Raw genomic sequence first — 144,179 nt, 5'->3', positions numbered from 1 at the left:
AGTGTATCTAATGGTTACTTACAGCTGACCAGTAGTGATGGACGAACTTCCGACGGGACGTTTCGCAAACGCGCCCGATAGTTTGCGAACCGGAACGTTCGCGGCGGGCCCCATTGACTTCAATGGGAGGCGAACTTCGCAAACCTATAGGTCAAATTTGCAGCCACAAAATAATTATTAGCTGTGCAAACATAGTCCCACCACATGGCCGATGACATAACACATGTATGAGGTGAATCTGGGATCGACAACTACAAGCATTCTTTTTTTATATGGGAAATTGTTCTGACAATTCAGGACTGTGGAGCGCATGAAGGCAATGGAGGAGACGGAAGGTCAGGGACCAGGGTAGGCAAAGAAGAGGGTGCAGGAGATGATCACCAGCAGCGTGACATACAGCAATGACACCTGCACCGTGATAGAGTCATCTGACAGCAGCACCGTGATACAGAGCACTGACATCAGCAGCGTGACATACAGCAATGACACCTGCACCGTGATAGAATCATCTGACAACAGCACCGTGATAGAGAGCACTGACATCAGCAGCGTGACATAAAGCACTCACACCAGCACTGTGATATACAGCACTGACAGCAGCACTGTGATAGAGAGCACTGACATCAGCACCGTGACATAAAGCACTCACACCAGCACCGTGATATACAGCACTGACAGCAGCACCGTGACAGAGAGCACTGACATCAGCACCGTGATATACAGCACTGACACCCTCACCGTAATCAGCCCCAGGAGGAAGTCAGCATAGCACAGGGATGGTGGGAGCCCCTCATAATGAGCATAGCACAGGGATGGTGTGAGCCCCTCATAATAAGCAGCCCCAGGAGTAAGTCAGCACAGCACAGGGATGGTGTGAGCCCCTCATAATAAGCAGCCCCAGGAGGATGTCAGCATAGCACAGGGATGGTGTGAGCCCCTCATAATGAGCATAGAACAGGGATGGTGTGAGCCCCTCATAATGAGCATAGCACAGGGCTGGTGTGAGCCCCTCATAATAAGCAGCCCCAGGAGTAAGTCAGCACAGCACAGGGATGGTGTGAGCCCCTCATAATAAGCAGCCCCAGGAGGATGTCAGCATAGCACAGGGATGGTGTGAGCCCCTCATAATAAGCAGCCCCAGGAGTAAGTCAGAACAGCACAGGGATGGTGTGAGCCCCTCATAATAAGCAGCCCCAGGAGGATGTCAGCATAGCACAGGGATGGTGTGAGCCCCTCATAATGAGCATAGAACAGGGATGGTGTGAGCCCCTCATAATGAGCATAGCACAGGGATGGTGTGAGCTCCTCATAATAAGCAGCCCCAGGAGTAAGTCAGAACAGCACAGGGGTGGTGTGAGCCCCTCATAATGAGCAGCCCCAGGAGTAAGTCAGCACAGCACAGGGATGGTGTGAGCCCCTCATAATAAGCAGCCCCAGGAGTAAGTCAGAACAGCACAGGGATGGTGTGAGCCCCTCATAATAAGCAGCCCCAGGAGGATGTCAGCATAGCACAGGGATGGTGTGAGCCCCTCATAATGAGCATAGCACAGGGATGGTGTGAGCCCCTCATAATAAGCAGCCCCAGGAGTAAGTCAGAACAGCACAGGGATGGTGTGAGCCCCTCATAATAAGCAGCCCCAGGAGTAAGTCAGCACAGCACAGGGATGGTGTGAGCACCTCATAATAAGCACCCCCAGGAGTAAGTCAGCACAGGGATGGTGTGAGCCCCTCATAATGAGCATAGAACAGGGATGGTGTGAGCCCCTCATAATGAGCATAGCACAGGGATGGTGTGAGCCCCTCATAATAAGTAGCCCCAGGAGGATGTCAGCACAGCACAGGGATGGTGTGAGCCCCTCATAATAAGCAGGCCCAGGAGGAAGTCAGCACAGCACAGGGATCCTTTAAAGTAATTGAACGCACCTTCTGCAACTTCCCACTTTGGCTCAAGCCTGTTGCTCCTGCCCTACCCCTACCACCCCTGTGGAAGGGCCTGCCTCTTCCTCTGCCTGTCATTTTTTAAATGACCCTGTGACAAAACTCACAGTCCCTATACTGCTGAAGGACTGCTGCAGTATAGGGCAGCGGTCAGCAGTAGTGCACCTCAACCCTATGTATTGTGGACCGATACCAGTCCTTACAGAATAGCAGACTGTACCTCACTCAACCCTATGTACTGTAGCACCCTACACCAAGTTACCAGTCCTGATAAGGACCTTTGTGGACCAAGTAGGGTGTGTGTGACTGATTAGCAGACTGTACGTCAGTCCCTATACTGCTGAAGGACTGCTGCAGTATAGGGCAGCGGTCAGCAGTTGTGCACCTAAACCCTATGTATTGTGGACCGATACCAGTCCTTATAGAACAGCAGACTGTACCTCACTCAACCCTATGTACTGTAGCACCCTACACCAAGTTACCAGTCCTGATAAGGACCTTTGTGGACCAAGTAGGTTGTGTGTGACTGATTAGCAGACTGTACGTCAGTCCCTATACTGCTGAAGGACTGCTGCAGTATAGGGCAGAGGTCAGCAGTAGTGCACCTCAACCCTATGTATTGTGGACCGATACCAGTCCTTACAGAATAGCAGACTGTACCTCACTGAACCCTATGTACTGTAGCACCCTAGACAGACCAAGTTACCAGTCCTGATAAAGAGCTTTGTGGAACAAGTGAGTTGTGACTGATTAGCAGACTGCAGCAGAAGGACAGCAGTCAAGTATAATATTCTTTCTATATTTGGAAGAAAGAATATTATACGTGTACAAGCCTATTACCATACCAGTCCTGAAAAGAACCTTTGTGGAACTAATAGGAACAGCTACTGTTTAAACTGACCCTCACTGCCTGACACACTGCTTCCTGCCTGTCCCTATATAAACTGGCAAAACAGAGGCTGCTGGAACAATAACTGGTTACTGGGATAGCACTTTTGTGGACCTGATAGTAAGAGCTAATGATGATGATGACTAATCTGGCTGTCCCTACAACAGCAGCACACAGCGCTCTGTCCCTTTATCTAAACTGACAAAAGACACTCAGGCTGCTGCAACAATCAGTAGCACAGCAAACCTATAAACACCTAACACCTATACCAGTCCTGAAAAGAACTTTTGTGTACCAAATAGCTAGAGTTTTATCTCTCCCTACTCCACACAGCAACCTTTCCCTATAGTGACAGAAGAAAGAATGTAAAATGGCCGCCGGATCGGGTGTATTTATAAGTTAGGGGGAATGTCCAAGTGTCCATGTGCTGTAATGTCTCAATTGGCTGCCCTGTACCCCATGATGGATGTGTCATCAGGTCAAAGTTCCTTTACACAGTAAAAACACGGAAGTCCGCCGGGCGAACGGCGCCAATAGTCCGCCGAACTGGCGGACCGTGAACAGCCGAAATTCGGCGCAAAACGACCGCCAGGCGAACTGTTCGGCCATCACTACTGACCAGTCCTCAAAACAGAGATAGCGTCCAAGACTGATCATCTCCCCTTGCTGCAGGTAACCGCTGAATGGGTGGAGACATGCAGAAAGCCATGGACAGATACTACCCATCATTGCTTTGTAAGGCTTCCCGGCTGAAGCTGTCCGGGATTCCAGCCACACAGATCCCGCTGTCTGCACCTTATAGGATTATGAATAAGGCTTTAGGAAAGAAGAACAATGTATTTTGTCGTCTACTGTTAATAATAAAGAAAAAACGAAACCTCAATGCAAAACATTAATAAAATGCACATCAATGCAACGCAATGGGGGAGATTTACTAAAACTGGCGCACACAGAATCTGGTGCAGCTGTTCATAGTAACCAATCATCTTCTAGGTTTTATTGTCAAAGCTTAAAGTGATATTTAATAGCAAACGTGTTCTACTTACCGGCTCTGTGTAGTGGTTTTACACAGAGCAGCCCCGATCCTCTTCCCGGGTCCCCCGCTGGTGCTCCTGGCCCCTCCCTCCTGCCAAATGGCCCCACAGCAAACCGCTTGCTATGTGGGGAACGCGAGCAAGCTCGCCTCCAAGCCGCTGCTCTGCCTTTCCATTCAGACACTCAGATACAGCATACCCCTCTCCCGCCTCATTGGCTGTGATTGACATCAGCCAATGAGGAGGCAGAGGCCCCGGAGAGCCGAGGCTCTTGTGCGCATTGCTGCATCGAGATGGGTCTCGGGTGAGTATTAGGAGGGCAGGGAGGTTTTTACCTTCATGCATAGAATACATGAAGATAAAAAACCTTTGAGCCTTTAGATTCTAGCACCAATTTAATTTAAAGCGGAGGTCCACCCTAAAGTGGACCTTCCGCTCATTGGAACCCTCCCCCCTCCGGTGCCACAATTGGCACCAATTGGCACCTTACGGCGTAGATTCTGCAGAAGGTACGCCCCTTTCCGCAGAATCTACGCCCCTTTCCGAAAGTCCCCCGCTGCCTGCTGGGAAACACACGGATCCCAGAGACAGCGGGGACCATCCTTATTGCGCAGCGAGACTCGCGCATGCGCAGTAGGGAACCGGGAAATGAAGCCGAAAGGCTCCACTTCCTGATTCCCATACCCAAGATGGCGGCGGCAGCACCTGAGAGACGATCGAGAGATCGGCTTCGGGTGCCGACATCACGGCGCGCTGGGCGGGTAAGTGTCATTATTTTAAAAAAAGTCAGCAGCTGCAGTATTTGTAGCTGCTGGCTTTTAAAAAAAAAACGGCGGACTCCCGGCGGACTCCCGCTTTAAGAAGCTGATTGGCTAATATCTTGAACTTCAGGACCAGACTGCTCTCCCTCAGACATGTACTCCTCAGGCCACCAATTTTTGCATTTAAATAGTTGATGTGTGCCCTGGGGGCCAAAGGCTTCGCTAATCTCCCCAGTTTCTCAAGCGTCGCCTCCCTCTTTATTTGTTACTGACACATAAATAAAGTTTTTTTTTGGTTGAAGAAATACTTGCGTATGTGTTTTACTTCAAAAAGGACAGTTTATTTGTGAGTAGGCAGGTACATTTCAAAAAGACAAAGTCAAATTAATAATAAGGGGCACCAACACCAAACAACCTCCTGTAGATTAAAAAAGAAAACAATAAATTAAAAAGAGAATAATGGTGTTGTGGTAAGTTGACACACAAAACACACCAAAAAAAATGCAAAGATGAGCAAACTGTCAAAAAAGGAGATGCTGATTAAAAAAACCAACCACAAAATAAAAAATAAAAATAAAAAATTGGGTAGATGTGACGAATTAAAATATTGTATTGCTGAAATGAGTAAAAAGAATAAAGAAATACGTTTAGGAGAAGTGTGTGTGAATATGAGCATAAAAACAACTTCATTCTTGTAGCATTAGAAAGAAAAAGAGAATGCGCTACATGAAAGAATTTTTAACATTGCAGCGTGACAAATGCGCTATATCGATTATGAGCGGTAGTTTTACCTGAGCGAACGCTTCTGTCTCAGAATTTTACTGTGAGCATGCGTGGCACCTTGTCCGTCGGACTAGGCTATACACGATCGGAACTGACGTGATCGGATCTTGTTGTTGGAAAATTTTATAGCCCAGCTGTAAAACTTGGTCCGTCGGATATTCCGACGGAAACAGTCCGATGGAGCCCACACACTGTCGGATTATCCGACAACACGGTCCTATCGGACATTGTCCATCACAATGTCCAACCGTGTGTACAAGGGCTAAGAAGACCCTCTGCCAGGACCCTGAAACTGAGCTGCCGCACAGTGGCCAAGACCATACAGCGGTTTAACAGGAAGGGTTCCACTCAGAACAGACCTCACCATGGTCGGCAAATGTTGAGTGCACATGCTCAGCATCATATCCAGAGGTTGTCTTTGGGAAATAGACTTATGAGTGCTGCTAGCATTGCTTCAGAGGTTGAATGGGGGGGGGGGGGTGGTTGGGTCAGCCTGTCAGTGCTCAGACCATACGCCACACACTGCATCAAATTGATCTGCATTGCTGTCATCCCAGAAGGAAGCCTCTTCTAAAGATGATTCACAAGAAAGCCTGCAAACAGGTTGCTGAAGACAAGCAGACTAAGGACAGAACCATGTCCTGTGGTCTGATGAGACCATGATAAACTACCACTCAGCAATGTAAAAAAACAAACAAAAAAAACAAGGAGGCAGCAGTAGCACCTCATGAATGCCTGTCAGCTGCTGCTATACCACTCGTTGAAAAGCAATCCACCACAGATCACTTTTTAGAGGGCAGTAAGCATTACCACAAATGTGAATGAAACTTGAAACACATCATTCATTTCACACTCACCACCAACCAGGTCCCCCCCAGCCACTTCCCATGTTATCCACCTCCCTTCAACTTATATCACAGGTGACTATTTCCCAACCTGCAGATGACAGTCCCTACTCCAAAAGATATCACTCCCAGTTACTCCCCCCATCCGCTGATTGATATCCCTCCATGACAACCTCGCACCCCCGTACTGACAGACCTCTCTCCCCAGCCTGTCCCAACATACCCTCTCACTTGCTGACCGGTGGATGAGGGAAACACTCCTGCAGCGTTATTGTGTTCTGCCAGTGGGGAGCCATCCCTACCCACAGAATATAAAAGATCAGTGTTGCTAACTATAGCTGGCAGCACTGATTGTTTTGGGAAAAACCTGACAGGCTGGTTATACTTAAGTCAATTAATAGATTGCCTTGTCTACAACCGGCTAGCCCACACATAGATCGACTATGGGGCTGGTCTCTGCCTAATTGGCTTAATTTCAATCCATGTATGGCCCGCTTAACCACTACCTAGTCCCTAAACATCCTTCAACAAACCTTTTCTTTTTCTTCCCAGATTCCTTCATCCTCCTCACCTGTTGTCACGTACCTGGTGGAAGGAGCCCGAAGTGCAGGGAGCGGCCTCTCGTAAGCCTCTGGCTCGAGATTCCCTGGAAGTGGGGACAGGGACTCTAGAGTTCAGAGGGCACAAGTGCCAAGCAGATGAAGAGTAGGACTGGCCCTGGAGCTGGCGGCAGACAACGGCAGACACAGGTAGGTGGTTCTGGAGCAGCTGGTAAGCAGTCAGCGGCTGGCAGCGGGTACAGATGACCACACTGGAACAGCTGATAGGTAGGCGGCAGACAGCAGCGGACACAGGTGGCAGACTGGAACAGCTGACAGGCAGGCAGCAGACAGCAGCAGCACGGATGGCAGACTGGAACAGCTGACAGGCAAGCGGGGTCAAATACAAGCCGGGTCGTCAACAGGCAGGCAGCAGTGGTACATAGGAGAAGGCAGAAGCGAGGTCAAACAGTCCGAGGGTCAAAGGCTGGCAGCAGGCAGGGATCGTCAGGAGCAGGCCGGGTAGAACAGAACAGGAGCAATCAGGTAAGCAGAGGTAGGTAACCGGAACGCTGTAGACTGGACAGCACTGAGGCATTGGAACGGATTCCTTAAGAAGCCCTCTGGGCGCCAAGAACGGTCGCATGGCGTGCCTGCGCGCGCCCACGTGAAACCGTGCAGCCGTTCGTGACCCCGCGCACCCGCGTGCGCTCGTTAGCAACATCGCGCACCCGCGTGCGCTCGTTCGCAACATCACGCACCCGCGTGCGCCCGTTCGTACCCACTCGCACCCGCGTGCGTCCGTTCGCGCCAACGCGCGCCCATGGAAACCTATTAACGCTCAACGAAGGGATTCCGTGGATGGGTCTTCCATGAGCCACTGGATTCCGGAGACGACCATGACACCTGTACATAGTGCCCGCTGTCATACCCTCCACACTCCTCTCTTGTACATACTACTCACTATCATACCCTCCACTCTGCTTTCCTATACATAGTGCCGGCTGTCATACATTTCTCTCCTGTACATACTGCTCACTGTCATACTCTTCACTCTTCTCTCCTATACATAGTGCCCACTGTTATACCCTCATCACCTCTCTTCTATACATAGTGCCCACTGTCATACCCTCCACACTTCTCTCCTGTACATAGTGCCTGCTGTCATAACCTCCACTTTCCTCTCCTGTACATACTGCTCCCTATCATACCCTCCACACTTCTCTCCTATACATAGTGCCTGCTGCCATACAGTTCTCTCCTGTACATACTGCCCACTGTCATACCTTCCACACTCCTCTCCTGTACATGCTGCCAACTGTCTTTCTCTCCACACTCCTCTCCTGTACATACTGCCCCCGTATTACCTTCCACACTTCTCTCCTGTACATACAGCTCCTTTCATACCCTCTGCATTCCTCTCCTCTACATACTGCCCCCTGTCCTACACTCCTCTCCTGTACATAGTGCCCACTGTCATACCCTCCACTCTCCTCTCCTGTACATAGTGCCCACTGTCATACCATCCACTCTCCTCTCCTGTACATAGTGCCCACTGCCATACCCTCCACACTCCTCTCCTGTACATAGTGCCCACTGCCATACCCTCCACATTCCTCCATACATCATCCACACTCCACCCCTATGTCTCTTACCCACAAAAACAGTTCTTTAACCACTTGCTTACTGGGCACTTAAACCCCACTCTGGCCGGACCAATTTTCAGCTTTCAGTGCTGATGCACTTTGAATGACAATTGCACGGTCATACAACACTGTACCCCACCTCTGCGGTTTTTATTTTTTGTTAAAAAAAATAGAAAAAGACCAAATTTAACTTTTATTTTTTTATTTTTATAATTTGTTATACAATTTTGCAAACTGGTAAGTTTTCTCCTTCATTGATGTACGCTGATGAGGCTGCACTGATGGGCACCGATAGGTGACAGTGATGGACACTGATGACTGGCAGTGATGGGCACTGATTGGTGGCAATAATGGGCACTGGTTGGTTACACTGATAGGCAGCACTGCTAGGTGGCACTGATTGGCACCACTGGTGGGCATTGATAGGTGGCATTTGTGGGCATTGATAGGTGGCACTCATGGGCATTGATAGGTGGCACTGTGGGTACTGGCAGGGGGTACTGGTGGGCACAGATGAAGCAGAATTGCCTCTTCCTCTTCGGGACTGATGTCCCTTGCACATAAGCCGGTGATCGGCTTTTGCAGCGTGAGGAGAAAAAAAAAACAATTACCAAGCTTTTGTTTACATCATGTGATCAGCTGTCATTGGCTGACAGCTGGTCACGTTGTAGGGGCCGGGACTGGCCCCTTATTTGGATCTGTGATCACCCAAGTCTCAGTGACTCAGTGATCACCGCACGCTCCCTGCAGGGCTCGCACAGGGAGCATGCAATGGGGAGGCCATTATATGACGGCCTCCCGGAAATTCAGGTCCGCGCCGTGGCATGGGCGCCATCAATAAATTTGTTTCGTTCTGTTCCGTTTCGATTCATACTAAAATTAATTCGTACTTCGTATTTCGTGTCCGAAATACCGTTCTGTTTCGTACGAAATACGAATTGTCGTTCGTTCGTTCTTTACGATGAATTTAAAGGCAAAAACATTGCTCATTATGCTTATTATGACTTGCAGAAGACTTCTGTAATAGAAGTCAATGTAAGTTGCCTGAAGACATCAGTGAAGGACTTTCCTCCTCTCTGGGCAGGCTGCCAAGAAAAGATCAAAGTGATACAATGTTTCTTCTTCAATGGGCTGAACTCCCTGTGTAGAAGTTCTCAGTTTAACCATTTAAAGACTAAATCTTTTCTGACACTTGTTGCTTACAAGTAAAAATCCAGTATTTTCTGCTAGAAAATCACTCAGAAGCCCCAAAAATTACATATATTTTTTAGCAGAGACCCTAGGGAATAAAATAGCGGTTGTTGCAATATTTTATGTGGCGCGGTATTTGCGCAGAGGTCTTTCAAATGCAAGTTAGCCCTTTTTTTTTCGGTCGACCTCTAGAGAGCACTGACATTAGCAGCGTGACATACAGCAATGACACCTGCACCGTGATAGAGTGATCTGACACCAGCACCGTGATAGAAAGCACTGACATCAGCAGCGTGACATACAGCAATGACACCTGCACCGTGATAAAGTCATCTGACAACAGCACCGTGATAGAGAGTAGTGATGGACGAACCTCCGACGGGACGTTTCGCGAACGCGGACCGCGAACCGGCGGGCCCCATTGACTTCAATGGGAGGCGAACTTCGCAAACCTACAGGTCAAATTTGCAGCCACAAAATAATTAATAGCTGTGCAAACATAGTCCCACCACATGGCCAATGACATAACACATGTATGAGGTGAATCTGGGATCGACAACTACAAGCATTCTTTTTTTATATGGGAAATTGTTGTGACAATTCAGGACTGTGGAGCGCATGAAGGCAATGGAGGAGAGGGAAGGTCAGGGTAGGCAAAGAAGAGGGTGCAGGAGATGATCACCAGCAGCATGACATACAGCAATGACACCTGCACCACGATAGAGTCATCTGACAACAGCTGCGTGACATAAAGCACTAACACCAGCACCGTGATAGAGAGCACTGACATCAGCAGAGTGACATAAAGCACTAACACCAGCACCGTCATATACAGCACTGACAGCAGCACCATGATATACAGCACTGACACCTGCACCGTGATAGAGTCATCTGACAACAGGAGGAAGTCAGCATAGCACAGGGATGATGGGAGCCCCTCATAATGAGCATAGCACAGGGATGGTGGGAGCCCCTCATAATGAGCATAGCACAGGGATGGTGGGAGCCCCTCATAATGAGCATAGCACAGGAATGGTGGGAGCCCCTCATAATGGCATAGCACAGGGATGGTGGGAGCCCCTCATAATAAGCAGCCCCAGGAGGATGTCAGCATAGCAAAGGGATGGTGGGAGCCCCTCATAATAAGCAGCCCCAGTAGAAATATGACACCGCTCAACCTCTTCAAAGAGGAGGGTACGGGCATATAGTACGGTGTGCTTTTTTTGGACAAGGAAGTGAGCCAAATGAAGAAAGAAGGTCTCTGTGCTCGATTAAAAAAATTGTTTATAGACATATACATGGTCAACTGGTCACATGTGTTGAATTCCTCCGAGATCTATGCCTCATTCATTTTTAGAAATGTGAGGTAGTTAACACTGTCGTGAGCTAGGCGAGTACGCTTATCGGTCACGATCCCCCCTGATGCGCTGAACGTCCTTTCGGACAGGACACTGGACGAGGGGCAAGCCAACAGTTTGATTGCAAATTGGGCAAGCTCTGGCCAGAGGTCAAGCCTGCCCACCCAGTAGTCCAGGGGTTCATCACTCCTCAGAGCGTCCACATTGGCCGTTAACCCGATGTAGTCGGACACCTGACGGTCTAGGCATTCCCTGATGCTGGATCCGGATGACACCTGTCGATGGGTCGGCTGAAAGAATGACCTCATATCCGAAGTCACCAACACATCTTCAAACCGGCCTCTTCTTGCAGGTGCTGTTGGATTGGTACCCGCAACTCCTTCTCTGGGAGTGGGAATTGCTCCTTTGCCAGCGCACGCGAAGGCAGAATGCAGCATTTCTCGAAGCAAGGCCTGGAAGTGCTCCATTCTGCCAGCCCTCTGTGACGGCGGTAACATTTCCGCCATTTTGTGTTTGTACCGGGGGTCTAAGTACGTTGCCACCCAGTACTGGTCCTTGACCCTTATGCTTTTTATACGGGGGTCCCTATTAAAACACTGGAGAATGAAGGCCCCCATTTGCACTAACCTGGAAGCGGTGTGGTGGCCTGGCTCCTGCTCATCATCCAGGATAATGTTGTCCTCTTCATTCTCCTCTCCCCATCCATGCACAACAGGGATCCCAGAAAGGTTTAAAGCATGCTCTTCTTGCTCCTCCTCATCTGCCCCGGCACCATCCTCCTCTGACTCCTCTTCAGACTCCTGTTGTTCAATTGTCTCAGATAGAGTAGCCCCCCTGGGAATTCATCCAGCATTGCGACTTCCTCATCTTCCCGCTCCTGCTCCTCCACAGCTTGATCAATGACACGACGTAATGCACGCTCCATAAAGAAGGCATAAGGTACCATGTCACTAATGGCGCCATGGCTGCGACAGACCAGTTTGGTGATCTCCTCAAATGGGCGCAGAAGTCTGCATGCGTCGCGCATGAGCAGCCACTGGCGTGGTGAAAAAAAACCCAGCTCCCCAGAACCTGTTCTGTTGCAGAGTTCATACAGGTAGACGTTAACTGCACGTTTCTGCTGGAGCAGCCTATCAAGCATATAGAAGGTTGAGTTCCATCGCATCGGGCAATCGCAAATAAGACGTCTGACCGGCAGATTGTGTCGCCGCTGAATGTCAGCAAGGCGAGCCATGGCCCTGTAAGATCTTGTGAAATGGGCCGAGATTTTCCTTGCCTGCCGCAAGATGTCCTGAACCCCAGGGTATTTGACAACGAATCGCTGCACGACCAAGTTTAAGACGTGTGCCAAGCATGGCACGTGCGTGATTTTGCCCTGTTTCAATGCGCTAAGCAGATTGGCACCTTTGTCACACACCACTTTACCAACTGTCAAATTGAGCGGTGTTAGCCACTGATCTGCCTGTGAACGCAAAGCTGAAAGGAGTGCCGGGCCAGTGTGGCTCATGGCTTCCAGGCACAACAGACGCAGCACGGCATGGCAACGTCTCACCTGGCATGTCGAATAGGTTCTGGGGAGCTTGGGCGGCGCAGCGGAAGAGACGCTAGCAGCGGAAAAGGAGGAGTCAGGCGAGGAGGAGAGGGAGGAGGATGGAGTAGGAGGAGGAGGAGAAGAAGAGTCAGGCCTGCATGCAATCCGTGGTGGTAAAACCAAATCTACACGGGTTCCACGAGTTACATGCTTGACGGCCGTCAGAAGGTTCACCCAGTGGGCAGTAAAAGTGATATACTTTCCCTGCCCGTGTTTGCTAGACCACGTGTCTGTGGTCAGATGTATCTTGGCACCGACACTGTGTGCCAAAGATACATTCACTTGCCGCTGAACATGGCCATATAGCTCTGGGATGCCCTTCTGTGAGAAATACTTCCTTCCTGGGACCTTTCATTGTGGTGTTCCAATGGCCACAAATTTGCAAAAGGCCTCAGAGTCCACCAGTTTATATGGCAGTAGCTGGCGGGCTATGAGTTCTGACAAGCCAGCCGTCAACCATTGGGCAAGAGGGTTATCCGGCGTCATCATTTTTTTACGCTCGAACATTAGGCCCACGGAAGCCTGCCTTTTTGCAGAAAAACGTGAGCTTGGAGTGATGGAAGGTGGAATGGAGGACAATTGTGAGGAGAGAGGAGAAGGAGAAGTAGAAGTCGAGGCTGGATGGTGAGAGCCTGGAGTGTGGCTTTGTGTGTTCCGTTGCTCCCACTCGGCTGGGTGATGGCTGCTCATGTGCCTTCTTAAGGCGGTCGTCCCTAGGTGAGTGTTGGGCTTACCGCGACTAATGCGTTGACTGCAAAGATTGCAGATGGCAACGCTATTGTCAGCAGCCGACACGTTAAAAAAGCCCACACTGCGGAGCCATGTTCCGGTGTCCTGGGAGCACCAGATGTGACCGTACATGGTCGATGACTCGCTCCTGATACATTTGCAGTCTGCTTTGTCCCTGCTGTGCAATGTAAGTTATTCCAGCCTCTCCTCCCTATCTGCTGGTCTATATCTCCCTCTGAACTCCCCTCCTCTTCCTCTCTTGTGGGCACCCACGTGACATCACTAGACACGTCATCATCGACGTCATCTTCCCCACCGCTATAAGTAGAGATCTCGGAGTAGGCAGCAACACCGGGGACCAACCTCCTCCTTGGGCTGATCTGGGTACTGTCGTCAGACTGCTGAGTAGCGGTTGTTGCTACCTCCTCTTCCTGATCCAATACCAAGAGTGGCTGCGCATCAGAAATTTCTTGATATGGATCGGAAAATAATTCCTGTGACTCAAACGGAAAGTATGTGGTGGTGGTGTTGTTGGTGGTAGTGTCTTTGGGGGTGCACATAGCAGAGAGTGAAGAAGAGGGTGCAGATCGAGAGGATGAGGAGGGTGCAGAAGAGTAAGGCTGAGTGAGCCACTCAACCAAGTCTGGTGCATCCTTTAAATGAATTGAACGCACCTTCTGCAACTTCCCACTTTGGCTCAAGCCTGTTGCTCCTGCCCTACCCCTACCACCCCTGCGGAAGGGCCTGCCTCTTCCTCTGCCTGTCATTTTTTAAATGACCCTGTGACAAAACTCTCAGTCCCTATACCGACGAAGGACTGCTGCAGTATAGGGCAGCGGTTAGCAGTAGTGCACCTCAACCCTATGTATTGTGGACCTATACCAGTCCTTATAGAATAGCAGACTGTACCGCACTCAACCCTATGTACTATAGCACCCTACACCAGGTTATTACCAGTCCTTATAAGGACCTTTGTGGAACAATTAGGTTGTGTGTGAGTGATTAGCAGACTGTACGTCAGTCCCTATACCGATGAAGGACTGCTGCAGCATAGGGCAGTGGTCAGCAGTAGTGCACCTCAACCCTATGTATTGTGGACCTATACCAGTCCTTATAGAATAGCAGACTGTACCTCACTCAACCTTATGTACTATAGCACCCTACACCAGGTTATTACCAGTCCTTATAAGGACCTTTGTGGAACAATTAGGTTGTGTGTGACTGATTAGCAGACTGCAGCAGAAGAGCAGCAGCCAAGTATAATATTCTTTCTATATTTGGAAGATAGAATATTATACGTGTACAAGCCTATTACCATACCACTGATACCAGTCCTGAAAAGAACCTTTGTGGACCTAATATAGTAACAGCTACTGATTAAACTGACCCTCACTGCCTCACACACTGCTTCCTGCCTGTCCCTATATAAACTGACAAAACAGAGGCTACTGGAACAATAGCTGGAATAGCACGTTTGTGGACCTGATAGTAACAGCTAATGACTAAACTGACTGTCCCTGCAGCACACACCGTCCTGTCCCTTTCTCTAAACTGACAAAAGACACTCAGGCTGCTGCAACAATCACTTGCACAGCACTGCCTATCCTGAACTACACCTAACACCTATACCAGTCCTGAAAAGAACTTTTGTGTACCAAATAGCTAGCGATTTGGGTCACTGCAATCTCTCCCTGCTCCACACAGCAACCTCTCCCTATAGTGACAGAAGAAAGAATGTAAAATGGCCGCCGGATCAGGTGTATTTATAAGTTAGGGGGAATGTCCAAGTGTCCATGTGCTGTAATGTCTCAATTGGCTGTCCTGTACCCCATGATGGATGTGTCATCATAGGTCAAAGTTCTTTTACACAGTAAACACGGAAGTCCGCAGGGTGAACAGCGGCAATAGTCCACCGAACGGGCGGACCGCGAACAGCCGAAATTCGACGCAAAACGACCGCCGGGCGAACCGTTCGGCCATCTCTAATAGAGAGCACTGACATCAGCAGCGTGACATAAAGCACTAACACCAGCACCATGATATACAGCACTGACAGCAGCACCGTGATAGAGAGCACTGACATCAGCAGCGTGACATACAGCAATGACACCTGCACCGGTATAGAGTGATCTGACACCAGCACCGTGATAGAGAGCACTGACATCAGCAGCGTGACATAAAGCACTGACACCAGCACCGTGATATACAGCACTGACACCTGCACCGTAAGCAGCCCCAGGAGGAAGTCAGCACATCACAGGGATGGTGAGAGTCCCTCATAATAAGCAGCCCCAGGAGGAAATCAGCATAGCACAGGGATGGTGGGAGCCCCTCATAATAAGCAGCCCCAGGAGGAAGTCAGCACATCACAGGGATGCTGGGAGTCCCTCACAATAAGCAGCCCCAGGAGGAAGTCAGCATAGCACAGGGATGGTGGGAGCCCCTCATAATAAGCAGCCCCAGGAGGAAGTCAGCACATCACAGGGATGGTGAACTTTACAAACCTACAGGTCATATTTGCAGCCACAAAATAATTACTAGCTGTGCACACATAGTCCCACCACATGGCCAATGACATAACACATGTATGAGGTGAATCTGGGATCGACAACTACAAGCATTCTTTTTTTATATGTGAAATTCTGAAAATTCAGGAATCTTGAGACAATGGAGGCGAGGAAAGGTCAGGGTAGGCAAAGAAGAAGAAGAGGGTGCAGGAGATGATCACAAGCACCAGCACCGTGATATAGAGCACTGACACCTGCACCGTGATAGAGTGATCTGACACCAGCACCATGACATAACACATGTGTGAGGTTAATCTGGGATCGACAACTACAAGCATTCTTTTTTTATATGTGAAATTCTGAAAAATCAGGAATCTTGAGATAATGGAGGCGAGGGAAGGTCAGGGTAGGCAATGCAGAGGGTGCAAGAGATGATCACCAGCACCAGCACCGTGATATAGAGCACTGACACCTGCACCGTGATAGAGTGATCTGACACCAGCACCGTGACATAACACATGTATGAGGTGAATCTGGGATCGACAACTACAAGCATTCTTTTTTTATATGTGAAATTCTGACAATTCAGGAATCTTGAGATAAAGGAGGCGAGGGAAGGTCAGGGTAGGCAAAGAAGAGGGTGCAGGAGATGATCACCAGCACCAGCACCGTGATATAGAGCACTGACACCTGCAAGGTGATAGAGTGATCTGACACCAGCACCGTGACATAACACATGTATGAGGTGAATCTGGGATCGACAACTACAAGCATTCTTTTTTTATATGTGAAATTCTGAAAATTCAGGAATCTTGAGATAATGGAGGCGAGGGAAGGTCAGGGTAGGCAAAGAAGAGGGTGCAGGAGATGAGCACCAGCACCGTGATATAGAGCACTGACACCTGCACCGTGATAGAGTGATCTGACACCAGCACCGTGACATAACACATGTATGAGGTGAATCTGGGATCGACAACTACAAGCATTCTTTTTTTATATGTGAAATTCTGAAAATTCAGGAATCTTGAGATAATGGAGGCGAGGGAAGGTCAGGGTAGGCAAAGAAGAGGGTGCAGGAGATGAGCACCAGCACCGTGATATAGAGCACTGACACCTGCACCGTGATAGAGTGATCTGACACCAGAACCGTGACATAACACATGTATGAGGTGAATCTGGGATCGAAAACTACAAGCATTCTTTTTTTATATGTGAAATTCTGAAAATTCAGGAATCCTGAGATAATGGAGGCGAGGGAAGGTCAGGGTAGGCAAAGAAGAGGGTGCAGGAGATGATCACCAGCACCGTGATATAGAGCACATTCAGCCTATTGAAGAAGAAACATTGTATCACTTTGATCTTTTCTTGGCAGCCTGCCCAGAGAGGAGGAAAGTCCTTCACTGATGGCATCTTACATTGACTTCTATCACAGAAGTCTTTTACAAGTCACAATAAGCATAATGACTGAGTCATCGTCCAAAATCCGGAATTCGTAAACAAAAGTACAGAATTCGGATGCACTGTAATTCATATTTCGGATCCTCCTGAACGTACAAATTTTTGAAAATTCGTACGAATTTGAGATTCGTACGAAACGAATCGCACATGTCTAGTGGCCGTTATTTGGCTATAGCGCGGACGCCAAGTGGTTAAAATTATATTGAATATCCTCAATGTTACCAGCTCTAAAATGGGCACACTTTTGTTAGTTCAACTAAAGGAAATCTTTTTAGTCCTCATATTTGTTCTGCCCGTTATACTGTGATGTATAGAAGAACATTGGGGATGTCATCTACATTAAATATACCACTGGTAAAAAAAAAGTGTCCCTGAAAATATTTTTGAAATGTTGGCAACTATGCACTTGTGCACTGCCCATTAGCACATTAGGATACACTTACCTATCAGACTGAGCCCTCCAGCGCCGCGCTGTTATCAATCCGGCGGGTCCCAGGTGCTTCCATCTTCACCCGGTCTTCCTTCCGGGTTCTGTGCTTTGCCTTGGCCGGGCTGCGTTGCTGTCACTCCCATGCATGCTCATGCGCATCCTCTCTCCCTCTCTCATCCCCTTTCTTATCCTCCCTCCCTTATCCCTCACCGCTCTCTCACCCCCCCTCTCTTTCTCTCATCCTCCCTCTCGCTATTTCATTTAATTTGTTATAACAAAAAATTGTTTGCATTTTTTTATAAAAAACCCCACCAAAATCCTCAGCACCAGGCCAACGATGTTCTTAATCTGGCCCTGCCCACGCTCCTAATTCTTGGGCATACACGCTCCTTTGTTTTTTTTTTTAAACTGCAGATCAGAAATTTCCTCCTGCAGGCACTCACATAATGTATGTTTTCTGGGAGCAGCACCCTGCTGCTGTCAGAATACACAGATCAGTGCTGCAGCTGATTGGTATTTCTGCAAAACAAACAGCAGCACTGAAACTCCTCTTCTGGGGTTCACTGTCAGTGATCTTGGCTCCTCCTCCTTCTCCGAAATTCCAGGCCTGGGAGCATCAACATTGGAACAATGTGCTTTGGGGTGGGGGCCGCACAGCCCCCGTTTCCCCAAAGCACCCCCCCATTTTGAGGGCACACGGCCTGGTACTGCTCAGGAAGGGGGGCTTTCTCGTCCCCACCCCCTTTCCTGACTGGCTGGCCCGTGTGCTCGGATAAGGTTCTTTTATCGACCTGGGGGGGATCCCATGCAGTTTTTTCGTCCATACCGGGTGATGGGGCAAGCTTCGCTAGTCCCGGCTACCTGGAGCCGCGTTCAAAATGAACGGACTTTCCTCCGTGTGTGGGCAAGCCCGTTCATTTCAAAAGTACGGCAGGCTAGCACACACACGGCCGGACTCGCAGTCCGCCAGACAATTTTCGAGTCAAAACTACTTTCTAAGTCCGCTGGACTTTTGGGAAAAAAAAGTCCGCCGGAGCCCACACACAGGCGGATTGTCCAGCGGACCAAGTCCCCCGGATAATCTGATCGTGTGTACGCGGCATAAGGGTGAAAATTGCTCATTTCACTTCCTCACTACCTAGCACAGTTTTGGAGGCCCTGAAATGCCAAGATAGCACTAAAACACAATTTTGGAAAGTAGACACAATTTGATAAGGGGCATGTTGAGTATTTTGCAGATCTCACTTTTTGTCACAAGGTTTTGAAAAATTGAAAAAAGAAAAAAAAATCCTTTTCTTTCTTAATTTTTCAAAACAAATGATATCTGCAAAATACTCACCTTGCCTCTTAGCAAATACCTTGGGGTGTCTACTTTATGAAAAGGGGTAATGAGGGGAGTGGGGGGTTGTGTTATCTTGGCATTTCAGTGCCCCCGAATCTGTGATAGATATGGAAGAAGTGAAATTAGCAATTTACAACCTTTGAAATCCTGAAGGCGGTGATTGGTTTTTGGGGTCCTGTATGCAGCTACACTGCCAAAAGGTCACATGCATGTGTTATCCCCATACTCAGGAGAAGCAGCAGAATGTATTTTGGGGTGTAATTCCACATATACTGATGGCACGTGGGAGCAATATATAATTTAATTGTGAACTTTGTGTAAAAACAAAACAAAATTGCACTTTCCAAAAAAAGTGTCAAAAAATAAAATATTCCATGGACTCAACATGCCTCTCAGCAAATAGCTTGGGTTGTCTACTTTCCAAAAAGGGGTCATTTGGGGGGTGTTTGTACTCTTTTAATTCACAAAAACACAATATATTGCCAAATTGTTTGAAATATAAAAGATGATCTTACTTCGAGTACATAGATGCCAAACACAACATGCTTTAAAATGACTCATGCCCATGCAGTGGCGACAAACTACATACATTTTTAAAAGCATTAAAAGGAGGTCTAGTGCTAGAATTACTGTCTTCAATCTGAAATTCATGGTGATACCTCACATGCATGATGCAAGTGCTGTTAGATATGACACGGGAAGGATGCTTGCGTTCGCCTTTGCCTTCGAGCATGGGGGGGGGGGGGGGGGGGGCAGAGGTGCTTTCATTTTTTTTAATTATTTATTTTGCTTTTAAAATGTATTTTTAGACTCTTCCTTTCATTTTTCAATTTTTTGATTATTTTTATTGTTATCACAGGGAATGTAAATATCCCCTATGATATCAATAGGTAGTGACAGGTTCTCTTTTTAAAAAAATAGGGTCTATTAGACTCTAGATCTCTCATCTGCCCTTAAAGCATCTGCTTACACCAAGATCAGTGTAATAAGAACAAGCAAACAACAGTTAACAATAAAACATAGTAACAATAAAACATTAACTCAGTAAAACAACTTTTTTATTGCAATCTTTGCCAAAAAAAAAGAGTAAAAAATATATGCCTCAGCATAGGGGTGTTCCCCCCTCTTACCACCCCAGCCCCCATGCTTTGGCATATATGCTCTTTTATTTAAAAGGGTGGTGAAATCACCTTCTACAGCACTGTAGTCACTGATTTATATATTCTGAAAGCAAACCCTGTGTCAGGAACCATGAAACAGACAGAGACAGAAGTACAATCAAATCACACTTGTTTATTAATAAAAATAAAAAGGTAAATAGGAAAAAGCGTAGTCAAGCAAGCCAGAGTCCAGTAGCCAGATCGGGTAGTTAGCCAGTCCAAAGTTCATAAACCAGATCGGGTAATCAGCCAGTCCAGACGTCAGGGATCCAAGGTGAGCAACTGCAAGCAGGATGGAAGCCAGGTGGGATGTCAGCAAGCCAGTCTTGAAACAACAGCAGGAGATGGTTCCTAGTGATGTGACCAAACGTGAAGGCAATGGAGAAATGAGCTGGAGACTTTAAATAGGCTGGCCAGATGAGCATCATCGGAAACAGCTGGTAACAGTGGAGAAAGAAGAGAGCTGGCAATTAGCTGACAGCTGAGCGGCCAGCCCAGAGGAGGAAGGGCTAAGCCAGCCCCGACACCCTGTTTCTGTCAGAATAAATAGATCAGTGCTGCAGCTGAATGGCGTACCTGCAAAGTAAACAACAGTTATCAATAAAACACAGTAACAATAAAATATTAACTCAATAAAACAACAATTTTTATTGCAATCTGTGCCAAAAAAAGAGTAAAAAAGATATGCCGAAGCATAAGGGTGATCTGCCCTCTTACCACCCCAGCCCCCATGCTTCGGCATATATGCTCTTTTATTTAACTGCAGTGGTGAAATCACCTTCTACAGTGCTGTAGGTACTGATTTATGTATTCTGAAAGCAAACCCTGTTGCTGTCAGAATAAACAGATCAGTGCTGTGGCTGAATGGCATACCTGCAAAGCAAACAATGGTTAACAATAAAACATAGTAACAATAAAACATTAACTCAATAAAACAACTTTTTTATTGCAATCTGTGCCAAAAAAAGAGTAAAAATCATATGCCGAAGCATAGGGGTGATCCGCCCGCTTACCACTCGAGCCCCCATGCTTCACATATGCTTCATATATGCTCACCTCCTACAGCGCTGTAGTCACTGATTTATGTATTCTAAAAGCAAACACTGTTGCTGTCAGAATAAACAGATCAGTGCTGTAGCTGAATGGCGTACCTGAAAAGCAAACAATGGTTAACAAATAAAAACAGTAACAATATGCATCACATAGGAGACTGTCCGAATGTGATGAATAAAATGTTTTGAATTTTTTTTTCTAAAAGTAAAAGTAAAAGTTGCAGCTAATTGCTTCTGCTGAATCCCATCCCTACACACTGTAAAATGCCAGTGCCGCCTCACATTCTCAGTGTGCTTATGAGTAAACCCAGAACTTGCATTGTGGGTGCCACTATGTAGATGAGAAAAAGATCAGCGAATGTCCATTTGCTTATCTCCTTTCCTTTTCCTGTTAAGGTGGGTGTAATGTTTTTTTTTCTTAATTAACCAGTTTAAGACTGCCCATCGCAGACAGCCCGGACGTGCAAACTCACGTACAGGTACATCATTTTATGCATGCAATCCAGGGGGTGCGTTCGTGCCACCAGACAGCTGCTACCATTGTGACTGGACACAATGGGAGCCAATTAGTGAGTCCGGGTCCCGGTGGCCATTGGACCCACCGATAGTTAGGAGGAAAGGGAGAATAGCAATTTGCCAAAACAAGGCAACAAGGCAGACTGCTGTTCTGTCAGAGAGTAAAGAGAGATCTTGTGCTTCAACTAAGCATCCCCACACAGTTATAAAGCACCCCCTAGGAGCACATTTAACCCCTTAATCAACCTGGTGTTAACCCCTTCTCTGCCAGTGTCATTTATACAGTGACAGTGCGTTTTTTTAGCACTGATCACTGTATTGGTGTCATAGGTCCCCAAAAAGTGTACCTTAGTGTCAGATTTGTCTGCCGCAATGTTGCAGTCCCACTTTAAAGCGCTGATCGCTGCCATTGCTATTAAAAACAATAATAAAAACAAAATATTAATAAATATATCCCGTAGTTTGTAGACCCTATAACTTTTGCACAAACCAATCAATATACGCTTATTGGGATTTTTATTGATAATGTTTTATAGCAGAAAGTAAAAAATATTGTTTTGTTTTTTTCAAAATTGTCGGTCTTTTTTGTTTATAGCACAAAAAATTTAAACCACAGATGTGATCAAAAACCACCAAAAGAAAGCTCTATTTGTGAGAAAAAAAAAGGACATCAATTTTATTTGTGTGCATTCAGCCTCACAGGGCCTCAGACACCCCCAACATTGTAACCCCTCTACATCTTATATACATCCATCACTCCTAACTCCACCCAACTAACCCCCCTCACACATACACCAGGTTTCCCCCTACCATTGTTATCCTGTTACCACCTCCACACCCTGGATTCTCAGCTCCAAATAAATAACTCCCCAGCGCTCTGACCCCTCTACACCCTAGATATCACCCCAGCACTGTGACTCCTCTACACCCCAGATTTCCCCCCAGCACTCTGACCCCTCTACATCCTAGATATTCCTCCCAGCACTGTTACCCCTCTACACCCCAGATTCCCCCCCAGCACTGTGACCTCTCTACACCCCAGACATCCCCCAGCACTCTGACCCCTCTACACCCAAGATATCCCCCCAGCACTCTGATCTCTCTCTGCGCCCCAGATATTCCCCCAGCACTCTGATCCCTCTCTGTACTCCATATGTCCCCCCATCACTCTGACCCCTTTACACCCCAGATATCTCCCAGCACTCGGATCCCTCTCTGCACCCCACTGTGACTCCTCTACACCCCAGATTTTCCCCCAGCACTCTGACCCCTCTACACCCTAGATATTCCTCCCAGCACTGTTACCCCTCTACACCCCAGATTCCCCCCAGCACTGTGACTTCTCTATACCCCAGACATCCCCCAGCACTCTGACCCCTCTACACCCAAGATATCCCCCCAGCACTCTGATCCCTCTCTGCACCCCAGATATTCCCCCAGCACTCTGATCCCTCTCTGCACTCCATATGTCCCCCCGTCACTCTGACCCCTTTACACCACGGATATCTCCCAGCACTCGGATCTCTCTCTGTACCCCACATATCCCCCAGCACTCTGACCCATCTACACCCCAGATATCCCCCCAGCACTCTGATCCCTCTCTGCACCCTAGATATTCCCCCAGCATTGTTACCATATATAATAAGATACTCCTTTTATTGTGACCCCACTACATTCCTGATACCCCCTACACTGTGGCCTATCTATATCCCTGATACCTTTAGCAGTATAGCCACCCAAGATACCTCAAGAATTGTCACTAAATGATATATTGCTCACACATGCCATGGTTATATGTGGAATTGTACCCCAAAATACATTCTGCTGCTTCTCCTAAGTATGGGGATACCACATGTGGTTGACTTTTTGGAAGCCTAGCCGCGTACAGGGCCCCAAAAGCCAAGCACCGACTTCAGGATTTCTAAGGGCATACATTTGTAATTTCACTCCTCACTACCTATCACAGTTTTGAAGGCCATAGAATGCCATGATGGCACAAAACCCCCACAAATTACCCAATTTTAGAAAGTAGACACCCCAAGCTATTTGCTGAGAGGCATGTTGAGTCCATGGAATATTTTATATTTTGCCACAAGTTGCGGGAATATTACAAACTTTATTTATTTTTCACAAAGTTGTCACTAAATGATATATTGCTCACACATGCTATGGGCATATGTGAAATTACACCCCAAAATAAATTCTGCTGCTTCTCCTGAGTACGGGGATACCACATGTGTGGGACTTTTTGGGAGCTAGCCGCGTACGGTGCCCCGAAAACCAAGCACCGCTTTCAGGATTTCTAAGGGTGTAAATTTTTGATTTCACTCCTCACTACCTATCGCAGTTTTGAAGGCCATAAAATGCCAAGATGGCACAACCCCCCCCCCCCCCCAAATGACCCCATTTTGGAAAGTAGACACCCCAAGCTATTTGCAGAGAGGCATGGTGAGTATTTTGCAGCTCTCATTGTTTTTGAAAATTAAGAAAAAAAAGAAAAATGTATATTTTTTTTCTTTTTTTCAATTTTCAAAACTTTGTGACAAAAATGAAGGTCTGCAAAATACTCACCATACCTCTCGGCAAATAGCTTGGGGTGTCTCCTTTCCAAAATGGGGTCACTTGGGGGGATTTTGTGCTATCTGGGCATTCCATGGCCGCCGAAACTGTGATAGGCAGTGAGGAATGAAATCAAAAATTTACACCCTTAGAAAGCCTGAAGGTGGTGCTTGGATTTTGGGGTACTGTACGCGGTTAGGCTCCCAAAAGGTCTCACACTTGTGGTATCCCCGTACTCAGGAGAAGCAACAGAATGTATTTTGGGGTGTAATTTCACATATAACAATGGCATGTTTGAGCAATATATCATTTAATGACAACTTTGTGCAAAAAAAAAATAAAAAAATAATAATAATGTATTTTTTCCGCAACTTTTGTCAAAATATAAAATATTCCATGGACTCTACATGCCTCTCAGCAAATAGCTTGGGGTGTCTACTTTCTAAAATGGGGTAATTTGGGGAGGTTTTGAACTGTCCTGGCATTTTATGCACAACATTTAGAAGCTTATGTCACACATCACCCACTCTTCTAACCACTTGAAGAAAAAGCCCTGACACTTTTTGTTTACATGAAAAAATATTTTTTTTGCAAAAAAATTACTTTGAACCCCCAAACATTGAGTATTTTTTTTAAAGCAAAGGCCCTACAGATTAAAATGGCGGGTGTTTCATTTTTTTTTTTCACACGGTATTTGCACAGCGATTTTTCAAACGCATTTTTTGGGGAAAAAACACACTTTTTTTCATTTTAATGCACTAAAAATCACTATATTGCCCAAATGTTTGATGAAATAAAAAATATGATCTTAGGCCGAGTACATGGATACCAAACACAACATGCTTTAAAATTGCGCAGAAACGTGCAGCGGCAACAAACTACATACATTTTTAAAAGCCTTTAAATGCCTTTACAGGTGACCACTTTAGATTTACGGAGGAAGTCTACTGCTAAAATTAGTACCCTCGATCTGACCTTCACTGTGATACCTCACATGCATGGTGCAATTGCTGTTTACATATGACACCAGACCGACGCTTGCGTTCGACGTTGCGCCTTAGCAGGGGGGACAGGGGTGTTTTTTTTTGTTTTTTTATTATTTATTTTGCTTTTTTATTTTATTTTTAAACTGTTCCTTTCATTTATATATATATATATATTTTTTTTTAGCATTTTTATTGTTATCTCAGGGAATGTAAATATCCCCTATGATTGCAATAGGTAGTGACAGGTACTGAAAAAATGAGGGTCTATCAGACCCTAGATCTCTCCTTTGTCCTCAAAGCATTTGACCACACCAAGATCGGTGTGATAAAATGCTTTCCCAATTTCCCAATGGCGCTGTTTACATCCCGCAAAATCGAAGTCATGAAATGCTCGTAGCTTCCGGTTTCTTAGGCCATAGAGATGATTGGAGCCATTCTGGTCTCTGATCAACTCTATGGTCAGCTGGCGGAACCACCGGCTGCATTCTCAGGTTCCCTGTTGGGACAGGAGAGCCTGAGAAAACCATGGAAGATGGTGCGGGGGGGGGGGGGGGGGACATTCCCTCCCACTGCATGTAAAAGTATTCTAGAGGCTGATTAGCCGCTAGGATTGCTTTTACATAAAAGCTGACCGCTGGCTGAAAAGAATGATACCAAGATAATACCTAAACCTGCAGGCATCATTCTGGCATAAGCACTCAAAATCCAGCAACATACCAGTATGTTGCTGGAACTGGTTGGGCATATATTGTAATTTCTTTTTCATGCAGCCTGTGGGCTGAACGAAAAAAAAATATTGATCGGTGGGTATGCCCACCATTAGAATACCTCCCTTCATCCACCCACTTCTAATGGTGGGCATACATGCACCATTTATATATGCCGAAGCATGGGGGCATCCTCCCGCAAAAGTTAGGAGCAAATTGCTCCTCCACCCCTTATGCCCCCATGCTTCGGCATATATGCTCTTTTTTAACTGTGGTGATGAAATCACCTCCGACAGTGCTGGAGTCACGGCTTTATGTATCGTGGGAGCAAAACGCTGTTGCTGTCAAGATAAATAAATCCGCGCTGCAGCAGAATGGCGTACCTGCTAAGCAAATGATGGTTAACAATAAAACAAAGTAACATTACAGTATAACAGTAGGACTTACCATACCTGCAAAGCAAATACAAAAAAAAAAAAAATAGCAAAAAATAACACATTTAACACAATCTGTGCCTAAAATATATATATGCCGAAGCATGGGGGCATCCTCCCGCAAAAAGTAGGAGCAAATCGCTCCTCCACCCCTTATGCCCCCATGCTTCGGCATATATGCTCTTTTTTAACTGTGGTGGTGAAATCACCTCCGACAGTGCTGGAGTCACGGCTTTATGTATCGTGGGAGCAAAACGCTGTTGCTGTCAAGATAAATAAATCCGCGCTGTAGCAGAATGGCGTACCTGCTAAGCAAATGATGGTTAACAATAAAACAAAGTAACATTACAGTATAACAGTAGGACTTACCATACCTGCAAAGCAAATACAAAAAAAAATTAAAAAATAGCAAAAAATAACACATTTAACACAATCTGTGCCTAAAATATATATATGCCGAAGCATGGGGGCATCCTCCCGCAAAAGGTAGGAGCAAATCGCTCCTCCACCCCTTATGCACCCATGCTTCGGCATATATGCTCTTTTTTAACTGTGGTGGTGAAATCACCTCCGACAGTGCTGGAGTCACGGCTTTATGTATCGTGGGAGCAAAACGCTGTTGCTGTCAAGATAAATAAATCCGCGCTGCAGCAGAATGGCGTACCTGCTAAGCAAATGATGGTTAACAATAAAACAAAGTAACATTACAGTATAACAGTAGGACTTACCATACCTGCAAAGCAAATACAAAAAAAAATAGCAAAAAATAACACATTTAACACAATCTGTGCCTAAAATATATATGCCGAAGCATGGGGGCATCCTCCCGCAAAAGGTAGGAGCAAATTGCTCCTCCACCCCTTATGACCCCATGCTTCGGCATATATGCTCTTTTTTAACTGTGGTGATGAAATCACCTCCGACAGTGCTGGAGTCACGGCTTTATGTATCGTGGGAGCAAAACGCTGTTGCTGTCAAGATAAATAAATCCGCGCTGCAGCAGAATGGCGTACCTGAAAACAAAAAATGGTTAACAATAAAACATTGCAGAATAGAATACAGTACAAAGGAGCAGAACAATAGAGAGAGAATAGAGAGAGAGAGAACAATAAAGCGACAACTATTTTCTTTTTTTTATATATTTTTGTATTTTTTGGTTTTTTACTTTTTTTTTTAAACACTTTTTTTATGTAACTTTAACAGTTCTGTTGTAACGGCTCCAGCGGTTTGGGTCTCTCAAAATGCGATGGCATCTTGGGAGACCCTGTGAACGTGTGCCTAGCCTGTGCAATGCTGTACCCTACGCTAATACTCAACTAGTTCATGGTAGCGTTCAAAGCATTCACCAATGCAAAGACCAGGATTGTCAGGACAGAGGGGACAATAATGACGGGTGTCACGCCTATATCCGCGCTTTCTGCAGACACGACATTTTCTTTGGGGGGCTCGTTGGGTAGGGGTACGCGGGAGGACATAAGGATAATGCCTCTCATGCAGTCGGCTTACTGCATTTGGTTGGGGAAGGTGAATTGGAGCACCGCCTGGATACAGAAGGGCTCTGACAATATATATTCTCCTGGAATTTAAGGAAGGATCCAGTCCGTCTTGAAGCTCTGTGTAGTACATAAGCATTCAGCATAGCCAATTGGAATAAATAAACAGACACTTTTTTGTACCAGCGTCTGGCCTTACGGGCAACTAGATACGGCGCCAACAACTGGTCATTGAGGTCCACCCCTCCCATATTTTGGTTATATTTGTGGACACGGAGGGGTTTCTCCACAATACCAGTCGCCGTAGAAATTTGGACCGTCGTGTCTGCATGAAGGGAGGTAAGAACGAAAACATTCTTATTATCCCTCCACTTCATAGCGAGCAAATTATTACTCCGCAAGCAGGCTCTCTCCCCCAGCCTAAGACGAGAATCTACAAGCCACTGGGGAAAGCCCTGGCGATTAGGTCGCACGGTGCCACATGCTCCAATCTGCTGATCAAACAAGTGACTAAACAGTGGCACGCTCGTGTAATAATTGTCCACATATAAATGGTACCCCTTTCCGAATAAGGGTGACACCATGTCCCACACTATCTTGCCAGCGCTTCCTATGTAGTCAGGGCAGTTCTCCGGCTCTACGTAACTATCTTTACCCTCATAACCCAAAAAAATCCGTGTATAGCCTGTGGCCCTGTCACAGAGCTTATACATCTTGACCCCGTATCTGGAACGCTTGTTGGGAATGTATTGTTTGAATGACAAGCGACCAGAAAACTTAATCAGGGACTCATCAACGCAGACAACTTGATGGGGAGTAAACAAGTCTGCAAAACGTTGGTTGAAGTGGTTTACGAGGGGGCCGAATTTTGTAGAGCCGATCGTATGCAGGGTCTCCACGAGGACGACAGAGTTCATTGTCGCTGAAAGGCATGAACCGCAAAATCTGCTCGTATCGTGCCCTGGACATGGAAGCAGAGAACACGCGCATATGGTGAATTGGGTCAGTGGACCAATATGACTGCAACTCACTCTTTTTGGTTATGCCCATGTTGAGGGAGAGGCCCAGAAAGATCTTAAATTCGGAAACCGTAATTGGTTTCCAATGTCTGGCAAGGGCGGACTGGGGAATAGTGGCGATGTGTTGACCAGCGTACAAATTGGTTTGGTCCACAATAGATCTATAGAGATCTTCAGTGAAAAATAGTGAGTAAAAATCAAGTGTCGTATAATCAACTGTTTCCACGTTAATGCCAGTTTGGCAAGTGAATGGGGGAAGTACGGGTTCTGCAGAAGTGGTGGGCACCCAATCAGGATTGGCGAATTCTGCAGGAAGGGCACTATGGGTATGACGGGCCTGTCTTTGTCTTCGTCTTGGTAGCAGCGGGACACTAATTGTGCTTGCCACCTCGCCAGCTTGAACTGCACTTATGGGACTCGCCACGTCACCACGTGCTACTGCAGTGCTGGATGTACGTCCAGGGTGTACTAGGCCGCTGGTGCTTGCCAGTTCGGCCCCCCACCCGCAGGAAGGCATGGACGTACCTGTACGCCAATATGCCTGCCCGTGCCATTCTTCCGACGTACATCGGCGTGCGGCGGTTGGCAACTGGATATGTATATATATACATATATATTTATACATTTATAAAAAATAAATTGTTGGGGGGGTTGTTTTTTCAAAACTACTATAAAACTACTACAAGCATAAAAAAATTACATTTACTACTACAAGCATGCTGCATAAAAAGAATATATCTGTTATACTTATGCATTTATACATATATATTTACACATTCTTTTTTCCAAAACTACTATAAAACTACTGCAAGCATAACAATTACAACTACTACTACAAGCATGCTGTATAAAAAGAAAATATCTATTATACTTATACATTTATACATATATTTATACAATTTTTTTTGCGGGGGGTTGTTTTTTTAAATTACTATAAAACTACTACAAGCATAAACAATTACAATTACAAGCATGTTGTATAAAAAGAAAATATTTGTTATACTTATACATATACATTTATACAATTTTTTTTTTTCAAAACTACTATGAAACTACTACAAGCATAAACAATTACAATTAATTAGGGGTGCAACGGATCAAAAAACTCATGGATCGGATCGTTCCTCGGATCAGAGTCACGGATCGATCTGGTTTATGAACTTTGGACTAGCTGACTACCAGACTCTGGCTATGCTTGACTACGCTTTTTTCTATTTACCGTTTTATTTTTATTTATAAAAAAATTGTGATTTGATTGTACTTCTGTCTCAGTTTGTTTCATGGTTTCTGACAGTATGGCAGGGTATGGCAGAGTATGGCTGGGTATGGCAGAGAATTGGCTGAGTATGGCAGAGTATTGGCTGGGTATGGCAGAGTATTGCTGGGTATTGCAGAGTATTGGAAGGGTATTGCTGGGTATTGCAGTGTATTGGCAGGGTATTGCCAGGGTATGGAGGGATGGCTGCTTCCATCCGATCTCTCCCCTCCACTGTACAGATTAGTACAGAGAGGGAAGAGAGGAACCGGCGTCAAGCCGGTTTGTTTACAAGTGATCGCTCCGTCGGAGTGATCACATTGTAAATGGCCTGTGTGTAGAAAGATGGCCGCCGCTTAGGAGCTAGACCGAAGCCACGGCCTTTCCTAAGGCCGAGACCGCGGAGCGCCCTGCGGATCGCGGCATGTGCCCATCCGAGCGGGATGACCCGTTCGGATCATGGATCTGTGACTATCCGTTGCACCCCTACAATTACTACTACAAGCATGCTGTATAAAAAGAAAATATCTGTTATACTTATACATATATATTTATAATTTTTTTTTTTTAAACTACCGTAAAACTACTACAAGCATAAACAATTACCATTACTACTACAAGCATGCTGTATAAAAAAAGAAAATATCTGTTATACTTATGCATTTATACATATATATTTACACAATTTTTTTTGTTTTTTTTATTTTTTTTAAACTAATATAAAACTACTACAAGCATAAAAAATTACAATTACTACTACAAGAATGCTGTATAAAAAAAATATCTATTATACTTATACATTTATACATATATACATCTATTTATACAATTTTTTTTTGCGGGGGGTTGTTTTTTTAAACTACTATAAAACTACTACAAGCATAAACAATTACAATTACAGGCATGTTGTATGAAAAGAAAATATTTGTTATACTTATACATATACATTTATACAATTTTTTTTTTTTTTTGTTTTTTTTTTTTTGTTTTTTGCAAAACTACTATGAAACTACTACAAGCATAAACAATTACAATTACTTAGGGGTGCAATGGATCAAAAAACGAATGGATCAGATCGTTCCTCGGATCAGAGTCATGGATTGGATAATTTTTCGGATCAGCAAATAATAATTACATTTGCAAAAACCTGTGAAAATTCCACCACCATATAGTCCCCACTGTAATATCCACAATCTCCCCACTGTAATATTGGCTGAGTATGGCTGGATACGGCTGAGCATGGCTGAGTATTGCAGAGTATTGCAGAGTATGGCTGGGTATCGCAGAGTATTGCAGAGTAGGGCTGGGTATGGCAGAGTTTGTCAGAGTATTGGCTGGGTATGGCAGAGTATGGCTGGGTATGGCAGAGTATGGCAGAGTATTGGCTGGGTATGGCAGAGTATTGGCAGGGTATTGCCAGGGTATGGAGGGATGGCTGCTTCCATCCGATCTCTCCCCTCTACTGTACAGATTAGTACAGAGAGGGAGAGAGGAACCGGCGTCAAGCCGGTTTGTTTGCAAGTGATCGATCCGTCGGAGCGATCACATTGTAAACGGCCAGGGTGTAGAAAGATTGCCGCCGTTTAGGAGCTAGACCGAAGCCACGGCCTTTCCTAAGGCCGAGACCGCGGAGCGCCCTGCGGATCGCGGCATGTGCCCATCCGAGCGGGGTGACCCGTTCGGATCACGGATTGGTGACGATCCGTTGCACCCCTACAATTACTACTACAAGCATGCTGTATAAAAAGAAAATATCTGTTATATATTTATAAAAATAGATTTTTTTTTTAAACTACTATAAAACTACTAGAAGTATAAACAATTACTATTACTACTACAATCCTGTATATATAAAGAAAAAAGATGTTACTCTATAGGGATCATTGCCACATTACCACATACTCATCATCATCTTCATTAACCTGAAAGTCAACCCTGCGGATCAGCTGCTGCCCAATGTTAATGAACCACATATTACCATTTTCATCAACCCCAATGTCAAACCTGTTGTTGTACCCCTGATGGCCGTGGTCCTGTTGGGGGATGGGGATGGCAGCCCGGCACAGTGGACAGGTTGCGCTTTGCTCCATCCACCGCTGGATGCACGCCGTGTGGAATTGGTGAGCGCAGGTCACAGTGGTCGTGTCTTCTCCATCTTCAATACCTGCAAAACAGATGATACAGATTACCTGCTCCTCGCCACGCGGCTCCATGGCCGGCGGCGGTGCTGGGAGATGTTCAGCAGGCCTGTCGCGGTGTCTTGGCGAACGGCTCCTGTTCCTGGGTGGCTCCGCCTCCTGTCTCCACCGATGTGGGGCTCTGGATCGCGTCCGGTGGGCGATTGGTGACTCGTCGCCGTCTTGACGTGAGCGCCTTCGCCGGGATCCGGGACGTGAAGGCCGAGGCATCCTGTTGGTGTTGGATGCCTGTATACCTGAAAAAAGGCTAAAAAATTATAATATTAAGAATAATATTATAATAAGGGTTAGTAATAGCGATAAATATCAATAAAAATGATAAAAATCGCAGTTATTTGCTGTCAGTCGCTGAAAATCGCAGTGAAATGCAGGAGCTCTCCTCTCTGAATGTCACTCCGTCAACTCGCTAAGGAGAAGTGACCTGAGAGCGCCTCAGACTGGAGTAAAGAAGAACCTGTGACCAATCACAGCGCCTCTTACTGAAGCGCCTGACCTGATGCACCTCACAACAACTATGTCATATCACACAAACCCATATCAATTTTATATCATTTTATTCATTTTATTTCAAATTTCAACAGTATTGGGTGATTTTAATGGTTATTCTTGAATTTGGCCACAAGATGGCAATCTGTCTTCTCCGGCTGTAATACCGATCCCCGCCATAGGTGTCTCCTATCCCGATCAGCTGAATGCAGTGATTTTTTTTGGTTTCATCATCACCCGTCGGCCATCTTTAGTACTGGAAATCTCTATGGAGGATGAATGGAGACAGTTACTGAGGGGAGAGCTGAGAGGAACCGTCCCGGGGGGCAGAAATGGCGGCCGGGGGGCGCAGAGCTGTGCAGGTGAGGAGGAGAGCCGGGGGGAGGAGAGGAGACCGCGGGAGTAGTGAGGAGGAAAGTCCGGGGGGGGGGAGACAGAGCTGGAGACCCCCCAATCACCCCCCCACCCCCCTCCGTGTTCTCTAATTACCCCCCACCCTCCTCCGTGTTCTATAATTAGCCCCCTCCATGTTCACTAATTACCCCCCACCCTCCTCCGTGTTCACTAATTACCCCCCCACCCTCCTCCGTGTTCACTAATTACCCCCCCACCCTCCTCCGTGTTCACTAATTACCCCCCCACCCCCCTCCGTGTTCACTAATTACCCCCCCACCCCCCTCCGTGTTCACTAATCACCCCCACCCGTGTTCACTAATCACCCCCACCCCCATCCGTGTTCACTAATCACCCCCACCCCCATCCGTGTTCACTAATCACCCCCCACCCCCATCCGTGTTCACTAATCACCCCCCCCACCGCCCTCCGTGTTCACTAATCACCCCCCCCACCCCCCTCCGTGTTGTGTCACCTGCCCCCCCTCTGCAGCCGTGTTGTGTCACCTGCCCCCCCTCTGCAGCCGTGTTGTGTCACCTGCCCCCCCTCTGCAGCCGTGTTGTGTCACCTGCCCCCCCTCTGCAGCCGTGTTGTGTCACCTGCCCCCCCTCTGCAGCCGTGTTGTGTCACCTGCCCCCCCTCTGCAGCCGTGTTGTGTCACCTGCCCCCCCCCCCCGCAGCCGCGTGACCTGCCCCCCCCCCCACGCAGCCGCGTGACCTGCCCCCCCCCCGCAGCCGCGTGACCTGCCCCCCCCCCGCAGCCGCGTGACCTGCCCCCCCCCCCCCCCGCAGCCGCGTGACCTGCCCCCCCCCCCCCCGCAGCCGCGTGACCTGCCCCCCCCCCCCCCCGCAGCCGCGTGACCTGCCCCCCCCCCGCAGCCGCGTGACCTGCCCCCCCCCGCAGCCGCGTGACCTGCCCCCCCCCCGCAGCCGCGTGACCTGCCCCCCCCCCGCAGCCGCGTGACCTGCCCCCCCCCCGCAGCCGCGTGACCTGCCCCCCCCCGCAGCCGCGTGACCTGCCCCCCCCCGCAGCCGCGTGACCTGCCCCCCCCCGCAGCCGCGTGACCTGCCCCCCCCCGCAGCCGCGTGACCTGCCCCCCCCCCGCAGCCGCGTGACCTGCCCCCCCCCGCAGCCGCGTGACCTGCCCCCCCCCCGCAGCCGCGTGACCTGCCCCCCCCCCCGCAGCCGCGTGACCTGCCCCCCCCCCGCAGCCGCGTGACCTGCCCCCCCCCGCAGCCGCGTGACCTGCAGCCGCGTGACCTGCCCCGCCCCCCCGCAGCCGCGTGACCTGCCCCGCCCCCCCGCAGCCGCGTGACCTGCCCCGCCCCCCCCGCAGCCGCGTGACCTGCCCCGCCCCCCCCCCGCAGCCGCGTGACCTGCCCCGCCCCCCCCCCCGCAGCCGCGTGACCTGCCCCGCCCCCCCCCCCCGCAGCCGCGTGACCTGCCCCGCCCCCCCCCCCCCCCGCAGCCGCGTGACCTGCCCCGCCCCCCCCCCCCCCCCCCCCCGCAGCCGCGTGACCCGCCCCGCCCCCCCCCCCGCAGCCGCGTGACCTGCCCCGCCCCCCCCGCAGCCGCGTGACCTGCCCCGCCCCCCCCGCAGCCGCGTGCCCCGCCCCCCCCGCAGCCGCGTGCCCCGCCCCCCCCGCAGCCGCGTGACCCGCCCCGCAGCCGCGTGACCCGCCCCGCAGCCGCGTGACCCGCCCCGCAGCCGCGTGACCCGCAGCCGCGTGACCCGCCCCGCAGCCGCGTGACCCGCCCCGCAGCCGCGTGACCTGCCCCCCCCCCCCCCCGCAGCCGCGTGACCTGCCCCCCCCCCCCCCGCAGCCGCGTGACCTGCCCCCCCCCGCAGCCGCGTGACCTGCCCCCCCCCCCGCAGCCGCGTGACCTGCCCCCCCCCGCAGCCGCGTGACCTGCCCCCCCCCCGCAGCCGCGTGACCTGCCCCCCCCCCAGCCGCGTGACCTGCCCCCCCCCCAGCCGCGTGACCTGCCCCCCCCCCAGCCGCGTGACCTGCCCCCCCCCCAGCCGCGTGACCTGCCCCCCCCCCAGCCGCGTGACCTGCCCCCCACCCAGCCGCGTGACCTGCCCCCCACCCAGCCGCGTGACCTGCCCCCCCCCCAGCCGCGTGACCTGCCCCCCCCCCAGCCGCGTGACCTGCCCCCCCCCCAGCCGCGTGACCTGCCCCCCCCCCAGCCGCGTGACCTGCCCCCCCCCCAGCCGCGTGACCTGCCCCCCCCCCCCCCGCAGCCGCGTGACCTGCCCCCCCCCCCCGCAGCCGCGTGACCTGCCCCCCCCCCGCAGCCGCGTGACCTGCCCCCCCCCCGCAGCCGCGTGACCTGCCCCCCCCCCGCAGCCGCGTGACCTGCCCCCCCCCGCAGCCGCGTGACCTGCCCCCCCCCCGCAGCCGCGTGACCTGCCCCCCCCCGCAGCCGCGTGACCTGCCCCCCCCCCGCAGCCGCGTGACCTGCCCCCCCCCGCAGCCGCGTGACCTGCCCCCCCCCCGCAGCCGCGTGACCTGCCCCCCCCCCGCAGCCGCGTGACCTGCCCCCCCCCCCCCCGCAGCCGCGTGACCTGCCCCCCCCCCCCCCGCAGCCGCGTGACCTGCCCCCCCCCCCGCAGCCGCGTGACCTGCCCCCCCCCCCCCGCAGCCGCGTGACCTGCCCCCCCCCCCCCCCCGCAGCCGCGTGACCTGCCCCCCCCCCCCCCCCGCAGCCGCGTGACCTGCCCCCCCCCCCCCGCAGCCGCGTGACCTGCCCCCCCCGCAGCCGTGTCGTGTCACCTGCCCCCCCCCCGCAGCCGTGTCGTGTCACCTGCCCCCCCGCAGCCGTGTCGTGTCACCTGCCCCCCCCCCCCCCCCGCAGCCGTGTCGTGTCACCTGCCCCCCCCCCGCAGCCGTGTCGTGTCACCTGCCCCCCCCCCGCAGCCGTGTCGTGTCACCTGCCCCCCCCCCCACAGAGCCGTGTCGTGTCACCTGCCCCCCCCCCCCCCCCGCAGCCGTGTCGTGTCACCTGCCCCCCCCCCCCCCCAGGCGTGTCGTGTCACCTGCCCCCCACCCCCCCCAGGCGTGTCGTGTCACCTGCCCCCCCCCCCAGGCGTGTCGTGTCACCTGCCCCCCCCAGGCGTGTCGTGTCACCTGCCACCCCCCCCAGGCGTGTCGTGTCACCTGCCACCCCCCCCCAGGCGTGTCGTGTCACCTGCCCCCCCCCCCAGGCGTGTCGTGTCACCTGCCCCCCCCAGGCGTGTCGTGTCACCTGCCCCCCCCCCCCCAGGCGTGTCGTGTCACCTGCCCCCCCCCCAGGCGTGTCGTGTCACCTGCCCCCCCCCCAGGCGTGTCGTGTCACCTGCCCCCCCCCAGGCGTGTCGTGTCACCTGCCCCCCCCCAGGCGTGTCGTGTCACCTGCCCCCCCCCCCAGGCGTGTCGTGTCACCTGCCCCCCCCCCCAGGCGTGTCGTGTCACCTGCCCCCCCCCCCAGGCGTGTCGTGTCACCTGCCCCCCCCCCCAGGCGTGTCGTGTCACCTGCCCCCCCCCCCAGGCGTGTCGTGTCACCTGCCCCCCCCAGGCGTGTCGTGTCACCTGCCCCCCCCCCAGGCGTGTCGTGTCACCTGCCCCCCCCCCAGGCGTGTCGTGTCACCTGCCCCCCCCCCAGGCGTGTCGTGTCACCTGCCCCCCCCCCCCAGGCGTGTCGTGTCACCTGCCCCCCCCCCCAGGCGTGTCGTGTCACCTGCCCCCCCCCCCAGGCGTGTCGTGTCACCTGCCCCCCCCCCAGGCGTGTCGTGTCACCTGCCCCCCCCCCCAGGCGTGTCGTGTCACCTGCCCCCCCCCCCAGGCGTGTCGTGTCACCTGCCCCCCCCCCAGGCGTGTCGTGTCACCTGCCCCCCCCCCAGGCGTGTCGTGTCACCTGCCCCCCCCCCCCAGGCGTGTTGTGTCACCTGCCCCCCCCCAGGCGTGTCGTGTCACCTGCCCCCCCCCAGGCGTGTCGTGTCACCTGCCCCCCCCCAGGCGTGTCGTGTCACCTGCCCCCCCCCAGGCGTGTCGTGTCACCTGCCCCCCCCCCGCAGCCGCGTGGTGTCACCTGCCCCTCCCCCCCCCCCCGCAGCCGCGTGGTGTCACCTGCCCCTCCCCCCCCCCCCCCCCCGCAGCCGCGTGGTGTCACCTGCCCCTCCCCCCCCGCAGCCGCGTGGTATCACCTGCCCCTCCCCCCCCCCCCCCGCAGCCGCGTGGTGTCACCTGCCCCCCCCCTGCAGCCGCAGCTGTGTCACCTGCCCCCCCCTGCAGCCGCAGCCGTGTCACCTGCCCCCCCCCCCCTGCAGCCGCAGCCGTGTTACCTGCCCCCCCCTGCAGCCGCAGCCGTGTCACCTGCCCCCCCCCTGCAGCCGCAGCCGTGTCACCTGCCCCCCCCCTGCAGCCGCGTCGTGTCACCTGCCCCCCCCCTGCAGCCGCGTTGTGTCACCTGCCCCCCCCCCCGCAGCCGTGTCGTGTCACCTGCCCCCCCCCCGCAGCCGTGTCGTTTCACCTGCTCCCCCCCCCCGCAGCCGTGTCGTTTCACCTGCTCCCCCCCCCCCCCCCCGCAGCCGTGTCGTTTCACCTGCTCCCCCCCCCGCAGCCGTGTCGTTTCACCTGCCCCCCCCCGCAGCCGTGTCGTTTCACCTGCCCCCCCCCCCCGCAGCCGTGTCGTTTCACCTGCCCCCCCCCCCGCAGCCGTGTCGTTTCACCTGCTCCCCCCCCCCGCAGCCGTGTCGTTTCACCTGCCCCCCCCCGCAGCCGTGTCGTGTCACCTGCCCCCCCCCGCAGCCGCGTGGTGTCACCTGCCCCCCCCCTGCAGCCGCGTGGTGTCACCTGCCCCCCCCCTGCAGCCGCGTCGTGTCACCTGCCCCCCCCCTGCAGCCGCGTTGTGTCACCTGCCCCCCCCCCGCAGCCGTGTCGTGTCACCTGCCCCCCCCCCGCAGCCGTGTCGTTTCACCTGCTCCCCCCCCCCGCAGCCGTGTCGTTTCACCTGCTCCCCCCCCCCCCCCGCAGCCGTGTCGTTTCACCTGCTCCCCCCCCCGCAGCCGTGTCGTTTCACCTGCCCCCCCCCGCAGCCGTGTCGTTTCACCTGCCCCCCCCCCCCGCAGCCGTGTCGTTTCACCTGCCCCCCCCCCCGCAGCCGTGTCGTTTCACCTGCTCCCCCCCCCCGCAGCCGTGTCGTTTCACCTGCCCCCCCCCGCAGCCGTGTCGTGTCACCTGCCCCCCCCCGCAGCCGCGTGGTGTCACCTGCCCCCCCCCTGCAGCCGCGTGGTGTCACCTGCCCCCCCCCTGCAGCCGCGTGGTGTCACCTGCCCCCCCCCCTGCAGCCGCGTGGTGTCACCTGCCCCCCCCCTGCAGCCGCGTGGTGTCACCTGCCCCCCCCCTGCAGCCGCGTGGTGTCACCTGCCCCCCCCCCTGCAGCCGCGTGGTGTCACCTGCCCCCCCCTGCAGCCGCGTGGTGTCACCTGCCCCCCCCCTGCAGCCGCGTGGTGTCACCTGCCCCCCCCCTGCAGCCGCGTGGTGTCACCTGCCCCCCCCCTGCAGCCGCGTGGTGTCACCTGCCCCCCCCCTGCAGCCGCGTGGTGTCACCTGCCCCCCCCCTGCAGCCGCGTGGTGTCACCTGCCCCCCCCCTGCAGCCGCGTGGTGTCACCTGCCCCCCATTGCAGCCGCGTTGTGTGACCTGCTCCCCCTGCAGCCGCTTCGTGTCACCTGCCCCCCTTTCTGTGTCTTCCAGCCAGTCTAACCCCCCATCCCACCTTTACCTGCCCCTCCAGCTCTGTTTTTCATCTGCCCCCCTCCCCCAGCCGTGTTGTGTCATTTGCCTCCCCAGTCTTTGTGTACCAGCCAGTCTTACCCCCCCACCTCCTTTTCCTGCCACAGACATGTAATGTAGGGATGGATAAATGACATTTCCATGACTGGTAATTTCGGGGGGTTGAAGTGGTTGTAATGAAATGTGATCAGAGGATTTCCCTCTCTAGTGTGTACTTGTCTCAGTCCAGAGCAGTGAGACTCATTTCTGTCCACTGCCTCCTTCCTCTGATGTCTGCATGAATCATTGCTGACAGCTTTTCCTGACACCGAAAAGAAAGGTGACAGGGGAGGGACCTCCATCTGATTAAATAAAACATGAAAGGAGTTTGGTGAGTAAAAGTGGGGGTGGAGAGGAGAGCCTTGGAGATAAAATACAATTGTTCTCAGCCATATATGGAGACCTTGATATTATACAAGTAGACTGTAGAATAGTATATAGGTGATAATGATATGGGGTGTATATACGGTCTCTAGAGGTTTTATATACACACAGTCCTCAGGTATATCCATAAATGTGCACTAGATGCAGCCAGTAGTGATAGAGATAGAAGAGAAATCTGTGTATAAAGAGAGGAGGAGAGAGAAGTCATTGTGTATTACTCTGATATGGAGCTCTCCATGCAGATCCCTCCTACACAAAATCACATACCTGTACGTCATTTTGTGCACTGGGTCTGGGGCGTGCGCCACCAGTCAACTCGCTCCCAATCGGCGGTTCTAGCGGACGCGATGCCCACCGGGACACGCTGATCGTTCTCAGGAGAGGCAGACCGCCATTCCGTCATGTGATCTGTCTTCCTCCAGTCACCCCCACCCCTCCCCCCACACACAGAAATCACTTCCTAGGATAACATCTTATGCTTTGATCACTGTTACCCCTTCTCTGTCAGTGTCATTAATGCCGGGCATTTTTCATTTTTTTTGCCCTGTATTCGTGTCACTGGTCCCCAAAAAGTGAGATCCCTTTCACCCGACTTGGTATTTGTGCGATTTTCTTGCCATTTCAGGGAATGACTGAAGTGTAAACTTCATGTCTACGGATGTCAACTTGCATCAAAGTGGAAAAGAGTAGTACAGGGACGACTTTGAAGTGGCACAGATATGGGTGATGATGATTGGAAATCATGGGGTACGACTTGTCATGTGACTCTGATGTCCAAAGCCACACGTGTGTGATAAGGACCTTAGGCCCCTTTCACACTTGTGCCACTTGGGACTACAAAGTGGCATGACAAGTCGTACCCCATGATTTCCAATGGGTACCATTCATATCTGTGCCACTTTAAAGTAGTCCCTGCCCTGCTTTGGTGCGACTTGAGGTCCATAGACATAAAGATTACACGGGCATTGCTTTAAGTCGTGGCAAACATGGCACAACTTTCAGGTTGCACAAGTGTGAAAGGGGCCTTGGTGTCAGATTTGTCCATCGCAATCCCACTAAAATAATCGCTGATCGCCGTCATTACTAGAAAAAAATCCCGTGTCCCGTAGTTTGTAGACGCTATAACTTGTGCGCAAGCCAATCAATATACACTTATTGGGATGGAGCAGAATATATATTGGACTAAATTGATGAAAAAATTAGATTCTTTTTATTTCTATATATTTTATAGCAGAAAGTAAAAATTATTCCTTTTTTTTATTTTTTATTGTCGCTATTTCTTTCTAGCGCAAAAAATAAAAACCGCAGAGCTGATCAAATGCCACTGAAAGAAGCTCTATTTGTGGGAAAAAAGGAGGTAAATGTTGTTTAGGTGCAGCGTCGCACAACCGCGCAATTGGCAGTGTTGTATCACAAAAAATGCCCTGGTCATGAAGGGGGGTAAACTTTCCGCAGCTGAAGTGGTTAATACTGCACTTAGAAGTTCTGTCCTTCCCTCCCCTCCCCCCTCCCCCAGCTCGAGCTGATTGACAGCCTCATCTCTGTTCCTATGTGATGGGGGGTGGGGGTGTCTCTTCCTTCCAATCGGCTCTCCTCATTGAGCTCTGTAGTGTAACTTCAGCTCCCCATCCCCCCCCCCTTTTTTTTGTGAACTCTCAGACAAGCTGTATAATTTCAGTACTTTGAATGGTAGATAAGTGTAGAGAAGACTGCAGATAGAGATCCATCTTCCGTAGGGGGATTTGTTTCCTCTGTGGCCGGTCACATCACTGGGTATATGGAAGTGTTTATAACCAATGGAACTTTCACTGGCACTGAGCACCAATGGTGGGGGTTCCATGTCACTTCCTGTGACCACCAATGTGTGTGGGGGGTTAATCCATTCAGAGGGTGGGGGGATCCAATGACTGCATGTCTTTTTCCATAGAGGAGAGCGGGCTCTGTCCTTGTCTGCATAGCAGAGCCGACATGGACCTGTCATCCAAATGCTTTGGGGACTTCACACAACTCTATCAGTATTACAGGGATTGGAAAGTCTTCTTTCTTATTTTTAACTAGGAAAAAAGTAAACATGTTATACTTCATTGCTGTTCCAGTGGTTTTGCACAGAGCAGCCCAAATCCTCCTCTTCTCTGGTCCCTTTTCGGTGCCCCTGGCCCCTCCTTCTTGTTGAGGGTCCCCACAGCAAGCAGCTTGCTATGGGGGGCACCCGAGCCGAGCCCCTGCTCCATTCAGACATTTAGCCATGGCCTGGCCCCACCCCCTTTCTCTTCTCATTGGCTGACTGACTTTGACAGCAGCGGAAGCTAATGGCTCCTCACTGCTGTCTCAGCCAATGAGGAAGGGAGTCCTGGGCTGCCAAGACACTTCTGCAACATCGCTGGGTTTAGAGGGACCTCAGGCAAGTATTAGGGGGGCTGCTGAACAGAGAAGGCTTTTCATCTTGATGGGAGAAGTTTGGGGGATATAAAAAGAAAACAAACCTTTATACAGGATTTAAAGCAGAGCTCCACCCAAAAGGGAAAGCTCCTTTTTGTTTGCATCCTTCACTGCCACATTTGGGACTTTTGTAAGGGGGGGGGGGGGGTACCTGGTTTAGACAAGTACTCGCTCCCACTTCCGGCTCAGATCACCACGGAGAACTGACCCGTAATTTGGCCCCCTACCCCTCCCCCACACACAGGTCCCAGAAGATTGCGGGACCATTCACAAGGCGCAGCGCGACTCACGCATGCACAGTAGGTAACAGGCTGTAAAGCTGCAAGGCTTCACTTCCCCTTTCCCTTACCAGAGATGGCGGCGCCGGCACCCAAAGCCAATTGAAGGATTGGCTCAGGAGAGGACATCGCAGGATCCCTGGACAGGTAAGTGTCCTTATTTTAAAAGTTACAGTATTTGTAGCTGCTGACTTTTTCCAAAGTAGCCCGGAGCTCCTCTTTAAGACAGAAAACTTGGAATCACAAGACTGCTGATCGCTCAGTTCTCCTCCGGCTTCACCTGAGAGGAGGGGTGGGCGCAGCTGTATGCTGAGATTCAGAGCCAGCTGTCAATCAGGAAGCTGGGTGGATCCCAACAATATGATCGGGATCCTTCCAGAGCCTGTAACTTCCTTGCCATGTTCGCTGACAGCAGGCAATAGCCCAAAATAAGCTGACTCCGGGTCACAGGAGTGCAAAAGTAAGTGCACCCTTGTTACCCACAAGAGAAGTATGGCCGAAAAATCTTTTATTGAATTATGAAACCGACAATTTTAGTGAACTGTTCTAAAGTAATAATATTCTTTATCCTTTTAGAGGTCATAACAAGCAGCCCAGGCTTCCTAGTGGCATTGGCACTGAAAAACATTGGTAATGTGCTGCCACCTGGTGGAACTAGAAAATATCAGCTTTGATCTTTCCCTTTTTACAATGTTTGGTGTGGCTGTGATTTGGAATCCATGGCATTGGTACCGACTGTCATCCTTATAACCTTCTTCCTTAGTCACTGGCCTGGAACAAGCATGCAGCCAGCAAAGTCCAAAATCCAAACTGAATGCAGGTTCCATTCAGGTTTTACAGTAATTCACAAAATGTCTTTTATTTATCTGTGTAATATTCAATGTTACTAATACCCCATTAGCCTTATTCTGGTGCTATTTGAACTGTACAATAGTTTTTGGGTATATTTATTCCCCTTTAGACTTCTCACAACACCCTTGAGTTAGAATTGTTATACTGTGATTGGATGCTGGAGATAATTATGGTGGGTGTGCAGCTTACACCGACTTTACTATCTCATTATAAGGAGGATGTACCACACTGTCTAGAATTGGTTATTTTACATCTAAACATTCAGTCTCGGTGTCATAAATAGTTTTTTGGGGATATGGATTTATCGCTACATTCTCCCAGCTGAGGTTTTGGAACATTTTGTATCAGCGACATAATCTTAAAGCAGAGCTCCACCCAAAACGGGAACCTCCATTTGTTCGCACCCTCCACCACCACATTTGGCATTTTTTGGCAGGGAGGGGGGAGCGGGTACGTGGTTTTGACAGGTACACGCTCCCTCTTCCTGGTAAGATTGCCGCACAGCGGTCCCCCCCCCCCCTCCCCCCTCCCCACCTGCTGCCTTCAGCCTTACACACTGGAACTCTATAAATTAAAGGGGAGCTCCACCCAAAAATGGAACTTCCGCTTTAAGTGCTGGTGACCTCCTGATGTGCCACATTTGTCATGTCATTTTTTGGGGGGAGGAGCGGGGGTACCCGGTTTTTATAGGCACCCAGCTCCCACTTCCTCCTCTGGCTCTGCGGCACCAGAAGGGAAGATCACCTCCTCCCTGCAATCTTCTGGGACATGTCATAGGCCCCAGAAGATTGTCTGGCTAGTATGGCACGTGCATATTCAGTGCACGCCCGGCTGTGAAGCCACAACCAGGCGCCCACATTTAGAATGCTGGCGCCATGGAGAGGAGGGGGAGAGGAGCGAGGCTTCTCTCGGGTAACTTGTAAACATTTGTAAAGTGTTGGCGATGGAGATTTTTAAGTACCGAAGTTTGACATGTTGGGTATTAGGGCTGAATCAACTAATTGATGAATCGACAACTAATCGATTATGAAATTAATCAATTACTATTTTCATAATCGATTAATCGGCCAGTAACATAATGGGGTTAACAAAAAAAATGAGCCCTTTATAGTACAAAAAGAGCAAATCACTACTGTAAATATTACTGTCACCGTTCTACAGTAAAAAAAAAAAGTGAACCCCTTAAAGTAGTCATCATCTGCTTTTTTTTTTTTTTAACTATAAAGGGCTCATTTTAGTCTTTTTTAACCCCATTGTATTAGTAAATGTCTTAGACCTGGTTCACATCTATATTTTTATTGGTGCTTTTTGCAGAAACGCACTACGGTTCATTTACATGGTTTCCTATGGGACACGCTCATATCTTTCCTTTTTTTCAGCCGCTGTGTATTTGGAAACGGTCAGGGACTTTTAAACGCGAGACGATCTTTCTTTGGTTCAATATACTTCCATGGAGAAGCTGCAGAAATGCATGTAATGCTTTTTTTGAAGCAATTTGTGTTTTTTAATCTGCCCCAAAAAAATGCAAATTGCAGTAAAATCACGTGCGCAGAAATCAAAAACGCACAGCAAAAAGCCCTGCAGAAACAGATTAAAAGCAAACTGCGTAGGTGTGTACCGAGCCTTATGCTGCCACATGGATCAGACACCAGGCCAGTCACCCTGAACGGGGCGAGAGCAGCACTGACTGGTGTTTATTATAGGAAGCTCCTGAACAGGGAAAAGTGCAGACGTTGTTACATGCTGGATTACTGCACAGATCTGGAAGAAATGCACAAAGGACACAACATTCAAATAACTATACACACACCTTCTATTTACACACAATTGCAGCTTTTGATGTATTGTATTTGAACATGGTGTACATTGGCTTTGCTCTAATACTTTATCTTTGTTCCCTTATTTTCTTTTTTTAGATGAAAGCTGGACTGGGGACAACATTTTTTACCAGCATGCTGGCGTTTTATGTTCTGGACTTTATTCTTGGGGGATACCCGTGTTTGCTCTACACACCTTCCCAGACCGGACATCACACAATCTATCAACAGTAGCATCTCCATAAATAAAAATGTTTGTATCAACCTTTTCTGACTGGAATTATGTGATTTTTTTATTTATTTATTTTTTTGCCAAATGTGTCTATCAGTTTCCCCATGAGGTAATTGTTGGCTAAACATCGGGAGCTGGAGACTTGTGACATCATTGAGATATGAGGCTCATGATGTCACTTGTATCTGGAAATCCCCACTGAAGTCCTATTCAGACAGTTATGGGGCTCAGCTTACAAAGCTTTAATATCAGTATAAGGAACCTCATTTAAAAAAAAGTGGTTGGAAAATGGGCCAAAATAAAGTTTCTTATCCTTGTGTAAAGCTTCATGAATTTGGCCTGTTGTACTAAACTCACATTTTCATGGTCTTCCTTCCGCTATCCTTGTAATGGTTGAGCAGGTTGTCTGAATGTGGCTGTGGGTACCAGAGTTTGACCATCCTGCCCAGTGCTCTCTGTAATGTAACAGACCTGTGTGTGTTTTTTTTTTTTTTTTTCTATAAATTAAGTATCTTATTAACTTAGAGAGAACAATAGACTCAAATTATTTCATACTTGGATGCGAAGGGGACTCTAAAGCCTAATTCACACAGGCTGAATGTCGGGGGGGATTCTACCCATGTGTACTGCAGCCGGTCCGATGGAAGCCAGCTTCTGTCAAAGGGGCATGACCGAAAAAGGTGTGCTGACTGGAGTGTTCTGGCAGGCAGGGGGTAGGAGGGCGTCCCCCCTGTCTGAACACAGTAGCACAGCAGGGAAGATCACTGTACTAACATCAGATAGTACAGCGGCTCCTGCTGAGCTGTCAGGTTTCTTTTTTTTTTGTTTGCTTTTTTTTTTCATTAAACCCACTGGGCTTAAGCCTGGTACACACTGATTTGATTTTGGGTTAAACAAAAAAAAACGCAAATTTCATAGCTGCTGTACTAACTATGCAAAGTTAGTATAGCTATCTCCCCCACTGAGCTGTTGTGTTCTGACAGGGGGGTGCCCCTCCCCCCCCCGCCAGAACTCTCTAATCGGCGATCTGCGCCATTGGCGCAAAGCCGCTGATCGAGAGTCGGTTGGCTCCTTGTTTTCCAGCATTCCCATCTGACAGAGGCTGACCAAATGGCCGGCTTCTGTTGGACAGGGTGGCATACACACAGGCCGAGTGTTGGTGTGTGTTTTGTTTTTGTTTTTTGTAACTGGCTAATGTCTTCTGACCTTCGGCCTGTGTGTACGGGGCTTTAAAAGTGACACTAAACTCTGAATTTTTATTTACTTTTTTTTTTTTACTGGTTGCCGCCGGGCCATAGCTGAAAAATCATTGCAGCACGGTCGGATAACTCTGGGAGGGCGTGCTATAGCGTCCTCCCAGAATCTTGCTCCCGCCCACCCCTGGGAATATCCAGGTCCAGAGGACCCGACAGATCACAGTAAATGGCAGTTGACTGCGGCCCTTTACCACGTGATCGCTTCCTCAAATGATGGAGTGATCAGTTGTAAACAAGACGGTGCATGCTGGCTTAGCTTTTCCCCTCTCTATACCGATCGATACAGTGAGAGGGGAGAGATCGGGTGCAGCAGTGCTGTGGGCTGGATCTGTAGTGCCTATTTCTGCCTCATTCATCCTTCTATACTCAGGCATCCCCGTCTGCGGCTCAGCCACCCCCATTCATGGCTCATTTATGCCTCATTCGTGCAAGTTATCATCCGTGCCACATCCATGCCACTACTGTGCCCATCAGTGCCTCACAAAAGTGTAATAGGCAGTCAAATTAGATTTGAAATGTATGCCCCTAGAACACCTGATGGTACTCCCTGCACGTTGGGCCTCTGTATGTGGCCATGCTGTTTAAGTCTCACATGTGGTATCGCCATACTCAGGAGTAGCAGAATGTGTTTTGGGGTGTAATTTGTAGTATGCATATGCTGTGTGTGAAGAAATAACCTGTTCATTTTGACAATTTTGTGAAAAAGAAAAAAAAAAACATCATTTTGCAAAGAATTGTGAGGAAAAAATGACAACTTCAAAAAACTCACTATTCCTCTTACTAAATACTTTAGTATGTTTACTTTCCAAAAAGGGGTAATTTCGGGGTTATTTGTATTTGCCTGTTTTATTTTTTTTTTTATTTTTTTTTATTGTCTCAAGAAATGGGATGGGCTGTCAGTACATCAGGTGTGATCAATTATCTGTCATTGGCACCATAGCCTGTGGACTCTATAACTTTCACAAAGACCAAATAATATACACTGATTTGGGTTATTTTAACCAAATATATGTAGCAGTATACATTTTGGCCAACATTTATGAAGAGAAATTACTAATTTGCTAAATTTTATAACGGAATAACGGAAACTAAGAAAAATGACCAACAATTCTGTACATTAAAAAAAAAAAAAAAATTCCTTTCTAGTGCAAAAAATAAAAAACCCAGCGGTGGACACTTCTAATACGAAGCGCAGGCATTCCACAGCCATTTCTAGTGTGGCTTTACAGGAGGACCTCCACGATCCTTGGAGGTGCCTCCATGGTACCGAGAGGGATTATTCCTTTTATTCGCATGCCCAACGATCTTACTCTCGGATCGATCTCTTCTTAGTCTCGAAAATGACACTTCAGAAAATTAGCCGCGCTACGGTGGGCCTCATAACTTGGTCCGACCACGCCCCAGTATCGATCACTATCGCCACCTCCCCACCTGTGGCCAGACATACACTCTGGCGTTTGAATTCCGCGCTCATAAGTACGCCGGAGACTCGTGAACTGATCCGATCCGAGATATCGCTATTTTTTGACTCTAACCTTGACTCTGTCTCTAGCCCCACTACCCTTTGGAATGCTCACAAGGCGGTAATTCGCGGAGTATGCCTCAAGCTGGGTGCACAGGAGAAGAAGAGAAGGAGGGCAACGATTGAATCCTTTCTACAGAAAATACGCAGTCTTGAAGTTACAAATAAAAACGCTCCTTCCCCCCAAATTACCAAAGAACTTAGTACCCTGAGAAATGACCTTAGCTCATTTCTTCACAGAAATTTTGATTTTCACCTAAGTAGGTTGAGACTCACTTGGTATTCCCAAGGTGATAAAGCAGGGAAACACTTGGCACAACAATATAAAAAAAGAGCCGCACAGAAAAGGATCCCCTTTCTTCTAAACCAGAAGGGTCAGAAAATTAGCAACCCCAAAGACATAGCCGAGGAATTTAGTCTCTTCTATTCAAAGCTGTACAATATCTCCAGTTCCCCTTCAGAACCGTGCCCCGAGGCGGGGAATATATCTGGATTTCTGGATCCGCTGCAGCTCCCCTCACTCTCCCCAGAACAAGTAGAGCTTCTCTCCCGGCCTTTTACCCATCAAGAAATATCTGATGCAATAAAGGGTCTCCCCCTCCACAAAGCTCCTGGGCCTGATGGGTACACTAATAGCTACTATAAAACCTATGTAGACCAACTGCTACCTCACCTATGTGCCACACTTAATGACTTTTTAGCAACTGGGAAGATACCCTCAGAATCCCTTGAGGCGACTATCACCACTATTCATAAAGTAGGCAAACCTTCTCATGACCCCGTAAATTATCGTCCCATATCTTTGCTAAATACTGACACCAAACTCTACTGAAAACTTCTAGCTACTAGGCTGGCGAGTTATATCTCTACCCTGATCCACCCAGATCAGGTGGGTTTTATCCCCTTGAGACAAACCTCAGACGGAACCCGCAGAATAATTGACATGCTCCACTGGGCGGAGCATCATCAAATGCCTTCTCTGCTGATATCGTTAGACGCAGAGAAGGCATTTGATAGGGTCAACTGGCTCTATTTGAAAATGGTCCTTCAAAAATTCGGCATCACGGGCAAATTTCTTCAAGCCATACTAGGACTATACTCCACCCCTAGTGCCAGAGTCCTGAATTCAGGACTACTTTCGTCTCCCTTTATGATTACGAATGGGACACGCCAGCGGTGCCCTCTTTCACCGTTAATATTTGCATTAATGATAGAACCACTAGCGCAAGCTATTAGATCACACCCGGACATCAAAGGTCTGGAAATCAACCAATGTAGCCACAAAATTAGTTTATATGCGGATGACGTAATCATCTGGCTCACCGACCCAGTTCAATCTCTCCCCTCGCTTTGTGATCTTCTACAAAGTTTTAGCCAGGTCTCTCTGTATAAGCCGAACCACTCCAAATCGGCGATGCTAGGCATATCCCTTCCCACCTATCTAAAACGAATATATCGTCCATCTCTCCTTTCTCCTGGGCACCCAACTCCTCCGTGTCTTATCTGGGCATCCATCTGACCTCCCCAGCATCCTTGTTGTTACGTACCAATATGGCTACTCTAACCCAGAAACTTCAGGAGACTGCTACTTCACTCCTCTCAGTTAAAGCCTCCTGGGCAGGAAGAATTGCATTGGCTAAAATGTTTTTGTTACCGCACATTCTTTATATGTTTAGAACTCTGCCTTTACCTATTTTGAAACCTGATATAGCTGGACTACAAAGGATTGTTAACAAGATTATATGGGTGGCCCACAAATCACGTATTAGATCCCCGTTGTTGTGCATCCCGACTAGATATGCTGGGATGGGAGTCCCAGATCTCAAGGCATACTACAAAGCCACTGTTTTAGACCAAACCAGGAAACTATGGGATCCAACCTCTTCTCTGCCATGGACTTCAATTGAAACCGCTGATATGTTGTCTCCTCCATCACACTTACTCGCAGCCATCTGGATGGGTTTACACCCCACACACTCTCTACTACCAACGGTCAAAGCCCTCACAAACAACTGGAAAGCAATTGTACAATCCGCGGGCGGCCTACATATACAAGCTCTATATCGGCTACTGCTCGCCTCCATTTCACTCCTGTCCCAGGATTTACAGCTTCATAGCTGGGCCTCAAAAGGCATTAAAACCCTCGGAGACTTATTTCATAATGGTCATCTTAAGTCCTTCGCTCAACTCTCTAAAGCCTTTAACATTCCTAGTAAAGACTTCTACATCTACCTACGGATCCGTCATGCTCTTTCCTCTGTACATACGTCGAGCTGCTCTTTGACTAGAGACATAATACAAGCATTTACCTCAACGATCAACAAATTTAGGGGTATTTCATACTTCTATGGTCTTTTGACAAAGCCTAGCCCGGAACGAGCCACTCCGGCGATTGTCTCATGGGAGCGAACTCTACACATACAAGTCTCTCCAGCGACCTGGTACCGGGCAATCCGTTTTCCAGCTGTAGTATCCAGAAATGTGTCACACTGGGAGACTGTGATGAAAATCCTTTACAAGTGGTATTACACTCCGTCTAAATTAGTAAGGATTTTTCCGTCCCAATCTGTAAAGTGTTGGCGAGAGTGTAATCAAGACGGACATATTTACCATATTTGGTGGGAATGCCCGCTCATAACTACCTTCTGGGCCGGAATTTCCTCCTTCATCCAGAGCATAACAAATGTTACTGGCAAACTGGCACCGCAGACGGCTCTCTTTGGTCTTGATCTTTCATCTTGCCCTTCAAAATTTCACACCATAATCACTCACATACTAATAGCGGCTAGACTCGCTATTTCCCGTCGTTGGAAGCAATCTTGCTCACCCTCTGTCCCAGATGTAATTATAATATTAAACAACCATATGTTGATGGAATTCATGTTTGCGAAAGCACATATGAAATTGAGTAAATTCTATGCAACTTGGCAACACTGGATACAAGATTCCAGAGCTCAATTACACTCTTGATCTTAACAGTCTTTCTTGAGCCCCTATGCCACTGCTCTCATGCAGGAGGGGGGGAAATCCATCTGGCCCCCATAGGACATGGGTCCGAGCCCTCTGCGGTGTGCCTGCTTATAGCATTTAAGGATTTTTCTTCTTCTACCCTCTTTAATGCCATACTCACCCGTTTCTCCGCTCATCCTCCATCTTTCTCTACCCTTCTTTAGATGCTCTGAGGGGGAGAGATTTGAGGCAGTCTCTCCCCGCCAGTTATTCCCTTCTCGCTAAGGTATCATGATCTTACGCCTGTCACCTCTTTGCCCCTCTCTTCTCTCTCCACAATTTGCTGTGTAGAATTACCCTTTTGTCATGTTAAGTTTGTTGGCATTGACATTGCATTATTTACTTTGACTTTTATGCGATCTGTGCTGTACTTGCAGTTTTTTGTTCAATAAAATTTTTGAAACCTAAAAAAAAAAAAAATAAAAAAAAAAAAAAAAAAAACCCAGCGGTGATTAACCGCTTCCCACCCGCCCTATAGCCGAATGACGGCCTTAGAGCGGGGCGGCTTCCTTCGCCTGGCCGTCCCTGGACGGCCTGGTGTTTACTTCCACAATGCGCGCCGCCGCGGGCGCGCATCGCGGAAGTTCTGTGTTTGCCGTGTCCCCCGGGGACAGGCAAACACAGATCGCTGTAAACGGCCAATCACAGCGGCCGTTTACAGCGTGATCGGCGTGTCCAATGGGAGATGATCTCATATGTAAACATATGAGATCATCTCTCAGCGCCGCTCTCCCTCCTCACACAGACAGCGTGTGAGAGGGGAGAGAAGAACGGCTGCAGCAGCCGTCAGTGTACAGAAGCAAAAAAAAAAGTGCCACCCTCCCCCAGAGCCATCCTCCCCCAGTGCCATCCCCCCCCAGTGCCATGCCCCCCCCCAGTGCCATCCTGCCCCAGTGCCATCCGCCCCAGTGCCATCCTGCCCCAGTGCCATCCACCCCAGTGCAATCCACCCCACCCCAGTGCCACCTGCCTGCAGTGCTATCTGTCCCCAGTGCCATCTGTCATCAGTGCCACGTATAAGTGGCATCTGTCATCAGTGCCACGTGTTATTAGTGCCATCTGTCATCAGTGCCACGTATTAGTGCCATCTGTCATCAGTGCCACGTATCAGTGCCATTTGTCATCAGTGCCACCTGTCAGTGTCACGTGCCATCTGTTGTCAGTGTCACGTGTCATCAATGCCACTTATCAGTGCCATCTGTCATCAGTGTCACGCGTCATTGGTGCCACGTATTAGTGCCATCTGTCACCGGTGGCACGTATTAGTGCCACGTATTAGTGCCACGTGTCATCAGTGCCACGTATTAGTGCCACGTGTCATCAGTGCCACTTATTAGTGCCACGTGTCATCAGTGCCACGTATTAGTGCCACGTGTCATCAGTGCCACATATTAGTGTCATCTGTCATCAGTGCCACATATTAGTGCCATCTGTCATCGGTGCCACGTGTCATCAGTGCCACGTATAAGTGTCATCATTGCCACGTATCAGTGCCATCTGTCATCAGTGTCACGTGTCATTGTCCTGGTATTTCAAAAGTGTAATAAGTAGTCAACAAGTTAGATGTGTAATTTATGCTTCTAGAACACGTGATGGCGCTCCCTGCATGTTGGGCCTCTCTATGTGGCCAGGCTGTGAAAAAGTCCCACACATGTGGTATTGTAATACTCAGGAGGAGTAGCAGAATTTTTTGGGGGGTGTCATTTGTGGTATACACATGCCACGTGAGAGAAATAACCTATTACAATGACAATTTTGTGGAGAAAAATAAAAAAAATGAAAAATCTTCATTTTGCAAAGAATTGTGGGAAAAAAATGACAACATCAAAAAGCTCACTATGCCTCTTACTAAATACCTTGGAATGTCTACTTTCCAAAAAGGGTTCATTTGGGGGGTATTTGTACTTTCCTGATTTGTTCGGGTCACAAGAAGCGAGATAGTCCACCAGTACATCAGATGTGATCAATTTTGTGCGATTCGCACCACAGCTTGTAGACTCTCTAACTTTCACAAAGACCAAATAATATCCACTAATTTGGGTTATTTTTACCAAAGATATGTAGCAGTATAAATTGTGGCCAAAATTTATGAAGAAAAATTAATAATTTGCATAATTCTGTCACAGAAACAAAGAAATATGCGTTTTTTTTCAACATTTTCGGTCTTTTTTCATTTATAGCGCAAAAAATAAAAACCCCAGAGGTGATCAAATACCACCAAAAGAAAGCTCTATTTGTGGGAAAAAAAGGACACAAAATTCATTTGGGTACAGTGTTGCATGACTGAGTAATTGTCATTCAAAGTGTGAGAGCACCGAAAGCTGAAAATTGGTCTGGGCAGGAAGGTGTTTAAGTGCCCAGTAAGCAAGTGGTTAAATACCGCCAAAAGAAATCTCTATTTGTGTGAAATAAAGGACAAAAATGTCATATAGGTACAGTGCTGCACGACTGAGCAATTGTCATTCAAAATGTGAGAGCGCTGACAATTGGTCTGGTTAGGAAAGGGGTTTAAGTGCCCAGTGGGTAAGTGGTTAATACATATAACAGATAAAAAGAAATACTGATAATATTAGCAGAGCTGTAATTCCAGCAATAAAATGCTTTGAAAAAATGCTATATGGAACAATTGGACTGTACCAAATCACATGACCAATTTGTTCTATTGCCTTCTATATTCCAATCAGGTAGGGGAGAATATTAGAAGGGGGTAACGCTGTAATGTAATGACACCTATAGATGCCAAGAACAAATTTTCAGTGAACCTCAGCAGTTTCATTCGTTGCAAATTACGACTATTATAAAGGATTTATATAGCACCAACAGTTTATTCTTGCTGCTTTTTCCCAGAAGGATACCAAATGTGAGGCATCCCCTGCAGGAGTTTTATCCTGACTAGATACTCTCTAACTCTCTAGGGCTGGTTCAAATCTTCAAAATGCAAAAAGCACTAAAAATGCCATAGGTGTGAATCCAGCCTTAGTGATACAGGGTGCCATGAAGAGGCCTTGCAGCTTACACATGCATTTGGAAATCTGTGCTAACTAAACCCCTCTTTTTAGTGCTTACTGTTGGACAGGTTAATTCAGTTGGTAGTCAGACTTGCTGGTGAGTTGAACTGGGAATTTTCTCTGGTTTTGTTTTTCATGCAGTTCAGTGCCTGTTTTTTGTTTTTTCTCCATCAATCGCATGGATAGTAGGTTATATTATTTCCAATTGCATAGTGCACACCAGTGCAATCAGTTCCAGTGTGTTTTAGTTCCAGAAATAAAAGCAGAACATGTTGCCATTTTTCTGCACTGAACTGTACTTGAACGCAGTAAAATGCATCAAAAAACGCACTGGAGCGCACATGTCTCAATTTAAGGTGAAGAGAAAAAAAAAAGAGAGGAAAAATGCGCTGGAAAGCATCAAACCGCACTGGAAACACACATGCAGTAATGCATCCGGAACGCTTTTCTATGGTGTGAACTGGTCTTGAGCCCAGGTTCACACTAATGCCAGTTTTAAATCGTGGAAGTTTAGTTGAACTCGCACGATTTCACACTAGCAATGCAGTCCGACTTCGGGGGCGATTTGACACATCTGTGCGGGATCATGCACAGATATCTATTCAAATCTCCCCCAAAGTCACCAAACGTTGTATAGGAAGTACTTTTGGGAATTGGTGCAGCACCGCGAAGTTGTTGTCGCACTGATTCAGACGGCGCCATTCTTGGCAATAGCCACCGATTTAGTATGCGATTTTGACATGTCAAATGGGCCCGATGTGAACGTGGGCTAAGGCTGATTCTTTATGAAAGATGCAAATCCTGCAGCTTTTCTCATTACCGCACTGATCTTTTCCCAGGTGGTTATAATGTGTCCCATTAATGATTGTATTTAGAAATAACATTGTGAAACAGAAATTTCTTTCAATAAAGGAAAGGTAAGGATTTCAAACAACTCTGGAAATCTTTGTAAAATTTTTATTTTTTTCTTAAAACGTGTTACCAGGACAGGAAGAGAGTGGAAATCTTTCCAATGGGTACACCGTGAGGTCTTCCTAAAACAGAAGGTATTCATATGTCTCATTCCATCACATCTCAAAATAAGACGATTGTTTCTGATTTCAGGGCAGTGGGGGAGCCACACAAATGATTACTTTTTGTCCCTCTGGCCAGCTGCACATCCAGAACTGCTCTTGTATAGTCGTCTATAGTGCAATGTTTCAGGCTATTTGGCCATCATCAGTGCAGTGTATGGAAACCATAACTTCTGTGGAGTAGGGCTCAGGGCCCAACAAGACACCGTCAGTCACATAGCCCTCCAACCAAATCAATGTATTAGCACAGTAATGCCCCGTACACACGATTGGAAATTCCGCCAACAAAAGTCAGATGCGAGCTTTTGGTTGGAAATTCCGACCGTGTGTAGGCTCCATCTGACTTTTGCTGGCGGAATTTCCACCAGGCATTGCAAGGCGGACATTTACAAGCATGACTCCCTCAGGCAGAGGAATGATGGGACTTGTAGTTCCGCAACAGCTGGAGGGCCACCAGTTTGAGACCCCTGCTGTAAAGCATTGCACCAGCGATCACCAAATCTCGGATGCCATGCAGGTCTCCTGCCCACTATCAGTGTTATCTGCTTACCCATACATCCCGTACAGGTAAGACTCAATGATCTACCACAGCGCTCCACAGGGTTTGTAGTTAATTCAGATACATAGAGCTCTGTGTAGGAATTGCATTGTTTTCAAACAGACAGCTAGTAAGGGGAACTTCTCCCTTTACTGCTGTCACCATAGTAGGTAGTGGGCTGCAGCAGCACTGGGAAGAACATGTTCCACCCTAAAATCAGGTGTACCATGTTCCCAAAGGTGAACTAGGCTGGGTTCGCACTATCCCCGCATACGACTCGCAGCAGGGGTACCGTGTGTCCTGGTTCACAGTTTCAGGTCCAAATTCGGACCTGAAATGGACCAAAAGACACACAGGGCTCCTGTGCAAAATTGCATCGGAGCCGCATCTATTTCGCAATAGTGTGAGCCCAGCCTCAAAGTTGTAACAGAATTCTGAATGTTGTGTTATTTTGAAACGTGCCTGTTTTATAGTTAGTTGTTTTTCCACTAGGTGGCAACAGATGTCTTATGAATGTAAAATATAAGCTCTTCACCTCTATAGGAAGGGAACCCCATTATCTGATAAAGATGTGTTAGATTTGGAAAGCGAAGACCAGCAGTATTGCAGTGAGGCCTACTAAACGAGGGGATATATAAACGTTATGACATAATAGTAGTGAATGTGACGGTCACAGCATACTCGCCTGTGAATCATTCATCAAATGTATAGAACACATGAACAGCATAATGCAACATTGACCAACATCTCTTTTTTTTCATGCCAATTGTATTATTTTCCATATATAACCAGACAAATGAGACTTTCACTGTATATTAGCTGAAAACCTTTAAAACAAGACTTTAGACTTGTTATTGCGATATGTAAAGGATTACGTACAATACGTTTGGTACAATATGTCTTTTAAAGTGGAACTTTATAACAACTTGATAAAAATAATGTTCTTTAGCAAGCAACATGCGTTCTACATTTGTAATTATGCTACCAAACTAGTGGGGGTTATTTATGAAAGGCAAATCCACTTTGCACTACAAGTGAGCTTTGAAGTGCAGTCGCTGTAAATCTGAGGGGTAGATCTGAAATGAGGGGATTTTGCAGATTTGATTACCAATTATGTGCAAGCTAAAATGCTGTTTTTTTTACATTTTCCTTGCATGTCCCACAGCGACTCTACAGCGACTGCACTTTCAGTGCAATTTCAAGTGCACTTTACGCTTGTAGTGCAAAGTGGATTTGCCTTTCGTAAATAACCCCCAGTGTGTGCTGTAAATTGCCTCCAGCGTTGCCCATGTTTATTCTTGATGGAGGCTGCTGTTTTGCTGAAGCCCAGAGCCCCTAAGCAGCAGTAAATCTTTAGGCTGTCAGCAGATCGGCCTCATTTGACACAATTTGACACAGTGCTGAAAAATAGAGCGCAACTAAGTATGTGCAGAGCAGGGTGAGACAGTGGGGGTTATTTACTAAAGGAAAATCCACTTTGCACTGCAAGTGCACCTGGAAGTACAGTTGCTGTAGATCCGAGGGGGGCATGCAAGGAAAATAAAAAACAGCATTTTAGCTTGTACATGATTGGATGATAAAATCAGCAGAGCTTCCACTCATTTCAGATCTACCCCTTTGATTTACAGCGACTGCACTTCCAAGTGCACTTGCAGTGCAAAGTGGATTTGCCTTTCGTAAATCACCCCCAGTGTATTACGGGATTTTTAACATCATGGGAACTTACTGTATTTTTAATGTTTTGCTTGGCTATACCTGCAAAAGGGGTCAGCATGAATGAAACCCAGGAGGACTTAATTCCCTGACTAAAGTTCCATTTTAAAGTGAACCTGCGCTCTGTCATGCACACTAAAGTATTTACATAGAACAAGTCCTAAAAGCACTTTCAGGGCCCATGCATGCTTAAGGGTGTATTTATAAAAAAAACAATTACCTAGCTCAGTGATGGCGGACCTTGGCACCCCAGATGTTTTGGAACTACATTTCCCATGATGCTAATGCACTCTGCAGTGTAGATGAGTATCCTGGGAATTGTAGTTCCAAAACATCTGGAGTGCCAAGGTTCGCCATCACTGGCCTAGCTACTCATCCTGTGAAATGTTCTCATCTCGTGTACACAGCCAGGAGGAGGAGAAGCCATGGAGGAGGGACATGACTGCACTGCAAGAGTTGCACTACTGTTCTGAGGTCTGTGTATTGCTTACAGTGGAGGGGGACAAAGTAATCGGGGGGGGGGGGGTCAGATAACACTGATGCACACATGTATTGATGGGGGGCTAAGGGGATATGTGTTGGGGGGGTTCTTTGGGAGGGGGGGGTCTGAGCCTCCCCCACTAGCACATGTCCTCTTCCCTCCCAAAGAACCCCCTAGCATATATCCCCTTATCCCGCCCTCTCTCCAAAATCAATCTTTTTTCCTCATGGCGTCCCTCTCTGTCCCCCTCTCACGGCATCCCGCTTCCACTGCATCCCTCTCTGTCCCCCTCCCATGGCGTCCCTCTGTCCTCCTCCCATGACTTTCTTCTGCCCCTCCTCCGGCGTTGTCCCTCTCTGTCCTCCTCCGGCGTTGTCCCTCTCTGTCCTCCTCCGGCGGCGTCCCTCTCTGTCCTCCTCTCATGAAGATGACAGGGCAGGTCTTAAAGAGAAAGGGATGTGGCCTTGACAGGAAGAGGTGGTTCATATTTAAATTTGGGGATGCGCGAGTTTAGTCAGGCCTAGGGCAGCGCAAAAGGAAGGGCCCCATTACACTGGTGATGAGTGGAGAATGGCCCATTTGATTGGCAGAAAAGGACCTCCTTACAGTGGTTGGCAATTTAGGAAGGACACCATTACACTTGTGGTCATTAGTAAGAATGCTCTTAACTTTGATGGTGAGTGGAAAGAATGCCTCTTTTATAGATAGTGAAAAAAAATCATTAGTGTCAGTGGTCACTTATTTGAGAGGCAGAGGTTGCTCATTTTACAGGAAATCCCAAGGAACCTTTGAAGGAACTCTAGTCTTCCACTGAATCCTGGTTGGAGAAGGCCACTTTAAAGTATGCAGTGTCAAGCAATAGCTTTGTTGAATGCAGGCAGTGGTGTATTTTGGTTTTGCGCTGCCCTAGGCAAGACTAAAACTACACTTATCTCAACCTAGCGTTGGTATGCTGTTCTTGTCTCAGGGTCTGATGAGAAAGCTGCAGCCGTTTACATTGAGATATGATTTGTCCAAGTGTCATATATAGAATTACTGCTCGTGATCTGACGTTCGCGGTGATACCTCACATGTGTGGGACGATCGCTGTTTGCATGCGTGCGGGACCAACACAAGCGTTTGCCTTTGTGCGCAAGGACGGGAGGATGGGGGCACTTTAATTTTTTATTTTTTTCCATCTATTCATTTATTCGGGTCTTGAAGTGGGATGGAGGAGCCAGAGCTGCGGATGGGGGGCATCCCCTCCCGCAGCTTGTAATAGCAATCGAGCAGCTAGTAAGCTGATCTGATTGCTATTACAAGAAAGCAGACCGCCGGCTCTAAAAACTATACAGCTATGGAAAGGATTGGATGTGGTTAAAGAGCTGCCTCTGCCCTTCAGACACAGTTTCACAACCACCTTTGCCAAAACTACAATTTTACACATCAAAAATCAAATGATGGTGTCATCTATCTCTCAATGACCCCAAGTAGAACATAACTCCACCAACAAATCCAACTTATACAGCGTTTATTTTACAAACTTTAACAAAGATTCTACAAAGTAAAGTTAAGATGTCAAACTCTCATGATAAGGATATTACAAATAAGTGGGGAGTTGATGTCATTACAGTCTTGTGGAGGTGGTGGAGACACATATCGCCAGGAGGACTTGTTGCCAGCAGAATCTTCAAAAGGACATCAGAAGCTGTTAGGGGATTTAAACTCACTGAAAACTGAAATATTACGGTAGTTCACCTTTAAGCCCCCCGTTCACACCAGAGCGACTTGTGATGCGATTTAACAGGTAAAATTGCATGACAAGTCGCAACCTATTGTCGGCAATGGCAGCGTTCACATCGGTGTGATGCCGACTTTGCGGTGCCGCATTGATATGAAAACGTTGCCCATTTTAGGTCATTTCTGATGCGACTTTCATAGACATCTGTGCATGAACCCGCACACATGTCTTCCAAGCCACAGTAACATACGGCTTTCAAATTGTGCAATTTCAGGTGAAGTTGCAGGATTTCAATGTGAATGAGGGCTAACAGTTCTCTAATGAATGAGCAGTCTTAGCCAGAGATATTTTAAAAACGTGGGTGTTTATTCATTTTAATTGTAGCGGTACCCCCACAGGGGCTGCTGAAAATGTATGTTTGTCTGTCGCCCTGCCCAGCCCAACATTCGATCTCTGGCACATCAAGACACAAAACAGTCAGTAAACTTTGTTTTTTATTGAGGGGTATAACTTGGATGGGGATAGGAGATATGGGATGCCCAGCGTGAATCAAAAGCAATTCATCTTGGGACAAACTATGTACTCCCTCTACATACGCCTTCAGCTTCCTCCTGTATAGTCTTGCTAGAAGCTTATTACTCCCAACTCCTCCAGCACATCCCTTGCTGCAGACTGTTACTCTTATGCCGTGTACACACGTAGCGGACTATCCGGCAGACTTCCCGCCGGACTTTCCGAACGGGCTACTTGCCCACACATGGCACTTTTTCAGCGGACTAATACGGCGTACTAAGTCCGCCGGACTATCTGCCGTACTTTTGAAATGAACGGACTCGCCCACACACGCGGAGGAAAGTGCGTTCATTTTGAGCGCGTCTCCAGGTAGGCGGGGCCCGCAAAGGAGGCGTCGCTGGCCCCGCCACCTGGTATGGACATAAAGGGGAACCCCAGCGCCGAAAAAATCGGCGTGGGGGTCCCCCCCAGGTCAACATCAGACCCTTGTCGGAGTACGCTACCCGGCCGGCCAGGAAAGGGGGGGACGAGCGAGCCCTCCTGAGCTGTACCAGGCTGCGTGTCCTCAACATGGGGGGTGCCTTGGGGAAGGGGGGCCGCGCGCCCCCCACCCCAAAACACCTTGTCCCCATGTTGATGAGGACAATGGCCTCTTCCAGACAACCCTGGCCATTGGTTGTTGGGGTCTGCGGGCGGAGGGCTTATCGGAATCCGGAAGCCCCTTTTAATAAGGGGGCCCCTGGATACCGGCCCCCCACCCTATGTGAATGTGTATAGGGTACAATGTACCCCTACCTATTCACCTGTGGAAAAAAGTAAAAATAAAACACAACACCCAAGGGTTAAAATAGTTTATTGCACAGCTCCGGGTGTCTTCCGTCTTCGGGGGTCTTCTCGCCGGACTCTCCGCTATCTTCTGCTAGCTCTTTTGCTAGCGGAGGAGCCCGGCTTTCTTCTTCGCCGCCGCTGCCCTCTTCTTCCAACTTCGGGGGTCTTGTCCCCCTCTACGGGGGTCTTGTCCCCCTCTTCGGTTCTTCTTGCTGGGCCACCGTGCTTTCTTCTAGCTCTTTCACAGGCGGTGGCCCGGTCTTCTGTCGCCTTCTTCTGTTCTCTTCTTCTCTTCTTATGTTGCTTTGTCGATTGTCTCTGCTCACAATGACAGGGAAACGGCGCGCGGCGACTTATATAGGGACATCACCAGATGATGTCCCTGCCTATTATGATGTCAGAGTCCCAGCATCCTCTGGGACTGTGACATCATACTGGGCGGGGACATCATCTGGTGATGTCCCTATATAAGTCACTGCGCCTTGTCCCTGTCATTGTGAGCAGAGAGAGCGACGAGGCAACATCTGAAGAGAAGAACAGAAGGCGGCGACCGCAGACTGGGCCACTGCCTGTAAAAGAGCTAGAAGAAGGTGCGGTGGCCCGGCAAGAAGAACCGAAGAGGGGGACAAGACCCCCGAAGTCGGAAGAAGAGGCGGCGAAGAAGAAAGCCGGGCTCCTCCGCTAGCAAAAGAGCTAGCAGAAGATAGCGGAGGAGTCCGGCGAGAAGACCCCCGCAGCTGTGCAATAAACTATTTTATCCCTTGGGTGTTGTGTTTTATTTTTACTTTTTTCCACAGGTGAATGGGTAGGGGTACATTGTACCCCATACTCATTCACATAGGGTGGGGGGCTGGTATCCGGGGGCCCCCTTATTAAAGGGGGCTCCCGGATTCCGATAAGCCCCCCGCCCGCAGACCCTTACAACCAACGGCCAGGGTTGTCGGGAAGAGGCCCTTGTCCTCATCAACATGGGGACAAGGTGCTTTGGGGTGGGGGCGCTCGCTCGTTACCCCCCCCTTCCTGGCCGGCCAGGTAGCGTGCTCGGACAAGGGTCTGATGTGGACCTGGGGGGGACCCCCACGCCGATTTTTTTTTTGACGTTGGGGTTCCCCTTTAAGTCCATACCAGGTGGCGGGGCCAGTGACGCCTCCTTCGCGGGCCCTGCCTACCTGGAGACGCGCTCAAAATGAGCAGACTTTTCTCCAGGCGGGAACAGTCCGTTCATTTCAAAAGTACGGCGGAACTGGCATACGCACGGCCGGATTGTCCGCCGAAATGCGAGTACGGCGGTAAGATTGGAGTGCAAAACTACTTTCTATGTCCGCCGTACTTTTGGGTAAAAAAAGTCCGCCGGAGGCTACACACGGGGGGGATTGTCCGGCGGACTTGAGTTTGCTGGACTTTTCCACCGGATTGTTTGATCGTGTGTACGCGGCATTTAGACACCTCCAACACATCACTTGCTTCCCAGGATCAAGCAGCACATATTTGTTGGTTAGGCCTGACACTTGCTCAGCCAGGCCTTAGCAACCACCTCCTTGCGAGCAGGGACCCCGGGCTCCTATTATTGTAGCAGAGAAAAATGGTAGAATGTCCTCATGCTAGCTGTCCTAACTCTGGCTACTGATCCCAGTTTGCCCTCCTCAGGCCCTGCCAGCCCCCCTGGCTGAAGCTGCCTTTTTCCACTGCCCATACCACAGTCCACTCTTTTGGTTCTGCGCCCATCTTTGACTGCAAGGTCCCATTCCTCCCAGGTGTGCCTCCCCAGTCCTCCTGACTGTGCCTCACTCATCAGCCCTCCTAGCTGTGACCAGTTGTCCTCCCTGGAGTCTCTCAGCAGTGCATCTTCCGCTGTCCTCTCCTTGCTCTCTCTTTAGCCTCTGGTCCAGGACCTTTTCACGTGCTCTTGACAGTGGTCCCGACTGCACCTGAACCCCTGGCCCAAGGTCACCTCCACCCAGACTGGGTAGCTCCCTAAAAAGCCCCCCCAACAGCCTCAGCACTCTCTCACTCAAGCTCTTCCACCCGACAACTTCCCTCCCCCATGTTGGGTAGACCGTCGGTATTTGAGAAGGCCTGCTCCCCGCCGAACCAAGTTGGGGATTGGTCAGGGCTCCCCAGGTGACTCTAGCCTCTTTTTCCAGAAAGCACCAGTACTGTCCACTACACTGAGAACTACACTGTCCACTATACTATACTGTCCACTATACAATATACTGTCCACTACACAATATACTGTCCACTACACTGACCACTATACTGTTCACTACACTGACCACTATATAATATACTGTCCACTACACTGAGAACTAAACTACACTGACCACTATACTGTACGCTACACTGTTCACTACACTACACTGACCACTCTACTGCTCTAACACTAACCTAAGAGACAAAAAAAGTATACATATCATTTTTACAGCCGATCCAACCTGATCCCACTCTGAGCTGTCTGCACCCGCCTTTGCTGTGTGGGCGGGTGCAGAGGGGGCAGCCGACAACGGAAGCCCCATAGTAAGCCTATGGGTGATGTCACTTCCCTTTCATTTCACAGCCGTTGTCGGCTGTGTCCTCTGCAGAGCTTCCGCCGCTGAAGGTCGGACCAGGTTAAAAAAAAAAAAAGATATGTATACTGATTTCTTATTTACAGGGCTAGTGTTAGATCGGTGGTGTCTGTAGATCCAGGTATTTTAGTTTTTACATGGACTTTAAATACCTCCAAATGAAAGCTCTATTTGTTTGAAAAAAATAATTTCTTTTGTAGCATGACTGCGCAATTGTCATTCAAAGTGTGACAGCGCTGAAAGCTGAAAATTGGCCTGGGCAGGAGGGGGGAGAATGTACCCTGTAGTGAAGTAGTTAAAGAGGGATTCCACCTAAAAAAAAATATTAAAAGCCAGAAGCTATAAATACTACAGCTGCTGACTTTTAATAAATGGACACTCACCTGTCCCGGGTTCCAGCGCTGCCGGCAGCCGAGGCCGATCGATCGCTCGGCCCTCGGCTGCTGCCGCCCCCATTCTAGGTGAGGGAATCAGGAAGTGAAGCGAATCGGCTTCACTTCCCGGTTCCCTACTGCGCATGCGCGACTTGCGCCGCGCAATAGGAAATCTCCGCGCTGTCACTGGGACCCGTGTGTGTCCCAGCAGACAGCGCGGCAGGACAGGAAATGGCGTAGACTCCCACGGGAGTCTATGCCCGGAAGTGGGTGAAAATACCTGTCTTTGACAGGTATCTCCACCCCCCTCCCCCCTGAAAGGTGTCAATTGTGACACCGGAGGGGGGGGGGATCCGATCAGCGGAGGTTCCACTTTAGGGTGGAATCCCGCTTTAAAGTAGATTTTTCCCCCACAAAATTGCCTTTAAAAAACTGTTGCGAAAATACAGTGTGACAGAACAAAATTGCACCATCCACCATTTTGTTCTCTAGGGCCTCTGCTTAAAAAACAGTATGTAATGTTTGGGGGAATTCTAACTATTTTGCTAGCAAAATAAAAATATATAGATTATTACATATATGTGAGAAGGGTCTGAATTGGTCTGGGGGAGTCAAGTGGTTAAGAAAGAGAGTGAGTGGAAGAGGAGGAGAGGGAAGTGAAAGAAAAGAGGTTGGAGAGGGGGAATGAAGGAGAGAGAGGAGAGCCCATAAAAAAAAAAAAAAGATCCCTTGTAGTCCCATTAACTTCAAGGGTGAATGTGCCATTTATGTCTAGAGGAACAATAAGAGAAGAGTTACTTATCTGATCCTCCTCCCCGCAGCTGGACTGGTCCTTGCAGCATCTGCACCCCAACGCTCCAAAGGTTATTGATGGCATCAAGACCAGAGCAGGGTCCATAGTCCTGCATTGGATGTCAGGACACCAAAGAACAGTCCATTGGGGATAGTATGGGGGAGGAGAGTAAGTAAAATCAGGTAAGTAAAATGGTTTCTCCTCTTCTCCTACGCAAAACTAGTGATTAACCATTGAAGAAAGGCTACAGTTGGGCTTTAAGGGCAGAAGGAGAGATAAGTGAGATATGACATTAGAATGAAGCTGGGGGGGGGGAGGGGGTGCGCAGTGGAGAGGGGGAAAAATGGGGGGGGGCAGAGTGGAGAGAGGGAAAGATGTGGGGGGGGCAGAGTGGAGAGAGGGAAAGATGGGGGGCAGTGTGAAGAGAGGGAAAGATGGAGGGGGGCAGAGTGGAGATAGGCAAAGATGGGGGGCAGAGTGGAGAGGGGGAAAGATGGAGGGGCAGATTTGGAAGAGGGAAAGATGGGAGGCAGTGTGAAGAGAGGGTAATATGGGGGGTAGAGTGGAGAGCAGGGAAAAATAGGGGGCAGAGTGGAGAGAGGGAAAGATGGGGGGCAGAGTGGAGAGAGGGAAAGATGGAGGAGGCAGAGTAGAGAGAGGGAAAGATGGGGGGCAGATTTGGAAGAGGGAAAGATGGGGTAGCAGTGTGAAGAGGGAAAGATAGGGGGGGCAGAGTGTAGAGAGGGAAAGATTGGGGGGCACAGTAGAGAGAGGGAAAGATGGAGGAGGCAGAGTAGAGAGAGGGAAAGATGGGGGGCAGATTTGGAAGAGGGAAAGATGGGGGGCAGATTTGGAAGAGGGAAAGATGGGGGCAGATTTGGAAGAGGGAAAGATGGGGTAGCAGTGTGAAGAGGGAAAGATAGGGGGGGCAGAGTGTAGAGAGGGAAAGATTGGGGGGCATAGTAGAGAGAGGGAAAGATGGGGGGCAGTGTAGAGAGAGGAAAGATGGGGGGCAGTGGGAAGAGAGGGAAAGATTGGGAGGCACAGTAGAGAGCGGGAAAGATGGGGGGCAGTGTAGAGAGAGGAAAGAGGGAAAGATTGGGGGGGCAGAGTGTAGAGAGGGAAAGATTGGGGGGCACAGTAGAGAGAGGGAAATATGGGGGGCAGTGTAGAGAGAGAGGAGAGAGGGAAAGATTGGGGGGGGCAGTGTGAAGAGAGGGAAATATGGGGGGCAGTGTGAAGAGAGGGAACAATGGGGGGGGCAGAGTGGAGAGAGGGAAAGATGGGTGGGCAGATTTGAAAGAGGAAAAGATTGGGGGGGGGGGGCAGTGTGAAGAAAGGGAAAGATGGAGGGGCAGATTTGGAAGAGGGAAAGATTGGGGGTGGGGCAGAGTGGAGAGAGGGAAAGATTGGGGGTGGGGCAGAGTGGAGAGAGGGAAAGATTGGGGGTGGGGCAGAGTGGAGAGAGGGAAAGATGGATGGAAGGGGTAGATGGGTAGTTTATATTATAAAAAGAATGGGTGGGGTGAGGGGTGTTCTGAGTAAAAAAAACTGTTTCTCTTGTTACTTGTGGTGGGGGAGGGGGATGTCATGAACTTACAACAAGCGGATTACAGACACTATAATATTTATTATAATGAGATCTTCCCGGATTTCTCCCCTACAACTCTCACCTATCCTCCCTATCCATCCGCTTCCTCTGAGCCCGATCCGTGTTAAATATAACGCAATAAATACAGAAATCCATAAATCAGCGGCCTGCTTTTACTTCCCCCCAGGTGACCCCTTAGGGTTAGTGTAGGATTGGGGTATAGCGGACACTCTGATAGTCACTGATGTGCTATGGCAGAAATTCCCACACTGCCCCCTATAGTGCTGGGAACATACTGAATCACTTTCTCTGATCTCATCTACCCAGAGGCACTAGGAAAGGCCTGCTGAATGTGGATTATAAATAAAGTATTTGTGGTGGTGATCGGTGAGTGTCTTCTCCACATCTTTCACTCAGAAAGATGCGCAGTAGGGTCCCAAAAAACGCACCTCTTAGTATGCATGCGTCGGATTCCCGGGCGACGCATGCGCAGTAGCGGCCCGAAAACCCGCCTCCTAGTACGCATGCACCGGATTTCCAGGCAATGCATGCGCAGTACCCTCCCCGAAAACCACGCCTCTTAGTGCGCATGCGTCGGATTCCTGGGCGACGCGGGCGCAGTAGCGACCCGAAAAACCCGCCTCCTAGTGAGCATGCGTCAGATTCCCGAGCGACGCATTCGCAGTAGCGTCCCGAAAAACCCGTCTCCTAGTACGCATGCATTAGATTCCTGGGCGATGCATGCGCAGTAGTGTCCTGAAAAATCCGTCTCCTAGTACACATGCTTCGGATTCCCAGGTGACGCATGCGCAGTAGCGTCCCAAAAAACCCGCCGCTTAGTGCGCATGCGTCAGATTCCCGGGCGACGTATGCGCAGTAGGGTACCGAATAACCCGTATCCTAGTACGCATGCGTCAGATTCCCGGGCGACGTATCCTCACACCCCCCTGTGTACATTCACATCTATGTGTAGATAGTGTATGTCATTTGCGAAATTATTTTATTTATCTGTGTAATCAGATTCAATGTTACTAATACCCTATTAGGCTTGTTCTGGTGCTATTTGAACTGTACAATAGTTTTTGGGTATCTGTATTCCCCTTAAGGGCCGGTTCACACTGCAGGCGAGGCGAGGCGACTCCGACTTGCCTCGCCGCGACCTGCAGCGGCCTCGGCGGCGACTTGCAAATGACTTCTGTATAGAAGTCAATGCAAGTCGCCCCGAGGTCGCCCAAAAGTAGTACAGGAACCTTTTTTCTGAGTCGGAGCGACTCGAGTCGCTCCTCTCAGAACGGTTCCATTGTACAGAACGGGGGCGACTTGCGAGAGCGAGGCGAGGCGAGTCGTGTCGCCTCGCATCGCCCGCTGTGTGAACCGGCTCTTAGATCCCTCACAACACCCTTGCGTTAGAATTGTTATACTGTGATTGCATGCTGGAGATAATTATGGTGGGTGTGCATCTTACACTGACTTTACTATTTCATTATAAGGAGGTTGTAGGACATGGTCCTGAATGGTGATGGTTATTTTACTTATAATAAAAATTCAGTCTCGGTGTCATAAAATGTTTTTTGGGGAGATGGTTTTATCGCTACATTCTCCCAGCTGAGGTTTTGGTACATTTGTATTAACGACATAATCTTAAAGCAGAGCTCCACCCAAAAGTGGAAGTTTTGTTTGTTCGCACCCTCCACCCCGCCACATTTGCCATTTTTTGGCGGGGGGGGGGGGGGGGTGACCTGGTTTTGACAGGTACACACACCCACTTCTTGGTAAGATTGCTGCACAGTGATCTACGTCATTTAAAACCTCCACCCCACCCGCTGCTTTCTGAGACACACGGAGGTCCCAGAAGATGGCAGGACCATTCAAAAAGCACAGTGCAACTCGCACATGCACAGCAGCAAACAGACTGTGAAGCCGCAAGGCTTCACTTTGTGTTTCCCTTACTACAGATGCCGGCACCTGCACCCAAAGCCTATTGATGAATCGCTTGGAGTGCCGACACTGCAGGATTACTGGACAGGTAAGTGTCCTTATATTAAAAGTCAGCAGCTGTAGTATTTGTAGCTGCTGACTTTTTATATATCATTTTTTTTTTACACACTTGAACTCCACTTAAACTTCCGCTTTATGTGCTGGTGACCCCCTGATGTGCCACATTCCGCATGTCATTTTTTTGGGGGAGAAGCGGGGGTACCCTGTCTTTACACGCATCCAGCTCCCACTTTCTCGTCTGGCTCCACGGCAGCCTCCACTTTCTCCTCCCTCCCTGCAATCTTATGGGACACATCACAGGTCAAAGAAGATTTCCCGGCCATTCACAGCACCTGGCTTTAAAGCCACAGCCAGAGGCCCACAGAATGCCAGCTCCGCAGAGTGGGAGGTGGGTCTTTCTATTAAAGAGGCCACCGTGTAAACAGGAGATTCTCCTTTGGCGCTCGTCAGTGCATTCCTGACAATGGTCAGGGACCTTCCTGGGACCTTCCATTGTGGTGTTCCAATGGCCACAAATTTGCGAAAGACCTCCGAGTCCACCAGTTTATATGGCAGTAGCTGGCGGGGTATGAGTTCTGACAAGCCAGCCGTCAACCGTTGGGCAAGAGGGTTATCCGGCGTCATCATTTTTTTACGCTCGAACATTAGGCCCACGGAAGCCTGCCTTTTTGCAGAAAAGCGTGAGCTTGGCGTGATGGAAGGTGGAGTGGAGGACAATTGTGAGGAGAGAGGAGAAGGAGAAGTAGAAGTCGAGGCTGGATGGTGAGAGCCTGGAGTGTGGCTTTGTGTGTTCCGTTTCTCCCACTCGGCTCGGTGATGGCTGCTCATGTGCCTTCTTAAGGCGGTCATCCTTAGGTGAGTGTTGGGCTTACCGCGACTAATGCGTTGACTGCAAAGATTGCAGATGGCAACGCTATTGTCAGCAGCCGACACGTTAAAAAAAGCCCACACTGCGGAGCCATGTGCCGGTGTCCTGGGAGCGCCAGATGTGACCGTACATGGTCGATGACTCGCTCCTGATACATTTGCAGTCTGCTTTGTCCCTCCTGTGCAATGTAAGTTATTCCTGCTTCTCCTCCCTATCTGCTGGTCCATATCTCCCTCTGAACTCCCCTCCTCTTCCTCTCTTGTGGGCACCCAAGTGACATCACTAGACACGTCATCATCGACGTCACCTTCCCCACCGCTATAAGTAGAGATCTTGGAGTAGGCAGCAACACCGGGAACCAACCTCCTCCTTGGGCTGATCTGGGTACTGTCGTCAGACTGCTGAGTAGCGGTTGTTGCTACCTCCTCTTCCTGATCCAATACCAAGAGTGGCTGCGCATCAGAAATGTCTTGATATGGATCGGAAAATTATTCCTGTGACTCAAGCGGAAGGTATGTGTTGGTGGTGGTGGTGTTGTTGGTGGTAGTGTCTTTGGGGGTGCACATAGCAGAGAGTGAAGAAGAGGGTGCAGATCGAGAGGATAAGGAGGGTGCAGAAGAGTAAGGCTGAGTGAGCCACTCAACCAAGTCTGGTGCGTCCTTTAAATGAATTGAAAGCACCTTCTGCAACTTCCCACTTTGGCTCAAGCCTGTTGCTCCTGCCCTACACCTACCACCCCTGCGGAAGGGCCTGCCTCTTCCTCTGCCTGTCATTTTTTAAACGACCCTGTGACAAAACTCTCAGTCCCTATACCGATGAAGGACTGCTGCAGTATAGGGCAGCAGTCAGCAGTAGTGCACCTCAACCTTATGTATTGTGGACCTATACCAGTCCTTATAGAATAGCAGACTGTACCTCACTCAACCCTATGTACTATAGCATCCTACACCAGGTTATTACCAGTCCTTATAAGGACCTTTGTGGAACAATTATGTTGTGTGTGAGTGATTAGCAGACTGTAAGTCAGTCCCTATACCGATGAAGGACTGCTGCAGTATAGGGCAGTGGTCAGCAGTAGTGCACCTCAACCCTATGTATTGTGGACCTATACCAGTCCTTATAGAATAGCAGACTGTACCTCACTCAACCCTATGTACTATAGCACCCTACACCAGGTTATTATCAGTCCTTATAAGGACCTTTGTGGAACAAGTGAGTTGTGAATGATTAGCAGACTGCAGCAGAAGGGCAGCAGTAAAGTATAATATTCTTTCTATATTTGGAAGAAAGAATATTATACGTGTACAAGCCTATTACCATACCACTGATACCAGTCCTGAAAAGAACCTTTGTGGAACTAATAGTAACAGCTACTGTTTAAACTGACCCTCACTGCCTGACACACTGCTTCCTGCCTGTCCCTATATAAACTGGCAAAACAGAGGCTGCTGAAACAATAACTGGTTACTGGAATAGCACTTTTGTGGACCTGATAGTAACAGCTAATGATGATGGCTAATCTGGCTGTCCCTACAGCAGCACACAGCGTTCTGTCCCTTTCTCTAAACTGACAAAAGACACTCATGCTGCTGCAACAATCAGTAACACAGCAAACCTATATACACCTAACACCTATACCAGTCCTGAAAAGAACTTTTGTGTACCAAATAGCTAGCGATTTATCTCTCTCTGCTCCACACAGCAACCTTTCCCTATCGTGACAGAAGAAAGAATGTAAAATGGCCGCCGGTTCGGGTGTATTTATAGGTTAGGGGGAATGTCCAAGTGTCCATGTGCTGTAATGTCTCAATTGGCTGTCCTGTACCCCATGATGGATGTGTCATAATAGGTCAAAGTTCTTTTACACAGTAAACACGGAAGTCCGCCGGGTGAACGGCGCCAATAGTCCGCCAAACGGGCGGACCGCGAACAGCCGAAATTCGCTGCGAAACGACCGCCGGGCGAACCGTTCGGCCATCACTAATAGAGAGCACTGACATCAGCAGCGTGACATAAAGCACTAACACCAGCACCGTGATATACAGCACTGACAGCAGCACCGTGATAGAGAGCACTGACATCAGCAGCGTGACATACAGCAATGACACCTGCACCGTGATAGAGTGATCTGACACCAGCACCGTGATAGAGAGCACTGACATCAGCAGCGTGACATAAAGCACTGACACCAGCACCGTAAGCAGCCCCAGGAGGAAGTCAGCACATCACAGGGATGGTGGGAGTCCCTCATAATAAGCAGCCCCAGGAGGAAGTCAGCATAGCACAGGGATGGTGGGAGCCCCTCATAATAAGCAGCCCCAGGAGGAAGTCAGCACATCACAGGGATGGTGGGAGCCCCTCATAATAAGCAGCCCCAGGAGGAAGTCAGCACATCACAGGGATGGTGAACTTTACAAACCTACAGGTCATATTTGCAGCCACAAAATAATTACTAGCTGTGCACACATAGTCCCACCACATGGCCAATGACATAACACATGTATGAGGTTAATCTGGGATCAACAACTACAAGCATTCTTTTTTTATATGTGAAATTTTGACAATTCAGGAATCTTGGGACAATGGAGGCGAGGGAAAGTGAGGGTAGGCAAAGAATAGGGTGCAGGAGATGATCACCAGCACGGGCACCGTGATATAGAGCACTTACTCCTGCACCATGATAGAGTGATCTGACACCAGCACCGTGACATAACACATGTATGAGGTGAATTTGGGATCGACAACTACAAGCATTCTTTTTTTATATGTGAAATTTTGACAATTCAGGAATCTTGGGACAATGGAGGCGAGGGAAGGTGAGGGTAGGCAAAGAATAGGGTGCAGGAGATGATCACCAGCACGGGCACCGTGATATAGAGCACTTACTCCTGCACCGTGATAGAGTGATCTGACACCAGCACCGTGACATAACACATGTATGAGGTGAATTTGGGATCGACAACTACAAGCATTCTTTTTTTATATGTGAAATTCTGACAATTCAGGAATCTTGAGACAATGGAGGCGAGGGAAGGTGAGGGTAGGCAAAGAAGAGGGTGCAAGAGATGATCACCAGCACGAGCACCGTGATATAGAGCACTGACACCTGCACCGTGATAGAGTGATCTGACACCAGCACCGTAACATAACACATGTATGAGGTGAATCTGGGATCGACAACTGCAAGCATTCTTTTTTTATATGTGAAATTCTGACAATTCAGGAATCTTGGGACAATGGAGGCGAGGGAAGGTGAGGGTAGGCAAAGAAGAGGGTGCAGGAGATGATCACCAGCACCAGCACCGTGATATAGAGGACTGACACCTGCACCCATGGGTGTCCGCAGCAGGGGGCAAGGGGGGTCAAGTGCCCCCCCCCCCGGAATCCCCAAGGTGTCTGCCGTAGCCGCCGCCATGCTGCATTTTTTTTTCACTTTTTATTTTCATTTTTTTTTTGGCTGCATCCTCCGCCCTCTCCTATGGATCAGAGCGCTGGATGGCTCTGTGTTCGGAGGCCGCTCTGTAACACAATCCCGCCCCCCTCAGACCAGCTTATGTGATAGTAAAGAGAATCAACGTTCCCCCTATCACACGAGCCGGTCTGGGGGGGCCGTGTTTCAGAGCAGCCGCCGAACACAGAGCCATCCAGCGCGGTGATCAAGAGAAGGAGATGCTGCAGGTACAGCCCGCCCTGTGTGCCACAGTGGATCGAGGGGGGGGGGGGGCTGCAGTGGGCCCCCTGCAGATTTTCCTATCCAACTTATTTTACTGTCCCCAGTTCACCTTGTGCTCCCTGCACCCCCCCCCTCCTCCACCACCACACTCTCCTGCCCCCCTCACAGTTTTCTCCTCCCCTGTTCTTGCTGCCCCCCCTGCTCTCCAGCTCTCCCCATCCTTCTCTAGCCACCATCCCAGTGCTCCCCCCTGTCCCCCCCCAGTGCTCTCCACTCCCCCCAGTGCTCCCCCCGTTCTCCCCCCCCCACAGTGCTCTCCGCTCCCCCCAGTCCTCTCCCCTCTGTGCTCTCCACCCCTGTTTTATTGCTCCCCCAGTGCTCTTCACCGCACCACACTCTCTTGCCCCCCGTGCCCCCCTCCCAGTGCTCTCCCCCCTGTCCCCCCCCTCTCCAGCTCTCCCCATCCGTCTCCAGCCACCATCCCAGTGCTCCCCCCCCAGTGCTCTCCCCCCTGTCCCCCCCAGTGCTCTCCCCCCTGTCGTCGTCCCCAGTGCTCTCCCCCTGTTCCCCCCCAGTGCTCTCCCCCCTCTTCCCCCCAGTGCTCTTCCCCCCTGTTCCCTCCCAGTGTCTTCACTCCCCCAGTGCCCCCCCCACAGTGCTCTCCCCCCTGTTCCCCCCCAGTGCTCTTCCCCTTTGTTCCCCCCCCCCCAGTGCTCTCCCCCCGTTCCTCCCAGTGCTCTTCACTCCCCCCAGTCCTCTCCCCTCCGTGCTCTCCCCCGTTCTCCTCCCCAGTGCTCCCCCCCTGTTCTCCCCCCAGTGCTCTCCACTCCCTCCAGTGGCTCTCCCCCCTGTTCTTCCCCCCAGTGCTCTCCACTCCCTCCAGTGCTCCCCCTGTTCTTACCCCCAGTGCCCTCCACTCCACCCAGTGCTCCCCCCTGTTCTCCCCCCAGTGCCCTCCACTCCCCCCAGTGCTCCCCCCGTGCTCTTCCCCCCTGTTCTTCCCCCCCAAGTGCTCTTCAGCTCTCCCCATCACTCTCCAGCCCCCCTTTCTCCCCACCCTGTCCTTTCTGCCCCCTGGTGCTCTCCAGCCCCCCCCCCCCACTGCTCTCTACCCTCCGTACTCTCCACCCCTGTATTTTGCCCCCACCCATGTGCTCTCCAACCTACCAGTGCTCTCCACCCCCATAGTGCTCTCCAGTCCCCCATGCTTTCCACCCCTGTTCTTTCTGGCCCCCACTGGTGCTCTCCACTCACCCCTGCTCTTTGTACCCCCCCAGTACTCTCCAGCCCCATGCTCTCCACCCCTGTTTTTCTTCTGCCCCCCCAGTTCTCTTCACCACCCCACACTCTTAGCCCCTCCAGCGCTCTCAGCCTACCGTGCTCCCCTACCCCTGTTCTTATTGGCCCCCCAGTGCTCTCAAGTTCCCCCCCAGCACTCTCCTCCCCACCCCTGTGATCTCCACTCCCCCTCGCTCTTTGCCCCACCCATGTGTTCTCCAACCCTGCCAGTACTCTCTACTCTCTAGTACCATCTCCCTTCTCTCCAACTCCCACCCAGTTCTCTCCACTTCCCCAGGACCAGAGGACAGGGTGACTGGGGCCGGAAAATGAGGATGGCTGAAGGTGCAGGTGGCCAGGCATCACTCCATCTCACAGCAGACAGATCCTCTGGAAGGAGCACCGTCCCCATCCAAAACGAGAACAGAGCCTGCCTGCTGCTAACCCGTCATGGATATTCTGCTGGCATGCAAGGTACCGTACCAAGCATCAGCAACACACCTTCCCACAGACAGGGACTGCAGACTGGGACATGGGGCACAGGAGGGGCTGCAATGATGGGCACAGTAAAGCGGCATTTTATGGACACAGTGAGGCTGCGTTTGGTGGGCACAGTGAGACTGCATTTGGTGGGCACAGTGAGGCTGCATTTGGTGGGCACAGTGAGGCTGCATTGAGCTCTTGCATCAAGTCTGCAGTCTCTGACCATCTCCTGTAGCATGTCTGCAGTCTCTGAGGGAGTCTGGAGAGGAGTCAAGAGTGGAGCGCCGCCGGGATGGGGGTCATGGGAGAAGTCAGACTTGTCTGGACAGTAGACAGGAGACTATAGGATAAAACCAGAGCCACCAAGCTGGAGCTGACTGACTGAGCCCTGCACAGTGCACCTGAGAGGAGGTCAGTGAAAGCACCGCCAGGCCAGTCGGGGGGGGGGGGGGGGGGGGGGGGTCACTGATGTAAGGGGGGAGTGAATACGATAATGTAAGGGGCACTGATATAAAGGTTTCCTCCTTATGTTAGTAACCCACCCCCCCTTACCTTAGAGTATTTTTTCTGCAGAAGGTGCCCCCCCCACGTTCTGAGTTCCTGGGGTCCCCCTTGATGATTGATCACTTACCACTATTAACTGTAATTTGAATATTATATATATATATATTTTATATATATATATATATATATATATATCTGGTGTGCCAGCAATCGAGTCTGTTCCAAAGACTTAATATAAAAAAGCAGAAAAGGGATTGCTGCATAAACAAAAGTAAATTTATTGATAAAATTTACATCACATCAGGTATAATATATATATAATATAAGCCCTATGTGATTTCATATCTATATATAATACGCTCTTCATCAAATATGCTTTAAAATTTATGGTTTTCCCTTTCATGAACAAGAAAATAATGACGTTATGCTGTTGGACTGGTATAATAATGCTGTGAGGCTGGTATGAAATTTTTTCCAGGGCTGTTTTTTGAAAGCATGGGCGTCCGCAAGGTTACTCAGGTGGCTGGGTACCATGCCCATATAGCCTAGAGAATGTACATCTTTTTACATTGCAATACATCTGTTTTTGCCATATTTTTATCTTGATGAAAACAGTCTATACAGTGACAGTATGAGATCAAAATATGGCCACAACAGATGTATTGCAATGTAAAAAGATGTACATTCTCTAGGCTATATGGGCATGGAACACAGCTGCCAGAGTAACTTCCAATACAAAGTGAAGATGAATTATCTGTTATATAACACATAATTATTTCCAGTGGAAAGATTTTCATGAGATTGTCGAAAAGGGGCGGAGCATGAGTGGCTTTTAAAATGGGGCCCCCCCCCTTGGAAAAAGTTCTGCGGACGCCCATGGGTGAATCTGGGATCAACAACTACAAGCATTCTTTTTTTATATGTGAAATTCTGAAAATTCAGGAATTTTGAGACAATGGAGGCGAGGGAAGGTCAGGGTAGGCAAAGAAGAGGGTGCAGGAGATGATCACCAGCACCAGCACCAGCACCGTGATATAGAGTGATTGTATCACTTTGATCTTTCCTTGGCAGCCTGCCCAGAGAGGAGGAAAGTCCTTCACTGATGTCTTCAGGCATCTTACATTGACTTCTATCACAGAAGTCTTTTATTAGTTCAACTAAAGGAAATCTTTTTAGTCCTCATATTTGTTCTGCCCGTTATACTGTGATGTATAGAAGAACATTGGGGATGTCATCTACTTTAAATATACCACTGGTAAAAAAAAAGTGTCCCTGAAAGTATTTTTGAAATGTTGACAACTATGCACTTGTGCACTGCCCATTAGCACATTAGGATACACTTACCTATCAGACTGAGCCCTCCAGCGCCGCGCTGTTATCAATCCGGCGGGTCCCAGGTGCTTCCATCTTCACCTGGTCTTCCTTCCGGGTTCTGTGCTTTGCCTTGGCCGGGTTGCGTTGCTGTCACTCCCATGCATGCTCATGCGCATCCTCTCTCCCTCTCTCATCCCTTTTCTTATCCTCCCTCCCTTATCCCTCACCGCTCTCTCATCCTCCCTCTCGCTATTTCATTTAATTTGTTATAACAAAAAATAGTTTGCATTTTTTTTATAAAAAACCCCACCAAAATCCTCAGCACCAGACCAATGATGTTCTTAATCTGGCCCTGCCCACGCTCCTAATTCTTGGGCATACATGCTCCTTTGTTTTTTTTTAAACTGCAGAACAGAAATCTCCTCCTGCAGGCACTCACATAATGTATGTTTTCTGGGAGCAGCACCCTGCTGCTGTCAGAATACACAGATCAGTGCTGCAGCTGATTGGTATTTCTGCAAAACAAACAGCAGCACTGAAACTCCTCTTCTGGGGTTCACTGTCAGTGATCTTGGCTCCTCCTCCTTCTCCGAAATTCCAAGCCTGGGAGCATCAACATGGGAACAAGGTGCTTTGGGGTGGGGGCCGCACAGCCCCCGTTTCCCCAAAGCACCCCCCCATGTTGAGGGCACACGGCCTGGTACTGCTCAGGAAGGGGGGGGCTTGCTCGTCCCCACCCCCTTTCCTGACCGGCCGGCCCATGTTCTCGGATAAGGTTCTTATATGGACCTTGGGGGGGACTCCATGCCGTTTTTTTGTCCATACCAGGTGATGGGGCAAGCAACGTGTCAATCTTGCCGCCGAAGGCGGCGACATTGACTTCTTTCGCTAGTCCCGGCTACCTAAAAATGAACGGACTTTCCTCCGTGTGTGGGCAAGTCCGTTCATTTCAAAAGTACGGCGGGCTAGCACACACACGGCCGGACAAGCAGTCCGCCGGACAATTTTTGAGTCAAAACTACTTTCTAAGTCCGCTGGACTTTTGGGAAAAAATTCCGCCGGAGCCCACACACGGCGGACCAAGTCCCCTGGATAATCTGATCGTGTGTACGCGGCATAAGGGTGAAAATTGCTCATTTCACTTCCTCACTATCTAGCACAGTTTTGGAGGCCCTGAAATGCCAAGATAGCACTAAAACACCATTTTGGAAAGTAGACACAATTTGATAAGGGGCATGTTGAGTATTTTGCAGATCTCACTTTTTGTCACAAGGTTTTGAAAATTGAAAAAAGAAAAAAAAATTATTTTCTTTCTTAATTTTTCAAAACAAATGATATCTGCAAAATACTCACCTTGCCTCTTAGCAAATACCTTGGGGTGTCTACTTTATGAAAAGGGGTAATGAGGGGAGTGGGGGGTTGTGTTATCTTGGCATTTCAGTGCCCCTGAATCTGTGATTGATATGGAAGAAGTGAAATTAGCAATTTACAACCTTTGAAATCCTGAAGGCGGTGATTGATTTTTGGGGTCCTGTATGCAGCTACACTGCCAAAAGGTCACATGCATGTGTTATCCCCATACTCAGGAGAAGCAGCAGAATGTATTTTGGGGTGTAATTCCACATATACCCATGGCATGTGGGAGCAATATATAATTTAATTGTGAACTTTGTGTAAAAAAAAACAAAATTGCACTTTCCAAAAAAAGTGTCAAAAAATAAAATATTCCATGGACTCAACATGCCTCTCAGCAAATAGCTTGGGTTGTCTACTTTCCAAAAAGGGGTCATTTGGGGGGTGTTTGTACTCTTTTAATTCACAAAAACACAATATATTGCCAAATTGTTTGAAATATAAAAGATGATCTTACTTCGAGTACATAGATGCCAAATACAACATGCTTTAAAATGACTCATGCCCATGCAGTGGCGACAAACTACATACATTTTTAAAAGCATTAAAAGGAGGTCTAGTGCTAGAATTACTGTCTTCAATCTGACATTCATGGTGATACCTCACATGCATGATGCAAGTGCTGTTAGATATGACACGGGAAGGATGCTTGCGTTCGCCTTTGCCTTCGAGCATGGGGGGGGGGGGGGGGCAGAGATGCTTTCATTTTTTTTGCTTTTAAAATGTATTTTTAGACTCTTCCTTTCATTTTTACATTTTTTGATTATTTTTATTGTTATCACAGGGAATGTAAATATCCCCTATGATAGCAATAGGTAGTGACAGGTTCTCTTTTAAAAAAAATAGGGTGTATTAGACTCTAGATCTCTCATCTGCCCTTAAAGCATCTGCTTACACCAAGATCAGTGTAATAAGATGCAAAAATGCACAAGCAAACAACAGTTAACAATAAAACATTAACTCAATAAAACAACTTTTTTTATTGCAATCTTTGCCAAAAAAAAGAGTAAAAAATATATGCCTCAGCATAGGGGTGTTCCACCCTCTTACCACCACAGCCCCCATGCTTTGGCATATATGCTCTTTTATTTAAAAGGGTGGTGAAATCACCTTCTACAGCACTGTAGTCACTGATTTATATATTCTGAAAGCAAACCCTGTGTCAGGAACCATGAAATAGACAGAGACAGAAGTACAATCAAATCACACTTGTTTATTAATAAAAATAAAAAGGTAAATAGGAAAAAGCGTAGTCAAGCAAGCCAGAGTCCAGTAGCCAGATCGGGTAGTTAGCCAGTCCAAAGTTCATAAACCAGATCGGGTAATCAGCCAGTCCAGACGTCAGGGATCCAAGGTGAGCAACTGCAAGCAGGATGGAAGCCAGGTGGGATGTCAGCAAGCCAGTCTTGAAACAACAGCAGGAGATGGTTCCTAGTGATGTGACCAAACGTGAAGGCAATGGAGAAATGAGCTGGAGACTTTAAATAGGCTGGCCAGATGAGCATCATCGGAAACAGCTGGTAACAGTGGAGAAAGAAGAGAGCTGGCAATTAGCCGACAGCTGAGCGGCCAGCCCAGAGGAGGAAGGGCTAAGCCAGCCCCGACACCCTGTTTCTGTCAGAATAAATAGATCAGTGCTGCAGCTGAATGGCGTACCTGCAAAGTAAACAACAGTTATCAATAAAACACAGTAACAATAAAATATTAACTCAATAAAACAACCATTTTTATTGCAATCTGTGCCAAAAAAGAGTAAAAAAGATATGCCGAAGCATAGAGGTAATCTGCCCTCTTACCACCCCAGCCCCCATGCTTCGGCATATATGCTCTTTTATTTAACTGCAGTGGTGAAATCACCTTCTACAGTGCTGTAGGTACTGATTTATGTATTCTGAAAGCAAACCCTGTTGCTGTCAGAATAAACAGACCAGTGCTGCAGCTGAATGGCATACCTGCAAAGCAAACAATGGTTAACAATAAAACATAGTAACAATAAAACATTAACTCAATAAAACAACTTTTTTATTGCAATCTGTGCCAAAAAAGAGTAAAAATCATATGCCGAAGCATAGGGGTGATTCGCCCTCTTACCACTCGAGCCCCCATGCTTCACATATGCTTCATATATGCTCACCTCCTACAGCGCTGTAGTCACTGATTTATGTATTCTAAAAGCAAACACTGTTGCTGTCAGAATAAACAGATCAGTGCTGTAGCTGAATGGCGTACCTGAAAAGCAAATAATGGTTAACAAATAAAAACAGTAACAATATGCATCACATAGGAGACTGTCCGAATGTGATGAATAAAATGTTTTGAATTTTTTTTTCTAAAAGTATAAAAAAAATTAAGTTGCAGCTAATTGCTTCTGCTGAATCCCATCCATACACACTGTAAAATGCCAGTGCCCCCTCACATTCTCAGTGTGCTTATCAGTAAACCCAGAACCTGCATTGTGGGTGCCACTATGTAGATGAGAAAAAGATCAGCGAATGTCCATTTGCTTATCTCCTTTCCTTTTCCTGTTAAGGTGGGTGTAATGTGTGTTTTTTTTCTTAACCACTTTCAGACCGGACCATTTTGCTGGTAAATGACCAGAGGTCTTTTTACACTTTGGCACTGCGCTGCTTTAACTGGTAATTGCGCGGTCATGCAATGTTGTACCCAAACAAAATTTGCGTCCTTTTCTTCCCACAAATAGAGCTTTCTTTTGATGGTATTTGATTGCCTCTGCGATTTTTATTTTTTGCGATATAAACGTAAAAAGACCGCAAATTTTGAAAAAAAATGATATTTTCTACTTTTTGTTATTAGAAAAATCCAATAAACTCAATTTTAGTCATACATTTAGGACAAAATGTATTCAGCCACATGTCTTTGGTAAAAAAAAAGTCAATAATTGTATATTTATTGGTTTGCGCAAAAGTTGTCACATCTACAAACTAAGGTACGTTTTCTGGAATTTACGCAGCTTTTAGTTTACGACTGCCTATCTCATTTCTTGAGGTGCTAAAATGACAGGGCAGTACAAAACCCCCCCAAATGACCCCATTTTGGAAAGTAGACCCCCTAAGGAAATTGATAAGAGGCATGTTGAGCCCATTGAATATTTTATTTTTTTGCCTCAAGCGATTGAATAATGACAAAAAAAAAATTTTTTTTTTTTTTTTACACAAAGTTGTCACTAAATGATATATTGCTCACACATGCTATGGGCGTATGTGAAATGACACCCCAAAATAAATTCTGCTGCTTCTCCTGAGTACGGGGATACCACATATGTGGGACTTTTTGGGAGCCTAGCCGCGTACAGGGCCCCGAAAACCAAGCACCGCCTTCAGGCTTTCTAAGGGCGTAAATTTTTGATTTCACGCCTCACTACCTATTACAGTTTTGAAGGCCATAAAATGCCAAGATGGCACAAAACCCCCACAAATGACCCCATTTTAGAAAGTAGACACCCCAAGCTATTTGCTGAGAGGCATGTTGAGTCCATGGAATATTTTATATTTTGCCACAAGTTGCGGGAAAATTACAAACTTTTTTTTTTTTTTTTTTTTTTTCACAAAGTTGTCACTAAATGATATATTGCTCATGCATGCCATGGGCATATGTGAAATGACACCCCAAAATAAATTCTGCTGCTTCTCCTGAGTACGGGGATACCACATATGTGGGACTTTTTGGGAGCCTAGCCGCGTACGGGGCCCCGAAAACCAAGCACCGCCTTCAGGCTTTCTAAGGGCGTAATTTTTTGAGTTCACTTCTCACTACCTATTACAGTTTTGAAGGCCATAAAATGCCAAGATGGCACAAAACCCCCACAAATGACCCCATTTTAGAAAGTAGACACCCCAAGCTATTTGCTGAGAGGCATGTTGAGTCCATGGAATATTTTATATTTTGCCACAAGTTGCGGGAAAATTACAAACTTTTTTTTTTTTTCACAAAGTTGTCACTAAATGATATATTGCTCACGCATGCCATGGGCATATGTGAAATGACACCCCAAAATAAATTCTGCTGCTTCTCCTGAGTACGGGGATACCACATATGTGGGACTTTTTGGGAGCCTAGCCGCGTACGGGGCCCCAAAAACCAAGCACCGCCTTCAGGCTTTCTAAGGGCGTTACAGTTTTGAAGGCCATAAAATGCCAAGATGGCACAAACCCCCCCCCCCCAAATGACCCCATTTTAGAAAGTAGACACCCCTAAATTTAGGGGTACACTAGTGAGACTAGGTAATAAATGGCGGGTGCCCTGAAACTATAAAAAAATAACTAACCAACCAGCGTCACCTGTAACAGTTATATGGTGATCACTGGTGAAAGGGTTAACTAGGGGGCAATCAGGGGGCTTTATGCGGTAGTATATGGGGGTCCCTGGCGCTATAAAAAGCTGCGGCGAACCTAAATACCTACCTGCCTAACTAGCGTCACCTGTGACACTAATACAGCGATCAGAAAAACGATCGCTTATTAGGCTGGGTTCACACTGGAGCGATGCGGGAACGCCACGAATGCGCGGCGGGTTCCCGCATCGCATGCCTCCCGGCGGCAGTTCACACTGCCCTATGCGAACTGCTGGGAGTGTCAGTGAAATGTTAATGACACCCCCAGATCAGTTCGCATATCGCAGTGCGATCTGCAAACTTGGATCGCATGGTGTGAACACCCATGCGATCCGATTCTGCTGCGGACCAAAAAAAGGGTCCCGTGCGAGTTTGCGGCGGGTGCGGCGGGTGCGACACGAATTCAGCCATACTATCTGTATAGCTGAACTCGAATCGCACAGAGATCGGATGTGATTTGCACTGCAGTGCGGTGCGAATCACATCCGTTCTCATAAACCGCTGCAATGTGAACCCAGCCTTAGTGACACTGGCGACGGGGGGTGATCACGGGGTTAAACCTTTATTGGGGGGGTTAGGGGGGTACCTTAGAACTAAAGGGGGCTAACCCTAACTGCCCTAACAGTTATTAGTCACAAATGACACCTGCCGGGTGATCAGGGGGTTAAACCTTTATTAGGTAATAAATGGCGGGTGCCCTGAAACTATAAAAAAATAACTAACCAACCAGCGTCACCTGTAACAGTTATATGGTGATCACTGGTGAAAGGGTTAACTAGGGGGCAATCAGGGGGCTTTATGCGGTAGTATATGGGGGTCCCTAGCGCTATAAAAAGCTGCGGCGAACCTAAATACCTACCTGCCTAACTAGCGTCACCTGTGACACTAATACGGCGATCAGAAAAATGATCGCTTATTAGGCTGGGTTCACACTGGAGCGATGCGGAAACGCCGCGAATCCGCGGCGGGTTCCCGCATCGCATGCCTCCCGGCGGCAGTTCACACTGCCCTATGCGAACTGCTGGGAGTGTCAGTGAAATGTTACTGACACCCCCAGATCAGTTCGCATATCGCAGTGCGATCTGCAAACTCGGATCGCATGGTGTGAACACCCATGCGATCCGATTCTGCTGCGGGCCAAAAAAAGGGTCCCGTGCGAATTTGCGGCGGGTGCGGCGGGTGTGGCGGGTGCGGCGGGTGCGGCGAATGGCTGAACTCGAATCGCACAGAGATCGGATGTGATTTGCACTGCAGTGCGGTGCGAATCACATTCGTTCTCATAAACCGCTGCAATGTGAACCCAGCCTTAGTGACACTGGCGACGGGGGGTGATCACGGGGTTAAACCTTTATTGGGGGGGTTAGGGGGGTACATTAGAACTAAAGGGGGCTAACCCTAACTGCCCTAACAGTTATTACAGTCACAAATGACACCAATGCAAAAAAAAAAAAAAAAAAAAAAAAAATGACATTGGTGTCACTGTGACTGGGGGGCAGGGGTAATTGGGGGGGTGATCGGGGGGTAAAGGGGGGGTGTGAGTGTGCCTGGCATGTTCTACTGTGTGTGGGATGTGTTGGTGCAACTCACTGATCCGCTCTCCTCCGTGTCGGAACGAAAAATACCGACACGGAGGAGAGAATACATCACTTCCTCTCCTGTGTTTACATTACAGGAGAGGAAGTGATGTCACCGGGGATTTCCATTCGTCGGGAGCGATCGCGAGGGGGTGGCCATGAATGAATGGCCGTCCCCTCGTCCGGGATCGCTCCCGAACGAAAACCGACCGCCGCAGGCACCGGGCGGGGGCCCGATCGGGCCCCCGACCCGCGGGAGGCAAAACACGTACATCTACGTGCTTATGCCTGCCCGTGCCATTCTGATGACGTAGATCGGCGTTAGGCGGTCGGCAAGTGGTTAATTAACCAGTTTAAGACTGCCCATCACAGACAGCCCGGACGTGCAAACTCACGTACAGGTACATCATTTTATGCACGCAATCCAGGGGGTGCGTTCGTGCCACCAGACAGCTGCTACCATTGTGACTGGACACAATGGGAGCCAATTAGTGAGTCCGGGTCCCGGCGGCCATTGGACCCACCGATAGTTAGGAGGAAAGGGAGAATAGCAATTTGCCAAAACAAGGCAACAAGGCAGACTGCTGTTCTGTCAGAGAGTAAAGAGAGATCTTGTGCTTCAACTAAGCATCCCCACACAGTTATAAAGCACCCCCTAGGAGCACATTTAACCCCTTAATCAACCTGGAGTTAACCCCTTTCCTGCCAGTGTCATTTATACAGTGACAGTGCGTTTTTTTAGCACTGATCACTGTATTGGTGTCATAGGTCCCCAAAAAGTGTACCTTAGTGTCAGATTTGTCAGCCGCAATGTTGCGGTCCCACTTTAAAGCGCTGATCGCTGCCATTGCTATTAAAAACAATAATAAAAACAAAATATTAATAAATATATCCCGTAGTTTGTAGACCCTATAACTTTTGCACAAACCAATCAATATACGCTTATTGGGATTTTTATTGATAATGTTTTATAGCAGAAAGTAAAAAATATTGTTTTGTTTTTTTCAAAATTGTCGGTCTTTTTTGTTTATAGCACCAAAAATTTAAACCACAGATGTGATCAAAAACCACCAAAAGAAAGCTCTATTTGTGAGAACAAAAAGGACATCAATTTTATTTGTGTGCATTCAGCCTCACAGGGCCTCAGACACCCCCAACATTGTAACCCCTTTACATCTTATATACATCCATCACTCCTAACTCCACCCAACTAACCCCCCTCACACATACACCAGGTTTCCCCCTACCATTGTTATCCTGTTACCACCTCCACACCCTGGATTCTCAGCTCCAAATAAATAACTCCCCAGCGCTCTGACCCCTCTACACCCTAGATATCACCCCAGCACTCTGACCCCTCTACATCCTAGATATTCCTCCCAGCACTGTTACCCCTCTACACCCCAGATTCCCTCCCAGCACTGTGACCTCTCTACACCCCAGACATCCCCCAGCACTCTGACCCCTCTACACCCACGATATCCCCCCAGCACTCTGATCCCTCTCTGCGCCCCAGATATTCCCCCAGCACTCTGATCCCTCTCTGTACTCCATATGTCCCCCCGTCACTCTGACCCCTTTACACCACGGATATCTCCCAGCACTTGGATCCCTCTCTGTACCCCACATATCCCCCAGCACTCTGACCCCTCTACACCCCAGATATCCCCCCAGCACTCTGATCCCTCTCTGCACCCTAGATATTCCCCCAGCATTGTTACCATATATAATAAGATACTCCTTTTATTGTGACCCCACTACATTCCTGATACCCCCTACACTGTGGCCTATCTATATCCCTGATACCTTTAGCAGTATAGCCACCCAAGATACCTCAAGAATTGTCACTAAATGATATATTGCTCAGACATGCCATGGTTATATGTGGAATTGTACCCCAAAATACATTCTGCTGCTTCTCCTAAGTATGGGGATACCACATGTGGTTGACTTTTTGGAAGCCTAGCCGCGTACAGGGCCCCAAAAGCCAAGCACCGCCTTCAGGATTTCTAAGGGCATACATTTGTAATTTCAATCCTCACTACCTATCACAGTTTTGAAGGCCATAGAATGCCATGATGGCACAAAACCCCCACAAATGACCCAATTTTAGAAAGTAGACACCCCAAGCTATTTGCTGAGAGGCATGTTGAGTCCATGAAATATTTTATATTTTGCCACAAGTTGCGGGAATATTACAAACTTTATTTATTTTTCACAAAGTTGTCACTAAATGATATATTGCTCACACAAGCTATGGGCATATGTGAAATTACACCCCAAAATAAATTCTGCTGCTTCTCCTGAGTACGGGGATACCACATGTGTGGGACTTTTTGGGAGCCTAGCCGCGTACGGGGCCCCAAAAACCAAACACCGCCTTCAGGATTTCTAAGGGTGTAAATTTTTGATTTCACTCCTCACTACCTATCGCAGTTTTGAAGGCCATAAAATGCCAAGATGGCACAACCCTCCCCCCAAATGACCCCATTTTGGAAAGTAGACACCCCAAGCTATTTGCAGAGAGGCATGGTGAGTATTTTGCAGCTCTCATTTGTTTTTGAAAATTAAGAAAAAAAAGAAAAATGTATATATATTTTTTTTTTTTTAAATTTCAAAACTTTGTGACAAAAATGAAGGTCTGCAAAATACTCACCATACCTCTCGGCAAATAGCTTGGGGTGTCTCCTTTCCAAAATGGGGTCACTTGGGGGGATTTTGTGCTATCTGGGCATTCCATGGCCGCCGAAACTGTGATAGGCAGTGAGAAATGAAATCAAAAATTTACACCCTTAGAAAGCCTGAAGGTAGTGCTTGGATTTTGGGGTACTGTACGCGGTTAGGCTCCCAAAAGGTCTCACACTTGTGGTATCCCCGTACTCAGGAGAAGCAACAGAATGTATTTTGGGGTGTAATTTCACATATAACAATGGCATGTTTGAGCAATATATCGTTTAATGACAACTTTGTGCAAAGAAAAATAAAAAAATAATAATAATGTCTTTTTTCCGCAACTTTTGTCAAAATATAAAATATTCCATGGACTCTACATGCCTCTCAGCAAATAGCTTGGGGTGTCTACTTTCTAAAATGGGGTCATTTGGGGAGGTTTTGAACTGTCCTGGCATTTTATGCACAACATTTAGAAGCTTATGTCACACATCACCCACTCTTCTAACCACTTGAAGAAAAAGCCCTTTCTGACACTTTTTGTTTACATGAAAAAATATTTTTTTTGCAAAAAAAATTACTTTGAACCCCAAAACATTAAGTATTTTTTTTAAAGCAAAGGCCCTACAGATTAAAATGGCGGGTGTTTCATTTTTTTTTTCACACGGTATTTGCGCAGCGATTTTTCAAACACATTTTTTGGGAAAAAAAACACACTTTTTTTCATTTTAATGCACTAAAAATCACAATATTGCCCAAATGTTTGATGAAATAAAAAATATGATCTTAGGCCGAGTACATGGATACCAAACACAACATGCTTTAAAATTGCACAGAAACGTGCAGCGGCAACAAACTTCATACATTTTTAAAAGCCTTTAAATGCCTTTACAGGTGACCACTTTAGATTTACGGAGGAAGTCTACTGCTAAAATTAGTACCCTTGATCTGACCTTCACGGTGATACCTCACATGCATGGTGCAATTGCTGTTTACATATGACACCAGACCGACGCTTGCGTTCGACGTTGCGCCTTAGCAGGGGGGACAGGGGTGTTTTTTTTTGTTTTTTTATTATTTATTTTGCTTTTTTATTTTATTTTTAAAGAGGAGGGCCGGTTATACAAAAAAAAAAAAAAAAAGTCAGCAGCTGAAAACACTGCAGCTGCTGACTTAATCAACACACTCACCTGTCCAGGGTGCCCGCGATGTCGGCCGCCCGAGGCCGACCCGTCCCTCGGCTCTCGGGTCCCGGTGCTGCCATTCCTTGTAAGGGAAACAGGCAGTGGAGTCTTACGGCTTCACTGCCCGTTTCCTACTGCGCATGCGCGAGTCCCGCAGCTACTGCGCATGCGCGAGTCCTGCAGCGCTTTCTGAATGGGACGCGCTGTGTTCTGGAACACACAGTTCCCAGAACACAGCGCGACTCATTACCCAGAAGACGCCGCGACGAAGACAGAAGACAGAAGATCTCCGCGGAGGAGGAAGAGGAAGATTAGGAGAAAGTGCCTAGCAACAGGCATTTCTGGTAAGTAAAAAAAAAAAATTTTTTTTCATTTTTTTTTTTTTTTTATATTTTTTTGTAATTTTTTATATTTTTTGGTTTTCAGGGTGGCCCTCCACTTTAAACTGTTCCTTTCGTTTATATATATATATATATTTTTTTTTAGCATTTTTATTGTTATCTCAGGGAATGTAAATATCCCCTATGATTGCAATAGGTAGTGACAGGTATTGAAAAAATGAGGGTCTATCAGACCCTAGATCTCTCCTCTGTCCTCAAAGCATCTGACCACACCAAGATCGGTGTGATAAAATGCTTTCCCAATTTCCCAATGGCGCTGTTTACATCCCGCAAAATCGAAGTCATGAAATGCTCGTAGCTTCCGGTTTCTTAGGCCATAGAGATGATTGGAGCCATTCTGGTCTCTGATCAGCTCTATGGTCAGCTGGCGGAACCACCGGCTGCATTCTCAGGTTCCCTGTTGGGACAGGAGAGTCTGAGAAAACCATGGAAGATGGTGCGGGGGGGGGACATTCCCTCCCACTTCATGTAAAAGTATTCTAGAGGCTAAATAGCCGCTAGGATTGCTTTTACATAAAAGCCGACCGCTGGCTAAAAAGAATGATACCAAGATAATACCTAAACCTGCAGGCATCATTCTGGCATAAGCACTCAAAATCCAGCAACATACCAGTATGTTGCTGGAACTGGTTGGGCATATATTGTAATTTCTTTTTCATGCAGCCTGTGGGCTGAACGAAAAAAAAATATTGATCGGTGGGTATGCCCACCATTAGAATACCTCCCTTCATCCACCCACTTCTAATGGTGGGCATACATGCACCATTTATATATGCCGAAGCATGGGGGCATCCTCCCGCAAAAGTTAGGAGCAAATTGCTCCTCCACCCCTTCTGCCCCCATGCTTCGGCATATATGCTCTTTTTTAACTGTGGTGGTGAAATCGCCTCCGACAGTGCTGGAGTCACGGCTTTATGTATCGTGGGAGCAAAACACTGTTGCTGTCAAGATAAATAAATCCGCGCTGCAGCAGAATGGCGTACCTGCTAAGCAAATGATGGTTAACAATAAAACAAAGTAACATTACAGTATAACAGTAGGACTTACCATACCTGCAAAGCAAATACAAAAAAAATAGCAAAAAATAACACATTTAACACAATCTGTGCCTAAAATATATATGCCGAAGCATGGGGGCATCCTCCCGCAAAAGGTAGGAGCAAATTGCTCCTCCACCCCTTATGCCCCCATGCTTCGGCATATATTCTCTTTTTTAACTGTGGTGATGAAATAACCTCCGACAGTGCTGGAGTCACGGCTTTATGTATCGTGGGAGCAAAACGCTGTTGCTGTCAAGATAAATAAATCCGCGCTGCAGCAGAATGGCATACCTGCTAAGCAAATGATGGTTAACAATAAAACAAAGTAACATTACAGTATAACAGTAGGACTTGCCATACCTGCAAAGCAAATACAAAAAAAATAGCAAGAAATAACACATTTAACACAATCTGTGCCTAAAATATATATATGCCGAAGCATGGGGGCATCCTCCCGCAAAAGGTAGGAGCAAATCGCTCCTCCACCCCTTATGCCCCCATGCTTCGGCATATATGCTCTTTTTTAACTGTGGTGGTGAAATCACCTCCGACAGTGCTGGAGTCACGGCTTTATGTATCGTGGGAGCAAAACGCTGTTGCTGTCAAGATAAATAAATCCGTGCTGCAGCAGAATGGCGTACCTGCTAAGCAAATGATGGTTAACAATAAAACAAAGTAACATTACAGTATAACAGTAGGACTTACCATACCTGCAAAGCAAATACAAAAAAAATAGCAAAAAATAACACATTTAACACAATCTGTGCCTAAAATATATATGCCGAAGCATGGGGGCATCCTCCCGCAAAAGGTAGGAGCAAATTGCTCCTCCACCCCTTATGCCCCCATGCTTCGGCATATATGCTCTTTTTTAACTGTGGTGATGAAATCACCTTCGACAGTGCTGGAGTCACGGCTTTATGTATCGTGGGAGCAAAACGCTGTTGCTGTCAAGATAAATAAATCCGCGCTGCAGCAGAATGGCGTACCTGCTAAGCAAATGATGGTTAACAATAAAACAAAGTAACATTACAGTATAACAGTAGGACTTACCATACCTGCAAAGCAAATACAAAAAAAATAGCAAAAAATAACACATTTAACACAATCTGTGCCTAAAATATATATGCCGAAGCATGGGGGCATCCTCCCGCAAAAGGTAGGAGCAAATTGCTCCTCCACCCCTTATGCCCCCATGCTTCGGCATATATGCTCTTTTTTAACTGTGGTGATGAAATCACCTCCGACAGTGCTGGAGTCACGGCTTTATGTATCGTGGGAGCAAAACGCTGTTGCTGTCAAGATAAATAAATCCGCGCTGCAGCAGAATGGCGTAACTGCTAAGCAAATGATGGTTAACAATAAAACAAAGTAACATTACAGTATAACAGTAGGACTTACCATACCTGCAAAGCTAATACAAAAAGAATAGCAAAAAATAACACATTTAACACAATCTGTGCCTAAAATATATATATGCCGAAGCATGGGGGCATCCTCCCGCAAAAGGTAGGATCAAATAGCTCCTCCACCCCTTATGCCCCCATGCTTCGGCATATATGCTCTTTTTTAACTGTGGTGATGAAATCACCTCCGACAGTGCTGGAGTCACGGCTTTATGTATTGTGGGAGCAAAACGCTGTTGCTGTCAAGATAAATAAATCCGCGCTGCAGCAGAATGGCGTACCTGCTAAGCAAATGATGGTTAACAATAAAACAAAGTAACATTACAGTATAACAGTAGGACTTACCATACCTGCAAAGCAAATACAAAAAAAATAGCAAAAAATAACACATTTAACACAATCTGTGCCTAAAATATATATATGCCGAAGCATGGGGGCATCCTCCCGCAAAAGTTAGGAGCAAATTGCTCCTCCACCCCTTCTGCCCCCATGCTTCGGCATATATGCTCTTTTTTTAACTGTGGTGGTGAAATCGCCTCCGACAGTGCTGGAGTCACGGCTTTATGTATCGTGGGAGCAAAACGCTGTTGCTGTCAAGATAAATAAATCCGCGCTGCAGCAGAATGGCGTACCTGCTAAGCAAATGATGGTTAACAATAAAACAAAGTAACATTACAGTATAACAGTAGGACTTACCATTCCTGCAAAGCAAATACAAAAAAAATAGCAAAAAATAACACATTTAACACAATCTGTGCCTAAAATATATATGCCGAAGCATGGGGGCATCCTCCCGCAAAAGGTAGGAGCAAATTGCTCCTCCACCCCTTATGCCCCCATGCTTCGGCATATATTCTCTTTTTTAACTGTGGTGATGAAATCACCTCCGACAGTGCTGGAGTCACGGCTTTATGTATCGTGGGAGCAAAACGCTGTTGCTGTCAAGATAAATAAATCCGCGCTGCAGCAGAATGGCGTACCTGCTAAGCAAATGATGGTTAACAATAAAACAAAGTAACATTACAGTATAACAGTAGGACTTACCATACCTGCAAAGCAAATACAAAAAAAATAGCAAAAAATAACACATTTAACACAATCTGTGCCTAAAATATATATATGCCGAAGCATGGGGGCATCCTCCCGCAAAAGGTAGGAGCAAATCGCTCCTCCACCCCTTATGCCCCCATGCTTCGGCATATATGCTCTTTTTTAACTGTGGTGATGAAATCACCTTCGACAGTGCTGGAGTCACAGCTTTATGTATCGTGGGAGCAAAACGCTGTTGCTGTCAAGATAAATAAATCCGCGCTGCAGCAGAATGGCGTACCTGCTAAGCAAATGATGGTTAACAATAAAACAAAGTAACATTACAGTATAACAGTAGGACTTACCATACCTGCAAAGCAAATACAAAAAAAATAGCAAAAAATAACACATTTAACACAATCTGTGCCTAAAATATATATGCCGAAGCATGGGGGCATCCTCCCGCAAAAGGTAGGAGCAAATTGCTCCTCCACCCCTTATGCCCCCATGCTTCGGCATATATGCTCTTTTTTTAACTGTGGTGATGAAATCACCTCCGACAGTGCTGGAGTCACGGCTTTATGTATCGTGGGAGCAAAACGCTGTTGCTGTCAAGATAAATAAATCCGCGCTGCAGCAGAATGGCGTAACTGCTAAGCAAATGATGGTTAACAATAAAACAAAGTAACATTACAGTATAACAGTAGGACTTACCATACCTGCAAAGCTAATACAAAAAGAATAGCAAAAAATAACACATTTAACACAATCTGTGCCTAAAATATATATATGCCGAAGCATGGGGGCATCCTCCCGCAAAAGTTAGGAGCAAATTGCTCCTCCACCCCTTCTGCCCCCATGCTTCGGCATATATGCTCTTTTTTTAACTGTGGTGATGAAATCACCTCCGACAGTGCTGGAGTCACGGCTTTATGTATCGTGGGAGCAAAACGCTGTTGCTGTCAAGATAAATAAATCCGCGCTGCAGCAGAATGGCGTAACTGCTAAGCAAATGATGGTTAACAATAAAACAAAGTAACATTACAGTATAACAGTAGGACTTACCATACCTGCAAAGCTAATACAAAAAGAATAGCAAAAAATAACACATTTAACACAATCCTTGCCTAAAATATATATATGCCGAAGCATGGGGGCATCCTCCCGCAAAAGGTAGGAGCAAATCGCTCCTCCACCCCTTATGCCCCCATGCTTCGGCATATATGCTCTTTTTTAACTGTGGTGGTGAAATCACCTCCGACAGTGCTTGAGTCACGGCTTTATGTATCGTGGGAGCAAAACGCTGTTGCTGTCAAGATAAATAAATCCGTGCTGCAGCAGAATGGCGTACCTGCTAAGCAAATGATGGTTAACAATAAAACAAAGTAACATTACAGTATAACAGTAGGACTTACCATACCTGCAAAGCAAATACAAAAAAAATAGCAAAAAATAACACATTTAACACAATCTGTGCCTAAAATATATATATGCCGAAGCATGGGGGCATCCTCCCGCAAAAGGTAGGAGCAAATCGCTCCTCCACCCCTTATGCCCTCATGCTTCAGCATATATGCTCTTTTTTGACTGTGGTGGTGAAATCACCTCCGAAAGTGCTGGTGTCGCGGCTTTATGTATCGTGGGAGCAAACGCTGTTGCTGTCAAGATAAATAAATCCACGCTACAGCTGAATGGCGTACCTGAAAACAAAAAATGGTTAACAATAAAACATTGCAGAATAGAATACAGTACAAAGGAGCAGAACAATAGAGAGAGAATAGAGAGAGAGAGAACAACAAAACGACAACTATTTTTATTTTATTTTTGTTTTTTTTACTTTTTGTTTTTTAAACACTTTTTTATGTAACTTTAACAGTTCTGTTGTAACGGTTGCAGCGGATGGCATCTTGGGAGACCCTGTGAGTGTGTGCCTAGCCTGTGCAATGCTGTACCCTACGCTAATACTCAACTAGTGAATGGTAGCGTTCAAAACATTCACCAATGCAAAGACCAGGATTGTCAGGACAGAGGGGACAATAATGACGGGTGTCACGCCTATATCCGCGCTTTCTGCAGACACGACATTTTCTTTGGGGGGCTCGTTGGGTAGGGGTACTCGGGAGGACATAAGAATAATGCCTCTCATGCAGCCGGCTTACTGCATTTGGTTGGGGAAGGTGAGGTGGAGCACCGCCTGGATACAGAAGGGCTCTGACGATATCCTCCTGGAATTTAAGGAAGGATCCAGTTCATCCTGAAGCTTTGGGTAGAACATAAGCATTCAGCATAGCCAATTGGAATAAATAAACAGACACTTTTTTGTACCAGCGTCTGGCCTTACGGGCAACTAGATACGGCGCCAACAACTGGTCATTGAGGTCCACCCCTCCCATATTTTGGTTATATTTGTGGACACAGAGGGGTTTCTCCACAATACCAGTCGCCGTAGGAATTTGGACCGTCGTGTCTGCATGAAGGGAGGTAAGAACGAAAACATTCTTATTATCCCTCCACTTCATAGCGAGCAAATTATTACTGCGCAAGCAGGCTCTCTCCCCCAGCCTAAGACGAGAATCTACAAGCCACTGGGGAAAGCCCCGGCGATTAGGTCGCACGGTGCCACATGCTCCAATCTGCTGATCAAACAAGTGACTAAACAGTGGCACGCTCATGTAATAATTGTCCACATATAAATGGTACCCCTTTCCGAATAAGGGTGACACCATGTCCCACACTATCTTGCCAGCGCTTCCTATGTAGTCAGGGCAGTTCTCCGGCTCTACGTGACTATCTTTACCCTCATAAACCATAAAACTACGTGTATAGCCTGTGGCCCTGTCACAGAGCTTATACACCTTGACCCCGTATCTGGAACGCTTGTTGGGAATGTATTGTATGAATGACAAGCGACCAGAAAACTTAATCAGGGACTCATCAACGCAGACAACTTGATGGGGAGTAAACAAGTCTGCAAAACGTTGGTTGAAGTGGTTTACGTGGGGCCGAATTTTGTAGAGCCGATCGTATGCAGGGTCTCCACGAGGACGACAGAGTTCATTGTTGCTGAAGTGCATGAACCACAAAATCAGCTCGTATCGTGCCCTGGACATGGAAGCAGAGAACACGCGCATATGGTGAATTGGGTCAGTGGACCAATATGACCGCAACTCACTCTTTTTGGTTATGCCCATGTTGAGGGAGAGGCCCAGAAAGATCTTAAATTCAGAAACCGTAATTGGTTTCCAATGTCTGGCAAGGGCGGACTGGGGAACAGTGGCGATGTGTTGACCAGCGTACAAATTGCTTTGGTCCACAATAGATCTATAGAGATCTTCGGTGAAAAACAGTGAGTAAAAATCAAGTGTCGTAAAATCAACTGTTTCCACGTTAATGCCAGGTTGGCCAGTGAATGGGGGAAGTACGGGTTCTGCAGAAGTAGTGGGCACCCAATCAGGATTGGCGAATTCTGCAGGAAGGGCACTATGGGTACGACGGGCCTGTCTTTGTCTTCGTCTTGGTGGCAGCAGGACACTACTTGTGCTTGCCACCTCGCAAGCTTGAACTGCACTTATGGGACTCGCCACGTCCCCACGTGCTACTGCAGTGCTGGATGTACGTCCAGGGTGTACTAGGCCGCTGGTGCTTGCCAGTTCACCAGAAGGATGAGCGGCTCTAGTACGTCTCTGCTCCATACGAGGGACCTGCGGTTCTAGCACCTCAACAACAGAAAAAATTTGGGATCGGGTACGCCTGCCCTTAACAGGGACCTCATCTCCGTCTCCAGAGCTATCTGTCATGGAGCCGCTGTCCTCTACAGGATCGTATTCTGAGCCTGAATCTGACAGATGAGTGACTTCCTCTTCACTATCTGTCATGCTCAGAAACGTGTAGGCCTCTTCACTAGTGTACCTTCTCTTTGCCATTTTGGGCTCTAAATTTAGGGGTACACTAGTGAGACTCACAGGTAAAAAAGCACCTAGGCTGTCAGCGACTGTATCAAAACGCTACAAAAAAAAACTGTTAGCGAGCGCAGGGATCAGGCCTGACTCTGCGAATGCTGCAGTTATGTGTGTTGTGTTTTGTAAGTGACAGTGATCGATCGATACTGCACTTGGGTGGGCTGGGCGGAGGGGCTAAACACAGGTGCTAGCAGGTATCTGGGCTGATCCCGCTAACAATGCGTTTTGGGAAACCTAAACTGCTGGCGACACTAATATAGATCTGATCAGATACTATATTACTAAGGGAGGTGTATGCTTTGCGCGTGGGTGTTAGCGGTACTGGCACTAACCTGACGCTGCCTGGGGCGACGCAGACCTTATCTGACCCTCAAACTTATATCACCCCCCGGGTGATTAGGGGGTTAAACCTTTATTAGGTAATAAATGGCGGGTGCCCTGAAACTATAAAAAAAGAACTAACCAACCAGCGTCACCTGTAACAGTTATATGGTGATCACTGGTGAAAGGGTTAACTAGGGGGCAATCAGGGGGCTTTATGCGGTAGTATATGGGGGTCCCTGATGCTATAAAAAGCTGCGGCGAACCTAAATACCTACCTGCCTAACTAGCGTCACCTGTGACACTAATACAGCGATCAGAAAAACGATCGCTGTATTAGTGACACTGGCGACGGGGGGTTATCACGGGGTTAAACCTTTATTGGGGGGGTTAGGGGGGTACCCTAGAGCTAAAGGGGGCTAACCCTAACTGCCCTAACAGTTATTGCAGTCACAAATGACACCAATGCAATAATAAAAAATAAAAAATAAATGCAATTGGTGTCACTGTGACTGGGGGTGCAGGGGTGATTGGGGGGGTGATCGGGGGGTGAAGGGGGGGGGTGAAAGTGTGCCTGGCGTGTTCCTCTCTCCTCCGTGCCGGAACGAAAAAGACCGACACGAGGAGAGATTACATCACTTCCTCTGCCTGTGTTTACAATACAGGAGAGGAAGTGATGTAGTGCTAGAATTTCATTCGTCAGGAGCGATCGCGAGGGGGTGGCCATGACCGCCGCTGGCACCGGGGGGGGGGCCCGATTTTTTAACTACTATAAAACTACTACAAGCATAAACAATTACATTTACTACTAGAAGCATGCTGTATAAAAAAAGAAAATATCTGTTATACTTATGCATTTATACATATATATTTATACATTCTTTTTTCCAAAACTACTATAAAACTACTGCAAGCATAACAATTACAACTACTACTACAAGCATGCTGTATAAAAAGAAAATATCTATTATACTTATACATTTATACATATATTTATACAATTTTTTTGCGGGGGGTTGTTTTTTTAAACTACTATAAAACTACTACAAGCATAAACAATTACAATTACAGGCATATTGTATAAAAAGAAAATATTTGTTATACTTATACATATACATTTATACAATTTTTTTTAGTTTTTTTGTTTTTTTCAAAACTACTATAAAACTACTACAAGCATAAACAATTAGGCCGCGTACACACGGGCAGATTGTCTGTCCAACTTAGTCCGCTGAACCGTGTTTCAGCGGACAATCCGCTCGTGTGTGGGCTTCAGCGGACTTTTTCAGCGGACTGTCTGACGAACAAAGTCTTACGGAATTTCCGTAATACAGTCCGTTCAAACTTGGTTTTGTCCATCCAAACTTGGTTTCAGCGGACAGTCCGCTCGTGTGTAGGCAAGTTGGACGAACTAAGTATGGCGCATGCTCAGAAAGGATTTACACGGCCGAAGGTTGCATTGTAGTGTATAGGACGTAGTTTTTCTAGTCCCGTCGTACGTGCTGTAGACGTCATCGCGCACGCTTTTAGTGGACTGTCTGCTCATCGTGTGTGGTCAAGTCCGTTCATTCAAAATTTGGACGGACTGTCTGTCGGATTGTCTGACGAACTTAGTTGGCCAGACAATCCGCCCGTGTGTCACGGATCGGATAATTTTTCGGATCAGCAAATAATAATTTAATTTGCAAAAACCTGTGAAAATTCCACCACCATATAGTCCCCACTGTAATATCCACAATCTCCCCACCGCAATATTGGTTTATGAACTTTGGACTGGCTGACTACCAGATCTGGCTACAGGACTCTGGCTATGCTTGACTACGCTTTTTTCTATTTACCGTTTTATTTTTATTAATAAAAAAGTGTGATTTGATTGTACTTCTGTCTCAGTTTGTTTCATGGTTTCTGACAGTATGGCAGGGTATGGCAGAGTATGGCTGGGTATGGCTGGCTATGGCAGAGTATTGGCTAGGTATGGCAGAATGTTGGCTGGGTATGGCAGAGTGTTGGCAGGGTATTGCAGAGTATTGGCAGGGTATTGCATGGTATTGCTGGGTATTGCAGAGTATTGGCAGGGTATTGCAGAGTATTGGCAGGGTATTGCAGAGTATTGGCAGGGTATTGCCAGGGTATGGAGGGATGACTGCTTCCATCCGATCTCTCCCCTCCACTGTACAGATTAGTACAGAGAGGGGAGAGAGGAACCGGCATCAAGCCGGTTTGTTTACAAGTGATTGCTCCGTCGGAGCGATCACATTGTAAACAACCTGTGTGTAGAAAGATGGCCGCCGCTTAGGAGCTAGGCCGAAGCCACGGCCTTTCCTAAGACTGAGACCGCGGAGCGCCCTGCGGATCGTGGCATGTGCCAATTCGAGCGGGGTGACCCGTTCGGATCATGGATCTGTGACGATCCGTTGCACCCCTACAATTACTACTACAAGCATGCTGTATAAAAATCAAATATCTGTTATACTTATACATATATATTTATATTTTTTTTTTTAAACTACTGTAAAACTACTACAAGCATAAACAATTACCATTACTACTACAAGCATGCTGTATAAAAAAGAAAATATATGTTATACTTATGCATTTATACATAAATATATTTATACAATTTTTTAATTTATTTTTTATTTTTTTTAAACTAATATAAAACTACTACAAGCATAAAAAATTACAATTACCGTATATACTCGAGTATAAGCCGAGATTTTCAGCCTCTTTTTTGAGGCTGAAAGTGCCCCCCTCGGCTTATACTCGAGTCATCGCTGTCTGCCCGCTCGATCAGCGTGTCGAGCAGACAGACAGCGGCCATTCTGATTCAAAAGCCGCGTCTCCGGCTCCGCCTTCGCCTGTGATAGGCGGAACACTGAATTTCCCAGCAGCCTGTGTTCCGCCTATCACGGGCATCTTTTCATCCTCGTACTACGGACGAGGATGATACGACGTCCGTGATAGGCGGAACACAGGCTGCTGGGAAATTCAGTGTTCCGCCTATCACAGGCGAAGGAGGAGGCGCGGCTTTTGAATTTTACAATGGCCGCCGACGAAGAGGGCACGGGACGGAGGCAAGGCAAGGCACGGCACGGGACAGGACGGGACGGGACGGGACGGGACGAAGGCAAGGCACGACACGGGACGGAGGCTCGGGACAAAGGCTCGGGACACAGGTAGGCTGGACACACACACACACACACACACACACACACACACACACACGGATGGAGACACACACACACGGATGGATGGATGGATGGAGACACACACACACACAGGGATGGATGGATACACACACACACAGGGATGGATGGATGGATGGATGGAGACACACACACACAGGGATGGATGGATGGATGGAGACACACACACACAGGGATGGATGGATGGATGGATGGAGACACACACACACAGGGATGGATGGATGGATGGACACACACACACACAGGGATGGATGGACGGACACACAGGGATGGACGGACACACAGGGATGGACGGACACACAGGGATGGACGGACACACACACAGGGATGGACAGGCATGTCTCACCCTCGGCTTATACACGAGTCAATAAGTTTGCCAGTTTTTTTGGGGGTAAATTGGGGGCCTCGGCTTATATTCGGGTCGGCCTATACTCGAGTATATACGGTACTACTACAAGAATGCTGTATAAAAAGAAAATATCTATTATACTTTTATACTTTTATACATATAAACATATATTTATACAATTTTTTTTTTTGCGGGGGGTTGTTTTTTTAAACTACTATAAAACTACTACAAGCATAAACAATTACAATTACAGGCATATTGTATAAAAAGAAAATATTTGTTATACTTATACATATACATTTATACAATTTTTTTTTTTTTTTTTTTTTTTTTTTTGCAAAACTACTATGAAACTACTACAAGCATAAACAATTACAATTACTTAGGGGTGCAACGGATCAAAAAACAAATGGATCAGATCGTTCCTCGGATCAGAGTCACGAATCGGATCATTTTTCGGATCAGCAAATAATAATTTAATTTGCAAAAACCTGTGAAAATTCCACCACCATATAGTCCCCACTGTAATATCCACAATCTCCCCACTGCAATATTGGCTGAGCATGGCTGGATACGGCTGAGCATGGCTGAGTATTGCAGAGTATGGCTGGGTATCGCAGAGTATTGCAGAGTATGGCTGGGTATGGCAGAGTATTGGCTGGGTATGGCAGAGTATGGCTGGGTATGGCAGAGTATTGGCAGGGTATTGCTGGGTATAGCAGAGTATTGGCAGGGTATTGCCAGGGTATGGAGGGATGGCTGCTTCCATCCGATCTCTCCCCTCTACTGTACAGATTAGTACAGAGAGGGAGAGAGGAACCGGCGTCAAGCCGGTTTGTTTACAAGTGATCGCTCCGTCGGAGCGATCACATTGTAAACGGCCAGGGTGTAGAAAGATTGCTGCTGCTTAGGAGCTAGGCCGAAGCCACGGCCTTTCCTAAGGCCGAGACCGCGGAGCGCCCTGCGGATCGCGGCATGTGCCCATCCGAGCGGGGTGACCCGTTCGGATCACGGATTGGTGACGATCCGTTGCACCCCTACAATTACTACTACAAGCATGCTGTATAAAAAGAAAATATCTGTTATACTTATACATATATATTTATAATTTTATTTTTATTTTTTTTCAAAACTACCGTAAAACTACTACAAGCATGCTGTATAAAAAAGAAAATATATTTTATACTTATGCATTTATACACATATATATATATATATATATATATATATATATATATATATATATATATATATATATATATATATATATATATATATATATATATATATATACACACAATTTTTTTTGTTTATTTTTATTTATTTTTAAACTAATATAAATCTACTACAAGCATAAAAAATTACAATTACTACTACAAGCATGCTGTATAAAAAGAAAATATCTGTTATATATTTATAAAAATAGATTTTTTTTTTAAACTACTATAAAACTACTAGAAGTATAAACAATTACTATTACTACTACAATCCTGTATATATAAAGAAAAAAGATGTTACTCTATAGGGATCATTGCCACATTACCACATACTCATCATCATCTTCATTAACCTGAAAGTCAACCCTGCGGATCAGCTGCTGCCCAATGTTAATGAACCACATATTACCATTTTCATCAACCCCAATGTCAAACCTGTTGTTGTACCCCTGATGGCCGTGGTCCTGTTGGGGGATGGGAATGGCAGCCCGGCACAGTGGACAGGTTGCGCTTTGCTCCATCCACCGCTGGATGCACGCCGTGTGGAATTGGTGAGCGCAGGTCACAGTGGTCGTGTCTTCTCCATCTTCAATACCTGCAAAACAGATGATACAGATTACCTGCTCCTCGCCACGCGGCTCCATGGCCGGCGGCGGTGCTGGGAGATGTTCAGCAGGCCTGTCGCGGTGTCTTGGCGAACGGCTCCTGTTCCTGGGTGGCTCCGCCTCCTGTCTCCGCCGATGTGGGGCTCTGGATCGCGTCCGGTGGGCGATTGGTGACTCGTCGCCGTCCTGACGTGAGCGCCTTCGCCGGGATCCGGGATGTGAAGGCCGAGGCATCCTGTTGGTGTTGGATGCCTGTATACCTGAAAAAAGGCTAAAAAATTATAATATTAAGAATAATATTATAATAAGGGTTAGTAATAGCGATAAATATCAATAAAAATGATAAAAATCGCAGTTATTCGCTGTCAGTCGCTGAAAATCGCAGTGAAATGCAGGAGCTCTCCTCTCTGAATGTCACTCCGTCAACTCGCTAAGGAGAAGTGACCTGAGACCGCCTGAGACTGGAGTAAAGAAGAACCTGTGACCAATCACAGCGCCTCTTACTGAAGCGCCTGACCTGATGCACCTCACAACAACTATGTCATATCACACAAACCCATATCAATTTTATATCATTTTATTAATTTTATTTCAAATTTCAACAGTATTGGGTGATTTTAATGGTTATTCTTGAATTTGGCCACAAGATGGCAATCTGTCTTCTCCGGCTGTAATACCGATCCCCGCCATAGGTGTCTCCTATCCCGATCAGCTGAATGCAGTGATCTATTGGTTTCATCATCACCCGTCGGCCATCTTTAGTACCTGAAATCTCTATGGAGGATGAACGGAGACAGTTACTGAGGGGAGAGCTGAGAGGAACCGTCCCGAGGGGGCAGAAATGGCGGCCGGGGGGCGCAGAGCTGTGCAGGTGAGGAGGAGAGCCGGGGGGAGGAGAGGAGACCGCGGGAGTAGTGAGGAGGAAAGTCCGGGGGGAGACCGAGCTGGAGACCCCCCCCCAATCACCCCCTACCCCCCCTCCGTGTTCTCTAATTACCCCCCTACCCCCCCTCCGTGTTCACTAATTACCCCCCCCACCCCCCTCCGTGTTCACTAATCACCCCCCTCCGTGTTCACTAATAACCCCACCACCCTCCTCCGTGTTCACTAATCACCCCCCCACCCTCCTCCGTGTTCACTAATCACCCCCCGTGTTCACTAATCACCCCCCGTGTTCACTAATCACCACCCCCCCGTGTTCACTAATCACCCCCCCCCCGTGTTCACTAATCACCCCCCCCCCCGTGTTCACTAATCACCCCCCCCGTGTTCACTAATCACCCCCCCCCGTGTTCACTAATCACCCCCCCCCGTGTTCACTAATCACCCCCCCCGTGTTCACTAATCACCCCTCCCCCTGTGTTCACTAATCACCCCCCGTGTTCACTAATCACCCCCCGTGTTCACTAATCAGCCCCCGTGTTCACTAATCACCCCCCCCGTGTTCACTAATCACCCCCCCCGTGTTCACTAATCACCCCCCCCCTGTTCACTAATCACCCCCCCTGTTCACTAATCACCCCCCCCCCGTGTTCACTAATCACCCCCCCCCCCCGTGTTCACTAATCACCCCCCCCCCCCGTGTTCACTAATCACCCCCCCCGTGTTCACTAATCACCCCCCCCCCGTGTTCACTAATCACCCCCCCCCGTGCTCACTAATCACCCCCCACCCCCCGTGCTCACTAATCACCCCCCCTCCCCGTGCTCACTAATCACCCCCCACCCCCCGTGCTCACTAATCACCCCCCCTCCCCGTGCTCACTAATCACCCCCCCTCCCCGTGCTCACTAATCACCCCCCTCCCCGTGCTCACTAATCACCCCCCCCTCCCCGTGCTCACTAATCACCCCCCCTCCCCGTGTTCACTAATCACCCCCCCTCCCCGTGTTCACTAATCACCCCCCCTCCCCGTGTTCACTAATCACCCCCCCCCCCGTGTTCACTGTTCAGCCGTGTTGTGTCACCTGCCCCCCCCCCCCGCAGCCGTGTTGTGTCACCTGCCCCCCCCCCGCAGCCGTGTTGTGTCACCTGCCCCCCCCCAGGCGTGTCGTGTCACCTGCCCCCCCCCCAGGCGTGTCGTGTCACCTGCCCCCCCCCCAGGCGTGTCGTGTCACCTGCCCCCCCCCAGGCGTGTCGTGTCACCTGCCCCCCCCCCCCCCAGGCGTGTCGTGTCACTTGCCCCCCCCCCGGCGTGTCGTGTCACTTGCCCCCCCCCAGGCGTGTCGTGTCACTTGCCCCCCCCCCCAGGCGTGTCGTGTCACTTGCCCCCCCCCCCAGGCGTGTCGTGTCACTTGCCCCCCCCCCCAGGCGTGTCGTGTCACTTGCCCCCCCCCCAGGCGTGTCGTGTCACTTGCCCCCCCCCCAGGCGTGTCGTGTCACTTGCCCCCCCCCGGCGTGTCGTGTCACTTGCCCCCCCCCCCCCCCCGTGTCGTGTCACTTGCCCCCCCCCCCCCGGCGTGTCGTGTCACTTGCCCCCCCCCCCCCCGGCGTGTCGTGTCACTTGCCCCCCCCCCCCCCGGCGTGTCGTGTCACTTGCCCCCCCCCCCCCCCCCGGCGTGTCGTGTCACCTGCCCCCCCCCCAGGCGTGTCGTGTCACCTGCCCCCCCCCGCAGCCGTGTTGTTTCACCTGCCCCCCCCCCCCCCCCCGCAGCTGTGTTGTTTCACCTGCCCCCCCCGCAGCCGTGTTGTTTCACCTGCCCCCCCCGCAGCCGTGTTGTTTCACCTGCCCCCCCCCGCAGCCGTGTTGTTTCACCTGCCCCCCCCCGCAGCCGTGTTGTTTCACCTGCCCCCCCCCGCAGCCGTGTTGTTTCACCTGCCCCCCCCCGCAGCCGTGTTGTTTCACCTGCCCCCCCGCAGCCGTGTTGTTTCACCTGCCCCCCCCGCCGCAGCCGTGTTGTTTCACCTGCCCCCCCCCCGCCGCAGCCGTGTGGTGTCACCTGCCCCCCTTCCCCCTGCAGCCGCGTGGTGTCACCTGCCCCCCCCTTCCCCCTGCAGCCGCGTGGTGTCACCTGCCCCCCCTTCCCCCTGCAGCCGCGTGGTGTCACCTGCCCCCCCCTTCCCCCTGCAGCCGCGTGGTGTCACCTGCCCCCCCCTTCCCCCTGCAGCCGCGTGGTGTCACCTGCCCCCCCCTTCCCCCTGCAGCCGCGTGGTGTCACCTGCCCCCCCCTTCCCCCTGCAGCCGCGTGGTGTCACCTGCCCCCCCCTTCCCCCTGCAGCCGCGTGGTGTCACCTGCCCCCCCCTTCCCCCTGCAGCCGCGTGGTGTCACCTGCCCCCCCCTTCCCCCTGCAGCCGCGTGGTGTCACCTGCCCCCCCCTTCCCCCTGCAGCCGCGTGGTGTCACCTGCCCCCCCCTTCCCCCTGCAGCCGCGTGGTGTCACCTGCCCCCCCCTTCCCCCTGCAGCCGCGTGGTGTCACCTGCCCCCCCCCTGCAGCCGCGTGGTGTCACCTGCCCCCCCTTCCCCCTGCAGCCGCGTGGTGTCACCTGCCCCCCTTCCCCCTGCAGCCGCGTGGTGTCACCTGCCCCCCCCCCCTGCAGCCGCGTGGTGTCACCTGCCCCCCCCCCTGCAGCCGCGTGGTGTCACCTGCCCCCCCCCCGCAGCCGCGTGGTGTCACCTGCCCCCCCCCCCGCAGCCGCGTGGTGTCACCTGCCCCCCCCCCGCAGCCGCGTGGTGTCACCTGCCCCCCCCCCGCAGCCGCGTGGTGTCACCTGCCCCCCCCCCGCAGCCGCGTGGTGTCACCTGCCCCCCCCCCCCCGCAGCCGCGTGGTGTCACCTGCCCCCCCCCCCCGCAGCCACGTGGTGTCACCTGCCCCCCCGCAGCCGCGTGGTGTCACCTGCCCCCCCCCCCCCCTGCAGCCACGTGGTGTCACCTGCCCCCCCCCCCCTGCAGCCGCGTGGTGTCACCTGCCCCCCCCCCCACTGCAGCCGCATGGTGTCACCTGCATGAATCATTGCTGATGGCTTTTTCCTGACACCGAAAAGAAAGGTGACAGGGGAGGGACCTCCATCTGATTAAATAAAACATGAAAGGAGTTTGGTGAGTAAAAGTGGGGGGAGGGAGAGCCCTGGAGATAAAATACAATTGTTCTCAGCCATATATGGAGACCTTGATATTATACAAGTAGACTGTAGAATAGTATATAGGTGATAATGATATGGGGTGTATATACCGTCTCTAGAGGTTTTATATACACACAGTCCTCAGGTATATCCATAAATGTGCACTAGATGCAGCCAGTAGTGATAGAGATAGAAGAGAAATCTGTGTATAAAGAGAGGAGGAGAGAGAAGTCATTGTGTATTACTCTGATATGGAGCTCTCCATGCAGATCCCTCCTACACAAAATCACATACCTGTACCTCATTTTGTGCGCTGGGTCTGGGGCGTGCGCCACCAGTCAACTCGCTCCCAATCGGCGGGTCTAGCGGACGCGATGCCCACCGGGACACGCTGATCATTCTCAGGAGAGGCAGACCGCCATTCCGTCATGTGATCTGTCTTCCTCCAGTCACCCCCACCCCTCCCCCCACACACAGAAATCACTTCCTAGGAGCACATCTTATGCTTTGATCGCCCCCACTGTTAACCCTTCTCTGTCAGTGTCATTAATGCCGTGCATTTTATACATTTTTTTGCCCTGTATTCGTGTCACTGGTCCCCAAAAAGTGAGATCCCTTTCACCCGACTTGGTATTTGTGCGATTTTCATGCCATTTCAGGGAATGACGGTGTAAACTTCATGTCTACGGATGTCAACTTGCATCAAAGTGGAAAAGAGTAGTACAGGGACAACTTTGAAGTGGCACAGATATGGGTGATGATGATTGGAAATCATGGGGTACGACTTGTCATGTGACTCTGATGTCCAAAGCCACACGTGTGTGATAAGGACCTTAGGCCCCTTTCACACTTGTGCCACTTGGGACTACAAAGTGGCATGACAAGTCGTACCCCATGATTTCCAATGGGTACCATTCATATCTGTGCCACTTTAAAGTAGTCCCTGCCCTGCTTTGGTGCGACTTGAGGTCCATAGACATAAAGATTACACGGGCATTGCTTTAAGTCGTGGCAAACATGGCACAACTTTCAGGTTGCACAAGTGTGAAAGGGGCCTTGGTGTCAGATTTGTCCATCGCAATCCCACTAAAATAATCGCTGATCGCCGTCATTACTAGAAAAAAATCCCGTGTCCCGTAGTTTGTAGACGCTATAACTTGTGCGCAAGCCAATCAATATACACTTATTGGGATGGAGCAGAATATATATTGGACTAAATTGATGAAAAAAATTAGATTCTTTTTATTTGTATATATTTTATAGCAGAAAGTAAAAATTATTCCCTTTTTACTTTTTTATTGTCGCTATTTCTTTCTAGCGCAAAAAATAAAAACCGCAGAGCTGATCAAATGCCACTGAAAGAAGCTCTATTTGTGGGAAAAAAGGAGGTAAATGTTGTTTAGGTGCAGCGTCGCACAACCGCGCAATTGGCAGTGTCGTATCGCAAAAAATGCCCTGGTCATGAAGGGGGGGTAAACTTTCCGCAGCTGAAGTGGTTAATACTACACTTAGAAGTTCTGTCCTCCCCTCCTCCCCCTCCCCCAGCTCAAGCTGATTGACAGCCTCATCTCTGTTCCTATGTGATGGGGGGTGGGGGTGTCTCTTCCTTCCAATCGGCTCTCCTCATTGAGCTCTGTAGTGTAACTTCAGTTCCCCATCCCCCCCCCCCCCCCTTTTTTGTGAACTCTCAGACAAGCTGTATAATTTCAGTACTTTGAATGGTAGATAAGTGTAGAGAAGACTGCAGATAGAGATCCATCTTCCGTAGGGGGATTTGTTTCCTCTGTGGCCGGTCACATCACTGGGTATATGGAAGTGTTTATAACCAATGGAACTTTCACTGGCACTGAGCACCAATGGTGGGGGTTCCATTTCACTTCCTGTGACCACCAATGTGTGTGGGGGGTTAATCCATTCAGAGGGTGGGGGGATCCAATGACTGCATGTCTTTTTCCATAGAGGAGAGCGGGCTCTGTCCTTGTCTGCATAGCAGAGCCGACATGGACCTCTCATCCAAATGCTTTGGGGACTTCACACAACTCTATCAGTATTACAGGGATTGTAAAGTCTTCTTTCTTATTTTTAACTAGGAAAAAAAGTAAACATGTTATACTTCATTGCTGTTCCAGTGGTTTTGCACAGAGCAGCCCAAATCCTCCTCTTCTCTGGTCCCTTTTCGGTGCCCCTGGCCCCTCATTCTTGTTGAGGGCCCCCACAGCAAGCAGCTTGCTATGGGGGGCACCCGAGCCGAGCCCCTGCTCCATTCAGACATTTAGCCATGGCCTGGCCCCACCCCCTTTCTCTCCTCATTGGCCGACTGACTTTGACAGCAGCGGAAGCTAATGGCGCCTCACTGCTGTCTCAGCCAATGAGGAAGGGAGTCCTGGGCTGCCAAGACACTTCTACAACATCGCTGGGTTTAGAGGGACCTCAGGCAAGTATTAGGGGGTCTGAGGGGGGCTGCTGAACAGAGAAGACTTTTTATCTTGATGGGAGAAGTTTGGGGGATATAAAAAGAAAACAAACCTTTATACAGGATTTAAAGTAGAGCTCCACCCAAAAGGGAAAGCTCCTTTTTGTTTGCATCCTCAACTGCCACATTTGGCACTTTTGTAGGGGGGGGGGGGGTACCTGGTTTAGACAAGTACTCGCTCCCACTTCCGGCTCAGATCACCACGGAGAACTGACCCGTAATTTCACCCCCTACCCCTCCCCCACACACAGGTCCCAGAAGATTGCGGGACCATTCACAAGGCGCAGCGCGACTCGCGCATGCACAGTAGGTAACACGCTGTAAAGCTGCAAGGCTTCACTTCCCCTTTCCCTTACCAGAGATGGCGGCGCCTGCACCCAAAGCCAATTGAAGAATTGGCTCAGGAGAGGACATCGCAGGATCCCTGGACAGGTAAGTGTCCTTATTTTAAAAGTTACAGTATTTGTAGCTGCTGACTTTTTCCAAAGTAGACCGGAGCTCCTCTTTAAGACAGAAAACTTGCAATCACAAGACTGCTGATCGCTCAGTTCTCCTCCGGCTTCACCTGAGAGGAGGGGTGGGCGCAGCTGTATGCTGAGATTCAGAGCCAGCTGTCAATCAGGAAGCTGGGTGGATCCCAACAATATGATCGGGATCCTTCCAGAGCCTGTAACTTCCTTGCCATGTTCGCTGACAGCAGGCAATAGCCCAAAATAAGCTGACTCCGGGTCACAGGAGTGCAAAAGTAAGTGCACCCTTGTTACCCACAAGAGACTTATGGCCGAAAAATCTTTTATTGAATTATGAAACCGACAATTTTAGTGAACTGTTCTAAAGTAATAATATTCTTTATCCTTTTAGAGGTCATAACAAGCAGCCCAGGCTTCCTAGTAGCATTGGCACTAAAAAACATTGGTAATGTGCTGCCACCTGGTGGAACTAGAAAATATCAGCTTTGATCTTTCCCTTTTTTAAATGTTTGGTGTGGCTGTGATTTGGAATCCATGGCATTGGTACCGACTGTCATCCTTATAACCTTCTTCCTTAGTCACTGGCCTGGAACAATAATTATCGTGGGTGTGCAGCTTACACCGACTTTACTATCTCATTATAAGGAGGATGTACCACACTGTCTAGAATTGGTTATTTTACGTCTAAAAATTTAGTCTCGGTGTCATAAATAGTTTTTTGGGGATATGGATTTATCGCTACATTCTCCCAGCTGAGGTTTTGGTACATTTTGTATTAGCGACATAATCTTAAAGCAGAGCTCCACCCAAAACGGGAACCTCCATTTGTTCGCACCCTCCACCACCACATTTGGCATTTTTTGGCAGGGAGGGGGGAGCGGGTACGTGGTTTTGACAGGTACACATTCCCTCTTCCTGGTAAGATTGCCACACTGCGGTCCCCCCCCCCCTCCCCACCTGCTGCCTTCAGCCTTACACACTGGAACTCTATAAATTAAAGGGGAGCTCCACCCAAAAATGGAACTTCCGCTTTAAGTGCTGGTGACCTCCTGATGTGCCACATTTGTCATGTCATTTTTTGGGGGGAGGAGCGAGGGTACCCTGTTTTTATAGGCACCCAGCTCCCACTTCCTCCTCTGGCTCTGCGACACCAGAAGGGAAGATCACCTCCTCCCTGCAATCTTCTGGGACATGTCATAGGTCCCAGAAGATTGTCTGCCCATTCACAGTATGGCATGTGCATATTCAGTGCGCGCCCGGCTGTGAAGCCACAGCCAGGCACCCACATTTAGAATGCTGGTGCCGTGGAGAGGAGGGGGAGAGGAGCGAGGCTTCCTGCACCCACAACACTGGACCGTGGGACAGGTGAGTGTTTGATATTAAATGTCAGCCGCAACATTTTTTGTAGCTTCTGACTTTTTTATATGGGTGGAACTCGACTTTAAGCAAAACTTCAGCCAAAAATGAAGCCGCTTTTGTAGCAATATTCACTTTCAATCCAGAGAATTTCCCCTGTAGTACGTCTTTTCTGCCACAAGATGACCCGAGTTTGATGTCCAGCATCATTCAACCCACTTCTTCTGAGCCCAGATCACCCTGGACCCCCCTGTGATTGGACAGAGAAAAGAGAAGCAGCACAGCGATGAGCTAATCTTTCACTCTGTTTTCTCCTCCTAACAACATTCTTGTTGGCACATGAACTGATTGGCTGCTTGTGCTGCTTATTCTTATCACTCTCCATGCTTACTGTACAGTAACTGCAATAGGCCGACACCAGGTCAGATTTTAGGTCCTTCCACTACTTGAAATTTTAAAAATACATTTACTAATATATTACAGAACTGCATTCATGCTTGTCTTTAATATCTGCCTAGATTTCAGATTTCAAATGAAACCAACCTTCATCCACATATATTTTTTTTCTGCCAGAGCAATTCCCTGCACAGTAAAAACAATCATAGTGGCTGTTTTTACAGGCAGCAGGAGGGGCCATTTACCATAGAGCTGACCAAGGACTAGATGGTCCTCGGCCATCTCTATGACCTTCAGAGGCCGGGCACGACGTTAAGATGTCGATTCCGTCCTCGGCAAATGTAATCACTTCTGTGTTTTTAGAGAAAAAGGCTGAGATTGTGTGGTTTTGTTTTTTTTTCTTCATTTTTTTTATTTTTTATCTCAGGCTTTCCAGCTTAGCGGAGAGCTGTGAGGTCTTATAGACCCCCCATCTCTCTCTCTAACGAGGACCTGTCATGCACTAGTTTTTTAATAAAAGTGATAAAAAAAAAAAAATTGAAAGGAAAAGTGTAAAGATTTAAAAAAAATAACATTTTTTTTTAGAGCACCTCGTCCCCGCGTGCTCACACACAGAAGTGAACACATATATAAAACTGCGTTCTAACCACACATCTGAGGTATTGCCATGAATGTTGTAGTGAGAGCAATAATTCTACCCAAGACTTCTTTTGTAACTCTAAACGGGCAACTTGTAAACATTTGTAAAGTGTTGGCGATGGAGATTTTTAAGTACCGAAGTTTGACATGTTTGGTATTAGGGCTGAATCAACTAATTGATGAATCGACAACTAATCGATTATGAAATTAATCAATTACTATTTTCATAATTGATTAATCGGCCAGTAACATAATGGGGTTAACAAAAAAAGACCCCTTTATAGTACAAAAAGAGCAAATAATCGCTACTGTAAATATTACTTTCACCGTTCTACAGTAAAAAAAAAAGTGAACCCCTTAAAGTAGTCATCTGCTTTTTTTTTTATGTTTTTACTATAAAGGGCTGATTTTAGTCTTTTTAACCCCATTGTGTTACTAAATGTCTTAGACCTGGTTCACATCTATATTCTTATTGGAGCTTTTTGCAGAAACGCACTACGGTTCATTTGCATGGTTTCCTATGGGACACGCTCATATCTTTTTTTCAGCCGCTGTGTATTTGGAAACGGTCAGGGACTTTTAAACGCAAAACGATCTTTCTTTGGTTCAATATACTTCAATGGAGAAGCTGCAGAAAAGCGTGTAATGCTTTTTTGAAGCAATTTGTGTTTTTTAATCTGCCCCAAAAAAATGGAAAAATGCAAATTGCAGTAAAATCACGTGCGCAGAAATCAAAAATGCACAGCAAAAAGCCCTTCAGAAACAGATTAAAAGCAAACTGTGTAGGTGTGTACCGAGCCTTATGCTGCCACATGGAGCAATTTTCAGATGAGAATATTCAGATGAAAAATCTTTGTACAGTCGCTGATTGAAAGAATTTAGTTTGAAATTTTCACTTGTTTTTAACATTCTTTTTTTTTAAATTAATGTAATTTCTGAATGAAAACCACATACAGTGTCTGAAAATTCCTTTGACCGAGCAGTTTTCTATTATTTCCAAATGTTCCCATCACTGTGGTTGAAAATAAACGTCAATTTGACCCACTTTTTTTTTAAGGTTATTTTTTTTTTTTTTTTTATTCTTTATTTAAATTTTTCATTTAAGTTGCGTACAAAACATAATCAAGTATTATAAAAGAAAACCATAGGACCAAAATACATTCATGCCCTTAAATTTTTCACATTATCCTGGTTTTCTTTCTTTACTTCTCGAGTTCTTCTAAAATATCTCCCTCCCACCCCTCTCCCCACCCCTACCGACCCATTACCTCGTTAAAAATCATAGATTGTCTAAAGATTTTCCAGTATTTCCATTTCACATGGAATCTCTTTCTTTCTCTTTCTTCCTCCATTCCCAGCCCTTCAATACTATACATTTCCTCAACTTTTCCTAGCCATTCCTTTACTTTGGGTGCTTCTATTTCTTTCCATTTTTTCGGAATCAGGCTTTTTGCCACGTTTATTAATGAGCTTGTGAGGGAATTCCTATACTCCTTAATTGGGGTATCTACTGCATGGAATAGGCATAACCATGGGTTCTCAGGTAACTGTATTTTAGCTATTACTTCTATATATCTTATTATTTCTCTCCAATATTCTTTAATCTTGGGACAATCCCACCATATATGGGCCAAACTTCCCGTTTGTCCACAATTCCTCCAACATTTCCCAGATTGTCCCTCCTGGTACTTTGCCATTATATCTGGGGTCCTATACCATCTTACTAAAATTTTATAATTTGTTTCTATCATCTTACTATTTTCCGTGGATCTGTGCACCATCTTCAATATTTTTTCTATATTTTGGTTTTCACCCCGTGCTCCTATCTCTTCTTCCCATTTTTGAATGAAAGTTGGTACCTCCGCTTCACATTCCCGTCTCAAGACCTTATAAAGCTGGGCAATACCTGCCCTTGGGGATTTCCCCTCACATATCCGCTCCAAGGCAGTCAAATTTTCTCCATCTCTAAGCGGTTGTGGTAGTCTTGAGACGAAATGTCTAAGCTGCAGGTATCGCCACTCATTCAAATCCATCCAATCATTTTCTTTCTGTAATATTGCTAGTGTTTTCAATTTCCCCTCTTTAATTATGTGTCGTAATTGCATATTATCTTGTTTTATCCATTTCCCTCCTATTGTACTTTTACCAGGTGCAAAAAAATCATTATCTTTTAAATAAATTAAAGGGGAATTATATTTCCACTTATTATGTTTGTGTATTCCCTCCCATACTCTAAACACATTTTTTGTGACCAAAGGTGTTGTCTTCCCTAGTGATCTATATTTTAAAGGAGTCCAGATTTCTCTACCTAAATTTGTGCCTGATAAACTGTGTTCTATTTTTCCCCATCTTTTTTTACTTTCTAATTTTGCCCATTCCACCACCCGTGTTAACACTGCTGCTTCGTAATATTTTCTAAAGTCTGGGACATTCAGACCCCCCTCGTCTTTTCCCTTTTGCAAAGTCTTCAGTGGGATTCTAGGTTTCTTGTTGTTCCAGATAAATTTAGAAATTAAAGAATTTATCATTTTAAAATATAGGGGGGGGATATATATTGGTAATAGCTGAAATTTATAAAGGATTTTAGGTTGAATAATCATTTTTAAGGCATTAATTCTTCCTAACCATGACAGGGGCTTTGTTCTCATTCTCCTTATTTCTTCTCTCAATTCTTCTAGAAGGGGGATATAGTTTATTAGGTACATTTTTTCTATTGATGCAGTCAGTTTAATCCCTAAATATTTAATTTCCTTTTGCCATAGAAATGGGAATTCTCTCTTAATGTCAAGTTCTTCTCTCGGATTTATATTTACGTTTAAGATTTCTGACTTGCTTGGGTTGATTTTAAAGTTAGATAATTCTCCGTATTCCTGTAAAGCCTTTAACAAGTTTGGCATGGAGATTCGTGGGCTGGATACATAAAACAGAATATCATCCGCGAATGCGGCTGTCTTATGTATTTCCCCCTCTATCTCAACCCCCTTTATATCTGGGTTTCTCCTTATCGTCTCCAGGAGTGGCTCCAATGCCAGAACGAACAATAGGGGGGACAGCGGACACCCCTGTCTAGTCCCATTGTTCATTCTGAAGGCTGTTGATAGTACCCCATTAACTCTTACCACTGCCTTGGGGCTGTTATATAGTGCCTTTATCCACTTCAAAATTTTGGGACCAAACCCCATTCCCCTTAGGGTACCCATCATGAATCCCCAGTCTACTCGGTCAAAAGCTTTCTCAGCATCTATTGATAGGAGTAGACTGGGGATTCTACTCTCCTTCATCCTCTGAAGCAGTAATAATGACCTTACTCCATTATCTTTTCCTTCTCGCCCCTCAATGAATCCCACCTGATCTGCATGGACTAAGCTAGGCATTAACTTCTTTATTCTAGCGGCCAATATTTTTGCGAACAATTTAATGTCCGTATTGAGTAGTGAGATCGGTCTATAGTTTGAGCATATTGTATTCTCTTTTCCCTCTTTCAATATCGTGGAGATTGTCGCAGTGGAGGCCTCCTCGCTCAGTCCATATTTTGTACCTAGTCCATTATAATATGCACATAAAATTGGGGCTAGTATGTCTCCAAACTTTTTTAGATATTCTATTGTATAGCCATCAGGCCCTGGACTCTTTCCTCCTTTGGTCTCTTTTATTGCCTGTATTACTTCTTGGACTGAGATTGGATTCTCCAATTCCTGCGCCAATTCCCCCGGTATTTTAGGGATATTTGCTTGAAATATATAGTCTTTGATTTTTCCCCTTCTCTTCATCTCTTGCTTTTCTGTCTCTTTTTTTCTCACGGAATATAACTGCCCATAATATTCTCTAAAAACTTCTGCTATTTCCTTAGTTTTATAGACCGACTCTCCCTCTTTATTTAATATTTTCTCTATATAATTCTTCGATCTTTTTTTCCTCAATATCTTTGCTAAGATCTTACTATTTTTAATGCCGCTATAATATCTCTCTTTATTAATCCTATTATATATCGTCCTCATTTCCTGTTCCATTAATTCCCCGAGTTCCTCTCTTTTCATAGCCAGTTTATGTAATAGGTCCACTACCTGTCCACTTTCCCTGCCATTTGCCTTTTTATGTTCTTGCTCTAATCCATGGATTTCCTCCCTCAACTCTCTACTCTTTTTAATACCTTCTCTCTTCCTATTTGTACCTAGTGAAATATATATCCCTCTTATATAAGCTTTATGTGTCTCCCAAATAATATTTTCCATATTCTCTTCATTTAAATTAGTGGTAAAAAAAAACTCCAATTCCTTTCTAATTATTTCCTCTCCCTTCTCGTCCAACAGTTCCCTATTCAATTTCCAGGAAAAAGGAGATTTCTGAAATCCTGGGATTTTGATCTTCAGGCATATTGGAGAATGATCAGACAATGTTCTAATTCCTATATCTGTGGATATCACCTCGTCCAGAACCCTATGTTCCACTAACCAGTAGTCGATCCTTGTGTACGTCCCGTGTACCGGGGAATAGAACGAGTAGTCTCGTATCCTTGGGTGCATAGTTCTCCACACATCCATAAGCTGGTACTGATATAGCCTGTGTTTTATTATTCTCCTCTGCTCCTTCCCAATCCCCTGCACACGGGACGAACTATCCATTTGCGGATTCATACAAAAGTTCATATCTCCAGCTATAATTACTCTTCCTCTTTTAAAATCCCATAATTTCTCCAATATTCCTTTCAGAAAAACCGTTGGACTTCTATTTGGGCAGTATATGTTAGCGAGGGTATAGTCTACTCCCCATAGTTTCCCCTTCAGAAAGAGGAATCTACCCTCCGGGTCGACTAATCTTTCTTCTATTTTATAGTATACCTCCCGTCCTATACCGATAGCTACCCCTTTTGAGTTCCTTGAGTAAGAATCTCCATAAAACCACACCGGGAACCTAGGGGAGTATATTCTAATCTTGCTTTCGTATGATAGATGGGTTTCCTGTAAGAACACTATGCCCGCTTCATATTGTTCTATTTCTTTCAGAATTTTAAACCGCTTTGCTGATTCATTTAGCCCCCTAACGTTATATGACAAACAATTAACTATAGACATAGCTTTTAGTCAGGCTGGTTTCTCCTCTTTTCTCACTTAACGAGGTTCTCTGCTGTCGGGTCTTCTTTCTCCCCCCACCCCTCCCACCCCCCCTCCCAACCTCCTCCCAACCCTCCCAGACCCCTCTTTGGTCCTTGTACCTATATCCAGAATATATCCCCATCCTGGAATATGTACCTCACCCCTTGGGGTGAAGCTCCAAGCCCGGCATTCCGTGTCCCTCCACTCCCCCCCGGCCTTGAAGGCCCGGTAGACATAGAGGGGGAGAGGAGGGAGCAGATAGTCCAGGGAGGCTCTTCCCGTTTTCACCCATACCCACATTAACTTTTATTTACTTTACCTCTCCCATCTCGTTTCTTTTGTAATAAATTACACCAGCCCCCCCTCCCCCCCTCTCCCCCTACCCCCCCCCCCCCCCTTACATTAAGCTCTCTGCCCTATTCCCTCTTCAATTAGTCTTTCTTCTCTTTCCGATCGCTTAGGTATACTAATGGTTGGAATCTGTAACTCTGTACAAAAGTCCTGTACTTCTTCCGGAAATTTCAATCTAACCGTCTTTCCGTCCCTATGTACTATCAATGCTGCAGGAAACCCCCAACTATATTTAATATTAGCTTGTCTTAAATGTTCTAGTAATGGTTTTAATTGTCTTCTTCTGGATAATGTTTCACTTGACAAGTCCGCAAATACTTGCAAAGTTGTTTGCTCGTATTGCAACGGGTGTCTCTCTCTGAGGTTCCTCCATATTTTCTCCTTATCTGTATACCGATGGAATTTAACAATGACATCTCGTGGGGTCTCCTCCTTCATTCCTAGAGGCTTTCTAATTCTATGTACTCTATCGATCTTTAACTCCTCGTCCTCTTCTCGTCCTAGTAGGGGGTTAAATATTTTCCTTATTTTTTCTTCCAGTTTCTCTCCATTTTGCTCTGGGAGGGCTCTTATCCTTAGATTTTGGCGTCTATTTTGATTTTCCTGTGCTTCCATTTTATAGAAGGTATTTCTTTGGTTTATTTGCAGTGCTTTCACTTGCGATTTTAATTCTGCGATTTCTTGTGTTTGTTTCTCAGTTCTCTCCTCAGCCTCTTCTACTCTCCGCAGCAAATGGCCCAGATCCATCCGGACATTTGTAATCTCACTCTTAATTAAACTTTCCATCCTTTCAAACATTGCCATCATCTCGATCTTCGTGGGCATTTGAGCTATACTTCGCTGTTCTTCCCCGTCCCCCTCGTAAGTTTCCATCTCTCTCTCTGTTTGTGTTTCTTCTCTTGTTTTATCTCCTTGGGCTCCTTTTAACTTAGCCATTTCCTTTTTTGCGTTTTTGGTTGGCAAGGATGTTTTTTTTTCTACATCTGGGCTTTTTTGGTTACCCTCTTTAGTTGTCAAGTATTTTTGTATTGAACTAGCGGTTACACTAGTATTTAAACTCTCCCTCGGGGTTTTAGATTCTGTTGTTTTATGTGATCTTCCCCTCATCATGTATCTTGTTCACTTGTCTTGTTTGACAAAATAGTTGTCCTGTATAGAGGGGAGTACCTCTCGGTTCCAATCTTTGCTTTTATTGGATTTGAATGGAGGGGCAAGGGGAGAGAAGAATATCCTGCCGTTTCACCTCTCAGGCACCCTAGTTTAGATGGAATACTTCTCTTCACTTTTGCTTTAAGAATAGAAAATTCTGCGACTTGATGGATTTTTTTTTTTACTTTTTTTTTTTTTTTTATTAGGGCACCTGTAAAGATCCTGTAAAGGAACAATAAAAAAAAAAAAACGTACCCTTCGTCCCTTTTTTCCGATCTCTATATAGCGTAAGAGGGGCGGGAGCACACGTAGAGAGAGAGGAAAAAAAAAAGAAAACGCATAAGGAACAAAAAAAAAAAGAAAAGGGGAATGTCCTTATACTTTTGCAGCTCTATTTCTACTTTTAAGGTTATTAACCGTTCGATTAATCAAAACAATAATCAGCCAACGAATCGATTATGAAAATTGTTAGTTGCAGCCCTATTGGGTTTCTATTTACTCGGCGTAACATCATCTCTCACATTATACAAAAAAAATTGGTCTAACATTAGTGCTTGTTAGTGTGTTTTTTTTGTTTTGTTTTTTTTTTCAAGAAAAAATTGCTGCACAAATACCATGTGACATAAAAAGTTGCACTGACCGCCATTTTATTCCCCAGGGTGTCAATAAAAAATATGTTTGGGGGTTCTGAGTAGTTTTATAGCAAAAAAAATAAAAAATTTTTACATGTAGGCGAGGAATGCCATAATAATAGACCTGGGCTGGAAATGGTTAAAATAAGTTCACTTTAAAAAAATAAATAAAAATTTTGCAGGTTAAAGTGCATTTAAAAAAAATAATAATAATAATTTTGAGCCTGTAAAACATTGCACTAGTGATCAGCAGATTGCTGGTTCTATGCAGGTCTCCTGCAGACCTGTCGGTACATTTGTGTCCCGTACATCCCATATGGGCAAACAGATACACTGAGAGGAAGAATCAATGAACTACCTAGAGAGCTCCACAGCGCTGTGGTTGTTCATTGAGAATTACAAGCCGACATCTGCAAAGAATGTTGGTAATTGTAGTTCATTCACAGAACTCTAAGAATAAATGATGGAGCTGTGTGGGCGGAGCTCCGCACGGCCGCGGTAATTGGAAAAACTGACATTTAGTATGTGGAACTGTTGTCAAGGGGAGGGGGAAATCTGGCAGCGGCTGCAGCATTGGGAACATGTTACATGTTCCGCCCTAAAAATGTGTGGCTCGTGTTCCCAAAGGTGGATTATCCTTAAACGGGATAATGGGCTAAGGGCTCATTTTTTTAATTTTTATTGTGTTATACTTACCTGCTCTGTGAAGTTGTTTTGCAAAGAGCAGTCCTGTTCCTCCTCTTCTCGGATCCCCTGCCAGCACTCCTGGCTCCTCCCTCCTGCCCAGGGCAAGCAGCTTGCTGTGGGGGCACCCGAGTAGGCTGGCTTCCTTGCCCCCCCCTGCTCTGTGTGACCATTTAGCTTGGCCTTGTCTTGGCTGACTTACTTTTGACAGCAGCGAAAGCCAATTGTGCCCACTGTTGTCTCAGCCAATGAGGAAGCAGAGTCCCTGGACAGTCTTTAAAGAAGCCTTGAAAAACCTTCTGCCTTTTAGAATCGCTTTAAACTACAGGGGGGCAGATACCAGGCCAGTCACCCTGAACGGAGCGAGAGCAGCACTGACTGGTGTTTATTATAGGAAGCTCCTGAACAGGGAAAAGTGCAGACGTTGTTACATGCTGGATTACTGCACAGATCTGGAAGAAATGCACAAAGGACACAACATTCAAATAACTATACACACACCTCTTCTATTTACACACAATTGCAGCTTTTGATGTATTGTATTTGAACATGGTGTACATTGGCTTTGCTCTAATACTTTATCTTTGTTCCCTTATTTTCTTTTTTTAGATGAAAGCTGGACTGGGGACAACATTTTTTACCAGCATGCTGGCGTTTTATGTTCTGGACTTTATTGTTGGCGGATACCCGTGTTTGCTCTACACACCTTCCCAGACCGGACATCACACAATGTATCAACAGTAGCATCTCCATAAATAAAAATGTTTGTATCAACCTTTTCTGACTGGAATTATGTGTTTTTTTTTTTTTTCATTGTCCGAGTTTTAAAATGTTCTTCAGACAAATGTGTCTATCAGTTTCCCCATGAGGTCATTGTTGGCTAAACATCAGGAGCTGGAGACTTGTGACATCATTGAGATATGAGGCTCATGATGTCACTTGTATCTGGAAATCCTCACTGAAGTCCTATTCAGACAGTTATGAGGCTCAGCTTACAAAGCTTTAATATCAGTATAAGGAACCTAATTAAAAAAAAAGTGGTTGGAAAATGGGCCAAAATAAAGTTTCTTATCCTTGTGTAAAGCTTCATGAATTTGGCCTGTTGCACTAAACTCACATTTTCATGGTCTTCCTTCCGCTATCCTTGTAATGGTTGAGCAGGTTGTCTGAATGTGGCTGTGGGTACCAGAGTTTGACCATCCTGCCCAGTGCTCTCTGTAATGTAACAGACCTGTGTGTGTTTTTGTTTTTTCTATAAATTAAGTATCTTATTAACTTAGAGAGAACAATAGACTCAAATTATTTCATACTTGGATGCGAAGGGGACTCTAAAGCCTAGTTCACACAGGCTGAATGTCGGGGGGGATTCTATCCATGTGTACTGCAGCCGGTCCGATGGAAGCCGGCTTCTGTCAAAGGGGCATGACCGAAAAAGGTGTGCTGACCGGAGTGTTCTGGCAGGCAGGGGGTAGGGGGGCGTCCCCCCTGTCTGAACACAGTAGCACAGCACGGAAGATCACTGTACTAACATCAGATAGTACAGTGGCTCCTCCTGAGCTGTCAGGTTTTTTTTTTTTTTTTTTTTCATTAAACCACTGGGCTTAAGCCTGGTACACACTATAATAAATGACTATACATGTAAACATGTCATAAAGACAAAGAGCCAGTGAAAAATAAATCCTTGAACAAAAATATAAATAAATAATGCAAAAAAAAGTCCAATAAAAGAGAATATGGATAGTAAAACTTCTTATAAATTGTGCACTACAGAAAGGCTCTGTTTCATAAAGTGCTTTATTGAGATGACACCACAGTGTTTCAACAATTTCCAACTTGTGCTCCTTTCACCAGGGGAAGTGCAAGCTCACCTTCATTATAGACCCAAAAGGGGTCAGTAAAGCATAAAAGTGTTGTTGGAACAAACTCCGATGGTCCGGGTTCCCGTAAGACCCATGGGATTCCGTCTCCAAAATGGCTCCACACAGCTCACAAGTAGGTCATAGGCAATAAACAGAAAAGACAGCCTCCAATAGTGCAGTATCCGGGTTAATAAGCACAACAAACTACACAGATCACACTTCATAAAATGCACTAACATTTATTTGGTCAAGAAGAAGCATGTAATAAAATCAAGCATCTCACACTATCTGGTGAAAAATCCAGCTGCCAGGCTCAAACTCATAACCTTGAAGGTACTTGCACACCTGGAGCTCTAGGTGAAAGGTTCTACTCACAATGTCCAAAGACAGTTTCCCAGTTAGCTCCCCTTCAACACTCTTCAGTCAAAGGGTTCCCTAGAAAGTGTCCTCCGACAAATTTCTTTAACCACTTCCCGCCCAAGGACGTCATATGACGTAATGGACTTTGAATGGAAATATCTGAATGATGGATGCAGCTGCAGGCATTCGGATATCATTGTCACGTCAAAAACATATCGGCTTGAGGGCGTCCCCTCCCACCACCCTCCATTGATTCTGAATATTCTTCCAGAAGCTGGCAGACACAAGCAACCACCAGGCTTAGGAATAGACCTAAAAAACATGAAATGCTACTCAGGTAGGTACAGCAAAGGCAAAAACTAAATTCAGCCAGCCTAGGGCAGGAGATTCTACACCTATGCATCTGTTTGGACATCCCCTGAGCACAAATTGCAGCGGCGACAAACTACATACATTTGTAAAAGCTTTTACAGGTTACCACTTTAGATTTACAGAGGAGGTCTACTAAAATTATTACCCTTGGTCTGACGTTCACGGTGATACCTCACATGCATGGTACAATTGCTGTTTACATATGACACCAGACCGACGCTTGCGTTCGCCTTTGCGCATAAGCACGGGGGTACAGGGGCGCTTTATTTTTTTTTGACTATTATTTATTTAGCTTTTTTATTAAATTTTTAAACTGTTTCTTTCAGGTTTTTTTTTTATTTTTTTTATCATTTTTATTGTTCTCAGGGAATGTAAATATCCCCTATGATAGCAATAGTTAGTGACAGGTACTCTCTTTTTTTTTTTTTTTTTTTTTTTTTTTTTTTAATTGGGTCTTTTAGACCCCTAGATCTCTCTGCCCTCAAAAAATCTGACCACACCCAGATCGGTGTGATAAAATGCTTTTCCAATTTCCCAATGGCGCTGTTTATATCTGGCGAAACCTAAGTAATGAAATGCTCGTAGCTTGATTGGAGCCATTCTGGTCTCTGATCAGCTCTATGGTCAGCTGGCAGAACCACCGGCTGCATTCTCGGGTTCCCTGTTAGGACAGAAGAGCCCGAGAAAACCATGGAAGACAGTGAGGAGGGGGGGGGGATGTTCCCTCCCACTGCTTGTAAAAGCAGTCTAGAGGCTAATTAGCCACTAGGATTACTTTTACATGAAAGCCGGCCGCTGGCTGAAAAGAATGACCCCAAGATGATACCTAAACCTGCAGGCATCATTCTGGTATAACCAAAGTCCAGCAACATACCAGTACGTCGCTGGTCCTTGTTGGGCATACATTGTAATGTTCTTTCTTTTGTTATATCAGGGGACACAGAGCCATAGAAATTACTATGTGGGTTATATCGGACTGTCAGGTGCTGGACACTGGCATGCCCTGTAAGGCGTGTACTTCCCCATATAACCCCTCCCATTACTGGGAGTCCTCAGTTTTTTCGCCAGTGTCTAATGCGGCGTGTGTATGCTCCATTGGAATTTAGCTGTCCGTATTTCCGCCAGCCAAATATTGATGGCATGTTCTCATTTTTCCAGACTGAAAAACTTTCTATCGGTAATTCCGATCGTGTGTATGCAATTCCGACACGCCAAAAATCACGCATGCTCAGATTCAACTACGAGACAGAAGCTATTGGCTACTGGCTATTGAACTTCCCTTTTCTAGTCATGTCATACGTGTTGTACGTCACCACGTTATAAATGATCGGAATTTGATGTGACCATGTGTAGGCAAGACAGCTTGAGCCGAATTCCGTCGGGAAAACCATCAGAGCTTTATCCGACGAGAATTCCGATCGTGTGTATGCGCCATAAGGTGTTGGGCACGAGTAAAGATGTGCTGCGCTGAGCTCCACAGGCAGTAATCCTTTGATGAGAGCCAGCCATGCTGACCGGATCCGTTCTGATGTCTTGTAATGGGCTAAATGAATGCTACCCGGGCCTCGTAATCCTAAGAAACTAGGTTTTGCTTGCGAATGCTTCTCTTTGAGAGCTGGGCCCTGGGACCCAGTACTTTTTGGTAGTGAGGCCATTAAGTTTTACTGGCAGGGTGCTGCCGCAGGTCCAGGATTGTGGGTTACCTGAGAGTTCCCCGGTTCCTGAAGGTTTCCTTTAAGGTCTAGGAGCCTACCGTGGAGGGTGAAGATTGGGTTTTTTATCTCTGATAAAACCCTGCTGCGAGGATAAGGTAGGGGAGATTTTCTCTGGAATTTCTCCTTCTATGTATTATTTTGTCATGTCTGTGTCACCACTGGGGGCTGTATTGAGCACTCACCATTCTGACGCTGGAAACAGCAGACTCCTTCACTCTCCTCTCCTTCAGCCGGCTCAGACCCTCTGGTAAGACAAAGGGGGGTTCTGATCTCTTCCTGTGCCCCCAGATTGGCTTTTTTTTTCTTATTTGCATGCCAGACCAGCTGTCTTGTTCTTTGAAAAAAAATAAAAAATTCTAAGGGCAGGCCGCAGCCGCTCAAAAGAGCAGAGGATTTACCCCCCCGCCATGCTGCAGGACACCGTCATGGGGGAAAATCAGCTCCTTTTTGAAAAAGGAAGGGGCATATTCCATGCGGGGGGCATGGCTAACAGCGTCAGACGCCGACCACACGTGCAGGAAGTGTTCTAAGCACTGTGAGAGAAGCTGCTGCCTGGCGGTGGAGGGACAGAGCATAGAGGTTGGCTGGTCAGGTTTGGTTGGTGACACAGGCATTTCCCTTTGACAACATTGTACTTTAAAAGGCTAGGATTAATATCAGTTATTGCACTGTACTATAGCTTAGCAAATTTGCATTCTTTTGCTGTTAGTGCCTCTACTTTGTGCTGTAAGCTATGAGTGGCAAAGGGACCAGGAACTCCTCTAAGGGTTCTAAGGGGTCAATGGTATACAACAAGCTGAAAACCCTTTCCAAAAGAATGTCATCCTCCCCTGAGAGATATACGGCTAGTCAGATGAGCCGAAAAGGGTAGAACACTTTAGTGTCAGAAACCATGAAACAGACTGAGACAAAAGTACAATCAAATAACACTTGTTTGTTAATAAAAATGAAAAGGTAAATAGAAAAAAGCGTAGTCAAGCATGGCCAGAGTCCAGTAGCCAGATGGGGTAGTCAGCCAGTCCAAAATTCATTAACCAGATCGGGTAATCAGCCAGGCCAGAAGTCAGGGATCCAAGGGGAGCAACTGCAAGCAGAATAAGAAGCCAGGAGGGATGTCAGTAAGCCAGTCTCGAAACAAACAGCAGGAGATGGTTCCTTGTGATGTGACCAACGCGAAGGCAAAGGGAAGGCTTTAAATAGGCAGGTCAGACGAGCATCATCGGGAACAGCTGGTAACTGTGGAAAGAGAAGAGAGCTGGCAATTAGCCGACAGCTGAGCGGCCAGCCCAGAGGAAGAAGGGCTAAGCTAGCCCTGACATTCAGTCCCTGTATATATCATACAAACGTTTTGTTTTCTTCTACCATTTAAAAAAAAAAAAGAAAAACATTGTTTTGAAAGATTATTGCTATGATGTCTCGCCATAGTAGGACTAAACATAGCAGATTCCCATCTAGTCCTCAGGGCCCTTTTGTTGAGGTGCAGGAGGCTGGGGATCAGGTAGATCTTTCCAAATATTGGAAGATACTTATTTTTCCTCTTCGGAGGATCCTAACGGGGAGGGAGTAGGCTCACAAGTCAGGTTTTTGTCTACTCCCTTACTTAACCCTTTTGTTGCCTGTAGCGCAGGCTCTTGAGGTATCTGCCTCTAATAAGGTTCATTTGAACCTCCCCCACCTGGGGATGTTTTTTCCTATTTATGCATAGCTTATGTATTCTGAATGGGAACATTTCTATGAAGAAATGGGGGGTTACAGCAATTGATGCTGGAATCACCTCAGTGAGCAGAGTCTCACATGTCCAGTAGATAATGCACTGATAATAACCACTTAAGCCCCAGACCAATTGTCAGCCTAAGGACCAGAGGTCTTTTTACAATTTCGCACTGCACTGCTTTAACTGGTAATTGCGCGGTCATGCAATGTTGTACCCAAACAAAATTTGCTTTTTGGGAGCCTAGCTGAGTACGGGGCCCCGAAAACCAATCACCACCTTCTGGATTTCTAAGGGTGCAAATTTTTGATTTCACTCCTCACTACCTATTACAGTTTTGAAGGCCATAAAATGCCAAAATAGCACAAAACCCCCCCAAATGACCCCATTTTGGAAGATAGACACCCCAAGCTATTTTCTGAGAGTCATGTTGGCTGAACGAAAAAAAGAGATTGATCGGTGGGTATGCCCACCATTAGAATACCTCCCTTCATCCACCCACTTCTAATGATGGGCATACATGCACCATTTATATATGCCGAAGCATGGGGGCATCCTCCCACAAAAAAGTTATGCCACGTACACCGGTCAAACTTTTCCACGGGCTAGCCCTCCATCGGAATTTCGACCGTATGTACGCGGCATTAGGAGCAAAATCGCTCCTCCGCCCCTGCTGCCCCCATGCTTCGGCATATATGCTCTTTTTTTTTTTTTTCAACTGTAGTGGTGAAATCACCTCCTACAGCGTTGGAGTCACGGCTTTATGTATCATGGGAGCAAACGCTGTTGCTGTCAAAATAAATAAATCCGCGCTGCAACTGAATGGCGTACCTGCTAAGCAAATGATGGTTAACGTTAAAACAAAGTAACATTACAGTATAAAAGTAAAACCTTACCATACCATACCTGCAAAGCAAATGCCAAAAAAACTGTAAAAAACAAAACATTTTTTAACACAACCTGTGCCTAAAATATATATATGCCGAAGCATGGGGGTATCCTCTCGCAAAAAAGTTATGCCTCGTACACATGATCGAACTTTTCCACGGGAAAGCCCTCCTTCGGAATTTCGATCGTATGTACGTGGCATTAGGAGAAAAATCGCTCCTCCGCCCCTGCTGCCCCCATGCTTTGGCATATATGTTCTTTTTTTTTAACTCCTAGTGGTGAAATCACCTCCTACAGCGTTGGAGGCACGGCTTTATGTATCGTGGGAGCAAACGCTGTTGCTGTCAAGATAAATAAATCCGCGCTGCAGCTGAATGGCGCACCTGAAAACAAAAAAAATGGTTAACAATAAAACACAGTAAACAGTAAAGTATAAAAAAAATTACATACCTGGAAAGCAAGCATGATAAAACATAATAAAATATTGCAGAATAGAATACAGTATTTTTTGTATTTTGTATTTTTTTTTTTTTTGCAAAACTACTATGAAACTACTATAAGCATAAACAATTACAATTACATAGGGTTGCAACGGATCAAAAAACGAATGGATGGGATCGTTCCTCGGATCAGAGTCATGGATTGGATCATTTTTCAGATCAGCAAATAATAATTGAATTTGCAAAAACCTATGAAAATTCCACCACCATATAGTCCCCACTGTAATATCCACAATCTCCCCACTGCAATATTGGCTGAGGATTTTTTCAAAACTACCGTAAAACTACTACAAGCATAAACAATTACCATTACCCTGCTGTACAGGGATTGCAAGAGGCTGATGCCAGGTCAAATTCAGGTACTTACAAAGCATGCCTCAAAAAAAAAAAAAAAAAACATAATTTCAGAGCTCCATTAATGTATATTTCTTTATCTGCCTAGGGTTCAATTTTACTTACTAAAAACTTTCCAGGGTCGGTGACTCTAGGGATCACTCAAATTACTCCCTCAGTCATGTGACAGTGCCCATGTCTAGTGATTTGCTTTTGGACCTGACCACTGTCTCATAGGAGGGGAATGCCCGACCACCTTCGCAGCTGACTGTGATTTAGAAAAAAGTAAGTAAACACTGATAAGTTGAATATAAGTGAGTCAGAGGGGACCTTTTGCAGAGACACTGTCAATTTGCAGTGAAAACTGGGCATGGCCTCCTTAATGCTATTCTATCTTCTGTATACTGGTAATTGTTTTATCAACCTTTCCCAACCAGGGTTCCATGGAGCCCTATGGGTCATCCAGAGGTTGCCAGGGGTTCCTTGAGGAGCGGGAATTCTCTGTATCTAAAATAATTCACCACTAACCGCTCTTTTTATTTACTGTATTTATTGGTGTATAACACACACTTTTTCACCCAGAAAATCAGGTGCAAATAGCATGTGCGTGTTATATGCCAATACTTAAATTTTAGCTGCCTTGGAGGGGACAGGGAGGGGGCGGGACGAGCGCCATCAGATTACATACAGTCTCCTGTTTACTTGGCGCCATCTGTAATAGGAAGTCCTGTCTCCTGGGCCGCCATTAGACCGCTGTTCTGTCTACCATAGGAGATTCTTACTGTATGTAATCTGTCTGCGCTCGCCCCCCCCTCCATGTCCTCAATAGGCTGCAGATGGGCATTGATCAGGCTGTACAGATGGCAATGTTGAGGTTGCTGCATTGATGGCAATGGTAAGGCTGCTGCATTGATGGCAATGATGAGGCTGCTGCATTGATGGCAATGGTGAGGCTGCATTGATATGGATTGATGAGGCTGCATTGATGGCACCTGTGAGGCAGCAGATGGCCATTGATCAAGCTGCATTGATGGCAATGATGAGGCTGCAGATGGGCACTGACCCTTATTTTGCTTCAAAATTCCTTATTTAAAATAAAATAAAAAATCCTGAAATTTTCCTCTTAAAATGAATGTGCGTGTTATACACCTGTGCCTGTTATACACCGATAAATATGGGTATATCTAATAGGAAAATGTTCCCAATGACAACAAACAAAGTGCATTCTCCGCAGTGACGCAAATCCTATAGATATAATTATTAGCAAAGGTTTCTTAAGATGGGAAAGTTATGTTAAGGGGTTCCTCCACCTTCTAAAGGTTGATCTATATGTTTCTCAAATTTATACAACCTCCATGCCCCACCCCAGACATCCACCCCGACTGACCGCGCAACGGCTATTCGAAAGTTTTTACAAAAATATTCCCCCGAGCCTATCGATAGTGAACAATGCACTGGTTTAAATTCTCCGCTATCCGTTGAAGAAACACTTTACGCCTTGAAGAAAATGAAATCCGGAAAAAGTCCAGGCCCTGACGGCCTATCGGTCAGCTATTATAAATCCTTCCCGGACACACTAATCCCACATTTGGTTAACGCCTTCAATGAAATTTCGCCCTCCAATGTAGCTCACAAAGATATTCTGGAAGCACACATTACCCTAATACCAAAGCCTGATAAAGACCCCACGCTAGTCACCAATTATCGCCCTATATCACTTCTAAACGTCGACATGAAACTGAATGCCAAGGCACTAGCAAACCGTATTCTACCCCTCCTCCCGAGCTTAATTGACTTGGACCAAGTTGGGTTCGTCCCTCGCAGGGAAGCCGGGGATAACACCACCAAAGCGCTTCACATTCACCATTGGCTTTCTAACACTTCTACCCCTGGTTACTTCTTATCCCTTGACGCGGAGAAGGCGTTCGACCGGGTGGCCTGGGACTACATGGAGGCAATATTGCAAGCAGTGGGCTTCCCTCCGCACTAAATACGGATGATAATGGTTCTCTACTCATCTCCCATGGCTAAAATCCGGATTAACGGCTGCCTGTCGAACGCCTTCTCCATTTCCAACGGTACCCGTCAGGGATGCCCTCTCTCGCCCTTGATCTTCTTGCTCACCATGGAACCCCTTCTTCGTAAGCTGAGGGACAACCCAGACATCAAAGGTATCCATATAAACAATAAAACGTATAAAGTTGCAGCTTATGCTGACGATGTATTGCTCTTTCTATCGGATCCTATAACCTCTATTCCCAATCTCCTTAAAGATTTTTCATTATTTCATACGCTATCTAACCTGAAAATAAATTTCTCCAAATCAAAAGCCCTAAACGTTTCGCTCCCACACTCATTAGTATTGCAATGCAAACACAACTTTCCATTTTGCTGGGAACCCAATTCCATCAAGTATCTTGGTATTCAAATCCCTGCCAATTTGAAAGATTTATATGCGAAAAATTTCCAACCCCCCCTTCACGCGATTCAAACTGATCTACACAAATGGCTCAAGGGACCTTTCTCATGGTTTGGCAGATTGGCTATTTTAAAAATGAATGTGCTGCCCAGGCTCCTTTATTTGCTTCAAGCTATTCCTATCAATCTCCCACCGACATTTTTCCTTTCATACAAGCGTCTGTGCAGACACTTTATCTGGTTGTCCAAAACACCAAGACTAAGCTGGGATCGATTGACACTCCCTAAAGCGCTAGGAGGCCTGGGTGTGCCAGACATTCAGAAATACCACATGGCGTGTCACCTTACCAGAATAGTGGATTGGCATTCTCATGAATCACATAAGGACTGGATCAAACTGAAAAAGGCGTTCACACAGTTCCCGCTGGCACACTTACTGTGGATTCATAGGTCACACATCCCACGAAACATACGTACGAATCCATTCATATGCACCACGCTGCAACGATTTAAAGAAACTTGAAAATACCTACAACTGAACCCTACCTCTGGTCCCATGACACCTTTAGATGTTAACCCAGAATTTCCAACGGGTCTACACCCACGCAACACACAGATGCCCCAATGCGGGTCCGTACCTAGGGCACACAACTTTTTTCAAAATGGCAAACTTTTATCGCATCCAACCGTAGTCTCTTTATTTCCAGATTATCATGTCCCCTTTTTCAAATATTTACAACTAAGGCACTTTCTCCAAGACTCTAAAGGCAATACCAACTGGTTTAGGGATCTTACGCCTTACGAATCTATTTGTAACAATAGGGAACCTCAAAGACATGTCATCTCAATGACTTATGCACTGCTTTTTTCTACATATGACATTCAACGAGACAAACTAGTCCAGCGATGGGAATCTGACCTACAGATAACTCCATCCTCTGAGGATTGGAAACATATACACCATCTTATTCACAAAGGTTCCATAAATGTAACCACTCAGGAAAGTAGATATAAGATATTCTCTACTTGGTATAGAACTCCCGACAAAATTCATAAATGTTTCCCTAGTGTCCCTCCTACGTGCTTGCGATGCAACACTGCATTAGGAACTCTACTCCACATCTGGTGGGAATGCCCACTTCTGCAACCATTTTGGCTAGAAATTTACCGCCATATCTCCAAAATTACAACATACACCTCTGAATTTACTCCTGTCCAATTCCTACTACATTACTCCTCCGCTTCCAAGAGAGCATATGCTAAACAATGCATCTAACAATGCATCTCATTAATGTGGCCAATCAGTGTATTCCTGTACATTGGAAGAGCTCCTCACCTCCCACACTGACTGAAGGGGTGACACGTGTAGATAAGTTAGCGGACATGGAAAGCCTCATACACCAGGCAAGAGAGGACCCCACTAAATATAGGAAAATATGGGCATGTTGGAAAGACTTCAGAGAATCCTTCAATTCTGCTGAACACAGAAACATCCCAACGATGTAACCTCAAAACTCTTCCTAACGACCACAGACTTCGCTTATCTTTAGATCCGTCTATCCCTTATTACTTCACAAGTTCTCACGCTTCTTCAGCCTTGACTTGCGACTCATTTTGTCACGCACTTTAGACTGACTACCCCTGATTCTGTTATACCCCCAGATACACCTACACCCTCTGCCTCTACTAGGCTCTTTTTACATACCTTTGACCTATGCAAACTAAATGGTCAAGGCCCCTCAAAAGATATCTTAGAAAAAGTAAGCACGCATGTACCAGAATTTACTGATCCTTCCTACTTTTTTGCTCACCTTTCATACCCACCCCCCGGTCACAGCTAGCTCCCTATTGGGGTGACCGGTGGTGTGAGAGTAATGATCGGATTATGATGTATATCGCACAGGTACGATGTTCGCACACGTACATTAGGATGCTATACAGACGCGGTACATTCCCATCTTTCATTGATGGGAATGTACTCGCTTATGAAGGCCCTCGGCCTCTACAGTCAGACGTGTTACTTTACGATTTGTTTGTGTTGAACAGTTCTTGTTTATATCTCAGATGAGTACTGTCATATAGCTGATTTTAGCCTGTATAACATGACATGTATCTTTTGCTTATTCTGTATAATCGCAAAAATTTGAATAAAATCTATGTGAAAAAAAATAATAATAAACTCTTCAATTGTTTTTTCAAAGAAAATTAATTTTATTTAGTTTTTTTTAAAAAACATGCCCCTAGTTTTTCTCCTGGTTCTTCCCCAACATAGGACCATACAAGCGATTCTTCTTCGTCTATGTCATGCTATTTGGTCAGTTAATCCCCCTTGCAGTGTTTACATTACTAGCTTTGTAAGCAGGATTTTAAAAGGTAGTTTCATCTTTACAATTTTGCGGAAGTTGATATTCTGATTTTGAACTAGTACAGCAGAACAACCTTTAAAAATAATATCTATTTCCTATATTGTTCTACCAGGCTTATTGGGATCTGGACATTTCCACTGTAGCTAGCTGAGAATATTTACATTTTGATTCCAGATACATAGAGTCTACTGCCATGTCATTCCACACTCCACAGTGAACTGTTAGGGACTTACCCCATGGCATCAAGCTAAAGATTCTTGACTAGACTAGAAATTTCAAAACCTTGCATGAGATAATATAGGTAATAAAATATTTAATGTGTATGTATTAAAAGTTAAATAGGAAAAAGGGGGTTTATTTACTATAGCACCTAGTCATAAACTAGTCGGCAAATTATCTCACATCCATGGATTAGGACTACTTTTAGTTGGAAAAAGGATACTAAAGCACTTAGTCAACAAATAGTCACGATTACAAATTTACTAATGGTCACAAAACATAGCGACTTTCTAAATGAGTTCCCCTCCTAGAACCAGTTGCAAAGCAGAGAAAAATCTTGTTAAAAACATGATTTCAGGTAATTTGTACTTCCTATACTATTGTTGAACATTTTAAAGAATAACTGTTTTAACCACTTGCCGACCAGCGCACGACGATGTCCGTCGACAGAATGGCACGGGCAGGCAAATGGGCGTACATGTACGTCCCTTTAAATTTGCCGCCCTGCCATCGGGAGCGCGCCGCCGGTGGCGCGCACCCGCGCTGGTCGGGACCCCCGTGAGTCCGGTAGCGGGACCCGCGAACTCGATCGCAGCGGGCATCCCCGCGATCGTCTCACGGAGCGGCCGAATGGAGAAGTGCCGTTGTAAACAACATTTCTCCATTCTGCCTAGCAACTAGTGATGCTGATCTCTGCTCCATGTGATTGGAGCAGAGATCAGTGTTCACTAAATGAAAGCCCAACCCCCCCACAGTTAGTAACACACCCCTAGGAACACTTAACCCCTACACTGCCACCCACTGGTTAACCCCTTCACTGCCAGTGTCATTTACACAGGAATCACTGCATTTATATAGCAGTGATTACTGTATAAATGACAATGGTCCCAAAAATGTGTCAAAAATGTCCGATGGGTCCCCCACAATGTCGCAGTCACAATAAAAATCGCTGATCGCCGCCATTACTAGTAAAAAAAAAATAATAAAAAATTATTAATAAAAATGCTATAATACTAACCCTATTTTGTAAACGCTATAACTTTTGCGCAAACCAATCAATAATCGCTTATTGCGATTTTTTTTACCAAAAATATGTAGAAGAATACGTATCGGCCTAAACTGAGGGAAAAAAATGTTTTTTTATATATTTTTGGGGGATATTTATTATAACAAAAAGTAAAAAATAATGCGTTTTTTTCAAAACTGCCGCTCTATTTTTGTTTATAGCGCAAAAAATAAAAACCGCAGGGGTGATCAAATACCACCAAAAGAAAGCTCTATTTGTGGGAAAAAAAGGACGTCAATTTTGTTTGGAAGCCACGTCGCACGACCGCGCAATTGTCAGTTAAAGCGACGCAGTGCCGAATCGCAAAAAGTGGTCTGGTCTTTAAACAGCAAATTGATCCGGTCTGAAAGTGGTTAAAAGAATTCAAATTTTTTTCTGTAATAAAGTGATATATTTAAAAAAATATAAACAAGCATTGACTTCACCTAGTTCACACATCTCAGTAGTGACACATCAGAGCATGCCCAGACTAGAAAAACTACAACTTGCCTTCCCTTGGTTTTTTTTTCATTTTTTTTTTATTTTTTAGTTTGAAGTTCTATAGTAAATACCAGTGTTCTTAAGTCTGGAAATGTTTTTTGAAATGTGGGAACCTGTTTTTGCTAAAGCTCAATTAATAAATAGGCAAACATCTATATATACAGTATATATATATAATATCCCCCCCTGTGCTGGGTGGTCCCGATCTATGGAGAGGACCCCCGAGATTCCCCTATGACGTCAGTTGGCCAGCACAGGGGAATCTCAGCTCCTCCTGCTTCCTCCATAGATTGGGGCCTGGCCAGCACAGGGGGATCACGTGACCGCACAGCTGCGGAGTGACAACTTGTATTTAACCTTGTCGTAACCATAAAAAAATAAAAAATCCACTGAAGTGAATGGCAGAATGCTCCGGAGGGGATTCTTGCATATAAGCTGCATTATGCAGCTGAATAGTGGCGGGAGGGGTGGGCAGGAGAGCCGCTCTCATGATGACAGAGAGGCAGGGGAGAGACTGTCAGAGCACAGCAGCGGATGACGGAGGCACGTAAACTGACCATGTTAATCAGGGCTCAGCAGCCATGATTGCCATGGTCAGCAGAGGCAAGGAGACACAGGAACTGACAGGATCAAGCAGTTTTTTTTTTTAAAGATAGGAAGGGAAAAATTACATAGCACAAGCACTGTGCTATACAGCATGCCTTAAAGCAGGGGTCTTCAAACTATGGCCCTCCAGTTGTTTAGGAACTACAATTCCCATCATGCTTAGTCATGTCTGTGAATGCCTCATGGGATGTGTAGTTCCACAGCTGGAGGGCCATAGATTGAGGATCCCTGCCAGGATCTTAGTTTTTTTTTTTTTTTTTTTTTTAGGGTTACAACCACTTTAACCGTTTCTGTATTAATTTGCTGTTAACGTAAAACTAAAGGCAAAGCTTTTTTTTTTTTTGGGATAGGGTGGAGAGGGATTAGAATACTTGTCGCTTTCTTCTTTTTTGCTGACTGTGTCCCTGTTCGGGAGATTCACCATCTCTGTTTGTCCTGTTTACCATTATCATTGAAAGTTAAAGTAAGAGAAAATCCCAAATGTTGGGTTGTCCCCAGAAAGGTAATAGGAGGGCCACGGGCAGACTGACAACTGATGGGGCCCCCGGGCAATAGAAGATCATGGGGCCCCCTGCGACCCAAGCCACACCTGCACAGGGGGACATTGGGGGGGAGCACAGCACACAGGGGGACACGGGGGAAAACAGGGGGTCACTGGAGGGGGGCACTGGGGGGAGAGCACACAGGGGAACACTGGGGGAGCACAGTGGGACACTGTGGGGGGAAAGCGCACAGGGAGACCCTGGGGAGGGGGAGAGGGCACAGGGGGACACTTGGGAGGGGGGGAAGCACACAGGGAGACCCTGGGAGGGGAAAGCACACAGGGGGACACTGTGGGGATGGAGAGCACACAGGGGAACACTGTGGGGGTGGGGGGCACACAGAAAGACACGGTGGGGGAACACACAGGAAGACACTGTGAGGGTGGGGAACACACAAGAAGACACTGTGGGGGGTGAGGAGTACACAGGAAGACACTGTGGGGGTGGGGAGCACACAGGAAGGACACTGTGGGGGGTGGGGAGCACACAGGGGGACCCTGGGAGGGGGAGAGCACACAGGGGGACACTGTTGGTGTTTGTGGAGCACACAGGGGGACAATGTGGGGGTGGGGAGCACACAGGGGGACACTGTGGGGGGGAGGGGAGCACACAGGGGGGACACTCTGGGGGGTGGGGAGCACACAGGAGGACCCTGGCAGGGGGAGAGGTCACAGGGGGACACTGGGGAGGGGAAAAGCACACAGGGGGACACTGGGGAGGGGGAATAATCCAGAGGGACACTGGGGGGAGCACACAGGGGGACACTGTGGGGGGTGGAGAGCACACAGGGTGGACACTGTGGGGGGTGGAAGCACACAGGGAGACTTTGGGAGGAGGAGAGGGCACAGGGAACACTGGGGAAGGGAGAAACACATGGGGGACACTGTGGGGGTGGAGAGCACACAGGGGGACATTGTGGGGGCACACAGGGGAACCCTGGGGGGGAGCACACAGGGGAACACTGTGGGAGGGGGGAGAGCACACAGGGGCACACTGGGGGGGACACTGGGGGGCACACAGGGGAACACTGTAGGATGGCAGGAGCCCACAGGAAGGACACTGTGGGGGGTGGGGAGCACACAGGGGGACCCTGGGAGGGGAAGAGCACACAGGGGGACACTGTGGGGGGTGTGGAGCACACAGGGGGACAATGTGGGGGTGGGGAGCACACAGGGTGGACACTGTGGGGGGGTGGGGAGCACACAGGGTGGACACTCTGGGGGGTGGGGACCACACAGGAGGACCCTGGCAGGGGGAGAGGTCACAGGGGGACACTGGGGAGGGGAGAAGCACACAGGGGGACACTGGGGAGGGGGGAAGAATACAGGGGGACACTGGGGGGAGCACACAGGGGGACACTGTGGGGGTGGAGAGCACACAGGGTGGACACTGTGGGGGGTGGGGAGCACACAGGGAGACTTTGGGAGGAGGAGAAGGCACAGGGGACACTGGGGAAGGGAGAAACACATGGGGGGCACTGTGGGGGTGGAGAGCACACAGGGGGACACTGGGGGAGCACACAGGGGAACACTGTGGGAGGGGGGAGAGCACACAGGGGAACACTGGGGGGGGACACTGGGGGGCACACAGGGGAACACTGTAGGAGGGGGAGAGCACACAGGGAAACACTGGGGGGAACACACAGGGGGGCACCGTGGGGGGAGAGAACACAGTGGGACACCGTGGGGGGCAAGCACACAGAGGGACACTGGGGGGGAGAGCACACAGGGGGACACTGTGGAGGGCAGAGCACACAGGGGGACACACACAGGGGGACACTGGGGGACACACACACAGGGGGACACACACGGGGGGACACACAGGGGAACACTGGGGGGGAGCACACAGGGAGTCTGGCCCAGGCCCCATACATCTGTACTGCAGTCACCCCCTCCTTCCGATGGTGGCCCTCCAGCACAAAAAAGTTTCACTCACCCCAGTCACCTGATGCCTGTAATAATACCGCTAACAGCGCGCTGCTACCCACCGGCCCCTTCTCCCTTCTCGTCCATCTTAGGTGATGTATTGTACAGTGCAAGCACCTGCGACGGATGGGAGGAAAGGAGGGGCCAGTCGAGAGCAACGCGCTGTTAGCAGTATTATTATGGCATTATATTCAAGGGGCCTCTCGTTGGGCCGGCCACGGGCCCCTAATGGCTCCGGGCCCTCGGATGGCGACCAAATGACCGATGGGTCAGTCCGCCCCTGAGGAGGGGAAATCTTCCCATGGGGACATTGGTTCTGGTGAACTGGGGGTTCCCAAATAATTCCCTTAATTTGCAGGGATTGCCTCCCATTTCCTGTTTGGCTATGGGACAGGAAGTGATGGGAAATCTCTGCAATGAGACATAAGTACAGTAGCACGTGACCGAGCACCAGAGCCCTCCTCCAGGGATGAGGGCAGGCCTCTTCCTAATGTATGACCAAAAGCCTGCTTACAATGTGAACCTAGATGAGGTGACAGGTTGTAGCTCAAAGCAAAATCATTCTCTATTGCATTAGAAGGGGCTGGTATGTGATAAGCTACGTTTCAACATTGACATCCTCTTATGTTAATACATTGTATAACAAATTTTTTGTATGAAATGCAACGTATACTGTAATGTTGTACACTGTGAACATCAATAAAATACTATGGTTAACCAAAAAAAAAAAAAAGAGCCACACAATTTTCATCCAATATTCATGCAGAATGCAGTATCTCCAATTGGATTTCCTTTGAAAACTACATTTCTGGGTGAACATTGTGTGAATCTTGTGTGGAAATTTACAAAGTGACCCTTTATTTTAATGCCGCGTACACACAACCGGACTTTCTGGCAGAAAAGGTCCAACAGAATCTTTCAGTCGGATATTCCGATCGTGTGTGGGCTTGGTCTGACTTTTTTCTTCAAAAATTCAGACGGACCTAGAAATAGAACATGTTTTAAATCTTTCCGTCGGAATCTATTTCTATCGGGAAAACCGTTCATCTGTATACTGGTCCAATGGACCAAATACGACGCAAGGGCAGATATTGGCTACTGGCTATTGAACTTCCTTTTCTAGTTCCGTCGTACATCATCGCGTTTGAAATAAATGGACTTTGGTGTGATCGTGTGTAGGCAAGTCCGTTCGGTCGAAACTCTGTCGGAAAGACCGTCTGCGTTTATTCTGACGGAAAATCCAGTCGTGTGTATGAGGCATTAGAGTTCCTTGAAGACTTCACTGGTGAATCCTCCTGATGCGTGTGTTTTAAATGATAATGAATGATTTACCACTAATGTTTTTGTAAAGTGCTTTATAATTTCAAAAATGGTACTCTCCTTTGTTGGGTGCACATGTTAATCTACCTGTTAAATCTTATCATGATGCCTTTGGCATTTGTTTCTAATTTATTGTCCGTTTCTGTAATCTTATTTGATTATTTTGATTAAGCAAAGAGGGATTAGGCTCAGCTGCCATCCTTAATAAATTTTATTGCCACCAATTTTTTTTTTTTTCCATAATAAATTTTTATTGATAATTGAAGTGAACATGGTATACAGCCGCATAATATAACACATGGAGATGTCTGTAAGACTCCAGAACTTTGCTATGTATCACAGATATTGAACAATGTCGAAATTCACTGGAGATCATACTGCATAATACAAAATCAGTAAAATGCGGCAATACAATCGGAAGGCTCTCTAGCTCTGAAGGTATCTGCCAAAGGATTTCTCCTATTAGAGGGGGGGTAAGGTAGTAAGTTAGGTATAGCGAAAGTAAAGAGAAAGAGATGTAAAAGAGAAAGTCTGAGTAAGAAACAGGGAAGGTCGGGGGGGGGAAGAAAAAAGAAAAAAAAGAAGAAAAAAAAGGGGGGGGAGGGGGGCTAGGGATGGGTGGGGGGGAGGGTGGGGGAGGAACGGTGTGGGAGAATTATAATATAAGTGATACTCGAATCTATGTCCATTGTCACAGTCTCGTGCGAGTACCTCAGCACAGATTTATTCCACAGTTACAGCCATCTTGATGGCGCTTGTCACTCAGGTGGAATAGGCACGGAAGCGCTGTGTTGATTTAAAGTGAGTCCAACATGCCCACGTTGCAGTGAACTTTTGGATCCTCTCCTGGGAAATGTGCACTAGTTCCTCCATTTCCTCAATTTTTGAGATCCTCAGGAACCATTCGCCGATCGTTGGAGTGTGTGTGGATCGCCAATGGACCGGGATGCACAGTCTCGCCGCATTCACCAAATGCATGGCCTGGGATTTATAGTACTCAGACTTGGTTAGTCGAGTATGGTGCAAGAGGTACTATGCTGGAGAGTAGTCTAAATTGTATGTAGTAATGTGGGCAATAAGCTCATGTACCTCTTGCCAGAATGGTTGAAAGGCGCTACGTTCCCACCAAATGTGGAGCATAGTGCCCCTTGCACTCTTACATCTCCAGCATGTATCCGGGATAGAGGGGGAAAATTTGTGTAGACGTGATGGTGTTCTATACCAGCGTATCTTTACTTTGTAGCAATTTTCTTGGATGGCGACATTCAGGGATCCTCTGTGTATATATTCATTGATGAGAACCCAGTCCTCCTCAGTAAGGGAGATTTGGAGGTCCGACTCCCAGACTGAGTGAACGGAATCTGGGGTGGCGGGGATTTCGTCCATAAGTAAGCCATATATGTATGAAATTAAGTGCCTTTGTGGGGGATCCTGCGTACACAGTGTTTCGAAAGGAGTCATTCGTCTAGACCAGGCCTCCGTTTTCGCCTGGGTAGAAAAGAAGTGCCGGAGTTGCCTATATGACCAAAATGGGAAAGAATTGGAGGGGGACGAGGCAACTAAGTCCTCATAAGTGCGGGGGGATCCACGGGTGAAAAATTGGTGCGCTAAAACATTATCGTGCGGCCATTCCCGGTTTAGAAAGGCATCAGAGAGTCCTGGTGTAAAACTGGGGTTTCCCCTAAGTGGGGTTAGGGGTCCGAGAGCTGAGGAGAACGTCGCCGTTTTAATCGCTTTTTTAAAGGCTTTGAGAGACGAATTGATAAGAGGATGACCCGTGGTCCCCGACGGCCAATGCTGTGGTAAAACCCAGGGTAGGAACCTAAGGGGGAGTCGTGTAAAGGATTTTTCTAGGGTCACCCAGACCTTGCCAGCCGCGTGGACGTTCCAATCGGCTACGCTGGTGAGATGGCTTGCCAGGGAGTATTTATAGAGATCCGGTAGCCCGATACCCCCCCTAAGTTTCGGGTATGTAAGACGTGCATATTTGATCCGTGGTGGGGAATTCTTCCATATAAACAACGAGGCAGCCCTCTTGTACGTCACAAAGAAGGAAGTAGGCAGGTCAATGGGGATACACTGCATGAGGTACAGAAGGCGCGGCATGATTATCATTTTCAGGAGAGCTGCTCTGCCAAACCATGAGACGTTTAAATTACCCCAGTCTTTCAGGTCCTGTTGGGCTTTTTTCAGGGCAGCCAGAAAATTCTCATTGTAGAGATCGGCCAGTTTCGCCGTGATTTTTATACCTAGATAGGTGATAGCTCTCTGGTTCCACCGAAAAGGGAAAGAATCTTGGCAACTCTCTACTTCCTTCTTTGTGAGGGAAACGTTCAGAGCATGTGATTTTGTGTAATTGATCTTTAAGTGTGATAGGGCCCCAAAGTGTTCCAAATCCTTCAATAGATTGGGAATGGACGTATGAGGAGAAGTGATCGAGAGGAGGATATCATCCGCAAAGGCGGCAACTTTGTATTCAGTTTCCTGGATCAGCAATCCCTTGATGTCAGGGTTGGCTCTAAGTCTATTGAGGAAGGGTTCCAGCAATAGGACAAAGATCAGGGGGGATAGCGGACACCCCTGTCGTGTACCATTACTGATTATGAAGGCGTCCGACAGGTGGCCATTAGCTCGAACCCTCGCGCTAGGGGACGAGTATAAGGCTAAGATATGAGCTCGCATGCGAGGGTGAAAGCCAACTGTCCGCAAAGTTTGGCGCATGTAGTCCCAGGCCACCCTGTCGAACGCCTTTTCGGCATCTAAAGACAGGAAAAGGCCTCGACTATTAGAAGTAGTGAGCCAGTGATGCAGGTTCAATGCCCTTATGGTGTTGTCCCTAGCTTCCCTTCCCGGGACAAAGCCCACCTGGTCTAAGGAGATAAGGCTGGGTAAGAGTGGGGATAACCTATTCGCTAAAATTTTTGCGTAGAGTTTAATATCCACGTTGAGGAGGGATATAGGCCTATAGTTTTGCACTTGTGTGGTGTCCTTTCCTTCTTTAGGTATAACTGCAATATGGGCTTCTAACATACGCCGACTGAAACCCCAGTGTTCGTCATGGTGTTAAAGGTGGTTATCAAGTTCGGGGACAATACTGTGGAGAAACATTTGTAGTACTGTAAAGTGAACCCATCCGGGCCTGGGCTCTTCCCTGTTTTCATCTGTTTTAGTGCTAGTTGAAGTTCTTCTATGGATTCCATATCGTTCCATATCCTCAGCCTGTGATTGTGAGATTGGAGTTGGGCAATATTGGGCCAGGAAGTCCTTAATATCCGCTAGTCTCTGTTCTGTTTGGGTTAGATTTTGGGGGGAGGGATCCAGGTTATATAGTTCTTTGTAATAGCGTGCAAAACATCGCGCAATATCCTAATTTTTAGAGATGGGCACGCCTTGTGGGTTTCGAATCTGGTGAATCGTGGTAGAGGGTTTGGAGGACTTCACTACTCGTGCTAGCATTCTTCCACACTTATTGCCTTGTTCATAAAAAACCCTCTGGTGGAGGACATATTGGCGTCTCGTGCGTTTCCCAAACTCGTCTAGTAACATGGCTTGTGTAAGAGACAGTTCCTGCAGGGAAATCTGTGAGAGTGAAAGTTTGTGAGAGGTCTCTAATCGTTTAACCTTATCAATGAGGCGCTCTATTGTTTCCTGATGTTGCCTTTTGACCTTTGCTTGTTGTGTCAGCAGTTCCCCCCGTATGACGCATTTGTGTGCCTCCCATACGGTGGTAGGGGACATACCGGGGGTATTGTTTTCTATGAAAAACTCCTGAATACGTGACTCTAAACGCGCGGTAAACTCTGCGTCCTTAAGTAAGGCTGAATTCAAGCGCCAGGTTTTGTTTCTGGATACCGAATCTGGAAAGGTCAGGGTGGCCGAAATAGGGTGGTGGTCGGACAGGTACATTGGGTCTATCGTGGCATGTGTGAGATAGGACAGATCGGGTTGGGAGAGAAAAAAGTAGTCTATACGTGAGTATCTATCAAAAGGAGTGGAGTAGAATGTGTAGTCTTTGACCGAGGGGTACAGTGTACGCCAAGTGTCATGTAGTCCTAGTCCCTGAAGCTGTAATTTTATTTGTCTGAGTGCTCTATAGGAGAGTGTGGAGGTACCCGAAGAGGTATCCATGGCTGGGTTCATCGAGACATTAAAGTCCCCTCCGAGCAGAACCAAGCCCTCCTTAAAGGACAGTAAAAGGTTGTTTACTTTCCTAAAGAAGGAGACCTGACGTTCATTCGGGGCGTAGATGTTTGCTACCGTGAGCGGGCCTGGACGCGTACTGGCCCTTGATAAAAATAAATCTCCCCTCTGGGTCTACTAGGGAGTCAGACAGTTGAAAAGGAGCATGTTTAGATATCAGGATGGAAGCTCCTTTAGTTTTGGTGATGGGGTTTGTGGAGTGAAAAGCTGTAGTGTACAGGTGGTTAGTAAGCTTGGGGATAGAATCAGAGTTTCATGGGTTTCCTGGAGGAGAACAAATTGGGCCTTCTGTTTGGTGAGGGCAGAGAGGACCTGGGAGCGTTTTTCGGGTATATTTAGTCCCTTTATGTTGAGTGACACACACTTCAGCGACAGGGAACCAGTCGGTCTCGATTGCGACCTCATGGTGTCAGGAGAGGAAGCAGCTAAGTTATAAAAAAGAGTACGTGTATTTGCCTAAGATTGATTCGATTCTAACTGTGCGGAGGCAGCTGTGATAGAAATTGGGGTGCGTAACCAGGGAGTGAAAGAGGAGGAGGTAGGGATCCTGGAATATCCCACCAATTTTATCTATGTCTTGCAGAGGTTTCCTGTGAGCTCTGAAGAGAGTGGAGATTCATCATACACTGGAAGTTAAAACATACATCAATTTAGATTTTTTTTTTATTATTTTTTTCTACGTTTTATTACCAGTTGCAAAATATACAGCGTATCACATTTTAATTGACATACAAATAACAATAACATACTTATTCTTACTCACAAAGAACAAAAAGTAAAAAAAAGCATACAATAATGAAAGGATAATAAAAGTGATACTGTTTTCCATTAAGACACAGATTAAAACAAACCAACAATATTAAAATGTAATACTCTAGTTGCTTAAAAAAAAAAAAAGCCTAAACAGAATCAACTTCTGTACTTTCATCTTCCAATGAAATAGCAGTTAATATGCTTCCCTGTAGCTGACCTGATGTTCTCGATTTTTATTTATTTGCTTCCTCGCAACTCCACTAAAGCTTACACAAATCAAAGCACTAAAAACATTTCTGATTCTGAGACTTCTACAGTGCTTTACTTCAGCACCTTATTTCAATGAATTGGGACAGTATATGACAATCTCAATAAACATTTATAATTGGGTCAGTTGCGTTGAAAAAAAATAGTGGCACGCCCAAAACTTTGTATTTTATGTAAAAGTTATTTTTTTTTTCTAGTTAAGACCTCAGTTTTTATGTTCTGTCTTGTCCCTTTAGAGAAAATTTTCTTATCTTCCTGTCTCAAACACAACAGCAGGAAAAATCTCTCTCCTGCTCTTCTCTCTAAATTTCATGATACTTTTTATATTTTATATTTCTTTATGTTCTGCATGATAAGGGTTAGGAATGTGAAAATGCTAAAGTGCTTTGGAGTAAAGTCAATGACTTTGAACAGAAACATACTAAATAAGGCAGTTGGGACATCTTATATTGATGCCTCCTGGAATGTTCTCTTATGCCGCGTACACCTGCCTGGACTTTTCGACGGACTAGGTCTGATGGTCTTCCCGATGGACTTTCGGCGGAGGTCCAATGGACTTTCTGAAAGAAACGGACTTGGCCACACACAACCGGACTAAGTCCGTTCAAAGGTCCATTCGTTTTGAACGTGATGACGTAAACGGGACTAAACAAGGAAGTTCAATAGCCAGTAGCTAATAGCTGCCCTTCATATTTGTTCCGTCAGACTAGCACACAGATGAACGGTTTTCCCAATTTTTAGTCTGTCGGACTTGAGTCCGTCGGATAGATTTGAAACATGTTTTATTTCTAGGTCTGTCAGACTTTTGGGGAAAAAAAAGTCCACTGGAGCCCACACACGATCGAATTGTCCGACAGATTCCAGTCCGCCGGACCAAGTCTGCCGGAAAGTCCAATCGCGTGTATGCAGCATTAGAGGTTGTACACATCATATCAAAGTGGGAGTAGGGTAGACACACCTACAACACCCTGATAAATTTATATATTTCAGGGGGCTGAATATCCCACGGAATTCTTCCAGTGTTATAAACTCTGGGTGGATTAAAGGGAAATATCATTTAAATTTCTCAGCCTGTATCCTCTGCATCTTCAAGGTTATTCAGTACCTCCCGTCTACACTTATTTTTAAAAGCCAGCATCCCAGATAGCAAGGATAACTTGCCACAAATGTGTGGCAGTGTTGAATTGTAAGTATGTAACTTGCTGCACATTTTCACTAGCAAATTGTACACTTGCAGAGCACTTGAAGCACAAGTTATAGTAGACACTTTTCCAATTAGTAGCAAATGTGCATGGCAAGTCTCTAATAAGAACAAAGTTGCAGTGGTGAGTCTACAGGAGAAGCTCTCCAAGTTTACAGCATGGAAAATCAGCCACAGTGTCCTCTGTGGTGGGATGACTATTGCACAACATAACTAAACCAGTTTTAAAAACTATGGGTGGATTAAAGGGAAATATCATTTAAATTTCTCAGCCTGTATCCTCTGCGTCTTCAAGGTTATTCAGTACCTCCCGTCTATACTTATTTTTAAAAGCCAGCATCCCAGATAGCAAGGATAACTTGCCACAAATGTGTGGCAGTGTTGAATTGTAAGTATGTAACTTGCTGCACATTTTCACTAGCAAATTGTACACTTGCAGAGCACTTGAAGCACAAGTTATAGTTGACACTTTTCCCAAAAAAATGTGCATGGCAAGTCTCTAATAAGAGCAAAGTTGCAGTGGTGAGTCTACAGCAGAAGCTCTCCAAGTTTACAGCATGGAAAATCAGCCACAGTGTCCCTTGTGGTGGGATGACTATTGCACAAAATAACTAAACCAGAACTTGCAGCAGACTTACAGAATGTTTGCAAAGAAAAAGGTCAAGGCTAGGCTCAGCTCTCCCTTTTCAGAATTCAGGTTGCTCAGCTGTCGGTTAATTGGCAGTACTCATGATTACACAGTAACTCACCTGGTGATCATATCCTGCTCATTAACAAGCCGGGCTGGCTATTTAAGCTGTATGTATTAGATCTCCTGTGCCTTCACCTT

The 144,179-nt window shown here is 47.3% G+C and overlaps 1 long non-coding RNA gene across 2 annotated transcripts; it reads left to right on the top strand.

Moving 5' to 3' along the window:
• Window positions 1-33,136: 33,136 nt before the first annotated feature.
• LOC143989059 (uncharacterized) lies at window positions 33,137-119,028 on the top strand. 2 transcript variants are annotated; one of them, XR_013276965.1, is made up of 4 exons: window positions 33,137-33,268; window positions 44,985-45,138; window positions 54,898-54,958; window positions 118,859-119,028. It is a non-coding gene; the product is annotated as an uncharacterized LOC143989059 (long non-coding RNA). The 2 variants fall into 2 exon arrangements; XR_013276964.1 differs by lacking the exons at window positions 54,898-54,958; window positions 118,859-119,028 and having other exon boundaries at window positions 44,985-45,154.
• Window positions 119,029-144,179: the final 25,151 nt, after the last annotated feature.

This window comes from Lithobates pipiens, unplaced genomic scaffold (assembly GCF_037356315.1).
Source record: "Lithobates pipiens isolate NorthernLeopardFrog02 unplaced genomic scaffold, aLitPip1_a1.2 Scaffold_18, whole genome shotgun sequence".
In the NCBI taxonomy this organism is placed as follows: domain Eukaryota; kingdom Metazoa; phylum Chordata; class Amphibia; order Anura; family Ranidae; genus Lithobates; species Lithobates pipiens.
This window is presented reverse-complemented; position numbering and strand designations above follow the sequence as displayed.